The sequence below is a fragment of the Cornus florida genome, unplaced genomic scaffold (genome assembly GCF_030987335.1).
Source record: "Cornus florida cultivar Cherokee Brave unplaced genomic scaffold, ASM3098733v1 CherokeeBrave_3.0.0_Hap2_Chr05, whole genome shotgun sequence".
In the NCBI taxonomy this organism is placed as follows: Eukaryota; Viridiplantae; Streptophyta; class Magnoliopsida; order Cornales; family Cornaceae; genus Cornus; species Cornus florida.
This window is the reverse complement of record NW_026775575.1, coordinates 49,549,032-49,685,411: the sequence shown is the minus strand read 5'-3', so window position 1 is coordinate 49,685,411 and position 136,380 is coordinate 49,549,032. Positions and strand designations below refer to the sequence as shown.

Genomic DNA, 136,380 nt, shown 5'->3' with positions numbered 1-136,380 from the left:
TTGGAGAATTCTGAAACTTAGAGACGACGCTTAAGGTTTCAAACCGAAATTTAAAGGCGAGTTTCATTCTCTCCTTTCTGTAAACTTATGTTCTGTGCATTCTTTATAGTCTCCAGGGACTAATTCCACTTTTAAAATTAATGGTTGACGTATAATGTATCAGACTGTAATTTGTTTATGTTTTATTTCACTGAAATTGGTTCTTGCTTGAAACTGTGTTGGTTATGGTTTTAAACTTCTGTGAATTAATTCATAAAGGAATCCAGGGAGTTTCTAGGATGGTTTGGACTATAATTTAACACTGGAAACCTAAAAAAATGGAAATTTGATACAGATTATCAGACTGTAAATTTGTTTTTGTCTGAAGAACTGAAAACTGCTTTCTGTATAAACTATGTTGTTTTTGGTTTCAATTTCTGTCAATTGTTTTTCATTGGAGTATGAGGGGTTCTAGAACTATAAGAACTTAAATAGAATCCTAGGAATGCTACAAAGGTTTGGGATAGGACACTGGACTTCGCCGGAAACACAGATGCCAACCGGACGAAGCAGAGGCGAAGCAGTGGAGCAGAGACGGCTCTCAAGGGGGAGAGCCAGCTCCCTAAGTGAGGGAGCCGGCTCCCATGAAGGTAAAGCCGACTCTCCATGAGGGAGAGCTGGCTCTGGAAGATGAAGAGCCGTCTCCCATGGTGGGGAGCCCGCTCCCTTGAACAGAAACCCCTACGGGGGTATTTTTGGTAATTTTTCGATCCTTCCGGGGCTGAAGAGTAATTTTGGAGTTTCATGGGGGTTCTTAAATGGTGTACAGAGCATGTTTAAGACCCAAGATTTATTGGTTTAGGTCGTGGGAATGGACAACATAAATTTTAAAATATTAATGTTCAATGCTGTCGAGAAGGAAGGAGAACTGAATCGCTGGTTGGCTAGCAAATTAAATGAACTGCTATAAAAGTAAGTGCTAGGATTTTATATCCAAGAAGGTTGGTTATGTTGTGGTTAGGGTCGTCATGTAATTCTAACGAATAGGTTGCATGCCGACTAGAGTTGTAGGAGTTTTAGTTGCTAGCTTTATTTTAGCGAACTGAACGGACTTGTATGGGAATACTTTTGAGGTTTCATAAGATGTACTCTGTGTAGATTTCTGAGTGTTGTTGTATCAGATACAGGATTTATAGTGAGGATTAAAAGGGACGTCGTGTAATTTAAGTATTAATTGACATGCCGTCGCGAATGGTGCAGGTTTTTGCTACTAATGTTATTTTAGTAAACTAACTGTACTAGTATGGAGGTATTTTTGGCATTCTAGTATAATGTGCTCAATTATAATTCTGTTTATCATTATATTGTGCTATGGATGTTAATTGATGAACTGTTTTAATTTATGTTCGATCAATTATATAGATGTGAAAAATTTAAGTTGTTTATCACTACTTTAACAATTTAAAAGGAGGATTTATAATTATAATCATATACGGAATACATAATGAAATCTTGCATATATCTGATTTTTGTTATTATTGGTTATGGATGGATTTGATGTTCAAATGAGTACGCATCATTTTATGGATCATTTGCATGTATGCACCGGTATGGAACTGTAACGACCTGGTCATTTACCTCCCTTTCCTTTTTCCTGAAATTTTACGGATAAATTTTTTTCGTTTAATTTTCTTTTCTGAGCTCTGTTTATTGTTACTTAGTGTCATCTCGAGTGCTCGAAAATGGTTTCCGAGACTCTTTTCTGTGGATTGACAACTTCCTTTGAGGGCCGAGTCACTTCTGCATTTTCACTTTTCGGACACTATGCGCCTTTCGTCCTTTTCCTTGTTTCGTCTTTTTCCCGTTTGTCACTTATTTGGCAAAACCTCACTTTTCATGCTCGAAGTTAGTTTTTGACTTCACGTGTCTTCATCTTGAGTAGTTTCCTCAAAATACGTATCTTTACTTTTGCAAGAAAGTACTCTGGTTGCTCCCGGTATCCACAGGGGCATAGATGCACAATTCTTCAGAATCTTTTTCATTTCTTAGGGTGTTTTTCATAAATATCTTTTGAAGATATTTTATTTCAGCGGTATCTAAAAAAATATATTTTGGAAGATATTTTCATTCTGGGGCAGTTTCGCAGTTAACCCTTTTTGTAGGGGCCATTGTGCAATTAACAAAAGTTATTGCAAAATATCTCGTTTGGAGCCTGGATCCTCGTACATGATTCATTTTCACTTTTTGTTGACTCGTAAATTCATAGAATTCCGTTCTGGTCGTTTTTCTCCACTTTTAGAGTTTTTGGACCTGGTTGCCGCCGAACTTGTTCGGGGCATAACTTTCTGCTCGGGACTCGGTTTTTGACGCCGTTTCTTTTGTTATTCATATTTTATCATTTTAAATCTTTTTTATTGACCGAGTTTTTCCATTTGAGCCCGTTTGCTCAAAATCCACTTTTCCGGACCCGGTGGGGCCCGTTTGGGGCACTTTTTGATATTTCTATAACAGGGGGATGAGATATTTCATTTTTCATCTTCCCCACTCTCCATCCACAAACTGAAGCAGCCATGGATGTCCATGGAGCTGCCACCTTCTCTCTCATCCTTTGATTTACTTTTCCTAAGTGAAAAGTCTTCGGCTTTCACGTTTTTTGTTCCCCTCGATGTGTTCTATCATTCTCCCTTATTAGAATTCATTTCTGACCATTTCTTGAGTTTGGATTTGAGGTCAAGCTGTGATTTTCATGGGGCTTCCTTCGAATTCATGTAGATCGTGTTGTCCACAACAAAACCCTTCGGTTTCGACGAATTCGGGACACTTTTTTTTTAGTGGGGATTTGAGGTTTTCATCTCAAATTGAGGTAGGGGGTGTTCTAGATTGTTTTCTTTTTATATAGCATACTTGTGATGCTTATGATACTTGTTTACATGCTTGGATATTAAATCTAGAGATTTTAATTATTTATTTTCTAGCATGTGATTTGATTTTCCCGGTTGCCCATAGCCTTGTTTAAACATGTGGCATGATAGAATATTACCCCTTGGTATGTAGATTAACATATATTAAATTGAGAGAAATTGGACAAGTAACGAAGATTTTATTTAATATTTTACTAGAATAAAATATTAATTCATGTGGTCTTAACTAGCTTGAAATTGATGTGTGTTAGCATATTATATTAGGCCCTAACGTGCTCTTCAACATAGGTAAATTCGAGAGTAATCGAAGATATTTTAAAATCTAGAGAATATTTAATTAATTGATTAATTAATTTATTCCGAGTGTACTATTCACTCCATTTGATTTCCGACTTGATATTCATGATGTACATGCCATATAGTTTCACATATATTTAATCTAGAATATTTGATTAGGTTTTGAAACCTTTCATTTATTAATTTTCTAATATTAAAGTTTAATACTCATGGCCGTATCTTGCATATAATTCACTTGTATCGTGTTTTTAAATCAAGTCTTGACATGTTGTATATTATACATTAACTTGAGAGCAATTGGATGAATTCCAAAATTTAGAGTTTTTAATTAAAAGGATTAATTAAAACATACTCAATGATTCTTTGAACTTGATTAAGTTTCTAACTTGGTATTCATGATCTCCTTGACAAATTCCTTCACGTGTATCATAACGAGAATAACCGAATAAGTTTTAAAACTTCTATTTAATTAATTCCTTTGTATGGAACTAAATTCATATGGTTGAATCTTGTATGAAATGAACTAGTAACTTGATCTTAGACTTGTCCTTGACATGATCCTTGACATGTCTTATTGTAGAACACTTGGACTTACCTTGTAATAGTGATAACTTGATCCCTTGAGTAGATTAAGTTCCCTTTTTATACTCCCATCGGTTTAATCATGACCCCTAGTATCATGACTTCATTAATATGTTTAAGGAACTAGTACGTTTGTCTTAAAATGATTTTAATTACTCATGTGTTGCTTAGTAATTACTTGAATCATGTATCTTATACTTGTGGTATATCTATTTCAATGGAATCCTTATGCTATGTACCTTGGTTATAATGTATATAGATGCATACTATGATTTCTTGACATTTCACATGCCATTATAGTTGATGAACTTAGGGCATGACTTGTATGTTCCAAAATCTTGGTTGTATATGAAACGTGGTTAATGTATTTATTGTATTTGATATAATCTTGACTTGCATAACTTGTTGATTTTGGGACTTGGGATATCAATTAAGAATTGACATGGCTAGGACTTGGTTCTAGTACGAGGGAATGTCCTTCTACAACTATAATGCGCACTAGGGGAAAGGTACCCATGAGTTAGTAGCCCTAAAGTGATCTAAAAAGTATGGTTTTAATCTGGGCGATACCCGAGTTTCCACATTGGTTGATTTCACTCTTTAAATTTTAAGTTGTTATTCCTTGAAGATTTAAACTTGTCGTGTTATGTGAAATGCTCCAATCTTGTTTCATTGCATAGATAGTATGTCTCATTCGTGATTTCAAGTATACTCATTGTCATGTTAATCGTATCGATAATGTAATTCTTGTTAACATATGTCCGAGCATACTTATTGTCATGTTATATGGAATGTTCCATCCTTGTATACTTGCATAGATGTTATGCCTTGTTCTTGATTCTGTGTATAATTCTTATCGTGTTAATTGGTTTAATTCCAATCATGTAAATTGCATTGATAATGTAATTCTTATATTCCATTGTTTTCCTGTCGTGTTCTTTGGATTATCCCAACCACGATTCGTTTCATATACGTATGTATATCATGATTCTTGTTGCTTAGACTCTGAGGTAGCTTAGGATGCTCCCTGAGTCTCACTTTGACATAGACGTTAGGTGGCATGAGCCCCTTTAACATGTTTCACCTTAAAGTAATAAATTTGTAAAATGCTAGGTCGATGCATGCTCATTTCCTACGAGTAGCTTTATGTTACTCACCCCAAAGTTATTGGGGTATATTTCAGGTACGAAGACTTGGTTCATGATGTTTAGCATTCCTTGGGTGGTTTGGAAACTTGAAGTCCTTTTAAATGCATTCTTGATCACATGCAAGTGTTAGCATGCTTGAGTTCAGTTTTTGAATTGTATTGTGTAATTAGGCCAAAATGTCATTTTTCGCCTTTGACTTGTATTATGTGCTTAAGCACACTTTTTGGTATTCATTCTATGTATATAATTTGTGACCAAGGGCCAAACTTTATTTGAAATTCATGAATATTCATGAATATTAAATTTTGCTTTTAATGAGTAAAGTATGAAAATTAGGATTTTGATATGTCATTTTCGCACCGGTGTGTGTATTGTGTATGTAATTCATCCTTTAACATTCATTTGCCATATGTGAGGTGTGGCCAAGGACCAAACACCATTTAGTTTTCATTTTTTGCATTTTAATTCACATATTGCATTTTGGGCTAAAATAGTAGAATCCGAGCATTTAAAGGTTCATTTTCAAATCGGGTGGTGCAAAGTATGTTCTGGTACCTCCACTAGGTCTCATTTATCTTGTATAAAGTGTAGCCAAGGGCCAAACGGTCATTTGAAACCATTTCCTAATTTTGGTTTCCATATGTTCCATTTCAAATCTATTTTTGCCTTTTCGGCCGTTGTGGGGTCAAATTTTGCATCGGTGGTATTTTAAGTCGTGGACTATTGTAGCACGTTCTAATAAATAAGTTATGTTTGCGTGCATGATCGTTTTCAAGAAAAACCTCTTCCTTTGTGAATTGAGCCTCCTAGGGATTCATTTTGAAATTTTGTTGTATAATCTGATCTAGGGGCATTTTAGACCTTTCACATCAGTTTTATTTTCTTCTTTCGACATGGTCGCTTAGAAAATGTGATTTTAGGGGGGGTTTCTTTTTCATGTTTTTCCAGAAAATGTCGTTTTGGTACTGGAAATCCCTCGTGAAGTTTCAGCTTCCAGTTTTCATTTAGCAGCTTTATGACCCTCATGAACAGATTTCTTGGAGGGGCATTTTGGACATTTTACAGTGAGTTTTTTTCGTTTCCGTCCACCAAGTCAAGTACAAAACTCGATTTTAGGGGGGGTTTCTTCTTCGTGTTTTTCCATAAAAACTCGTTTCGACTTCCGTTTCAAGCCTCAGTTCTGAAAAATTTGCTTTGGACCCTTGCTGTCAGCATGTGCATGCCATTGGGCGCCGGTGGGCTCGTGCATGGGCGCCGTGTGCGCCATGGCCTTCGTCGGGCCGCCGCGACGTCTCAACTTCAAACCCTCGTTTCTTCCTCGTCCGGACTCCAAATCGAGTGAACTTTTTTTTGAACTTAACTAACTTTTCGCTGTCTTTCCAACGGTGTGATCGGTTGCACCAGGATCTTCCTGAATAATTACCAGTTTAGCCTTAAGTGCTCGTTTTTCTTCGTCAGGCCGTTTCTCCTTCGTCCGGACTCCAAATCATGCGATTCTTAAGTCCATCCTGATTATTTTTTTGTTGTCTTTCCAGCTACGTGTTCAGTGGCACCCGAATCCACATTTTTCAAAAAATAACTATTTTGCCCCTGGGGGCTTATTTGTCATATTTTTGATCTTTTACTTCCGCATCTTGGATCCAGTTCGGGTCATCACAGGACACACTGGGTTGAAAAATTCAGGGTCGTCATAGGGACGGTGGCATATGGAGGGATGGATTAGGTCATAACACTAATCCCTACCCATTCATACATAAGGAATGGATTAACTAAAACAGTTAAATCCTACATGGATGCATGTCTTGTCAACTAAAACAGTTGAATGACATAACGAATGGTTGCCTTACTTTTCAGTATTAGGAAGAAATTTATATATATACTTATGGTACCGTGGTACGAGCTTGAGTCTCCTGATCACGGTTAGGGTACGTATATTGCATGGAGGGATAACTGGACCTAAAGACGTTCCCTGGTAGGTCTGGGTGTGCATGACGACGCGACGGCATTTTTGTGTGTTACCTTCTACTCAGGTGTGATGACTGTAGGTTAGTGAGTATCCTATAGTGTGTGTGTATGTGTGTGTGTGTGTGTGTGTGTGTGTGTATACGGACTATCTTTAGATATTGCTGAGCTATCTAGGATGTATCTGCGTATCGGGTTTATGTACGGATTGTAGTAGATTGGAACTTGCATGTGGGCCTGATCCACTCCTATTTTTCAGGTGTTCGCCAGTACCAGGCTTAGAGCTTGATCGTGTTGATGCAGATATAGACACTCACTCTTCCGACTACATAGGATGTTCTTCCTTTTTAGTTTTGGATTTACATTCTGAAATTTTAATTATAAGTTTGGGATTATTAGGGGTCCACTAGATGGATTCCCGAGTTGTACGTAATGGAAGGATTTAAATGATATTAATTTATCATTTAAAGTTTATGGATTTTTTTATTTTAGATTTCTTTCAGCATATTATTATTTTATTCTTAATTCAGTTTTTATTCCTGCTTGTTTACATATTGATTGTTTGGTATCCCTCGAATCTATGCTCGGACTTGATCACCCGTGGCTCTAGAATCGAGGGGTATCACAGTTGGTATCAGAGCACTCCAGGTTCTAGTGTTCTTAGGAGTGTCTTTCGTTAGAAGTCTTCCGCGTTGCATCTCTTAAAACTTAGAGCCATATTAGGATTCGTTGTACTCTTTTACGGTTCGTTAGGATGGGGTCCGCGGCGACAGCGATTCAGACCCAAAAGAGTAGATGAGTATGTTATCGAGTTCTCTATCAGAAGCAGAACTTGGGATCAAAGGTTTAGTTCTGGTTGGCGTTACTTTTGAAGTATAAGCCAAGGAGGGAAATATGATTGCGTTTTAGGTCACCGCATAACGGGACCAACACGATTTCAATTGTTCTCGTAAAGGAGACAACCGAGGAATAGGAGTCCAAAAAGAATTCTAGTGGAGGAGATTTCAATATATCCAAGAAAGAGGGTGTTAAATGTTGAAAATCAAGGATCACGTGAAAAGTGATCTTGTTTGCTAATAGTATAGTGAACGATACTCGTTGAGTTGAGGTGGATAGTTAACCTTGTGTATTACCTTTAAACGAGGTCGATAAAAAGAACTCTTCAAGGGTGCAGGAAGTGGATAGAGCCCTTAGCGGAACGAAGCAATGATTTTATGTCATGTTCTGGAGGGTATGGTGATTAGATTGTGACGTTCTAAGTTGCTTTATTTAGCTACGTTGGACGGTTTGTATTCTACATATAAGGAGGATGAAGGTTAAGCCTTTGGAATTTGCTTAGGCAAATGGATTTTTGTTTTGAGCTATGGGTGGAGCTTATGTTTCGAGATGGGATTATCTATGAAACTATAAAAGGAAATTGTGAACCAACCTGGGAAGGTTGATTCCAAAGGAGACTTTTCTTTTCTAAAAAGAACGGTGTTTTAAAGTAGGAATTTTGTTTTGTTACATAGTATGTATCTTATGTGTTTTATGTTTTTGTTAAGTATCCAGGATCGGGAATGTGGTTAAGTTGGGGACACAAATGTGTGATCAACCAACTACTAATGGAGGAAATAGCGTTATTTATGCTAAGATGGTGAATAAGTGGTCATAGGATTTGGTAGATATACATAGTTCTAGCCAGTCTGTTGACTTTTGACATACGTACTGATGGTATATTGTCGAGATGGGATAATGAAGTCCGTAGAATAAGTCAAATAATCTAGTATGATTGGTTTGGTGTGCTTTAACGTTACGATGAATTATCAGAGGTACTGACTTTGCTGAACATCTTCTTGGAAATTTCAAGCGTTGTTCCCAGTCGGCAGAAGGATCTTGTACTGGTTTAAATACTTATTGGAATGACACTAACTGAGGATAGTGGATAGATTAACTAGTCATCATTAAATTCTTAATCAAGAAGTTTATTCATGAGGTGGTGTCATTAGGATGAGTACCGGAGTTGCATATCGAGGAGGAAGCAAAGTTTCTTCATTTGCACAAATAATGTGGAAATTTATTTCTAAGTCACAGCTAGCAATAAACAGTTGTTGCTCGAAAATTGTTGACTATGTGGAGGATGGAAAGATTCTATATTCTTATGGAGTTAGACAGAAGGTCTAATAGACACGTACTTGGGTTAAAAACGTAGGGTGTCAAATGCTTGAAAGTGAGACTGAACATCTAAATAGGGAAGCTGATGCTACTAGACTAACGGTACTTTCCGTAGCTTAATTTGGAAGGAGGATATAAGGACGGAGGTTCACAACTTTAAGTTCTTTGTCTATCCTGGAGGAAACCTGATGCTTCACGGAATGAAGCAGCTGTTTGGATGACAGGCAGGAGGAGGGACACAGTGTGGTTGTCTCAAAGTCTGGTATCTATTTGATAATCTAGATGGACCATCAGAGATCGTTAGATCCTTGCAGCCATTTTTTTTCATATTAGAGTGGGAATGACAGAGTCGTTTCCATGGATTTAGTGCAAAAGTGCTGGTTCTACACAAGGGTCAGGATTCTGATTGGGGATATTGCTTGACTGATAAAATTAAATCAGTTTCGTTTTTACTTATTTTGGAACTGGAAAGGTATCGGTTTGTACGGATAGTATGGGTCAACAGACGGCTTAGATGAATAGATGTAATGATTCACACTGTGCATTAAGTTTCGTCTGATGGAAGTAGTAGGGAGGAAAATGATCTTACCAACCACTATGGTAATTGAACCTTCAGTGGTTATTTGGGAATCAATTAAGTTTTAGCATGTGTAAAATAGATAACACTTGCTAGTACCAAGGAAATAAGAAAGGTCAGCTTAGAGAGTGGAACTGACCCTGGAGGAGGTAGTACCTTACTCAGATGAGCTTAGGGTACTGAAGGAGGATTCGTGGATGGTCTAAATGATGTTTGGACGGTCAGAGTGACTGAGATATAAAATTCATAAATTTTACGGTACAATCAAATGGTTATGAGTTGCATCATGACATATAATGTTAGTGTTGGTGAGCGGTTCGGATTGGGACATATACATAATTGTCTCCCCGTGTACCACGTGTTAGCGTAAGGGAAAAACTGATACTTGGATATCAATGGAGGTTTTAGCCACTCCCTATATCAAAATGGGAGTAGGACTAGTCAGAAGTTGATGGATGGGCGAAATTACCAACATTAGTTGGAATTTTAAATTCCATATGGAATAAGAGTGGTGGATAGAGCAGGTTGCTTGTGGACATTACTTCTAGTAGTAATTACTTGGGGAGTTTCTTATCAATTCTACACTACACTGATAACGAAGTTATAGTATATGGTTATTCCTTATAGGGAATACAAGGTGCTATATCAAAGGAAATTTTCGGTAGGTGTTGGAGCAACAACTATGCTTCGCATCTCTAGGCTGGAGATTAGATCGAGACAGTATATTTCGAGTTTCTATCTGGAAATGGTTGGTTAGGGTGTCTTCCATATGGGAAGCAACGTGATTTGTGGCGGGAAGTCAGTTTTACGTATTAAATTGACTTTTCACGGATTTTGGTGTATCCATTTAGGCAATAGCCTATAGTTCAGTGTTCCCAACTTGTTAAGCGCTGCATGCATTAGCAATTTTGTCTGTGTTATCTCCTATGGCACTTAGAGGACTATGGACTTGTACCCTGCTATAGGTATTGGGTACGTATGATTAGTTGTGCAATATAACTTATGTGTACATTTGGTATTTCTTAACTAACGGTACCATAAAATTTTTGATAAGGATTTGGAATTTGGTGGAGCCCGTACATAGCGGCGGAATCCACTACGGAATGGAACTGAATTTAAAATAAAAGAATTCAGAGATTTATGAAATCCGAGGACAAAATTCCTTTTGTTAGGGGGGAAGAATGTAATACCCCTAATATTTAAAAAGGATATAGTTAGAATTTAAATTAAGTTTTCTTTGATTTTTATTTCATTTTTATTTAATGATGTGGATTATTTGGTTTATGTACATTTAAATGTGATTATTTGGTTTTGTGCTTAATTGTAATAGTCGATTTGTTTTAATTTAATTGTTTGTTATTTTTTTTTATGTGTCGTATATTTAATTTAGTTGTTTAATTGAAATTGTTTTAATTTGGTTATGGGTTAATTTAACTATTTGATAAATGATGTTTAATTGACGTGTATTTGGTAGATTATATTTGGTAGCTTTTATAATTTGTTTGTGTCGTAGGGTTTTATTGTTTTGTATAATTTGGTCGCCGACTTGTAATAGGGTTTAATTAAAGCCTATAGAGATACGGGTATAATCAGACTTAAGATTGGGATGCATATATATATATATATATATATATATATATATATATATATATATCCTGATACATTTGCTAGGGTTGGGAAAAACCCTATTCACGTAATAAGGTTTTGAGAGGAAAACCAGAGAAAAGCTCTTGAGAGGAAAACTAGAAAGAAGCTTGAGGGGAAACAGAGAGGGTCTTGAGAGATAACTTGTGAGGCTAAAGGAGAAGGAAGGGGTTGCTTCGGGATGGAACCAAGAAGCAATAGAGGACTAGAACAGTGATCAGAGGAAGGAACAGTCTTGGAGAATTCTGAAACTTAGAGACGACGCTTAAGGTTTTAAACCAAAATTTAAAGGCGAGTTTCATTCTCCCATTCCTGTAAACTTGTGTTCTGTGCATTCTTTATAGTCTTCAGGGACTAATTCCACTTTTAAAATTAATGGTTGACGCATAATGTATCAGACTGTAATTTGTTTATGTTTTATTTCACTGAAATTGGTTCTTGTTTAAAACTGTGTTGGTTATGGTTTTAAACTTCTGTGAATTAATTCATAAGGGAATCCAAGGAGTTTCTAGGATGGTTTGGATTATAATTTAACACTAGAAACTTAAAAAAACGGAAATTTGATGCAAGATTATCAGACTATAAATTTATTTTTGTCTGAAGAACTGAAACCTGTTTTCTGTATAAACTATGTTGTTTTTGGTTTTAATTTCTGTCAATTGTTTTTCATTGGAGTATAAAGAGTTCTAGAACTGTAAAAACTTAAATAGAAATCCTAAGAATGCTACAAAGGTTTGGGATAGGACACTGGACTTCGCCGGAAGCACAGATGACAACTGGATGAAGCAGTGGAGCAGAGATGGCTCTCAGGGGGGGAGAGCCAGCTCCCTAAGTAAGGGAGCCAGCTTCCATGAAGGTAGAGCCGGCTCCCCATCATGGGAGCCAGCTCTAATTTTTTGATACTTCCGGGGTTAAAGAGTAATTCTGGAGTTTCATGGGGGTTCTTAAATGGTGTACAGAGCATTTTTAAGACTTAGGATTTATTGGTTTAGGTCATGGGAATGGACAACATAAATTTTAAAATATGAATGTTCAATGTTGTCGAGAAGGAAGGAGAACTAAATCGCTAGTTGGCTAGCAAATTAAATGAACTGCTATAAAAGTAAGTGCTAGGATGTTATATCAATGATATAATTGACATGTTTCAATTCCAAGAAGGTTGGTTATGCTGTGGTTAGGGTCATCATGTAATTCTAACGAATAGGTTGCATGCCGACAAGAGTTGTAGGAGTTTTAGTTGCTAGCTTTATTTTAGCGAATTGAACGGACTTGTATGGGAATACTTTTGGGGTTTCATAAGATGTACTCTGTATAGATTTCTGAGTGTTGTTGTATCAGACACAGGATTTATAGTGAGGATTAAAAGGGGCGTCGTGTAATTTAAGCATTAATTGATATGCCGTCGCGAATGGTGCAGGTTTTGGCTACTAGTGTTATTTTAGTAAACTAACTGTACTAGTATGGAGATATTTTTGGCATTCTACTATAATGTGCTCAGTTATAATTCTGTTTGTCATTATATTGTGCTATGGATGTTAATTGATGAACTGTTTTAATTTATGTTCGATCAATTATATGGATGTGGAAATTTTAAGTTGTTTATCACTACTTTAACAATATAAAAGGAGGATTTATGATTATAATCATATACGGAATACATAATGAAATCTTGCATATATCTGATTTTTGTTATGATTGGTTATGGATGGATTTGATGTTCAAATGAGTACGCATCATTTTATGGATCATTTGCATGTATGCACCGGTATGGGACAGTGGCATACGGAGGGATGGATTAGGTCACAACACTAATCCCTACCCATTCATACATAAGGATTAGATTAACTAAAATAGTTAAATCCTACATGGATGCATGTCCTGTCACCTAAAATAGTTGAACGACATAACGGATGGTTGCTTTACTTTTCAGTATTAGGGAGGAATTTATATATATACTTATGGTACCGTGGTACGAGCTTGAGTCTCCTAATCACGGTTAAGGTGCGTATATCGCATGGAGGGATAACAAGACCTAAAGACGTTCCCTGGTAGGTGTGGGTGTGCATGACGACACGACGGCGTTTTTGCGTGTTACCTTCTACTCAAGTGTGATGACTGTAGGTTAGTGAGTATCCTATAGTGTGTATATCTATACATATGGACTATCTTTAGATATTGCCGAGCTATTTAGGATGTATCTGCGTATCGGGTTTATGTACGGATTGTAGTAGATTGGAACTTGCATGTGGGCCTGACCTACTCCTATTTTTCAGGTGTTCACCAGTACCAGGCTTAGAGCTTGATCGTGCTGATGCAGATATAGACACTCACTCTTCCAACTACATAGGTTGTTCTTCCTTTTTAGTTTTGGATTTACATTCTGAAATTTTAATTATAAGTTTTGGATTATTAGGGGTCCACTAGATGGATTTCCGAGTTGTACGTAATGGAAGGATTTAAATGATATTAATTTATTATTTAAAGTTTATGGATTTTTTTATTTTAGATTTCTTTCAGCGTATTATTATTTTATTCTTAATTCAGTTTTTATTCCTGCTTGTTTACATATTGATTGTTTGCTATCCCTCGGATTTGTGCTCGTACTTGATCACCCATGACTGTAGAATCGAGGGGTATCATATAATTTGATCAGCAATTGTTGCAATATATAGCTTGAAGTTTTAATTCTGATAGAAGATTGAGACTTCAACACAATGGGTTGGATGTGTTAACTGTACTTGTTCATTGCCAAATGCGTTTCTTGTTTGATGTTTACAAAATTCAAGGAACAAATAAATTTTACCAAATGTTGATTTTGATTTTAGCAAAAACGCTTAGAAATAGAAACGAGTAGAAATATGAGCAAAAAATGAGTAACACATAAACAAAAACGTTACCAAACTCAACCAATTCCAATTGTTTTTGGTAGATCACATGATACTTTTTTCTTCCCCTCACAAGTGTTATATAAAAATAAAAAAATTGGTAATGTGTAGAAAAATTGGTAATGAACTATTATATATAAATAATAATGATATTAATATATATATATATATATATATATATATATATATATATATATATATATATATATATATATATATATATATATATATATATAGATTCAAAACAAATCCAAAATAGACTCAAACAAACATATTTCTTATTTTTGTTTCAGCAATTTTGGCAACAGTCGGACTCTACCAAACAAGTTTTGTTTTTAAATTTCTTGAAACGAAAAACACGCTAGAAGCGTGGTAGACATATTGGTGTAAATGATACTGTTCCCCGGAAGAGAAAAGTACAAGAGAAATCAAATAAATAAATTGGCACCCCTGAAGAGGCCACACTTGCAAATGGAACAATGAAAATGATTGATCAATCTAAATTTTTATAAGTAAGTAGCCCCATAAGAGATATATGCCCCAGAAGAGGCAAGCCCTGGAAGTGGCATAAGCCCCGGAAGTAGCGTATGCCCTGAAAGTGGCAGAAGCCCCTGAAGAGGCACTGGTACCTAAAAATAATGAGATCTAATAAACTAGGAAGAATTATGGGATAGAAATACAATTATTATTAATGATATATTCTTATTTGCAATTGCTTTTGATATTATAGGTGATAATGAGGATCCTGAATCTCAAAACGTCGAAGAGTGTCAACGTAGAAATGATTGGCCAAAATGGAAAGAAACAATAAAGGCAGCTAAACTCATTAGGAAAACGTGAAGTATTTGGACTCGTAGTTTAGACACCTGAAGATGTCATGCCTATAGGGTGTAAATGGGTATTTGTACAGAAACGTAATAAGAAAAATAAAATTCTAAGATACAAAACCCGACTTATAGCTCAAGGTTTCTCGCAGAGACCTGGTATTGATTCTGAGGAGACATATTCTCCAGTGATGGATACAATCACATTTCGCTTCTTGATCAGTTTGACAATCTTAGAAAAAATGGATATGCATCTGATGGACGTGGTTACGACTTATTTATAAGGATCACTAGATAGTAACATATATATGAAAATCCCTTAAAGATTTAAAATGCCTAAAGCAAATAGCTTGAAACCACGTACCATGTATTCGATCAAGTTACAACGAGCCTCATACGGATTGAAGCAATCCGGATGTATGTGGTACAATCGTCTTAACAAGTATTTACTAAAAAACTGATATGTGAATAATCCAGTTTGTCAATACATTTTCATTAAGAAATCAAAATCCGGATTTGCCATTATAGCTGTATATGTTAACGATCTAAATCTTGTGTGAACTCCTGAAGAACTCACCATGATTGCTGATTAGTTAAAGAAATAATTCGAAAATCAAAATCTAGATTTGCCATTATAGCTGTATATATTGACGATCTAAATCTTGTGTGAACTCCTGAAGAGCTCACCATGATTGCTGATTATTTAAAGAAATAATTCGAAATAAAAGATCTTGATCAAACAAAATTTTGTCTCGGCCTGCAAATTGAGCATTTATCAAGAGGAATTCTTATCCATCAGTTAACATACACTGAAAGATAAAGCTCACCCGTTGAGTTCTCCAATAATTGTCGATCACTTGATGTTAAGAAAGATCATTTTCGTTCTCAAGAAGAAAACGAAGAAATTATTCATCTTGAAGTACCATATCTTAGTGCAATTAGTGCTCTTTTGTTCCTTACAATATGTACTTTAGAAATTGTACCAGACCTGATATAGCATTTGCAGTTAACTTACTGGCACGATATAGTTCTTCAACAACTCGGAGACATTGGAATTGAGTCAAACACATTCTGCATTACCTTCGTGGAACGACTGATATGAGGTTATTTTATTCAAGACAATCAAAGTTCTAGTTGATCGGATATGTAAATGCAGGTTATCTTTTTGACCCCCATACATCCCGATCACAAATAGGGTACTTGTTTACTTGTGGTGATACTGCTATATCATGGCGATATATGAAATAAACCATGAATGCAACTTCCTCAAATCACTCAAAAAAAATACTCGCAATTCATGAAGCAAGTCGAAAATGTGTTTGGTTGAGGTCTATGATACAACATTTTGGGAATTATGTGGACTCTACTCAATCAAAGATAGTTCAATAATATTATATGAAGATAATACAACATGTATTGCACGGGTAAGAGTATACTACATAGAAAGTGGCAGAACCAAACACATTTTACCAAAATTCTTTTCCACACATGAGCTTCAGAAGAGCCGTGACATTGACGTTCAACATATATGCTCGAGTGATAATCTAACATCACTAAAGCGCTTCCAACTACAACATTATTGGAATGTGTTGACTTAATGGTATTTAATGTTGAATAAAGGGGAACAACTGAATTGAAAAGGCATTGGCATACTGTACTGTTTTTCATTCGTTATGGTCTCTTCCACTGGATTTTCTTGGTAAGGTTTTAATGAGACAGTTTTAACCCATGCAATACCATTTTCATATACACAAGAATATTGTATTCTTTTTCTTTCATTAAGTTTTTATCCCACTGGGTTTTTTCTTTGCAAGGTTTTATTCATTGGGTTTTTTCTTAACAAGGTTTCAACGAGACATATTCTTAGTATAGTATGATGGACCCCGAGGAGGAATGTTGTAATAATACATGTGGGGTCCATGTGTTAAATACTTTGCACCAATTATATGAGGTATAGTTTCTGTATGTGGTTGTGTGTGGGAAGATATAATTGCAGACGTGATTGGTAAACAAGAGATAAAGGGAAAGGAAATGGAAAATTTGAGTGAAAATTTTGTGTATATATATGTTTGTGATGTATTGAGTTGAACATACCGAAGGAGAAGAAATAATAGGAAGCTCCTTTCTCTCCTAGTTCCTTCTCATATTCTGTGTTTTATATTTATTATTCTATATTTGTTCTATATTTATAAAAATAGTATATTTATTTTGCAGGAAAAAAATAACATAAGTTTATTCAAACTCATGCCAAAATGCAAGCCAAATCAATTAGAGGGAGAGAGCAAGAAGAATAGAAAAAGAAATGCTGGGTTGGATTATTCACATTTGAAATGCTGGGTTGGATTCGGGCCAGCAATAAATAAACCACGGTTCAAATATTCTTAAGCCCAGACCAGCCCAAAATGAAGAGAGACTGATACCAGACTTCTCACTGAGCATTCTAGAGAGAGAAAGAAGAGAGATGAAATTCACAGAATCACCGGTGATCGAGCTCCGGGTGGGCAGTTCACTCCTCTCGATCCAACAAGACAATGGCTCGATGCACGTGGGGACCACCGTCTGGCCCTGCTCTCTCGTCCTCGTCAAGTTCGCCGAGCGCTGGCACCCTCTAACGTGCGCCGCCCCCTCCCCCAACCCCAACCCCTACGCCTCCCTCCTCGACTTCCGCAACAAGCGCGCCATCGAGCTCGGCGCCGGCTGCGGAGCTGCCGCCATGGGCCTCCACCTCCTCGGCCTCAACGACGTCGTCCTCACCGACATCGCCCCGGTGATGCCGGCCCTCAAACGCAACCTCAAGCGCAACAAGCCAGTCCTCGGCAAAGCCCTAAAGACGGCCCAACTCTACTGGACCAACCCCGACCACATCAAAGCCCTTGGTCCACCCTTCGACCTCGTCATCGCCACCGACGTCGTTTACATAGAGGAAACTGTGGGCCCACTGATCTCGGCCATGGAGGCACTGGTTAGGGACACTGGCGTTGTGTTGCTAGGGTACCAATTGAGGTCGCCGGAGGCTCACGGGCTGTTTTGGGAGCTCGTCGGACGGGTTTTCGACGCAGAGAAGGTCCCGCACGAGCACTTGCATCCAGAGTATGCGTACGAAGAGGCCGATGTGTTTTTGCTGCGAAAGAAGCTGTAGGAGACAATTGATGGATTGTTCCAGGTGAAATTTTAATCTTCAGTTGGCTATGCTTGAAATTGTCGTTACTTGTGATTTATCGAACTTGATTAGCTTGAATTTTGAAGTTACAAAATGCTTCTTACAACGCTTGAAGTTGTTTTAGATTTGAGTTGTTTTTGTGTTCTTGTATGCATTGATTGGTGAGACTATGTTGCATGAATTTGTGTTTGGCAAGTAGAGATATGTGTCAAAATTTCCAAACAAACAATTAATCGAGAGACAAGATTGAATTCAATCAAATTTAAATAAGGTGTTACTCCATTAATTTGCCAATAAAATCAAGGAAAAGAAGAAATCAAAACAATTCATGTTTTGATGTTTGGTTATGGAGAAAATGAAAGAAAAACTCCCAACTTGTCTACTTATTAAAAAAAAAACTCCCAACTTGTCTAAGACACACTAGACTATAGGAGATAAGAATGGAGAGAATTATTTTAAATTCCTTTGTTTTCCTTAGGTTTATAATTAATTAGTAAGCAATTAAGTATGATTGTTGAATAATATGAAAAGCAAAGCAAAATGAAAAGAAGGATCACCTTTTACATGAAAGGTATAGTAACAAAGCTGCTGCCTCAGGAGTCTCCATCGTTTTTGGATGCTGAGGCAGGAAGGTTGTGATTGACGTGATCACCATCTTTAATATTCAAAACCACTCCATGGTTACCATTTGCTCCTGATATCTCAGCCATCACTTTTATATATCACAATATTCTAGACAGAGAGAGAGAGAGTGTTATAGAGAGAGAAATAGAGATTTATCAGGTATTAGTGTTTCACCGTGGAGTGAACAAGAGTACCACAAGCCTTAGTGCACATCTAGATAGAGCCCATACAATATATGGAGGGCGAGAGAGAGAGACATTTGGACCAGTTCAGATATATGAAAGTGTTTGACCATGACACCTCTTTATTTTCTCTTCATGATCTTTTTCTTCTTATAGGAAATACTAATTAATTTATTTGTTACTGTAGTAGATATCGTTGAAGAGAGAGCTTTGTGGGCTTTTAAAGTCCCAAAATGTGAACAAAAGAAAAGGCATTGAAGGCTGCTTCTACAATGCACTGGAAAAACAGAAAGACATGAATGTCTCCTAGTGAAGCTTTACCAATTACCAGTATTATTTTAAGAGGTGCCATTGGGATAGGCATGATTTGAGATAGGAATGGACCGAATCCGAAACAATTAGGATATGAATTGGAACATTCATTTCGATAATCCGCTAGTAATATAAACTATGATTAATCCGATACGTCGATAGGCCTACTTGTGAGCAATCGGAACACTAAGTTCCGCAACATAAAGAATTATTCTTTTTAAAACTCAGTCGGCACTTTTATCATTTTTCATTATTTTATGGTTACTAAGTTATCAAAGAATTTGAAACCTCCTTTTGTCTTCCATAAGTATATGACATTGTAGTTCAGATTTGATTCTCTAAGAATGAGCTTATTCCTGTGAATTAAAAATACGCAATGAGTGGTTAAAAGTAAAAAGTGTCCATAGTCATGAGAAAGAGCATGACAGAGACTTTGATCCTATTCCTATCTTATTGTTTTGTACTTTATCCATTGCTTGCTGTACATTTATGCCAAAGCTTCTTATATAGTTTAAACCTCTCGTAATTAATAATCTTGAATGATACAAAAATTACACTCATGTTATATTTGGGAGCCTGTTGAAAGAATTTGGCTCAATATTTATATTAAACTTTCTTTAATTCTAAGTGGAAACTTATTTGTAGTTGGTATGTCGTTAAAATATATATATATATATATATATATATATATATATATATTTTTTTTTGTGTTTTTAGGGGAAAAAAAAATGGAACTTATGCTTTCCTTTACAAGTTGATCGAAACAGTTCTAGGAAGGCGATGTGGTATCCAGGGTATGGTACTAAATTAAACACCCTGGAGTATGGTACCTTGAAGTCATCGCAATTCTTGAATGTGATGGAGCTCACCACCATATTCATGACTCAAGGTCTGCCATTGTGCCGAAGGTTTTAAAACTTTCTCCAATTCTAGATTATATATATATGTATATATGTATATATTATATTATTTTATTAATATGGTGGTGAGCTCCATCATGTTTGTTTGTTGGATACAGTTGATAGCGGAGGTTTAAACTATATAAGAAGCTTTGGCATAAACGTACAGCAAGCAATGGATAAAGTACAAAACAATAAGATAGGAATAGGATCAAAGTCTCTGTCATGCTCTTTCTCATGACTATGGACACTTTTTACTTTTAACCATTCATTGCATATTTTTAATTCATAGGAATCAGCTCATTCTTAGAGAATTAAATCTCAATTACAATGTCATATACTTATAGAAGACAAAAAGAGGTTTCAAATTCTTTGATAACTTAGTAACCATAAAATAATGAAAAATGATAAAAGTGCCGACTGAGTTTTAAAAAGAATAATTCTTTATACTTATCGAAAATAATAATAATTCTTTATGTTGCTGAACTTACTGTTCCGATTGCTCACAAGTAGGCCTATGGACGTATCGGATTAATCATAGTTTATATTACTAGCGGATTATTGAAATGAATGTTCCAATTCATATCCTAATTGTTTCGGATTCGGTCCATTCCTATCTCAAATCATGCCTATCCCAGTGGCCCCTCTTAAAATAACACTGGTAATTGGTAAAGCTTCACTAGGAGTGAGTGGGGACTTAATTGGTGGTTTGAAGTAACATTATGACTTTATTAAAGACATTCATGTCTTTCTGTTTATCCGGTGGGTTGTTGAAGCAGCCTTCAATGCCTTTTCTTTTGTCCACATTTTGGGATTTTAAAAGCACACAAAGCTCTCTTTTCAACGATATCTACTACACTAACAAATAAATTAATTAGTATTTCCTATAAGAAAGATCATGAAGAGAAAATAAAGAGGTGTCATGGTCAAACACTTTCATATATCCGAACTGGTCCAAATGTCTCTCTCTCCCCCTCTATATATTGTGTGGGCTCTATCCAGATGTGCACAAGTTTTGTGGTACTCACCGTACTCTTGTTCACTCCACGGTGAAACACCAATACCTGAGAAATCTCTATTTCTCTCTCTATAACGCTCTCTCTCTCTCTGTGTCTAGAATATTGTGATATATAAAAGTGATGACTGAGATATCAGGAGCAAATGGTAACCATGGAGTGGTTTTGAATATTAAAGATGGTGATCACGTCAATCACAACCTTCCTGCCTCAGCATCCAAAAACGATGGAGACTCCCGAGGCAGCAGCTTTGTTATATACCTTTCATGCAAAAGGTGATCCTTCTTTTCATTTTGCTTTTCTTTTCATATTATTCAACAATCATACTTAATTGCTCACTAATTAATTATAAACCTAAGGAAAACAAAGGAATTTTAAATAATTCTCTCCATTCTTATCTCCTATAGTCTAGTGTGTCTTAGACAAGTTGGGAGTTTTTCTTTCATTTTCTCCATAACCAAACATCAAAACATGAATTATTTTGATTTCTTCTTTTCCTTGATTTTATTGGCAAATTAATGGAGTAACACCTTATTTTAATTTGATTGAATTCAATCTTGTCTCTCGATTAATCCCCATATAGTAGAATTCAACTAGTCAAAGTTCTCATAGGTGAATCGTTTGTTTGTTGGATACTAATCAAATCTCCAAAACCAAGGACACTTATGGACTCATTTTTATTTGTGGCTGATGCATGGGTTACTTTTTTCTTTTTATTAATAGTTGTTGCATTAGCAAAATTTGGCATGATGAAATTCTGTCTGATAATGTTCAGCCTAGTGATGTTTTGGATTTGTCTGATGCATCTACTGAAAATTATTCAATCAGTGATGCATTGGTTGACCGTTTTTAACGATGGCATGAAGTATGGTTCTCTGTGTATGCTGATTCTAACCAACATGGGAGACGTCACAATCTACTTCAAACAGTCCGGAAAATTATGGCAATTGTAGCATTGGTAATTCTTTAACGTGCTTCATCACATTCTCAGGGCTTCATAAGCTAGCTGTGACCCTGTTGATACCTTTTTTCATGCAACTGATGGTGCTGTACTAGTGTTGAGATTTTGAATAATTTTCAATAGAAAGTGACCCAATCTGTGGAAACTCGTAACGATGTAAATTTAATATAGTTGGTCTTCGTTAAAGAATGGCTTTTATTTTCTTCTTGTATGCTTCCACTGCCCTAGCAGACACTCAACCCAAAATAGGACAAGGACGGATTAAGGAACACTTCTTTATGAAGAGTTTCTCTTGATGAAGAACCCTTATTACTTGTTGGAGATGGAATAAATATTCATCAATGGTTTGTTATAAGTCAATGGTTTGTTATAAATTAATATGATATATATCATAAAAATACATATCCAAGAGATGATCAATAAAGGGTTGAGACATCTGTCATCACTTGTGCAAAGGTGCTAGGTGTGTTGCATCAGTCAAAATGAATAACTATACATTTTTGGAGTTCATCCTTGATCTTGATCTTGAGTCTTGTTTTCCATTCATCTCAGAACAGATGACTCTAATGATTATCCACTTTTGTAATTATTTTCGAAAGTAAGGTAGAACCCCCACTATCTATGGCATATCATTGGCCATCTGTCTGGGGAGCTGATATTTTATCGCAATTTTTTGTTGGCATTGCAATCCCATATTTGCACAGATTTTTGTCCTCCTTGGGTGTCAACAAAGTGGAACGACACATGAACTTAAGCTTCTCAGATGAACCTTCCAACAAATAGCTCATTCACTTGCCACTTCAATTAAACATGCTTTTGTAGGATTAGTCCAATGAGCTGCTATTTCAGCAACTGTGCGCCAGATGGGTGGCATTCGATCAATCATTTAGAGCAACAGTAGGGAAATCCTTTAGCAGCTTTACCATTTCTTTCAGAACTTCCATAATCTGATCAGTACACCCTTTGTTGATTTATTTTTGACCCTGTTTCTTTGCTCTTGCACTCAAAACTCTTCCTTGGTAAGCAATTGGAAGGGCTTCTTCTTGTTAAGAACCTTCTTGAAAGCTTTTCTGCTGCTTGTTTTGGTTTAGATTTCTTGATTTCCTATAGTTCTTAAATAATCTACAGGTAGAGGATGATATGCTAAATATAAAATATTCTCTCTTGCACACTGGTACGCATCAGAATCATTGAACCAAGGTGAACCTGGTAGTATGCAACATTCATGAGAAAAAATAGAATCTTTATATCTATTGGAAGTATTAGAAATTAAGAAGCATTGATATACTGGTATAGCGGTGATGTTGACCCATGCAACATATATAGTTGTGGATTTGATTCAGTGTAAAGCTTCAATCTGTCAAAGTCCAAAGGTTGAAACACCATCAATGACCAAGTATCGGAACCCTGCGCCACAAGTCAAAAATACCTAGCAAAGGGCAGTTCAACTCCAATCTTCCTTCTCGGGCTTTAGGATGGCGAGAGCGAGACTATGTCAAACCACCATTACAACTTAGCAAGGGAGCTCTCCACATCACAATCAGCCAAATCATCCTCATTGGCTCATTGTACCCTGGTTTATTTTTTTCTTCATTTTCGGGCCACATTAATGTTCCACGTGTCCTCTGCCTCAGAGTTTAATGTTGCTTGCCTAATGCCTATCGAGTCTTTTCATAGCTTCACTAGCATTGCCTTTTCCTCTAGCATCATTGGGTCTTCGACTAGGTTGCAAAGGTGCTAATTTAGGAGCTCAGCTGTCATCACCTACAGGGGCGGTCTGTAAGAGGGACCAAGGGGGGCCATGGCACCCCCCAAAAGTTTTAAAATTCCCACTAAGTAGCCCCTCTTTAAGTATTATATCACAAAAATTTAACAATTGGCCCCCCAAGCTTACATAAATTTGTTACAAGCCCCTCCAAAACCACATGAAATTTGGCCCATCAAAACTCACATAATTTTCTTATGAATCTAATGCAAATAGTCTTCAAACTGATTGAGCAATACTGTAATATTGTTCAAGACCACTGAATTTAAAATCGCCGCGTTCCCATTTGTTCAATGATGAGAATCCGTTTCAAAAAGAACATGCCTGAAACCTCTTGTACAGAAAATTATTCTTGATTGGATATATGATAGTTTTTTTTTTTTTTTTTTTTTTTTTTTTTGGGTCTATTTTGTACGTGTCTATGTAAAAATTGACTTAGATATATTTTTCAATTCACTTAATGAATTAAAATGTTTTTTATTTATAAATTTTTTTTATCTTAGATTTTTTTTTTTTTTTTTTACATTAAAATTTATGTTAGGATTTCTGATATGAAGAAAAAATTGTTATAATTTTTAATGTTTTTAAACTTTATATTCATATTTCATACTACTAGTTTTGGCCCCCCCAAACCGAACTTCCTGGGTCTGCCCCTGATCACCTCGCCTCTTTTGCAGCTATCTTCTGGTTTAGGAAGCTGTTCCCGTTTATGGTTGGTACCTACAAGTAGTTCTCCTTATACTGGACCTTTGGCAAGATTTTAATCTAGCCAGAGTTACAACAGGGATCTTTAATAAATTCGCTTCAACTTTTGAGTTCATTAATCTTATGCATGGACTCTGCCACTTTTATGCTGCCTAACTTGAGATCAACAAGATGTTTGCGTAACTTCATATGCATCTCTCAAGGTTTTTCTTTCATCTTTTGCAAGTTGCGAAAAGCTGTTAGTGGATGTCTGAAATGTTTCTATGTTGCCTCAAGGCTGATTCACCATATTTTTTTGGATTCTATCAACTTCATATTCATGAAGGAAAGAAAAAAAAAAAGAAAAAGAAAAAGAAAAAGAGAGGGAACGAAAGATAGAAAGCAAATCATCCCAATCAAAATATTGATCAATCACAGACAACCAATTGGTAAAGTTTGTTGGATTGAGTCTCCTGTTAAAGTGTGGCAGGTTGATCTTCACCTTTATTGTAATATTCTTCTGCAGTGTTTCACATCTTGTGGTAGTCAACCTTGACATACTGAAATAATTGGCTGGTCCACTTGCTGCCTATTTTGTTTAGATTTCTTCTTGTTACCTTTGGCTCCAAAAAGATTTCCGTTGATTATCGGTTGTCAAATGACCTGTATGTTGAGATTGATTCTAGATCTCCCACACCAAGATTGAGGTTCAACAACTAAATATAAGCTTGACCCATTGATACTTAGTTAACCTACCTCAAAAGTTCTTATACAGAAGACATGGTGCTGACCTGCTATGGTATAAAATATGATATAGGATTTAATCTCAAGCCCCAAACAGTTGCCTACAATTAGATCAGTAACAACTAATAACTTAGGTAAAAGAGAACTTGGAAGGTTTGAGAGAAAAAAGAGGAGAATGAAAAGAAGAGAGAAGCCTAGGCAATCACAGCTAGGTTATTATGGGCTCAACCTAAACAAGATGCATCACACTAGTAATGAGCTTTAAAACATTTATTTGTTCTGTATTCCAATACAAAGCTAATGCATCACTTCATAAAATTTTAGGGACCAAGGAACTTAGTGACTTAGCAAACCGTTGGCCAAGTGATTTTTTGTGCCCAAGACAAATGCTTGGAGCAAACAAGCTGATCCAAAATACATAAGTAACAGTTAAAATGGAATGAAGTTAGCTTACTTTACAGCCCAAATCCTACATTACCAAAATATTCCAAGCATAGAAACTAAAAAAAGTAAAAACAGCAATACAACTTTAAGATAATTATCTCCTAGGCAAGCTCCACATTAGAATCTTGCCAAATAACATTATTCACCGTTGTCTGGACTTCTTTTTATAATAATTTCCAAAACCTTCCTGGTTCATAATTTATAACTAGTGCATCAGTTATCGCTTATATACATGTCTTTACCAGCCTATATATATTGCCAATTGAACATGTTTATATTCATGTTCTCATGCATGCCTATATAGCTTTTGTTATCATGTATTTTATGTTCTCATGCATGCCTATATAACTTTTATTATCATGTATTTTGGATATCACTAAATTATTTCCAAATCTTCAACCAAATATTGGAAGGATAATGATTCTTCCTTTCATGTACAAGAGTAGAAATACAAAGTAGTTTCCATGAAAAACATTTTATCAAAATGAAAGGCTCTATGTCATAATGTCACACAGTTTTATTTTTCCTCTTTTTGTGTATGTGTATATGTCATGAGGTCCGTGGTGTTCTACAACTCCAAATTTGATGGTGGAAGTTAGCTAATGTCACACCCTTGAAACATCATGTATCATTTTTGCTCACGAGTGAAGGGTATTAGACCTGAAATATAGAGTCTCAGAAAAAACAACAAATATCCTTGACCAAGCAAGCTTTACAAATTCTTTCCATTCACCCCACTGCTTCGAAATTGACTTCTTATTCTGTTGCAGGGAAACTATGTGGATCCAAAGAGAAGCTCACCTGCACCAAAGTGCCGTAAGAATCTTCTGATTTGAGACTAAGAATTTTGTTGTATTATTATTGGTAAATTGCAGTATTGTGTGGTCCGAATTTAGTACTGATGAAATGCCTTACAAAAGTGGCAGAGAGTAATAGTTTGATAGTATATGTGTGTGAAATTTTAATATTTACTCTGCATTTTCAAGTTATTGTTCAAAGTATATGTAAATATAGAACTAAATGAATACCGATATTCTCTTTTATAAAATTCTAATTGCAAAAAAATGGGCCTACAGACCATATGTTCAGCATATGTGTTTGATCATACATAATCCCCTTTTCTAACATTGAAGTTATTCATTTCTCAAGTTTTATAGAGATTGTGTGTGTGTGTATCTCTATTCACGTATCTGTATGCATGTATATAGTTTAGCATATTGCTTGGTCATTATAACAAAAGTGTCCAGAAACTTAAAACCACCAAGGATGGATGAAAGTTACAGCTGTGGGCAGCACAATGAATCGATCATTTGCCTGTTTAGGTGCACATAACAAATGCCTGGTTGCATCCCAGACATTTTTGAACGGGAATGGGTGGTCCACTTGCGTGAATTTGGTTGGACATAATATCTGTCTCATTCTTTTATTCTTATATATATATATATATATGTATGTATTTTGTCCATGTGGGAATTTGAATCCTAGACCTTTTCTTTGGAAGGTGAAGAAATACTACTAGACTAAAGCTCGCTCTAGGTGATTATTGGCATTTCACCATTTGAAGCAAACTGAAACTGATATGAAGTTGGTATGGTTTAAAAGATTGCAAAGCCTAGACCCAGCTCTTGGGGACAACTCGTGTGCTGCAAATGGGCTTCTTGAAATTTAGCATTTGATTGGACCTAGTTTTGGGGTTGAATTGGGCCCATAGTGGAGCGTAGACGTGCATTTTTAGTGTGTGTGTGTGAGAGAGTGAGAGTGAGAGAGAGAGAGAGAAAATGAATGGTATACTAGGAATGCGTTCGATACTATAGGATTGGGAAACTGAAATTGGAGCCTTGAATTTCAATTTTGCCTCATGGTTGTTCAATATGAATTCGGATTTGGAATTGAATTATAATTTGAAATTCACCAATTTCACGATTTGAAGTTTAAATTAGAAGTAAAGATTTCAAATTCCAAATATATTTGGAATTCAATACAACCACCAATGAACAAGAACTACATTTATGCCTTTCGGATGCTGAATCTCACTCTCGCACCTATTTTTTAGTAGCCCATACTCGTTTCCATGAGATTTTGACGTACTTTTCTTCTTTTATTCAGTGTTTGTAGTAAAGGTCTAGTTAGAGCTTAAGGTCGATTTCATTGGTTCATTGGCCGGACGTGTAAAATAACTTGTCGAAAATTGAAAGGTAACTTATTTTCGTTAGATTTTAATTTTATGCTTGTCAAATGCTAAATCTCACTCTCGCACCTATTTTTTAGTAGTCCATATTTGTTTTCATGAGATTTCTACCTATTTTTCTTTTTCAGTTAAATTATATATTTTTTATTTTTCAGTATGTTGGTAAAGGTCTGGTTAGAGCTTGAAATCGAGTTTATCGGCAAGCGTATAAAATAACTTGTCGAAAATTGATAGAAAACTTATTTTTGTTAGATTTTAATTTTTTTTTGTAAATATTTTACAACAACTAAATACCAAAAAATAAAAATAAAAATAAAAATTTACATGGAGCCTAAATTCTGCTCATGCATAAAGGAATACTTCATTGAAATTTAACATTGTGGTTGTGGATTTTTTATTAGTATTATTTTCATACTAAAGTCTTGTTTGGTAAGAATGATAAAAATATAATGGAAGGAAAAGCAGGAGGGTGTTGGTGGAAGCGACACACTTTAGTAAAGGAAAAATCTTATCTTTCTTTCATGTTAATAGCTCCTCTCCTTTTTCCTCTCTCTATCAAAAATGGAGGTGTTATAGTTTACTTTTACCTTTCCACTTCCCTTCTCTCCATTCTACTGCCAACCAGCATTACATATATACAGAGGTGTACTTGAGTTGATAATATTGATTACAAAATAGCTTAAATCTCTTAAGAACAGCTAAAGCCTCGTTAACTCAAATTTTTTCTTATTTAAAATTTGCTTGTCTATTTTTTAATAATTATAAAAGAGAAATGATAGGTTTTCAACTTCAATTGCCGACTCATCCTCCCAATACAACGTGATTGGATTACGTTGGAACTCTTAAAACAAAATCCTGTAAACATCCAACTCACACACACATAATAAAAAAAAATTAAAAAAAATTAAAGAAAGGAAAAGAAGCAAGTTTACGGAAGTTAGTGACCTGCGATTGCGGTGACTAAGTTGGTCTAATAGCTCGTTTCTTCTTTGTAATATATATATATATATATAAAACATAGAGGCATATTTAATTATATATATTAAGAAAAGTATAATTATATATATATTGAGAGAAGCATATTTGATACAACATTTTCTAAATATGAAAACTTGAGGAATATAATTATAAATGTATTGAATAAATATATTATCGATCAACATTTACACGTGTATTTATTATCATAGTTCAGTTTTTTTTAATCTTATTCTTATTATCCAATGACACAAAATTTCTGAGTTAACTGGTGTTAGGATTTGTATTATTTATTGAGAATACTGAAAATTGAGATAGAGTAAGACAAATGATGTTCTTGTCCGGATTTAGAGACTTTGTAATTAATATATATATATATATATATATATATTCAAACAATCTTTGCATAGTGAAAATTCTTTCTCAATCTTCACCGTGGTCGTAGCCAATAAGCTAGCGCACGATAAATCTTTATATTTTGTATATCGTGCAATTTTTATTTTTATTTTTATTTTTTATTTTTTATTTTATTTATTTTTCTCCTAATTGATTGTGTTTGTAATTCGTTAATTAGGAAATAGTTCATGGGCTGTGAATAACTGGATTAATAAATCTTTGCTGGATATAAAAGCCATTACTGAGGTTATTTCCATTATGCAATCAAATTGAAAGGGAAAAGGAAACCGTTTATATTTTGATGAATTAAAAGGATTCAGATCAAATTGACAAATTTGCATCACTGATTGAACTGGTACAAAGGTGGGCCCACACAGAGCACATGACAGGGATGGGCTTTTACGTGTCATGGGCCCAAATCGTGAGTTTAGATTTCCTATGGACATGGAGGTCCTTGCTATATTTGATAATAAGGCCCAATCTCTATAGTCAGAAAGTTTGATCTGACCATAGACCTTGGGCCTTGTGATCATCAAACCGAAACGCGGCTAAATGTAGTCATTGTTATTTTCTCAAAGCCCAGTGACAAAGAGATTTTAGGACCAAGGTTTGGAGGGCCCAAAATCACAGCTATTTAAAATTTCAAGTGAGTTTCATTTTCGAAAAGGAACTCGGATCTTCTTGTGTTCATGGGAACCACTGTCCTATTATGTGCATCAAAACCGCGTAGTTTTGATACGAAGAATAGGAAAAGTTGGAAAAGATACTAATTATATTGTAAAAAATTCAAAACATTAAGACACCTGATTGTCAGATGTTTCACAGACTGTTCATCACTATATAAGACATCCGACTAGTTGGATGTCGAAATGTCTATCATTAATCTTAATTTATACCATATTATGTCAAAAGACTGTATTGTGGGGAACCAAAATCGGATAATGCCAAATACATAGTGACACACACCAGAAATTTATGGGTATTAAAACATCTTAAGTCTAGCCCAAAAAGTTGTTTGTGCTAATATGGAAGCAACAAATAGGTGGGTTAGACAGGTTGAAAAATTAGGCCGAATCAAAGGAATGAAACAAACCCTATCTAATACTCTACTTTTAATATAAATAAATGATTATCGTAATTATTACTTTCTCACATATTATCATATTACAATAACATAAATTCAACTGAAGACCACAACTTTACCAGTCCACAAATTCGTAAAAATGTGATTATTGGTGGGCTATGATCGAGTTAAACTCAAGATGATCGTGTGACTAGTGTTAAAAATATATAGTGAGTGAGTATATAAATATATATACATATATATTTGCTTCAACTTAAACATAAAATAAAATAAATAAATAAAGATCATGGGTGACTACAGTCTACACCACTTTCCATGCCTTCTTTTGTTTTGGTTTTGGTTTTGGTTGGTGACAACTTAAAATTTTTAGAAATTTCACTAAGTCGCCCCTTTTTAAAAGTATTTTCTCACAAAAAATTAACATTTGACTCCCCCAAGCTTACATAAATTTGTTATAGGCCTAAAAGATTCATATGAGAAAAACATGAGTAAACGGCCTCCGCTTGAGCCTCCAAAGATAAGGTTACATGAATAGCCATTTGATCCCCATCAAAGTCGGCATTGAATCCCTTACGAAATGATGTAAACAAATAGCGCGCCCTTCTACCAAAATAGGCTGAAACGATTGTATGTCTAATCTATGCAGAGTAGGTGCTCTATTCAGCAATACAGGATGCCCGTGCATAACTTCGTGAAGTATTTCCCATACAATCGGTTCTTTTCCCACTCCAAACCCACATGAAACTGGTCCATCTAAATACTTATTGTATATAAAACCTCCATCCAAATGAAAAAGTCATACTTGATTATTACACTGTATTTACGCACCCTATGATCCAAAGTTATTTGCTTTCTGTGTATCTAATGCAAATAGTCTTCAAATTGATTAAACAATGCTATAATATTGTCTAGGACCACTGAATTTAAAATCCCTCCGTTCCATTTGTGCAATGATAGAAATTTTGTTTCAAAAACGAACATGTCTGATATAATAGATTTTTTTACATTAAAAATATATTTTAGGATTTTTAAATTGAAGAAAAAATACGTTATAATTTTTGTTATTTTTAATTTGAAACCAAATTCGACGATGACAAGATCAAAAAGGAAAACAAAAATAGCAATAGAGCAGACAAAACTTCTAACTTGAAAAACATAATTAGGGTAAAGTAAAATTTACCATCCAAGATGGCAACTGTTCATCCCAACTCTTACCGTTCATAATATAAGCAATTATCAAATGCAAAAAAAATAAAAAAAAATAGAAAATTCAAAAACATGATATAAGCAATTAAAACAAAGCCCAATTCCAATCATCCAATACAAACATTCACACAATTGTACAACACAAATTTAGTGTTCGAAAATCTAAGAACGAAAATGTAAACAAATAATTAATTTATTAATTTTTAAAAAATAGGTACAATTTTATGTGGTCGATTCTACTACAACATAGGATCTTCCTCTTATTGAATCTCCTTAGAAATTTGATACAAGAGCTTTAGAAACTTGATCTTGAACCGATGGTTGAATGTTCTTCAAATATTCAAGATTGAAGAAGACTTGATTGGATTTCTGATCGAGGGCCGATAGAGCTTTATCTCGAACGGTGGATTTGAAAGTCTTCGAAGGAGAACAGCATTTGCGTGCTTGTTGTTCTTCAAAATCTCTAAATGTTGAAGGACTTCGATGAAGAACAATACTTGTGTGACATGCTTTGTTGTTCGTCTTCAAAATCTTTAAATGTTGAAGGGTTTCGATGAAGAACGGCACTTATGTAAAAACATAATTAGGGTAAAGCACAATTTACCCATCCAAGATGGCAACTGTTCATCCCAACTCTTACCGTACATGATATAAGCAAAATCTGGATTAATAAATCTTTGCTGGTATTCAGGAAAAAAAAAAAAAAATCTTTGCTGGATATAAAGGCCATTATACGATGTGAAATACCTGAATATGTATAATATAATATATGATGTGAATTGTAACATACACAACTAAAGTCCAAATTGAATGGAAGAAATATAAAAACATAACAGTAATGTAGTGAAACATAAAAGTGGTTCACTATTTAAACTTTGTAGCCAATTAAATATCGATCCAACTGGAAAAACTAATCACATTGAATTGCAATTTTAAAGTGTCAAAACAAGCTTTTAAGGGTCATCTTGTCACTTTTAAAGGAAAATACATTAGTCCATCTCCAATGACTCACTATGTATACTATATATTATATAATACCAAACTGTATAAATAATGATTAATGAGCAACGACAATTAGTATTTTTACATTTATATACATGAGACAATTAGTAATTTAGCAGGAAGAAGAGTGTTTTATATAGATAATGCAGTGGTACAGACAGTGACTCAAAGTCATCAAGGTAGATTTAACCAGACACATTAAAAAAAAAAAGGAGTGATGGAGAATGAAAAATCCATATAAGTTGTCAATAATTAATTTACTTTTTTTCCCAATGGCTTTGCCCTTTTTAGAAAGTAAAGTAGGTCATTGACTTTTGAAGCTTCCAGACACCAAACAATTAGGAAGCTATCACCCTCTCTTCAACATCTGCCCCGTTCGGTAGCGTTTTATTTATGTTGTTTTTATTTTTGAATTGCTATGGTGTCCATGTTGGCATAAAAGTATATTTAGTGTAGCCTTGTTTTATTTTATACAGGATTAAAATATTTCGTGAACAGTGGTCCAAAACCAAAACATCAAAAAATTGTTTTTTTATTTTTTGTTTTGACGACTGTTTATGGTTTAAAACCATAAAAGTTTTTTTTTTTTTTTTTCACAGTAAAATATCGTTTCCAAACGCCTAAAACAAAACGTCTAAAACAAAACGTATGCCAAACGGATCAAACTTAGCTAGTGTTTTTTTTCTCCAAGTAAATAATGACATTGAAATTAAGCTAGTTTTCATTTTGAATCTTCCTTTTTCTTTTTTTTTTTACTTGATATTTTAATGACTTTTTTTCTTTAATTTAATGTAGTTTTTACTAATAAAGAATTTAGGTTAAAAGTAAATTTTGGAATAAAATAATTATTCCTATTTGCTCAACTCTTCAACAATAAAAATTCTCTGTCTTATAATGGATTACTTCATTTTATACCCGAAAATAGGAAAACAAGGATAAGCTAGCGGTAGGCCCTCTTGAAGAAGTTATAGATACTTTGAATATGGAGTACTTCACTTAATTTTCTCTGCATTATTGGGTTTTTGCCGGCATTTATCATGCACCTCTTGGTTGTGTGACCCAATAATATTACCCCTTTCTTATTTTGTCAAAGAACCAATAATATTACCCAATAATAGCTTTTGATTTTTCATTCAAACCATTTAAACACAAATTTGAAATAAAGAGAGATTAGGTGAGCAAAAGTGGGCGGTCGGAAAGAAAATATTAATCAGAAAATGGTGGAAGAGGAGGAAACGAACTTCCCCAAAATATAAAGGCGTGAAGAAAGTGGAATAGAAAATGATGGACCATAAAGGGAAAGTGATGAAGACCTTCCAAAGGAAAGTAGTGGATTGAATTAAAAGAGCGGTTGGTGGTGGATCATATTCCAAACCTGCAAGTCGACCTTTGAATGTGAGCTTTAATTATGTCAAAAGAAAAAAGAGAAAGGAGGAAAATTGTATGTCCAAGTAAATTAGTAGATTGACAGCAAACATGATAAGAATTTAATGGTGACATGAATTTATGTAGGCAAATATCAGAGTCGTGTTCATAACAAATTTCCAATAGGGCTCACTCGTCCCTCTTTCTCTCTCAACTCTCTCTATCTCTTGTTGGAATTTGTAAATTAAATAAAAATTATTTTTTTATTTTACGAATAGAATTGTAAGAGCATTTTCAACTGTTGTGTGTGAGTGTGTGTATATATATAGTATATATCTAATGTGTCATAATACAAAATTTGGATACTTATCTCTAGCTCCCGCCATTATTTTATACCTTTTCTATAAAACTGTATCAGTCAACAATAATTAACCACATTAAATTTTTTAGACACTTGTAATTGTTTTTATTTTTATTATTTCAGAAAATTAGACACTTGTAATTGTTTTTATTTTTATTATTTCAAAAAAAAATTGCATTGTAAAAACTCTTTGTCAATCTTCACTGTGAACACTATAAGCCAAATCATGTTAAATCTTTATATTTGTATGACTGCAATTTTTCATTTTCTCCAAATTAAAGGCCATTTTGTGGTGTGAAAGACATGAATATGTATAGTATTATACATGATGTGAATTGCAATGTACAATACTAAAGTCCAAATTGAATGGAAGAAATACAAAGACATAACACTAACCGTGTGACCATAAAAGTGGTCCTAGCAGAGTTCATGATGGATCTAATTGGAAAGACCAATCACATTGAATTGCAATTCCAGAGTGTCAAAGCAAGCTTTTAATAGTCATCTTGTCACTTTCCTAGGAAAATACATTAGTCCATCTCCCGATGACTAACTCATTGTAGGAGAGAAGGACAAATTATGGGGGTCAAGGCGTATTTCAGACCTAACCCCTCATAAACACTCAAAAATCAATATTCATCGTTTCAGTTGCCTTGAACCGGTTCAAGTTGACTAGACCTAAATTGAAGATTTAAATACTTCGAAATTTTTTGATAACATGTATTTTTTAAAAATATCCGATGTATGCAAGTGTCCTAAGGTGTTATTTTTATTTTTTCGTAGTCTTCATATTATCGAACATGAACAACTCTTCAATTCCGCTACCGATCTCGAACTTGAAATTTGAACTCAGAATTACAACTCAATAAGACTTGCTTTGACAACGAAATTAGCCAATTACAAAATATATACCTCACAAAACATTGCCAGTGATCTGGTCAATCTTTTTCTATCCGTTTTTTTGATTCCTTCATTGTAATGATGACAAGGACATATGTAATTAAGAATAAATTGAACTCATCATTAGTAACTCGGGTTTCAAATAATCAAATTATGGTTGCGTTTTAAGTAAAGAATTTGAACTCAAATAACAAGAGATTTTTTATTCATTAAAGAGTACTCAAGTCTAAATAATCTTACCAAACTGCCTGTGACTCAATGGTATTACGTCATCATTCTTAATGAGGAACGAGGAGGGATGGGGTTTAAGTTCCGGTGTGGACCAATAATTGTGTGTGAATTTTTATCTAATTTATTATTTTTTAAAAAAAATAATAATCTTAATAATTTTGCTTATTAAACTCGTTTCTGAACAATTTTATAATGAAGTAGTGCTAATTTTTAAAACCTTTGAAAGTGAGAGCTGTGAAAGCGGACATGATAGTATTTTGAGGTATATATGCTTATTAAAATCGTTTGTGAACAGTTTTATTATGAAGTATCTTGAGGTATATATGTTTTAATTCTTTTTATCTATATTGAAATTCGTACTCTCATACTTGACCGTCTGAGTTTAATTTTATTATGAAATTAAAATTAATTAATTAAATAAAAAAATATTGTCAAAATTTTAAGATCAATATGTAATGAAGGGTGAGTTATTAGATTAAATGTACATTTTATTTTACTTTTGGTCTTGACTAAGTGCAAACTAAAAAGCAATTGTGAAGAGAAAAGTGTTTTGAAATTTCAAGTGGAGAGAATCCTTTCACTGATGGATAAAACTTGCCAAACTTTGCACATGACACTCTGAGTGGGCCCATCTTATGAATGAGAGATGACTTCAGTGGAGTTGGCAGCTATCAGTTCAAAATATTATGATAATCATATTTTTTTTTTCTTTCATTTTGATGAAAATTATTATATTTTGATACAATCTTCTTCATTTTTTATTTTACAATTTTTTTTTTAATTTTTCTTTTCTCCCGAATAATATCTCAATTGATTATTCAAATTACCTTTATGTGACATATATCATCAATGTGATTGTTACCTTAGTCTGATTTTTATATCCTGAGTCCCAATATATTGTAGTAAAGCCTAGAATGAAGGAGCATTTGGAGATAATCTTTGGGTCATAAATAGCCAACTTGTTATAAACTCAACTCACTATGAATCTGACAAAAAAAAAAAAAAAAAAAAAAAAAAAAAAAAAAATAGAAAACTTCACTTTATGAATTTTTGTAATTCAAAATTAAAATTCAGGAATTCTCTCACATGGTAGTTATCAAGTCAATTTGTTTCTCTTGTACTAATAATGTTCATTGGAATCAGTATAATTTTCTTGTTCAACCATACAGGATAAAGTTAGGTCTTCTAAGAGGTTATGTCTTTTGTTGTATAACTAGAAAATGGAGAAAATGGACAATAGGTAGCACGTACACTTCTTTTAACGTGTTGTGACGACATCATTAATTATGTGACCCATGAATGAGTCAGTAAATGATTTTAACATTTGTTATTGTCAAATTCACATAAATAACAGACACCTAACCTAGGGCCAGGTCTAAAGTGCCCCCACCTATTGATCATAGATTGATTCTCCCCCTCCCCCAACTAACTACTAACCATTGCCATGTTCTGACCTAATTGTTTTGCTAAAACACTGCAATCTAAAGTATATTAGGCGAATCACAACTCGAACGCAATAACCAATTTTATGCATATGCATTAATGATAGTTCTAAAAATTTGATCTACAAATAATGATTTTAGGTGGTGGGTGTAATAACCAACGTATTTATTTTGTTGAAAGAAAAAAATATATTGATCAATGGATTGTCTTGTGCCCAATGGATGCACATTCCTCTGAAGCACAGCGTCCACAAACCCACACTCGTACTACATGAGAATCCCTAATATCTTGCCAAAAATTGAAAATAAACAAGAAAATTGGTGGTGGAGTTCACAATAGACAACAAAATGAATGCACAATTAGTTTTGGATGCTTCCTCAGTTTGGATGTTCTTGCTTAACAGAAAAAGCTCTTCAATTTTTTATTTTTTTATTTTATTTTATTTTTTTCTCTTTGATAATTAGAGAAGCTGGACAAAAAATCTAAGAACATACGCTCTTTGATTTTTAAATAATTTTTTTTATATCGAAATTTCTATTAGTTTGAATTTATTTTTTACTATGAAAATGAAATAAATAATTAAATTAAAAAAATTAAATTAATGAAGGGTGAGTTATTAGATTAAATGTACATTTTACTTCGTAGAAATTGAAAAGCAATTTTTATTGTGAAGAGAAAAGTGTTCTCAAATTTCAAGTGCAGAGAATTCTTCGAAGGAGGGATAAAACTTGCCAAACATTTCACATGATGACACTATGAGTGGGCCCATTTTACGAATGACTTGTATAACTAAACAAGTGAGATGACTTCAGTGGAGGACTTGGAAGCTATTCCTGCGACAGATATCATCAATGTGATTGTGATCTTAGTTTGATTTTTATATTCTGTAGATCTCAATATATTGTAATAAAGCCTAAAATGGAGGAGCACATGAATATAACCTTTGGGTCATGAATAACCATTTTGTTATAAACTCAATTCACTATGATTCTATGAATCTGACAAATAATAATAATAATAATAATAAAACTCACCATATGAATTTTTGTAATTCAAAATTAAAATTTAGGAATTATCTCCCACATGGTAGACCCCATGAGTTATCAATTGACCTATAAATAATGCCTCCCCAATCGCCTCCATTGTATTCTCGTTCTCAACTCTGAACTTGCCCCCTCTCTGTGTGCAACTGCAAACTAGAAAATCTACAAGAACCAGAAGTTCAAAACCCATAAATTTCAGTTTATCTATCTGTCAGTCTGCAAGAATCAAAAGTTCAAAACCTATTACCTATATCAAAACCCATATCAGCATATCATTTCAGCCTCTCCAATCGCCTCCATCTCTATTCTCGTTCTCAACTCTGAACTTGCCTTCTCTCTCTCTCTCACTGCAAGCTAGAAAATCTACAAGAATCAGAAGTTCAAAACCCATATATTTCAGTTTATCTGTCTGCAAGAATCAAAAGTTCAAAACCCATATGGGCATATCATTTCAGATTGTTCAAAAAATCAAAACCCATATCTTTCAGTTTCCATTGCCCGCTGTTCCAGTTCAGGTTCGCCATTCGCAAGCTTCAGCCGATGTCTCTCAACTCTCAAGCTTGCCCCCCTCTCTCTCTGCAACTGCTAACTTTCTGCAACTGCTAACTTGTATCTTTCAGATTGTTCAACTGCTAACTTCACGCAGCCCCCTATCCTACCTAATTTTAGAAATAGGGATCCCTTTAGCTGACTGGTTGCACTAGATAGAGAGGAGGAAGCAGAAACAATGAGTTTTCTTCAATTCCTACAACTGTTCTTAGTGGTGGAGCTTGCCGGAATTGCAGCAACTCCTTTAACAACTCTTGCCAAGCCAGGATGCCCCCTACTATGGCAATCTTACCATGCTTTACGCGTTCGGCACACACAAGAACTGTTCCCTAAATGACTCCTTCCTGATCACATCAGATCGATCCAAACCATTTTTAGCCAATAAACACTTACCTATTTTTAGCATCTCACTTGATGGCCAGTTGCGAGTCTATTACCTGGGAAGGTGCATGCCAGCATCTCACTTGATGGATGGACAGTTGCGAGTCTCTACCTGGGAAGGTGCATGCCAATCAAGAACAGGTAAGTGTTTGTTGGCTAAAAATGGTTTGGATCGATCTGATGTGATCAGGAATGAGTCATTTAGGGAACAGCTCTTGCGGGTGCCGAACGGATAAAGAATGGTAAGATTGCCACAGCGGTGGGGGCAACCGGGCTTGGCAAGAGTTGTTGAGGGAGTTGCTGCAATTCCGGCAAGCTCCACCACTAAGAACAGCAGTAGGAATTGAAGAAAACTCATTGTTTCTGCTTCCTTTTCTCTATCTATCTAGTGTAACCAGTCAGCTAAAGGGATCCCTATTTCTGAAATTAGGTAGGATAAGGAGCTGCGTGAAGTGAGAGGGCAGCTTGATAGAATGAAGACAAGCCAAAGGAGTAAAATGAGAGGACAGCTTGGTACAATGAAGAAAAGACCTGCTCATTCTGTATTGGAATAGCTGAGGGTATAGCTATATTTATGAGTGTTTGCGCAATGTCGATGAAGATTCACAGACCAAGTAATGGCTTCTGCGAGTCTTCTTCTTTTTCCAACTCTTTTTCGTTCTTAAGTCTCCTTAGTCTTCTAACAGAAATAGCATTTTTCTTACTAAGCCAATATTGGAAGATGGTTTTTTTTCTCTCCCATTACTAATCATGGAAAAAACGCGAAATGTATTTGAAAACAGAAAAATAAGAATAATGACAGTTTGAAACTCTCCTTATATCAAAAAAAAAAAAAATTTGAAATTTTCTTTTTTTCTCTGTAACAAAACCATAAACAATTCAGAGCCAATAAATAAAATTAAAATTAAAAGGAAAAAGAGAACTTATCTTGGCCTGATGATCCATCATCAGCCACAGCTGCAACACCATCACCCTGTCGTAAAGAATCCAAAGCAGCATATCGCATAGTCCGACCCCTTCATCTTTACAATTGGTTATAGATGTGTACAATCAAAACCTCAACACAAAAGAGACCCCTACATCTTTAAAATTGGTATTAGATGAGTACAACAATCAAAACCCCAACATATATTTACAATTTTGGGTATAAATCAATCAAAACCCTAACAAATAAATATGAGAGAGAGGAAGAATATATATATATATATATATATATAAGGAAAATTCAATTGGGTATTAATGTGTATAATCAAAACCCTAACAGAAAAATATGAGAGAGGAAGAAAATATAAAATGAAATTTTAACACAAGACGGCATAACAACGCATGAATATAAAATGAAATTTTAACACAACACGGCAAATCTAGTCTAGGGCTTCGAGACTACCGCTGTTGATTGTCATTCTGTCATGCGTTTGTAGCCTGTTCTGAATAGCCAGCCATAATATAAATTTATGACTTGGGATAGGGGGATTGAACCATGCTATATGAGTCCATGTCTTAGGAGAAGGTGGAGGAGATAAAGCTTGGAGGGTGTGAGCCAGTGAAAACATTTTATTCGGAGAAGGGATTTATGCTATCTGATCATCTCTGTGGATTGAAATTGATGGAAAACTGCTAACGGTGTTTAAATCAGGCAGAAGTCTGAGTAGTGGAGAGGGGTAACTACACGAACCATTAGTGATAAAAGTACTAATATATGCATTAAACTCATCTTTATGCTACGAACACGTTGTATCCATTTAATTTTTTGTTATCTTGAATATCATGAATGAGGAGTTGTTCAAATTTATTGAGTTTGGTGTTTGGGAAATTAATGGAATTGGATTTGGCGATTTGGTTAGTACTAAACTTTGTGGCTTGGATGTGCTTCTTTTTCTTTTCCTTTTTGTTTTCTTTCTTTCTAATAATGGATATAATGTTTCTGTGCAAAATTAGGAAGGAGAAAATCCATTTCAAGGATAAGGAGAGCAAAAGTAACAAAGAAAAAACAGAAGGCAAAAGTGTAGGAAAAATGAGGTTTCACCAAATGAGCAAAATACCTCCTTGTAGTATAAAAGTAAGCAAGTCAGTCCATATAGTTTCAAAAGTGGGCAACTTGCCCCTTGAATTTGACTGTCAGTTGTTTTTCGACCGTATTGAGATGCATGTGACTTATGCTTTTGTATTAATTCCAATACTACCCCTAATATAATCGTCATACCCGATTTATGCTTTTGTATTAATTCCAATACTACCCCTAATATAATCGTTATACCCCCTTCCTATATAAAGGCTTTTGCATCCCTTTGCTCCAACCAAACCCATTTATGCTCTCTTGTATCGCATTTGCATCTGCATTCTCTTGCTCTCTCTAAGTTCAGTTGTAGACTTTTATGATAACATTCAAAAATTTTCTATCACAATTGAAAAATCAATTATTACTTCCCCCAGTGAAAATGCTAGTGGTATTTAAAACACAACGGTTATTCACAATTTTCCATTTTTCCAGTATTTATTTGATTTTTCGGATTATTCTTTTTCTCGCCTTGTTTTGCGTACCATGCGCTGGTTAGCGTGCCACAAAGGTTCTGAGAGTACTTTGGGGTATTTCTTAGAGTTTAGAACTCTTAGAAATGCATTTTGAGCCATTTAGGCATTTTTCAAATTTTCGAGCCAGGAGGTCCCGGGTAGGTCCCACAGATTTTTCAAGCATGAGTATTCTTTTTTAGTCCATGGGCATTTCATTATTTTTATTTGGTATATATCTATGTGTTTATGTGTTTAAATATACATTTGTTGCATGGATAATGTGTATATATGCATTAAAGGGCATATTAGGTATTTTAGAGGTCAACGGAACCCACCATTGACCAAGGCTTTTTACAAGGACCACAAGACGACAAATGTGGTCATCTTCTTCATCCACTAGCCAAGCTTCTCTCTCTCTCTCTCTCTATAATTCTCTTTCTCTCTCTAAAACTTACACTTTCAAGCCTATATCTCATCTCTTTCCTCTAGGATTTTGCCTTTGCAATTGAAGGCGAAGTCGTAAAGCTCAACGAGAGCTTTAAAGTGATTGGAGCAGATTTTCATTTGGGTGACATTGGAATTTTCAAATATGGGAAAAAATTGGGGTTTTTGCTCATCTCTTAAGGTAGGGGTTTCTAAAGCGTACAACGTACCTCTGATTTTTGTGAGTTATTCCTTTTGTATTTGTGATATATAAGTGGTGATTGTGAAGCATGATAGTTAAACTTGTAATTGTGATTTATGATATACATGCTTTATGTGCCTTTGATGTGTTAGATTGCATGTTTGTGTGAGCTATTGTGAAGATATATGTTCGATTGATATTATTACATGATTTTCATGTTTAAAGTGCTCTGATTGATAAGTTGAAAGTATGAGAATTGTTGTATTAACTACTTCTAAAGTGTACAAGTATGATTGTAGCTTGATGTATGAAATTTCATGTTGGCATGATGTAGAACTCCTTGGAACATTCATACATTGGCATTGTGGGAGTAAAGGGGAAAGTTGATTTTCGAAAAGAGAAATTGATTTTTGAAAGTTTTTTTTTTTTTTTTTTTTTTGATAAGTATTTTTGAAAGGTTTTGAAAAAATGTTTGCGAAAACCGGAGGACAAGGAGTCGCCTTGTGTCCTTGGGGTTAATGAAACGCAGGGAGATTGCCCTATGAGTGGTTGAGTTATCTAGGCCTCAAATGACACTAAGGAGTTGCCAGGTTACATTAATGGTTTGACAGTTGTTGTGTTATGTAAAGAAATTTTGGAAATGGGGTCGGACATTTGCATTGCATTTCATTTCATTTCATCAAGTAGGTGTGGAATTGTGTGAAGATGATTAATTGGTTTATTTTTTCCCAAATTGACCATGACCCCTTCTTTCTATATCATATTCTTTGTTGTGACTCATGGGATCATTAAGGAGCCCGTTTTAGGCACAACCTACTAAGCTGTTGTACTCACCCCTTTATTATCATTTTTCAAGAATCGGGAAATAATTAATGAACGATCCACAATATCATCCATAATGACAATGAGGACTTCTTTTGTTGACTAGAAGCTAGTTATTTTGAAGCATGTTAATCTTGATGCAAATAGAACTTGTAATCAAACATGTATAATTTTGCCCTAAGCTAGTGTTTGATAGCCATCCTTAAGTATTTTGTGGATGAAAATGGTATTGAGACCATTTTATAAATTTTGTGGTCTCCTTAGGATTTTCTAATCCATTGAAGTAACTTGAACCATTTTGACAAAGAAACGATGTAATCATATTTTGTTATTGCATGAATGATATATTTGATGAGCGCTGAATATTGCATATTCGAGCCCCTAAACGTGCATATGTTAAGACCCTAAGTGATACTTCTACACCGTTTTAGACTGATTTTAGTTTATTTTCTTTTGTAGGTACTTTCCCAAAGAAAAGGATAAAATTGTGATTCTGGAGGCTTAAAGACTGTTACCAAGCCTTTTGGAGTTGTCCCTGACCATATGAAGCAAGTTTGGAGTCTAAAAGGTGATTCTGGAAAAGTTCAAGTGCAAAAGCTCGAGCACAAGTTTCCTAGCTCAAGCACAAAAAGGAATAAAGCAAGAAAAGCAACTATGGCAAAAATGCTCGAGCATAGAATTCTCTGCTAGAACAGAAGTCCAAGGTGCTCGAGCCTTTTCCAAGGAGCTCGAGCATAAACTCCCTGGGAAGATGAAAAGACGCTTCACAAAATTTCAATTGCAAGAGCTCGAGCCTTTCCCAAAAATCTCGAGCAAAAACCAAAAAGTTTACCTATATCAAAACCCATATCGACATATCATTTCAGATTGTTCAAAAAATCAAAACCCATATCTTTCAGTTTCCATCGCCCGCTATTCCAGTTCGGGTTTGCCGTTCGCAAGCTTCAGCCGCTGTCTCCCCCCTCTCTCTGCAACTGCTAATCAAGGTCTGTAATTCTTGTTTTGCAAACTAAATCCTAGGTGAAATTTTTTATCATCTTTTTTATTGGTAATTTTTTTTGTTAATTACCCAAATAGGATTTTCTATGCCTTAATTAGTCAATTGTCAACAGAAACATTGTTAGTTAACTAAAATTGAATTAAACGAGTTGATTTTGGTTCATATATTTTGATGAAGGTATGGAAAAGAAAAGGCTGAGAGTATGTATTTTGGTGGTGATGTTGATGCTCATTCGGCATTCGACACTCTCTTTGCTTTAACGTCTGTATGAACCGTTGTCAGTCTCCACCACCTTCTTTTGATCAAAACTTGAATCCTAACCAAGTTTCGCCATGGTCAGTCTTTCTCTCACTCTCTCTCACTCACTCTCTCTCTCTCTCTCTCTCTCTCACACACACACACTATAACAAGCGTATCATTTTATTCTCCTCAGATACATATTAGATAGGTAAGTACCAACTACACTTAGAAGTTTTTCATATATTGATCTCTTGAATGCATCAATCAAACACTAAATCCCAGTCTTGTTGATTTTTTAATGCACATTTATTGCAATTCTAATTCTTCCAATATTAGATATATGCATTTACTAAGAAATAAATAATGTGAAATGAGAAATATTCTTGGAATAAAAGTCCCAACCAATAAATTTCATTTTAAATCTGGTAGTATTTATATGAACGCATAATTATTTTTTCTTTTCTTTTCTTTTCTTTTTTTTTTTGAAAAAGTATACATATATATATATATATATATATATTTATTTATTTATAAAGGTACAAATCAAAGGGAATAACTGATTATGATGATAACGGTAACGAGTCAAATATGAAGGTTGTCCCTGTGCTTTTGGCCGACGTATCCTTCATTGAGCTATATGTATTGTTTTGTAGCTGATCGTGTAAGATTATTTATTTAATTGTGACCCACATGATTTGGACATATGACATATTACTTGGTGGAAAAGTAAATAGATATCAATTAATATTATTTATTTTTGGTCAACTTATAATTACCTTTTTGGTAATTACTTATTGGAGAAGTGTTTTCCTTTCTTATTCTTTACTTTGATGGAAAGTAGAATTATGTTACTATAAGGAAAACTGGTCCTCTCTCTGCCTTTATAAAAGTGCATATACTCCATCAATTATGTACAATTAATGAAACAACACGTAAAAGTTTTATGTGTGTAAAAGGCCAAGAGAGAGAAACCAGTTTCCACCTTTGCCTGTTGATTAGAGTTGCAGATTAGTTCGTGGCCAAAGAATCTAGACGTTGGACTTAATCTCAACAAGAATTGATATCGTGAATCGAGGTATTTATATCTAACTAGTCTTTATTTATGCATTATAGATATGTGAAAATCATGAAGTTCTAAGATATGGGATTCATGTAAATTTGTGATTAATGGCTTAACACGAATTATTATAGTTTACATGTGGTATCAGAGCTAACGATTTAGGAACTCATTATTTTTCATTAAAGTTGCATAAATAATATGTATAAATTTAAAATTAAATGATTGTATAATCCATTCTTTTAGAATTGTATGTTTAGATCAGTCAGTTGTGAAAGGATTACAAAGACTCGTTATTATTATTATTTAAAAATTAATAAATACATAAAGTTTGTGTATTTATTTATTTTATTAAAGAGGTTTAAATTATTGTTATAAGTATTTGTCCAATGATTTGAAGATTCTGATTTTAATTTAAAATAAATTAAAATTAAAGTTATTGAATACATAAAATATATGTATTGATTTATTTATTTTAGAAATTTAAATTTCTACAATAATTTGTGAGTTTAGAAATTTAATCTAATAAATTAGACATGCAAATAACTTGTTGTTTCGTACCCGAACATACATACATATTGTAGAATCAATTTTAAATTGATTCAATTATGATCTTTAAGTCCGAAAATAAAATAATATATTTTATTATGTATATAAAATAAAAAGATATTTTTTATGAAATTTCGGACTATTAAGTTTTTGAGATCGAAGTTGCTTAAACTTTAATCGACAATTATGAGTATGTGTGTATAATATTAAATGGGTAAATTAATAAATAATTAATTACTAATTAATTTAATATTCATATTATGTGTGGGTTAGTAGCTACCAAAGTGGCCTAACCATAATGGTCGATGAATATTAATTTTAGTAATAAATATAACTTAATGATGAATTAATTACTGTTTAATTTAATATTTATATTATGTGAAGATTGGTAGCTACTAAAGTAGCCCAATCATAATGATTGATGAATATTAATTTTTGTAATAGACATAATTAATCATAAATTAGTTACTCTCTAATTTAATATTCATATTATGTAAAGGTTGGTAGCTACCAAAGTGGCCTAACCATAATAGTTGATGAATATTAATTTTAGTAGTAAATATAATTGTAATATTTCATGAATTATGATGCTTATAATTTTTTGTGATATTCATGAATATTGATTTTATTTAATTATGAGAAATAATTTCTCAAAGGGAATTGATTTTCAAGTGATTAAATAAAAATTGAAGGGTCGTATGTATTTTTTTTTTTTTTTTAATTAGGTAAATATAGGATATCCAAAGATAATTTATTTGTTTAATTAAATAATGCATCACCAATAAATGTTTACATATAAATACATGTAAATATCATTATTAGTATTTTATAGTTGCCACCTAAAGGGGTACTATAGTTATACATTGTATTTATATTTTTAAGTTATACATACGTGTTGTTAACTCAAAGCATTATTGTTGTTAAGATTTTATCTTATTATATTTGTTTTATTATATCACTTAATGCGCATGCTACATCTGTTCTGATTCTCAATATGACTAACTTTTCATAATGAAATGAGTAAGTTGAGTTCAAAATTTAGATGCGTTAAATCTTAATTTAACATTTTAAATTGAGAAACTTACTGTTATTACTGATAAAAACAGTGAGGAAGAAAAGATTCTCCATAAAGCTTGGGAGAGATCAAACAGATTAAGCATATGGTTATGCGAATAATTGTTCCTCATAATGATAGTGCTAAGGAATATTTGATTATAAGAATGTTTTCGTGTTGTAGATAAATATCTAAAACGAAAATTATTAATTGATATAACTATCATGTATGTGTATGTTTTTAAGATGACTAATGTTGCTACCAAATTGAGAACCTTATGGAAGATTGTGGAAAAGAATTTTCTTATTCAATTTATCTCAATTTTTGTCTACTCGGTATGAGTCATTTCAAATTAACACTATTAAGACAAGTGGAAAGTAAAAGAATTGACCATTATGTTAATTTAGGAGGTGACAAAGCTTAAGTAGCAGGTAATCATTATGTTCATCTGATGACTCAAGAAGTTAGAAAGAAATTTGGGAATAAGTCAGAAAAGGCAATAAGTGAGCAACGCCCAAAATTAAAAGATTTAGGTCAATCTACTAAAAGAAAGTAATGTAATAATGAAAAAGTGTCATTAATGTATTGAACACTTTTAGAAAGATTACATGACATATAAAGAATAATTCGAAAAAGAAAAGTATGCTTTTGGTTTTTGTATATTGCGAATTACTTGTTGAAATTCTTTTTAATACATGATAGGTTGACTTAAGTATTAATATTTATATTTCTAATAGATGCAATAATTTTTTATGGGCTAAACCACAAATTCAAATAAGAATTTCTTATTTATGATAATTGGGAAAAACTTTTGTTGAAACCATTGTGACACTATGTTTAATGTTAGACAATGGATTTTATTTAAATTATTTTAAAATTTTTATGTTTATTCAATTTCCCATAATTTGATTTTATTTCAAAAACTTTATGTTAATGGTTTTTCATTTAAATTTGGTAATGATATTTATTTAAGAAAATATAATTTGTGAGTTATGGTATTATTATTGATGATTCCTGTAAATTCAAATTTGATGGTTTATTTATTAAAATCCTTTTGATCTTGTATCATAATGTTAGAATTAAGCGTAACTCAATTAATAGAAAATTTATCTTTGGCATAAAAGACTAGGTCAATATCTAGTGAAAGGTTAGGAAAATTAGTAAAGGATGTGATTCTTCTGAATCTAAACTTTACTGATTTTGATGTGTGTGTAGATTGTATTAAGGGTAGACAAACTAAACGCACAAAGAAATGAGCCACAATAAGTACATAGCTTCTTGAAATTATTTGTAGACCTTCTGATATTCCATCTTTTGGAGGAGAAAAGTATTTTATCGCCTTTATAGTTGATTTTTCACGTTATGGATATATCTATTTGTTATATGAAAAATCTCAAGCAGTGGTTACCCTTGAAGTATACATAAATGAGGTTGAAAAACAATTAGATAGAAAGTGAAAATCATAAGGTCATATAGAGGTGGTGAATATTATGTAAAGTATGATGAAACAGGTTAATACTCTAACCGTTTGTTAAACTTCTTGAAATGTATACCATTTATGTTCAATACACTTTGCTATACATGCCACAGCAGAAGCATGTAGCTGTAAGGCGTAATCGTACTCTTATGGAATTGGTTAGGAGTATGTTAAGTAATTCCTCGTTACCCATAATGTTGTCGATATTAAGTAATCTAAATAGTACAAGTTTTACTATCCGAAACATAGTACGATAATTATTGAAACCGGTAATGTCAGATTCATTAAGAATGATAAAATCAGTGGGAGTGATAAAAATAAGAATTTGATCATTTCAGAAGTTAGGGTACAAATATCTTTACTTATAACTTATAAGGAAATAACTGTTCCTTCAGTTGTTGAAATGTATAACAGCAAAGAACAATTAAATGATCAACAACTCTATAATGAGATTGTCACCAATGAATAGATTGTAGAAGAATCATAAGGAATAACATTAAGACGATCTCAAAGAGAAAGGAGATCTGCTATTCCGAATGACTATGTGATATATCTGCAAGAATCTGTTTTTGATATATAGCGAGATATATACGGATCCGATTACATATTCACAAGCCATTAACAGTAATGATTTTACTAAATGGATTAGTGTCATGAATGAATAGATTTCTTTCTAGTATTTAAGAAGGAATCTTTTAAAATATCATGGCATTAGTAGCTTATTATGATTTAGAGTTACATCAAATGGATGTGAATACAATTTTTATGAATAGGAGTTTATAAGAGGAAATCCATATGGAACAACTTGAAGACTTCATATTAGAGGGTAAAGAATTCATGGTCCGCAAACTTAAGATATCAATATATGGATTTAAACAAGCTTCCTAACAATGGTATATTAAGTTTAATGATACCATTATTTCTTTTGGTTTTAAGAAAAACACTGTTGATCAGTGTATATACTAGAAGGTTAGTGGGAGTAAGTTTATATTTCTGATTCTATATATTGAAGTTTATATTTCTGATTCTATATATTGATGATATTTTATTTGTTAGTAGTTATCTTAGTTTATTATATGAAACTAAAAGTTATCTCTAATAACTTTGAAATGAAAGATATGGATGAGGCATCCTATGTGACAGGAATAGAAATATTTCTTTATAATTCACATTGATTTATTTTTAGAATTGTCTCATAAAGCATATATTAAAAGAGTTCTAGAAGATTTGATTGGAGGAACAATATTATGAAAAAGTGCAAAGTAATTTATGATTACTTTGTCTATTATGAAATTTTAATTTGTAGCATGCTTTGAGGTTATAATTTATGGTTGCAGAATTTATTTCAGGACTTGGAGTTATGGGTACCGTTTTCAGATTGCTGAAAATTTATGCTGCAATTGTTGATTTTCTTGTATGAAAAATGATAGGTATTCTAAAGTTGAAATACTTTATCATTAAAGATGATATTTAGAAACAACAAATGTCTATTGAAATTATAAGCACACAACTTATGATTGCAATCCATTAATGAATGGACTACCATCCAAGACATTTATGGAACATGTTGAAAGTATGGGTCTTAAATGTAGTCAATGATGTTTATTTTTTAATTGTGGATTACTTAAATAGTGCTTATATATATTTGACATTTTGCGCTGATTAAATGTGTTGCTGATATTTCCTATTAATTAATGTACATGTACGTATTACTTTAATAAGTGGTAATAGGAATAGTCTTGGAAAAGACATTATTGTTAGATCATTATTGATACTTCTCATTTATAGACTATGTTGAATAGATTACTAGTGTTGTGGTACATGGAAGGGACTATGTCATTTAAGGATATATAACCGCCATGACTCGCATTGGTAATTTATTTACCATGGTATTTATGATGACCAATTTAATGAGTTAATCTAATTTATGGTGCACATTAATAACTATTTTACTAAACCACTACAGAAATTATCATATGTGCCAAGTGGGAGAATGTAAAATTATTTATTTAATTGTGGCCCACATGATTTGGACATGTGACATATTACTTGGTGGAAAAGTAAATATATATCAATTAATATTATTTATTTTTGATCAACTTATAATTACCTTTTTGGTAATTAGTTATTGGAGAAGTGTTTTCCTTTCTTATTCCTTACTTTGATGGAAAGTAGAATTATGTTACTATAAGGAAAACTGGTCCTCTCTCTGCCTTTATAAAAGTGCATATACTCCATCAATTATGTACAATTAATGAAACAACACGTAAAAGTTTTATGTGTGCAAAAGGCCAAGAGAGAGAAACCAGTTTTCACCTTTACCTGTTGATTAGAGTTGCAGATTAGTTCGTGGCCAAAGGATCTAGACGTTGGACTTAATCTCAACAAGAATTGATATCGTGAATCGAGGTATTTATATCTAACTAGTATTTATTTATGCATTATAGATATGTGAAAATCATGAAGTTCTAAGATATGGGATTCATGTAAATTTGTGATTAATGACTTAACACGAATTATTATAGTTTACAGATCGTTGATAAACTTACATATCTCGACCTATGTACACTAAGTACACTACAAACTACAAACACCTCTTAAAATATATGCACATGGCTCGGTGATGTTTCTTTTAAGGGTTAGACTTGTAAATTAAGCTCACACTAGTTCTCAAAAAATAAAAATAAAATAAAAATACAGCAATACAGTAAAAGCTAGATTCTATCCTAGAAATTATATAGCTAGTGTTAATTTTACATATGTTTCCTATGTAGCACTTTAATTATTTAACGTTTGCTATGTAGCACTTTTATTGTTCTTGTGTGAATAATAAAATGCTCATGTAGATTTTCTCACTTTTAAGTGCTTTTATGTTGCAGATACTAGAAGCATATGTATTTCTTTATCCAAGTCTTCATCATAAATGGACTTATTAGTGTGACAATAATATAAGCTTTTTTTTTTTTTTTTTTACTTTTAATATGTTAGTGTCTTTTGTGGTTGTTGGACGATTTCCATTTTCTTTCCAATAAGCAACCAAGAGCTATACACACGCACACACATACAGAGAGAGAGTCTCTTGATCTCTTAGTTACCCCTCACTGAGTAAGTGAATTTATTCACACTTTGTACATGAAAAGTTATATTACGTAGTATTATTTTTAAACGTATTCACTTGGTACCCATGTTCCTTGAAGGAAATGGGTTTTTTCAAGATATATTTTCCCTAACTATGAGTGTGTGTAGAGATTATATATGTATATGTATATGCTTTACATATATAAAAGATGAAGGATATTTTCCCTAACTATGAGTGTGTGTAGAGATTATATATGTATATGTATATGCTTTACATATATAAAAGATGAAGGAGACTCACTTGATGATCAATTACATATATAAAACTTGACAATCAATCTTTTTTTTTCCCAGTTAGTACTCACACACACTTATCTCTTCTGAGACTTGAACTCCTAACCTTCCTTTGGGAAGTAAAAGACTGATACTGTTAGGCCAGTAGCCCGTTGAAAACTTGACAATCAATCAACCACATATATATAAAGTCCTGATCTCTTATTCACTCCTCACATGAGTGCATGTAGGGATTTTCATGTATATATGCTTAACAAAAATCATTAATGATAAAAGACTACCTTAGTTCGCAGTGGCCTTACTTCTCTTGATTCCTCTTTCTAGTTCTCCACTCACTAGATTCTCACTCCTAATCTACATTGGAAATTCAAGTCATATGGGTGTGGAATTAGCGTTCAAAATGTAGAGACTATTAAGGAGACAATAGTCTTTTAGGTGGGTGTGATAAATACATTCCAATTTTGGTTAGATATATGTTACTCTACTCGTGTTCTATTTGTCCATACGTCCTATTCTTTTCAATAATTGAACCACCTAATGCTATAAATAATCATTTATTAACTTTTCCCTAAGTTTTGCATTATTTTGTAAAACAAATTAACTGTCGATAACCAATAGCGACCGCTAACCCACTCAACTTTCATTTTTTGGCTAGTTGATTTAATTGATTTTGGCTTTTTCCAATTATACATGAAGTACTCTCACTCGAGTTAAGTAACTAGTCTCACTAATTTGATTTATATATTGAAAAACAGCATTTATTAACTGTTCATATAGTACTTTTTTGAATCATTATGCCAGCAGGAAGAAAAAAAAAAAAAAAAAAAAAAACCATTTTGCCAGCAACTACTTTTGGCAATAAAAAGGCTTTATTGATGACATGATATAGATTTGCAATTATATGACTGAACATGTCACAATATTTATTTATTAAAATTCAATTATATGACCTATATGTATCAATCACAATCTATGTAGCATGGACACAGACACAAGTCACACAAATTAATTGATAAGTCAAAATTTTAAAAAGTAGGACACAAATATAACTTGGACACGACTATGAATTTTTATTTATATACATGTATTGAGTAATAGTATTAAAAATTTAATTCATTTCTATTAAAAGTTGTAATGACTTTTATATCATGTATACATATATATATATATAGTTGTTCTATTACTTTGTCTGAATAGTGTTTTATTTGTTTCTTCCGGTGCTGATCCGGACAGAGGGTGGTCATCTCCTACTGGCTCGGACTCCATCTGGCCCAATACTAAGGTGTTTACGGAGTCAAATTTTCATTTATATAGTCTTTTTTTATTTTTTTATTTTATTTTATTTTTTTTGTTAAGGGTTCTTGACACGATTATTAAATGGGTCGTGTTCGGATTGATTTATTTAGTAGAATACCTTTAAACCGACACAACATAATTATAGCTCATGAACACGAATTTTTACCTCAAACTAAAGTTGCTAAAATGAGCCAAATTGAATGGCTTTATATATAAAGGAAAAAACTGATCACAAATATCTAATTGGAAACTGCCATCGCATTTATACGAAATAATTTCATAGGTGTGAACCATGAAAACAATGAGAAACACACTCATCACGACTTTGAAAGTAATAAGAAAATCACTCAGTTTTTGTTTGACAGGTGAGACGCCGAAAGATGGAGTACATGAAAACTAAAGCAAAGTTAAAATCATGCACCTACTTAAGTACTAAACCCATGTAAGAAACACATGTCAATGACAATTGATAAGACATACTGAACCTGAAGCTTTATATGATTAGATATAAACAAATTATGGCCATTGATGTGTGATAATAAATATATTCTCTGATCATTTCTCACCTCATGCTTCTCACAATGTCTTTGCATTGCAACCAAAAATGCAATATTTGTCAAATAAACATTAATGTCTTAGTTTAGATCTAAAAAATATGGCACTGAGCATCATCTTCATCTCTCTTTGTGTGTATGCAAGAGACAGATAGGCATGTATATATGTATATGTACTCTATCTAAATTGAAGTGAATGAAGTTCTCTGCAGCAGTACATACCAAGTAGGTCCAATGTGCTGGCAAGTTTTGCCCTTTCCTAAGTTCTCTGGAAATGCACAACAAATTATGTAAGTGAGTCACATTTTCGAATGTTCGTATCTTACAAAAATCAACATAGGACTACAATGTATATTAGCAACTCTTACACGACACAATCTGACCAAAATTCAATCTTTTTTATTAGACAATTTAATTACACTGAAACCAATGGATTGGGGACCAATTTTTAATTTCCATAATTCATATATGAAAAGTCTACTTAAACAATTACAGAGTTCGGGACAAGATTTAAGTTCTACCAAACATATATAAATATATATGGCATATACAAATAGAGAGAGATAGTAGTACCTGAATCATGGGCTTTGCCGAGGATGGAAACAAGGGGTTTGCCTTGTAATCAAGAGGAGGTACCGAGCTGGTATAATCCCGATCACCTGCCTTCGAAATCTCGCGAATACTTGGAGAGAGAATGAAGCGTATGCCCGGCCACCGCCACTAGTGCAGTCCGGCGGCGACTAGGCATGAACGGCCCATGAATTGGTGTCCTCGGAGGAAGAAGTAGAAGAAGAAGTCGGTCTGGCAGTCATATATTTTGTAGGGTTTCGCTGATCCAACTGAAAGCCTCCCCAATTTCACTGAAACTGCAATTAGGTAATGAAAAGTAAATTAACACTGAAATCAAAACGCTCTGGCTTCATAAAATCCCAATAATTGAACATGTATGAATTAAATTATGAACAAGTTGTGAAGGCATTAATTAGCTGATTGAACAGAATCAGATCAAAATTAACTGTGCATTAAACTAAATCATACAGCTTTGAATGAAATATCACAGTCCACAAGTAACTAAGGAGTAGTGAGATTCAAAGAGAAGGATAATGCGGTGCATATGAAGAGGAATCGTACCGTCGGATTCGTCGGACGAAGCAACGGAGAGACTCCGGCTATTCATAGAGAAGAGATCCAAGTTCTCGTCCGTATCCTTGGAGATTCCGTTGAGACTGAGACCTCGCCGGTGCTGTGACCTCCCTCCGATCAGAGATTCCTTCAAACTCCGATTCATTTCTACGGATCCAACACCATTACCATCCCCAATACACAAGGTTTAACTTGTGTGTGTGAGAGAGAGAGAGTAGTAGTAGATGAGAAGTAAGATAGAGAGAAAGGGAGGACGATGGACAAATACAAAATGAATAATGAAAAATAAAAATAAAAGATGGGTCCATGTTTCTACAGCAATCAAGTGCCACATTAAAAATGTGCAGCATTTTTTTTTTAAATTGCTGTTAAAATTTTGGCACCACATCAGTGTTTTGTTGCAGTGTTAAAAATGTGATAAGATTGTAATATACTCCATGACTTTCACATCTGGGATGTGGTGAATTGGGAAGGACAAACAATTTCACATTACCTCCATAATGTTGCGAGAATTGAAATGCAAATCTCAAAAGTGGGAACAAAGTTCCCCTTAGACTGTCAATTTTTTGAATAACAACCGATAAAACAAAACAAAACCCAAAAAAAAAAAAATTGTGGTCCAATCCACCTCCTCATGATATAGTTTTCATAAGAGAAACTTAAGATAAATGTCATTTAGATCTTAAATATGAGAGAAACATCAACCAATGCACCAAATAACTTTTTTCTGAACATTGAAAAGTGCCTATAAAAACATCACAGATTTATATAGTTCCCAGCAGTAAACTTTATATTTAGGGAGCAATTTATAAATTGGTTTATCATTACCATCAAAGATGGATATAAATAAGATAACAAGTAGCAAAAACAAGTTTGTGAATATAATTTTAAATAATTATTACATAATTACTCAATAAAAGATTCTTCAATTGAATTTACGCGCTTATGCATAAAAAAATGTAAAACCCAAGTCATATAATTCATTAAAAGAGTAGATGCTCCTATGCTTCGCGCATGAATTGGCGAATTGAGAGCGAATTCGCCCTAAATTCACGAACTCAAATTGTTGAGTTCACAAATTCAGATTTTCAATCCGTGAATTGTATGCGGATTGTATACAAGTATATTTGTATGACTCGTCTCATTAGTGATAAAATTATAAAAATCACTTCGTGATGTTTATCATTTTCCTATTTGTATACTCAATGCATAATTTGATTGTTTAATATTCATTCTATTCCATATTAGTAGTCCATCTTTCCATTTAGGGATGTTTCATATGAAAAGTCAGAGTAAAATAATGCTATTTTCATAATTACCTTTTAAATTTTCAAAATCTAGGAATATGCATATTTGAATTTAAAACAACAACTTGATAATTTTAAAAGTCCTAATAACAAAAGTAGAAGACTAATATGGACAGAGGGAACACACTCTAACAAGCTTAGCTAACTTGTAACACTTATGATATATAAGTAATTCACAAGGTTAAAATATATAACTATTTCATATAATTAATTATTAAAATAATTATAAATATTTATTTAATATTAGAAATTTATAAAAAATATATATATTAAATTAAAATGATAAGTTTTAAGTGGAATAAATATATATAAGTAAATATATGGGCGCTCTCAAAATTTTTAGACTTTGCCGCTTTCTCACTATCGCATTCGCTCCGGCCTTATGTGACTTAGTGTATCCCCCAACAAAGATAATCACACAAAACCAAATATTGAAAAAAAAATCATTTGTGCTAAATTTAAAATTAGTAAGAAAAAGAAGGAGATGATAAACCGAAATTTTGTATTATAAAAATAATGATTTGGAAGATTTTATAAATTAACAATAAAGGAATCATGCCAAATCTCAAGTATTTGTTTGGAATTATTGATAATTTATACCTTTTGAGCAAAAAATAGTGATTAGGAAAAAAAATATCTTCAAAAATTCTGCAATGAGAGATACTAAGTCATAATGGCACTTTAGAAAATGAACAAATCCTAGTTGAATATTAGTAAAGTTGAAGAAAAATAAATTGAGCTACCTTTTCTATCTCCGTTTGTGCGCATCAATTACTGGATGAATTCCCCACTTTTTCACCTTCAATGGTCGTTCATTGGAGAAATTTCGTCGACAAATTGAAGCCTCAATGTAACACCCATCACCATTGCATTTCCAATATTTTTTTTTAAACGGGTCACATGCATTATGAAACAATATTATGTGATCTGACTTGATGCCGTAGATCCGATCAGATATATCACAAAAGTTTTCATAATCACCATTGATTTTGAGATCAATTACATCCTTGTTAAATGATTTTTCCTTATTGATTTCGTTTTTGAAAACCGCACAAACAGAAACTCCTTTGAGGTAATGGAGAGAATCTGGATCTATCTTCAAACACACACAAGTCATGTCCTCAGCACCGCTCTTACTCTCATATTTTATTTGGCTGAACCAACTTGGAATCTCATTTCCTGGAAGAAGGACTGAACCACCAATTTCCTGTACCATATATGAAAACCATAACAAATGATTTACTAATTCTGTGAGAAAGAGGGAGAGTGATCCATACGTACGCACACCCAAATACATACTTTCTGAGCAGTTTATATTTGGCTTCTTGTTCCCATCTATTAGGGACTAATTTTGAACGTATCAAAAGGCGGACTTTGATGGGACACATTCGTGGCTTTGCCAAACCAAGATATATCTTTTTGATCAGAGGTGAATTAATCATCAGAAGAAGAATTAGGCCAAAAATTAGGATATATTCTGGGAAAATAAAACCTCCATCGAAGAGAAGCAAATGAAAGGCTTTCATAAAAATTCTCGTAGAATCGAGAATGAAGTCTACAGAGATCATCAGAAGAAGAATTAGGCCAAAAATTAGGATATATTCTGGGAAAATAAAACCTCCATCGAAGAGAAGCAAATGAAAGGCTTTCATAAAAATTCTCGTAGAATCGAGAATGAAGTCTACAGAGAGAGAGACGCATACACACAAATATATATATATATATATATATATATATATGTACGTACCTGAAGTTGACTTTCTGAATAGTATACATTTGGCTTGTTGTTCCCATGATTCTCAACCAATTTGTGGCTCTCAACGAAATTCAATTCAGAAATTCGAGCACCATTCGGAATCGAATAACGTTCTAAGGATACGCAATCTTTTGCAAAAACAGAATGTATAGATGATGGAAGTGACTCCAATTTTTGGAGGCTTAAGCAATCCTCCAAGTTAAGCGATGCAAGCCTTGTAAGTTGGGTGAAGCTTGTTGGTAAACTAACAAAGTTGTTCCCGCTTAGATTCAAATCCCTCAATGACTGAGGAAGATTAAGAATGGATTCATCATCTAAATTGCAGTTACTCCAATCTAATTTTCCATGGTTAGTCCATGATGGTAACTTTTTTATACCACTGCCTCTCAAACAAAGATTATTTAACCTCTTTATTTCACCAATATTGCTTGGCAAATTTTCAAGCATTATGCAGTCGGTTACATCTAACGAACAAAGCTTGTTGAGATGTACAACCGATGGAGGTAAATTTGTTATGACAGTTCCTTTTAAGACAAGCTCTCGTAAACTCTCCATTTCACCAATATTGCTTGGCAAACTTTCAAACATTTTGCAGTCCCCCATATCTAAACAGCTAAGCCTTTTGAGACGTACAACTGATGGAGGTAAATCTTTTATTACAGTTCCTTTTAAGACGAGCTCTTGTAAACTCTCCATTTCACCAATATTGTACGGCAAGCTTTTAAGCATTTTGCAGCCGCCCATATTCAAAGAACGAAGCTTTTTGAGATGTTTAACTACCGATGAAGGTAATTCTTTTAGTGCAGTCCCATCTAAACGAATAACCTTTATACATTCCATATCTCCTTCCATCTCTGGAAAGTACTCAAGTTTTGAGCACCGAGCAAAATCTATACTTTTGAGAGATTTCGAATTAATTTTTGTTGTGAGACTCTTTAGATTTTTACACCAACGAAAATCCAAGCTCCCAAGCCTCTCGTGAAATTCAATGGACGAGTGAACCTCAGTCAAACTTGTACAGCCCGAAAGATCTAATGTCTCCAGACATGACAACCCGGACACATTAGGAGTTTTCTTCAAATTTTGACCTGAACCGAGACAAATGATTCTTAACTTGTCTAGAATCTGCTAAAATAGAAAATTAAATGATAAAAAAATAAAATAAAATAAAAACACGAGAGCTCAATAATAATGTTCAGTTTCCTTTAATTTTTTCTTTTACATTTTTCCTTTTCCTTATCCATCCCTCACAATCTGAAAAATAAAAAAAATAAAATAAAATAACATACAGAAAAAAAAATATACTCAAGGAACGAGAGAGTTACTGAAACTATATGGGGTCAATGACATTTGTTTAATTAGTTTATTTCAATTGGCATTCAGTAAGAGGAAAATATATATTTTTTTCTTATGTCAAGTCATTTTTTTACCTAAAAACAAGAGAACAAAAAAGAATTAAACTTACTAAGGAAAAAAAAAAAAAAAACGAAGATTTGCCTCGTACAAAGAACATCTCAATCGCTATTGGTTCATTTTTTTTATTAGTATTATCATTGTTTCTTTTTTACATCTAAATAGTAACCAACTATTTTTGGAACTAGTAATGAACTGTTCATCCATAAAACTGAACCACCTTATAGTACTGATGACATGCAAGATCTGTAATGAATTTACTTGGTATATAATCTAAATCTGTTATGCCATTTTAATTACTTATTTAATATTTTTTTATAAGTGATAGCTGCTATCAGTATTATTGTTTGTTTGGACAATTTTCCAAATGTACCCTCGAGGAGGTTCTTGACAATTTTTTTCCCGGTGAATTTAGTTTCAATGATCCGTCATGTTACCAAGTTGCTGAAAAATGAAAATCATCAAACATTTTATTTTTGTTTTTTGTTTGTTTTTGCTTTGTTAGTAAGAAAACTTGATAATTTTAAAAGTCCTTATAACAAATGAAAATCACCAAACATTGTATATGTATAGTAAGAAAACTTAGGGGTTTCTCTAAAAATTGTCGTAAAATATATATGAGGTCAATTTGTGATATAAATCATCTTCAAACAACTTAACAAAATAATTGGCAAAGAGAAGCATAATGCACCTTAAATAATAACATTACCTTCCCATCCTCAAATTCAACTTCAACCAAACTGTCACAGCCTCCGAGATACAATTCCTCCAGAAAAGGAAACTCTGGAATATTAGGATTTACCAGATATGGGCAAAAATTGAGATTAAGGACTTTCAACCTCTCTAGAAACTGTGAAAATATAATATATATATATATATATATATATAAAATAATAAGTTAGCTTCAATTGGGTGGAGAAGATTATTTTATTCGAAAGAGAAAATTTTAACAGAAAGGAAAACCACATGAGTAAATTAATTATCTTACTTTTGAATTCGTGCAAATCCCTTTGATCAGGCTATTAGGTAAATGGAGTTGAACATGTCTTTTCGGATGAAAATTGTATGGCAAATATTCTTGGGGATAGCCATCCCACTCAAGATACCTTAACTCATTTGAAAGATCTGTAAGGCACCCATCAAGCCGTACACCATTGATTTTGAGTATTCGTAACTTCCTCATCTTTGTGAACGCATCAGCTCTTACATACAACCCTCCCTCTAAAGATAATCCATTGTTGGGTAGCATAATAGCTTCGATTTTTTCTGTCACCTATCAACACCAACAGAAATAAAAACCCAACTATAATTATACTCTTCAAAGAAGACAACAAGGAACAATACAAGAAACTTGCTTTGTTAGCAAATCTTGCACGTGGAAAGAAAGTAACATATACGTCTTTAACACGTACCATATTTTCAGCGAATACATGACAGATGTCATCACAAGACCACAACCTGCTGCGTTCTCTAGGTTCTTTAGATTCTTGACGAACAATTCCTCTGCCCATTTCTTGTATCAAGTCATGCATTAACACCACATTTTTTTCTGACATATTAATGAGGGACCTCTCATTAAGAATTTGTATTCCAACGGCCACGTCAGATTCAGGCAACTTAGAAACATTCATGACATATTTCTTATGGCATCCATTGAAGAAACACGCGATATCAAGAAAAATATCCTTCTCTTCCTCATTAAGGCCTTCATAACTAATCTTTAAAACACGATAAACATTTTCCTTGATTTCTTTGGGAGGGTTGGTCTTCAACTTATCCAATATACTTGACCAATATTGTTTTCCTCTTTTGTATAAAAGAGAACCCAAAACTTGGAGAGCAAGTGGAAGGCCCTTGGCATAATCTTTTGCACGGTGTGAAAGTTCCTCATAATCATCTTCAGGCTTTTCCCGCTTGAATGCATGACAACTGAAAAGTTGTAGCGCTTCACTCTCATTTAATAACTTAAGATGGTATGTTCTAACATTATACTTTTCCAACAATTGTTTATCTCTAGTTGTTAGGATGATCCTACTACCACTACAAAACCATTCCTGTTCAACGAAGTACTGCAACATATTTTGGTCGTCTACATCATCAAGCACTAGAAGAAACCTTTTATTACCAAGTCTATCCTTTATCTCATTGATTCCCCTATCAGGATCTGATATTGTTATAGTTTGATCCCTTAGGGTCTCCCTGAGAAGCTTGGTTTGTAGTTTAGCTAGACCACCATCCTTTGCTAGCTCTTCTCTCACTTTTTCAAGAAAGCAACTTCTTTCAAAATCTTTTGATTTACGGTTGAAAACCGCTTTGGCAACGGTGGTCTTACCTGCTCCTCCAATTCCACAAATTCCAACAAAGAGTTGATCCTCGTCTAGCAATGTAATTATTTTGTCTACGCGTGCATCGATACCCACTTCGTACTTAGCAACTCTGAATGGTTTAGGTTGCAATTTTTCTAAAATCACTTGTACAATATTTTTGATAAACTTATCCTCATACCTGTTAGGTAGAAAGCACGTTAAAATCAACGACTTGAGGAGAAAAAAAAAAAAAAAAAATAGAGAAAAAATAGGTTGAGAGAAATATATAAAGGTTGAAATAAATATTTACTCATTATAAATTAAATAAAGCCCTAATATATTGCTCCTTGGTGGGAAGTCAATAAAGTTGTTGCTGCTCTTTATCACAAACCAATAAAATAATGTATATATACATTGAACTAAGCTAGTAATAACTGATCATATATAGAAGCATAACGTGTATATATATAGAAGCAGAATATATATCTATATATATATATATATATATATATGTACCCATTAGCTGCATCTTGTAAATCCAAGCCGCTTAGATTTGCTGCTTCCTTCAAAGCGTCCCTCCATCTCTTAACCCTTTCCATGTCCTCTTTGTAATTTTCTTCATGCTGTCTAAATGCTTCCGCAAAACTCCTCTTCTGGTACCGAACTCGCGACGCTTTGACATGGTAGAAGATGGGCAAAACTATTTGCCCCTTGGTCCTCCTGCACTCAAGGATCTCCACCAGTTCATCCAAGCACCATGACGAAGAAGCATAGTTTTTGGAGAAAACGATCACGCCAATTCTCGATTCATTAATATTCTTCACCATTTCTGAAGATATAGATTTTCCTCTCTCAAGCCTTTCCTCATCTTTGAAGGTCCTAATTCCTCTCTGGTCTAGAGCTGTGTAGAGATGACCCACAAAGGTTTTGCGAGTGTCTTCCCCTCTAAAACTTAAGAACACATCATATTCAGATCCATGCAGTGATGACGATGATGATGATGAAGAAGAAGCAGCCATGGAACCTAGCTTAATTATGAAACAAATTACTAGGAGCTAGAGATTTATCTGAGAGCAATAAGTGAGTGTATATATTCTACAGATACGTATTCAAAAAAATCTTAGCCATTAATTAAGTTAGATGGCTGTTCCAATCTTAGCAATTTCTTGGCACTACATTGATACTACCTTGATACTGAAAGCTCTGGCGGTTTGAGTGCAATTTACCTCACAAAAAAGAAGTTTATAAAAATAAAAATAAAAATAAAAAATTATTTCCATAGTCATAAACTAAATCACCTTAATTTTTTACTTTTTATACTCTTGTTGTGGTTGCTTTTTAGCATGTACAATTGTTAAGTGTTCATTTATAAGTGGATGTAATTGACGTATAGAGGGCAAAACTTGAGCGAGCCAAACATATAGACCCAATTGAATCTATTCGGGTCTTTATTTGGTTAGGTCTGTCAACCAAGTAACCAATTTTTAATATCAACAAATTATCTGGGTATAAGCTTTCTGTGAAATTTTTTTGTACATAGTATTTTCCACTCTTCCTTTGATTTCCTTCTGTCGATGGTGTTGAATTTTCCATCTTAGCATTTGATTTCCTTCTTTCGATGGCGTTGAATTTTCCATCTTAGCAATTGCTATGATTTTTCCACATTGGCCTTCAGTTTTGGTGCAGAAAGAGACTATGACTTGACCCCAAGTCAAGATCTTGACAAATAATTCAAGTTAATTTTATGTTGTTAAATAGTATATGACTTCCGGAATATATATATATATATATATATATATATATATATATATATATATATGAGTTGACCCAAGTCAATATCTTAACAAGTACTCCGTAATTCAAGCTGAGTTTATGTTACATTATCTAATATTCTATTTATCTATTGGCTATTATCATTATTATCATTATTGAATTTTCTATTTATCTAAGTTTCATTAAGCTTTTGTAGAGATTACTCTGTTTTTATTTGATTAGGTATGGATTCGTATTATCTCAATTTTTATTATGAATTGTTATTTCAAATTAGTTCGGAAACATGATTTGGATCTAAGTTTCTGTCCGTCAATCAATTATGAAATACTACGAAAAATCAAATTGAAAAAACAATTTGCAATGGGAAGAATTCTGCGTAAGTTGATCTGTGTCAAGTCTCTTCAAATAAATTGAAATACCAAAGTATCCAAAGCTACTTAAGGTATTGAAGCTATATTTAATCCTTTTCACCGTAATAAAATGCTTATTATCTTAATGTTTGAAATCTAGATATAATCATTAAGTAAATTTTCGTACATCATATTGTGCCAGAATCAAAATTATTTCAAATACCTTGCCGAAAGGAAAAAGAAAACGAATATTAAAACTACTAATCAAGCTTCACCCAGAAAAAGGAAAAAAGAAAAAAAAAATCAATAAAATATTACTTAATACAAATGATGTTTAAGCAATTTCCTACACTACATTGATCTGGCGTGGCAGGTAGTCACAATCAAATTAATGGGTTGATTACGAATATAATGACAACTTGATAATTTTTTTAATTTATTATTATTTTTAATTCTACTAAAAATTTTACTTTCAATTTTAAAAGAACACGTAACTTTGTGATTTTAATTCTATATATTTTCTCCAAAATAAACTAACAAAAGAAGTTAGTTTATCAAAAAGGTTATTAGTGTGTGTTTGGATGGATATCCCATTAACTTAATTGAGAAATAATGGCAAAATTGTCAAGTTATTTAATGTTAAATAAAAATGCTGAATATTATTATTTTAAAATTACAAAATAATAAAAGACCATTAAATTAATGTTAAATTACAAAAAAAAAAAAAAAAAAAACACACACACACACAAAATTATTAGTTAATATTAAATTACAAATTTGACCTTTGCATTTTAAAATTACAAAAATAATTTAAAAAATTATTATCAAAATTTTAGTTTAACATTAAATAGCAATGTCAATTTTATCAATTCACAACCAAATTATCGAGTTGATCACGAATATAAATACAACTTGATAACTTTTTTTAATTTAAATTATTTCTAATTTTGTTGAAAGTTTTATGTAGACTTTGTAATTTTAAACATATATTTGTTTCTAGAAAGAACTAAAGAAGTTATTTTTTTCAAAAAGGTTATTGGTGTTACGTTGAGCACTTGAGCAGACGTGAAATCCATCACCTAAAAAGGCTAGTGCATGATTTGTTGAATTTATTACATCTTTTTTATAAAACATATATAGTTGAATTTTTGGTACCTAATTTTTACACAATATACTGTATAACATATACACCTGTACATAAAGCTTTATTTTACACCATTCTTTTTATATGTCTAATTTTTTGAACATTTATATAATAATAGATTCAATCAAATTCCTACTTATTTAAATATGTACATGATGTGAAACAGCTATGATTTTCTAGCATTTTCTTCTCACTGTTACAAAGATGAAAATTCAGATTAAGATTTTTCACAATGAAGTCTAGTGGTAGGACCTGAAATTATTAAGATGATAGAAAGTTTGAGGGTTTAAAGCCACTGTATGAAGATTAAGAAAAGGAAAATTAAGAAAAGAAAAGGTATTACAAGTGCTTTTCTTACCCCCACCATTTATGACTTTTGTATTGGTCAGGTTGACTACAAACTACATTCAATGTTTAAGCAATTTTCTACGTTGGTGGGCTATATAAAGGAAAACAAAGACCACAAAATTCTAAAATTTTCATTCTTGCTATAATTGCATTCACACGAATTATTAAATAGGTGTGACCCACAAAAGTAATGAGAAATGCTTCCATCACTTCTTTAAAAATAGTGAGAAAGATAGTGTTTAGAAACATCAACACCTCCTACTCTTATTATTACCTTATTAAAGTTTTATTTCTTTTATTTATTTATGAAAATAAAAATAATTTAAAAAACAAGAAATTCCCTTCTTGTAATAAACCACCGGCTGGCGGGCCCAATACTAAGCTGTTTACAAAGTCAATTTTTTTATTTTGTCCTTCAGAGTCAATTTTTTTTTTTTTTTTAACTGAGACAATTCAATACCTCACCTAATTGGAGTAACAAATATTTACTCTTAATAACCTCGAACATTTGTTATACATGACCATGTCGGTAAAGCCTTACCAATTTCATGCAAGCATGCCATGCAAGTATGACTGTATGAGCTCATTTTGAATTAACACACTTTGAATACTAAAAAACATTACATTTTAAATTATTCATGTTTTTCGTGAATTTTTGTACATCAGGCCCACTCTTCCACAGGCGGACACAGAGGGGGGCTTCGGTGGGCTTGAGGCCCCCCCCCCCAAAATTTTATTTATTTATTTTAATAATGCTAAATTTAGTCTAATTCTAAAAAAAATAAAATTTAGTAGTAGTATTAGTCCTCTTAAATATTAACCCATCCAAATAAGTCCAAGATTTAAGTTACAATTTTAAAACAAAGACCAACTAAATAGGTCCAAGACAAACAAACCCTAATAAATCACTAAAGCCCGATTAAGAGTTAGAGCATAAATCAGAAAGCTCCTCCTAGTCTTCGTATTTTCTTTAAAATTTTCAATTCTTTCAATCTTTTGATCCCCCTAAGATTCAATCATCCTGTTAATTTTTTTTTTTTTGCTTAGCCCCCCTCTTGACAATTCCTGGATTCGCCCGTGCACTCTTCCGTTGATTTCCTTCTTCCCATGGCGTTGAATTGTCCATCTTACCAGTTGCTGTGATTTTTCCAATTGGAAAGACCAATCACATTCTTTTATTCTTATTTATATATGTGTGTGTGTATTTTGTCCATGTGGGAATTTGAATCCTAGACCTTTTCTTAGGAAGGTGAAGAAATACTACTGGACTAAAAGGTCGATCTTGGTGATTAATGGCATTTCAGCATTTGAAGCAAACTGAAGCTGACATGAAGATATTGAGTTGGTATAGTCTAAAAGATTGCAGAGCCAGCTCCCTGGGGACGACAACTCGTGTGCTGCAAATGGGCTTCTTGAAATTTAGCTCTTGATTGGGCCTAGTTTTGGGCTTGAATTGGGCCCATTGTGGAGCCTAGACGTGCATTTTTATTGTTAGTGTGTGTGTGTGTGTGTGTGTGTGTGAGAGAGAGAGAGAGAGAGAGAGAGAGTGAAGATATTAAGAATGCGTTCGAGAATATAGGATTGGGACCTTGAGCCTTGAATTTCAATTTCGCCTCATGGTTGTTCAATATGAATTCGGATTTGGAAATTGAATTATAATTCGAAATTCACCAATTTCACGATTTGAAGTTAAATGACTTTCTTTTTTTAATTTAAAGTAGTTTTTACTAATAAAGAATTTAGGTTAAAAGTAAATTTTGAAATAAGATAATTATTGTTAATTGAACCAAGAGTTCAACTCTCCAACAATAAATATTTTCATCTTATAATGGATTACTTCATTTCATAACCGATGAGTCTATGTATGAACAAGGATTAATTTTTACTTCTCGCCAAGCCTTTGGTAGGCTCTTGTGAAGAAGTTATATATACTTTTCATACTTTGAATATGGAGTAATTCACTTAATTTTCTCTGCATTATTGAGTTTTTGCCGGCATTTATCATGCACTTTTGGGGCTCGAGACTCATGTAGATTAATCTTTTTCATTTCTTGGTTATATATGGAATGATAGAAATACAATAACCACAGTTTTAGGTATTTACTTAATTTTGTTAGGTATATGCGTTTTTCGTATAGTATTGAAGGCTCATTAAGATAAAGGTTGTAATGAAAATTTGCAAGCACCCCATGTTACTTTGTTCTTTACTTGGTTGAAATTTTCTCTTTTTGACGAAAATGGTAAAGAATTAAGTCTCGAGAACCGACAAACATTGTCAAAGGAAATGAATGAGAGTCCAAATTTGCAAGTGACCAAGGTTCAATAAATTCAGCTTATATTCAAGATATCATGAAAGAAGCCAACTTCCCCAAAATAGAAATAGAAAGCCGTGACAGAAATGAATAAAAACGGATGGAAGATTGTATCTCCAAGTAAAGTAGTTGGTTGGTGGTGGGTCATAATTCAAACTTGCAAGTGGACCTTTGACGGCAAACAAGATAAGATGACATGAATTTGTAAAATAAATTAAAATTATTTTGTGATTTTACGTACACGAATAGGATTGTAAGAGTATCTCTAACGATTTTGTATATATATATATCTATATATATATTTGTATAAATCTAATATGTCATAATATATTTACACAAAATTTAGATATTTATCTTTAGCTCCAGACATAAATATGTATAAAATATATGAATGCATCAAAATACAGCCTAGTCTTAATTGTTTGATAACTCAATTCCGAGAGGAAAAAAAAAAAAAGTTAAAATATTTTTACCTAAATGCCTACCCATGTTATATTCTTCCACGACTATTACGCATGGTGTTACTCACTAACATTATATATAGGTGAATTAAAAGAGTAAAGAATGCTACAATATTGATATATTCTTTTGCCTTGTGCTATTTAATCTGCAATAGATTTCTCCAAACCTCTTTTTATTAAATACAATAGAATTTATGAAGTAGAGCAAAGATTGAAGAAATAGTATCATACTTGTTGGAAAACATTAAGCATTAATTAACTATCTTATATGGATGCTGAGTTTTGAAAAATGATCCATAGTGAACTGTGAATCTAAAGGCAACTAATTATGTTGTTATTTTATATTATTTTCGGTAAATAAAATTATTAAAAGAACAAAGGGGCACTGGGGCAGCCGGGCATGGAAGGATAAGCCCAAAGACTGAACCGCAACATGTAAACTTTAAAAGTTACGATACAAATACAGGCCCAGAATGCGGCCCACTTACCATAAGGTCAGCAACGAAACCAAAAGAGCCCACACAATGGGAAAACCCATTGATCAAATTCCAGTCAATTATGGAAACAAGCTCAGAGCCCAAAAGAAGTACCCAATAATTCAGAAAATTAAAAATTAATTCTATGTGGAGGGGAGGCTGAGTTGTGTGAGAAACTGAGAATTGCTGATTGTTATATGTGGAGGAGTGACACACACACACACACACACACATCACCAAGGAGTCCAGAGGGGTTATTGAATGCAAGCCCTTGGTTGGCAGCTGGCCATGATGCCAAAAAATGAGGTCACGGGAGGCTACTCAGTCTCTGTGTTTCCCAACACACTACTACAACACTAGGACAATGTTTTTGTACCTTCTTGGTAGGACAGAGACCATGTGACACAAGATAAGAGATCCTACTATATAAATTTAGGTTGTTGAGATTTGAAAAAAGCAGAATACAATAAGCGTAAAGTGCAAAAAACACCTCTCAAGTATGTTTATAGTGCATATCACATCCCTCTCGTGCAAAAAACACGCCTCTCAAGTATGTTTATAGTGCATATCACATCCCTCTCGTGCAAAAAACACCCCTCAAGTTTCAATTTGGTGCAATCAAGTCTCTCTGACAAATTTAAAACTGAACTTGACTAAAGTTCCCTTAATCAACAATTTTATAAAACATATAAAAATACAAAAAAATGTAAAAAGACCAAAAAGGACTCTGTAAACCCTGTTCGGTTTCTTGGGCTTCAGTTTTCACGATCAGTTTTGATAACTTTGAACCGTAGGATCAAGTAATACTGTGATCGGATGATCCAGATCATGATTTTGATAACCATGAGTGTAGGGGGTATGAATGGCACCTAACTGGCATCACCACGGACACTCCCTTCTTAGCCATGAAATCAACCTGCTTCTTGGCGGATTTAAGTATTCATCAAACCTCCACAAGAAAATGAAGAACACATCCAAGATATAAATCAATCATAATGGCCGGGGACTTTCGGCGAAGGTGGTGCCGGCCGCCGGAAGTTACACTCTGCAAATATATAAGGAAATCCGGCAGCGGCTCCCGTCGCCGCCACTGACGACCTCGACAACCCAACGGCAGCCACACCGACATGACATCTCCGCGTTTCTCTCTCCTCTTATTAACGACTTTCATCTCCACCGATGACGACGACGACCTCGACGCCACTGCAATTTTGGTGTTGAGAGGGGAAAGAGAGATAAAGTGGAGATGGGTCAAAGCTGATTTGGAATTCTCGTCCGAGTTGGACTCGGGGTGAAGCTAAATTGTAAAATAACAAAGCCTTCCATGGGTGGTGAGCTTCAATATATACAAGACCCAGTCGGTGAAGCAACTCCGGCGACTATGAACACCGGCGAGACTCGAGAGCTTGTTCGATTTTAAGTTCTTTGCAAGAGCTATGAGTTGCCGATGCGAGCACCAAACGCCGGACTTCAACGCCGTCGAATCTGCGTCATCGCTGTCGGCTATGTAGTTGCCATCGAATCTGCTCTCCGGGGCTCTGCGTCATCGCCGACATCTTCTTCGGGTTATCGTCACATGCGAATTGGGTATCTTCAATGCAATCTTAAACGACGACCACCAAATCCAAACCCTAAATTGAAAGCCAAAAACGCACAACACGGCCACCGATCTTGATTTGCAGGTAGCGGCCATGGGTTTACCAAATCATCCTCAATAAATCGATCTGCGGCAGTGGCGGTAACGACATAATTTCATGCCCTTCAACACGCGCCGGTTACTGCAAATCGCGTGCTCTTCACGCCGCGGTAGTCGTCTTCTTCCTCAGAGATTATGACAGTGGCTGAGTTGGTATCGATGCCACATACACCATTGGGCTTCGATATGACGGTGGATAGACCACCGTCGGTGAGAAGAGGGTTTGTGGGTCCTCCAACACGGACCAGGTTGTTGTTGCCGGGCTTGTTGGCGAAGGTTCTCTGATTCGCAGCCGCCTTGTATATATATAGATATATATATATATGTGTGTGTGTATATTTATATATATATGAATGGATGAGATTGATGGGTGGAGTTGAGGGGTGAATTATGGTGTGAGAAGAAGATGGTGGTAGGAGGAACCGGCGGCAGAGAGTAGAAAGAGAATGATGGGTATTTTCGGAAGACTAAAAGGGCAAAATGGGTATTACAGTAACAATTTAGGGGTGTTTATTGCACAGAGGGATAATTTTGCACAATTTCAAAAGATTAGGGGTGTTTATTGCACACCTTTTCAATTAGGGGGTAAAAATGCTACAAAAAGTATACTTCAGGGGTGTTTTCTGCACTTCCCCCAATATAATAATGGTGTGTTACTCTCAAAATTTTCTACTCTACATGTCCCAAATTAGATTTTAATTCTTGTTCTAATTTTTTTTTTTTTTTTTTTCCATCTTTTTATTCTGAAATGTCTTAAAATAGATGTCTCATTTAAGAAATGAACGTACTTTTTACATAATATATTTAAACTATTCTAGCGACATTAACTTGTGCACTAAGTAAGCAGTATTTTTTGTCTTTTATCGAGGATAACTTTGGAATCCCTAATACACCCAATAATTTTGGGACACATGGAGCAAAACTTTTTAACAAACCTACAATCGATAATATTACCTGGACTTGGAGGTGCCAGCTAGGGTGCTCGTGTGACACGGCATGGCACAGACACGAGATATGCGTCGAAAATGCTTATGTTTCATACCTGACACGACTAATCAGCTGTCACTCATATTGTTTGGAAGGTTTTTGGTTCGAGGTCTCACTGAACCTGAATAGAGTTTTGGGAAAGTTGGAGGAGAGTGGAGACACGCTTATGTTTCATACCGGACATGACTAATCAGCTATCACTCATATTGTTTGGAAAGTTTCTGGTTCGAGGTCTCACTAAACCTGATTCAAAAATAGGGTTTTGGAAAAGTTGGAGGAGAGTGGAGACACGCTTATGTTTCATACCGAACACGACCAAACAAGAAAGAGAAATAAGAGATGAGGTACTTTCGATCATTTTGATGGGTCCAACTTCTTTTAATTGGAGGAGCTTGTGAGCTGAGGCTAAAATAGAAAGCCGTGAAGGAAATGAATTGAAACGGATGGAAGATTGTATGTCCAAGTAAAGTAGTTGGTTGGTGGTGTCATACTCCAAACTTGCAAGCAAACGTGATAAGATTTGAATGGTGACATGAATTTATGTAGACAAATATTAGAGTCGTGTTCATAATAAATTTCTAAATAAGGAAAGATTTTAATGGTTCAATTAATTCAGCTTATATTCCCTCTGTTGTAAAAATGACTCCACAACTTGATTTTTCTTTGTTGCTTTTTCCTTTATGCCCTCTTTCTATCAAAGAACCACTAGGCCGGGCTACCACTCGTCCCTCTTTCTCTCTCAACCCTCTCTATTTCTTTTTGGAATTTGTAAAATAAATAAAAATTATTTTGTAATTTTACGTATACAACTGGGATTATAATAGCATTTCCAACGATTATGTATGTGTATATATATATATATATATTTGTATAAATTTAATGTGTCATAGTACATTTACACAAAATTTGGATACTTATCTTTAGTTCCCGCCATTATTTTATACTTTTTGTGTAAAAATGTATCTGTCAACAATAATCAACCACATTGAATTTTGTAGAGACTTGTAATTGTTTTTATTTTATTTTTTTCAGAAAATTTTTGCATATTAAAAACTCTTTGTCAATCTTCACCTTGAACATTATAAGCCAAATCATATTAAATCTTTGTATTTGTATGACAGTGCAATTTTTTATTTTCTCCTAATTAAAGGCCATTTTGTGCTGTGAAAGACATGAATATGTATGATATCATCTATGATGTGAATTGTAATTGAAGATGCAAGAAATTCAGTAATGTACAAGACTAAAGTCCAAATTGAATGAAGGAAATATAAAGAAATAACAGTAATGTAGTGAAACATAAAAGTGGTCCAAGATTGAAACTTTTACCCAATTAAATAAGGATCCAATTGGAAAGACCAATCACATTGAATTGCAATCCCAAAGTGTCAAAGCAAGCTTTTAAAAGCCATCTTGTCACTTTCCCGGGAAAATAAATTAGTCCATCTCCAGATGACTCACTATGAATGCTATATAGTACTGATACGAGAGAAGGACAAAGTATTGGGCGTCAAGGTATATTCCAGACCCAACCCCTCATACACACACAAAAATCAATATCTATCTTTTCAGCTGCCTTTAACTGGTTCAAGTTAGCCAGATCTAAACCGAAGGTTTAAACATTTAGAAAAATTTGGGCAATGTGCATTTTTTAAAAACATACGATGTATGCAAGTGTCCTAACCTTTTAACTCAACTTCCTGAAGTGTTGTTCTTACCTTTTTGTAGTCTTCAAGCTATCGAATATGAACAACTCTTTAATTTCACTACTGATCTCGAACTTACAATTTGAACTCAAAATTATAACGTACTCAACCAGACTTGTTTTGATAACAAAATTAGCCAATTACAAATATATACCTCACAAAACATTGTCTGTGATCTGGTCAATCTTTTTCTATACTTTTTTTTTTTTCTTTCCCTAAATAAATAAATAAATCCTAATTTATTTTGATTCCATGGTTGTGTTGATGACAAGGACATATGTAATTAAGAATAAATTGAACTCATCATTAGCAACTCGGGTTTCAGATAAACGAATTATGGTTGCATTTTAAGTAAAGAATTTGAACTCAAATAACATCAGATTTTTTGTTCATTAAAGACTACTCAAGTCTAAATAATCTTACCAAACCGCCTGTGACTCAATGGTACTACGTCATCATCTTTAATGAGAAATGAGGAGGGATGGGGTTTAAGTTCCGGGGTGGACCAATAATTTTGCTTATTAAACTCGTTTCTGAACAGTTTTATTATGAAGTAGTGCTAATTTTTAAAACCTTTGAAAGTGAGAGCTGTGAAAGCCGACATGATAGTATTTTGAGGTATATATGCTTTTTAAACTCGTTTCTGAAAAGTTTTATTATGAAGTATTTTAAGGTATATATGTTTTAATTCTTTTTTTTCTATATTGAAATTCTTATTCACTCACTTGACTGACTGAGTTTATTTTTACTATGAAATTAAATTAAATTAAATAATTAATTAAATTATAAAAAAAAATGGTCAAAATTTTAAGATCAATATGTAATGAAGGGTGAGTTATTAGATTAAATGCACATTTTATTTTACTTTTGGTCTTGACTAAGGTCTTGATTAAGTGTAAATTGAAAAGCAATTGTGAAGATAAAAGTGTTCTCAAATTTCAAGTGGAGAGAATCCCTTCAATGGTGGATAAAACTTGCCAAACGTTTCACATGACAATATGAGTGGGCCATCTTATGAATGAGTTGGCAGCTATCTATTCAAAATATTGTGATAATGATATTAATTTTTTTCTTCTTTCATTTGGATGAAAATTATTATATTTTGATACAATCTTTTTTTTTTTTTTACAATTTTTTTATTTTTCATTTTACTTTTCTACTGAGTGAGGAATAATATCTCAATTGATTATTCAAATTACGGCAATGTGACAGATAACATCAATATGATTAACCTTAGTCCGATTTTTATATCGTGTGGGTTTCAATATATTGTAGTAAAACCTAGAATGAAGGAGCATGTGGAGATAATCTATGGGTCATGAATAGCCAATTTGTTATAAATTCAACAATCTGACAAAAAAGAAAAAATAATTATAAAAAAAACTCACTTTTTGAATTTTTGTAATTCAAAATTAAAATTCAGGAATTATCTCCCACATGGTACACCCATGAGTTATAAACACAGCTGTGTCTTGTGCCTAATGGATGCACACTCATACCTACAAGAAAATTGGTGGTGGAGTTCACAACAGGCAACACAATGAATGTACAGTTAGTTTTGGATGCTTCCTCAATTTGGATGTTCTTGCTTAACAGAATAAGATGCTCTTCATTTGATATTTTTTTTCTCCTTGATAATTAGATAAGCTCGACAAAAAATCTAAGAACATATGCTCTTTGATTTTTAAATATTTTTTTTATATTGAAATTTCTATTAATTTGAATTTATTTTTTATTATGAAAATAAAATAAATAATTAAATTAAATTAATGAAGGGTGAGTTATTATATTAAATGTACATTTTATTTCAGTGTTCTCAAATTTCAAGTGGAGAGAATACTTCAAATGAGGGATAAAACTTGCCAAACCTTTCACATGATGACACTATGAGTGGGTCCATCTTGTGAATGACTTGTAACTAAGGAAGGGACATTTTTTTTTTTAAACAAAGCCGATAACATTAGCCGGAAAGCGGAAAACATTCAAAAGAACAAGCATTTAACAACCACTTAGGCCCTATGCTCCACTCAAAATTACAACATTTGACTTCAAAGCCTTTTTACTTAAAAGATGAGTAATAACGTTTCCTTTACGAGGGGTCCAAACAAGAGAGGCACCCCCACAAGAATGCAAAAAAGAATGAACATCCTTCAGAATAACCATCAGAAGGGGGTGAAGGGCCATCAACAACTCGCAATCCCCCTCCACAATGACCTGGGTGTAACCCCAGCGTTTGAGAAGAGAAAGAGACTCCCTAAAGAAGCGACATGACTTGGGTGGAGTTGGAAGCTCTTACTAATATTATTTTTTGTCTTTCTTAATACAATTATTATTATTATTATTATTTACACTTTTTCAATTTCTCAATCAATTATTCCAATTAAACCAATGTGAAAGAGAGAATCAACGTGACTTTAGTCCTCTTATTCAGGAATAATGTCAATTGATTATTCAAATTACTGACTATATGATAGATATATAATCAAAGTGATTGTGACCTTAGTTTCAATATATTATAGCAAAGCATAAAATGAAGGAGCATGTGGAGATAATTTTTGGATCATCAATAGTCTATTTATTATAAACTCAATTCACTATGAATTTGACAAAAAAGAAAAAAATATATAATAATAATAAAAAAACTCACTTTATGAATTTTTGGAGTTCAAAATTAAAATTGAAGAATTATCTCCCACATGCTACACCCATGAGTTATCAAGTCAATCAGATCCTACCATCTTTTAGAGTGCTTTCATCACTTCAGATTCTAAGTATAAAGCACAACAAATTGATATTCATGCCTCGCCGGTGCGTTTCCAGAATTGCTCTGCCGCCTTATTTCTTTCAGTTATCTCCAGAGGAACTCCATCAACTCCTCCCTCCCTCCGACGATTTTCAAGTGTAAGTTGGCCGACATACCCAAGAGTTCAACAACTTCTGAAATTCCGTCAACTTTGGAAAATTTCCGGCGACTTCAAACTCTTGTTGTTACCGTTAACTCTCTGGACGGTACAATCCATCACGAGATTGAAATTGTTGAAACGGGAGGGAGAAGGAGAGAATGAAATATAGGAAAAATTAAATTTCATAAATAGGAATCCCTTTAGGCTGACTGGTACGTTACACTAGATAGAGAGGAGGAAGCAGAGACAATGAGTTTTCTTCAATTCCTACGGCTGTTCTTAGTGATGGAGCTCGCCGGAATTGCAGCAACTCCCCAATAACTCTTGTCAAGCCCGGTTGCCCCCACCGCTGTGGCAATCTTACCATTCTTTATCCTTTCGGCACACGCAAGATTGCCACAGCGGTAAGATAAAGGTGTCATAATCGGTCTGTGCATCTGATTGGTTGAAGATCGGAGTGCTGCAGCTGCAGTAATAAGTTGAAGGAGGGAATCGGCTTCTAAATGTGTCATAATCGGTCTGTGCATCTGATTGGATTACCACCATGGAATGTAATGCGTTAGATGTTTATTGTGTTTAGACAGGTTAAAAAATACTTTTAAATAAGTTGTTATAGGACGATTTTTAGCGAAGGTCATGTCGAATTTTTTTTTAAAATTTTGGCATCAGTTAGGGTCATTACAAATTTGGTATTAGAGTCTTAATTCAAAAACCATTAGGACGACGAGTAAAGGCGTACACATGGGAAGGAAAAAGATTCAAAATGAGAAAATATGAATAACAGAAGAAACTACGTCGAAAATCGAGTCCGGACCAGACAGATATGCCTCGAACAAGTTCGGGGTGGAGGCAACCGGACACGGGTAAAGGCCTACACAGGGGGAAGGAAAAAGATTCAAAATGAGAAAATATGAACAACAAAAGAAACGGCGTCAAAAATTGAGTCCCGACCAGACAGATATACCTCGAACAAGTTCGGGATGGAGGCAACCGGACTTGGCAAGAGTTGTTGAGGGAGTTGCTGCCATTTCGGTAAGCTCTATCACTAAGAACAGCAGTAGGAATCGAAAAAAACTCATTGTCAAGTCCGGAGATGGACAACCGGCTTGGCAAGAGTTGTTGAGGGTGTTAGATTTTTTTTTTTGTTAGAGAAGCTCTAGAGAAGAAGATGCTCCTCATTTGATTTTTTTTATTATTTTTTAATTTTTTTTTAATCCTTATAATTAGAGAAGCCCGAACAAATATGCAAGAATATATGCTCTTTGATTTTTATTTATTTATTTATTTTTATATTGAAAATTTTATTCTCACACTTCCCAGTTTTAGTTTATTTTTTACTATGAAAATAAAATAAATTAAAAAAATTCTCCATTAATATGTAATGAAGGGTGAGTTAGTCGATTAAATGTACATTTTATTTGGTGGAAATTGAAAAGCAATTTTTATTGTGAAGAGAAAAGTGTTTTCAAATTTCAAAGTGGGGAGAATCGTTCAAATGAGTTAATCCAATTTCTATATCCTTGTGGGTCCCAACATATTGCAGTAAAGCCTAGAATGGAAAAGCATGTGGCGATAATCTTTGGCTCATGAATAGCCAATTTGTTATAAACTCAACTCATTATGAATCTGCCAAAAAATAATAATAATAAAACAAAAAAAACTCACTTTATGAATTTATGTAATTCAAAATTAAAATTCAGGAATTATCCCACATGGTACACCCATGAGTTATCAAGTCAATTTGTTTCTCTTGTACTACTAATGTTCATTGCAATCAATATAATTTTTTTAAAAAATAAATATTTAATATCCATTTGGTGCAAATACTCCATATTTGCATAAAAAGACAATGATACCCTCTTGTCAATAAATTATGTTTATTTTTCTTATTAATCAAAATAGTGTGAAACAATAGCTTGGGGACCAATTTTTTTTTTTTTTTATGGATATTTGACCTATAAATAATGCCTTGAGGTGGTGCCTTAGGGGAAGGTAAAATGAGGTGATTGTTGAAGAGAATAAAGGTATGGAAAAGAAAATCGTGAGAGTATGTGTTTTGGTGGTGGGGCTAGCGATGTTGATGCTCATTGAGCATTTAACAGAAGCAGCTTCAGCTTCATGCCTGTAAAAATGTAGTCATGAGTGCTTCAAAAATGGTGAGATAGAGCTGCATTGCTTTAACGTCTGTATGAACCGTTGTAGTGCTCCACCACCTTCTTTTGATAATAATGTGGATCCTAACTTGGCTAATCAAGTTTCGCCATGGCCAAGGAGGGATTCGGGAATTGGCAAAAAACACAGCATTTATGAACTTTTCATATAGTACATTTTTGAATCATTCTGCCAGCAAGTACTTTTGGCAATAAAAATACATTATTGATGACATGACGTAGATTTGCAATTATTTGATGGACACGTCACATTATTTGTTTATTAAAATCTAATTATATAACCAGACATATAATTAGATGAAGACGGATAAGTTAAGATGTCAAATTTTAAAAAAATAGGAAATAGGTATGACTTGGACACAGCTTTATATAAATATGAATTTTTATTTATATACATCTATTGAGCGTTGTAATAACTTTTATATCATATGTACACTTATTCTATTACTTTGTCGGAATAGTGTTTTTATTTTAAATGTATAAATATCATTTAATGTTTCGTTCGTTACTCCACTCCCATTCTTATAATGTCAATTTTTTTCCCGAGTAAACTTGTGTCTTTGAAAGTGTAGGCTAAATGCCCAAAAAGTGACAAAATTTTGTCGAAAAAAAAAAGTGTCCAAAATAATAAAAAAATTATTTTATTTACAGAGACCGAGACAAGTGTCCAACACGAACACAACAAAAGTACGACTCCTTTGGAAAAATGTCCGTGCTTCATGAAATACAATATTTGTCAATTGAAACATACATGCATCCATTGTTGTTGAAAGATTATGCCATTTTTGCATAGGTGAAGGTGATCGAGTTGGCAGCACAATGCTGTGCAGAGAAACCGTCTAATTAGTGAAAAATTATTATATGGTAGTAAATAAATAGTAACTTTTAAAATTTTCATTTTATAAATTTTATTTCTTGCTCTAATATTAATTGTGTTAAATCTATTATCTATACAAAGATCTAAAATTTATAAACATTTACATAAAACTCTATTTCTCTCTCTAAGTATATAAATCACTGTCGTCTACCTACTAGTTGTCACATGTATATGCATATATATAGATATATATATCCTGGCAAAGTACACAAAAAATAACACTCAACACGACGCCTGAGAAATATCTTTCAAAGCTAGATTTTGAATAAACTCAGGACAATGCAGAAGCTCGACATCACAAAGGCCTGAATATCCACAGGACATTGACCATCTTGTAGCACCGGAGAGCATATTAAATAACTACCTACTGTCATACTCCGGACAATGCATATATATATATATACTGTCATACTCCAGAGTCCGGACAATGCTAGATTTGGCTACCTCGTTGCCATGCCGACGAACATGACTAATACCAGACGAGGAAAATCTCCGCAGCCCTTATTTGATATCAAAAACAATGGCCTGAATATCCACAGGACATTGACCATCATCTTGTAGCACCACATCACACACTATTTTAGAATCACTTTCAAACCAAATAGCCCGAAGATTCGCATTTAGAGCCGACTCCATGGCCTTTCTAAGACATATAGCTTCCATTGATGTTGCAGACCCAGACCGAAAAATCTCTAAAAACTGCACCTCCTCCTCCTCCAATGTGCAAAGATGGATTAAAAACCGCATCAACATTACACTTCACCATCCCTTCAATAGGAGGCGTCCAAGCATTTGACGTTACCCTGAGCAACTGATGCTGAATTACAATTTACCTAACACCACCAGCAAAAATAGAAAAAGATGATACTTTGTGCTTACTAGTTGTTTTTATATATGCCTGCAGCCTCTCCAGCAAAAGCTTGAACCAGTCTTTCCTTTCGTTACTGAATCCTACAGGCAGTCTAAGGCTCTACTCCCATCAGGGCCTTCAACATCTCAAATGCCGAAACAACAAAGCTTGGTTACTTGATCTGTTTTGATGGTCACCCTGAAATTTAGAGGAAAGCAAAATCAATATTAAGCACTTACACAATAATAATAAAATATGAGGCAATGCTTGAACTTCAAAGATGTTCACACTATATAATTTATAATTTGGATCCATGTCAGGAACCATTTTGCTGGTTGCTTTTCTCCTCATCAGATCTTTTGAGATATTGCTGCTTCAGATAGCTCTTCCTGGATTCAACCCTTGCCTCAAATCTGTCAATGACATAGGCATAGCTTGCTGCATTATAACCATTCCAACAGTCACGTTTGCCATCATAATCCAGTTCCAATTTCTCTATCTTCTCGTGTGTCACAATGTCTTCATATGTCCACATTGCTTCCACCTTCCACGCCTTTCCGGGCAAAATTTTGCATTGCGGGTCATAGCTCCACAGCTGCAAAGGGCACATACAAAGTTCATGTTAGTGAATCATAGTTTTCCCACATTTATATAAAGACAGAAACTAAAAAGAAAAATGATGAGTTGCTGCCACAAATGGATTCCCACTGCCTTTGGTGGTATAGAACATTGGGCTGAGGCCCAGGGACAACAGGTAAGAGGAAAAAAGAGAGAGAGAACTCTATGCTCAAGCATATATACTGCAAGTGTTAAAATAAGTTGTTTAAAAAAAAAAATTTGAATATACGCTATACAATAATCTTATTCCAAATAGATAATAGAATAAATTTCTTTTAACAAATACTCCTCAACAATTTCTTTCTACATTGCCTATAAGGTTATGATGTAGCTTTGCAGCTTATTCATCGGCCATGAGTAAAAAAAAAAAGAATTAAATGAAGAAGTAATCTAATGCATCAGGATGTGAAAGGTTCCATAATCATCATAGCTTATGTTATGCTATTTGAACTTATCACATAATATGAGACACCACTTACTAGATATATCCCTACAAGAAACCCTGTCACACTAAGTTCCCTTATCTTACTTTTCTTTTTTTCCCCCTTCCCTCCCAAGGCATGATTGCAGCAATGCAATTTCAGTTTGTAAGACTACAAACTGAACACTACCCTAAAATCTTCCATCATTGAATTCTAATCTGATTCAGTCTTTTATATTGCTATGTATTTTTTACAATCTTTAAAGTAAAGAACACAAAAGACACACAGAATTAGAGAGAGAGAATTCATGTACTTTTCACATGCACCTTTCCTATATTTTTTAGCCTGAAAAGTTTCTGTCCCCCTGTCGTAGTATGCTTTCGTATTTGAATCCAAGTACTGTTTTCGTTGATGATTTAGACTCTGAAAATAGAGAAACGGTTTAATTTTCTACTTCCAGCCAATATAACACATTGAATATGTACAAAAGCAGTGGAAGAAAAGAAAGCGTACCGGTTTCTCTGCATTGAGTTACTAAGGTGCAGAGGACATATATTTAGGAATATGAGGATTGATTTCGTTTCCATCCTCATCAACCTCAACTGGAACAAGACCAGACTTGCGTGCTGCTTCTAATTCAAGCTGCTTTCGGTGGTCCACCCTCGATTTGTACCCACTGCATCCACCAGAATGCAACATACATGATAAATTGAAGGACTGAAGAGACGGACAATAATGTGTACACTATGCAGAATTTTCACAAAAAAATAATTCATAAAGTAAATGGAAAAGAATCTGTATTAAGTTCCTAAACTAACGATCATAGCAGCAGGGAGGGAAACTCAATTAAAAAACATAAATAAGTGTCAACCCACAGAGCTGAAGATTAAGAATCCAATTACTTCTTATTAATAATAATGAAAGAAAAGATAGAAGGCATAGAATTTTTTTAAGCATTAAACCGAAATATACATAAACGATTTTTCCTATTTTATAACCATTCTCATTGAAAGGGCTCATTTTTCTAAGCAGAAGTACTAAATACAACAATCAATTCCCTATGTGCATAAAATATGAGGGCCCTTCTTACAGAACCAGAATGTGATCCTCAAAAGGCACTTGAAAAAAAGGCAATTAACTCCCTCTCATAAAAGAGAACTTGAAGAAAAAGAGAGGGAAAAAAAACAGCCTGGTTTATCCCAATCCCAGATTTAATTGTATTCCATATGAAAAAATCTGAAGTACAAATTTCACATTCAGGAGCAAAGAAAACAGCCAAGTAAAAATATTTATTTTTCTATGAACAAATAAATTGCAAATTTTACAAGAGGTTGATCTCGAGTCAAAGCAAGAAAAACTGGATTGAATTACAAAACAATAAATATATAATAATAAATAATAAATATAATGTTGATCCGATAGTAACAGTGAACTTGTAATTATAAAGGGCAAGGGTAGGAAAGATTTATAGTAGTAGAGTGCAATCTACTCATCTGATAGTAACAGTGAACTTTTATATAATTTATGGCTGTAGTACATAAATGTAGTATCCCAAGATTGTTTATGCTTTAATAATACAATCTTTCTGTGGAAATTAATTGGCAGTACAGGCTGCAAAACTGTTTCTTGTAAGTGGAATCGAGATTGGGATTGACCACATGGTCGATTCCTTTTTTATCCAAGCTGGTGAAGACCCATGACATTAGGTCCTTCTCCCCAAATTCAGGATCAATTGGTCATTTACCTGTCACTAATTCCAGAATGACAACCCCAAAGCTATAAATGTCACTTATTATGCAATAGGTTAAAGACCAAATAGAACAGATCATGTCAAAACTTATTAACTTTCATTTAAGTTGAAGAAATAAACAATCAGATTATCCAAGTGAAAGATATTGCATTGTTGATGAAGATTGTCAAACTTGAGTATGAATCATTAACATAACCTTGAATTAACATTTCAAACCTGCATTTGCTCTATGTAATTGGTGAAACTACACATCCCAAAAAGCTCTACTCATTATTTAAAATTCAAAACCATAAGAAAGCAGTTACTGATTTAGGGGCAATTGCACCATATGCAATGGTATCTGCTAAGCAGCATATTCTTGTTTAAGAGCAATTACTTTGTACAAGAAATAGGAAAGGTTGGGTATTGGATTATAAATTTCAGAAAAACCAAAACACTGTATTTGTATATAAACAGGTACAGTTTACACACAGGAATGATATGAGACGCAAGCACAAATAAGTTTCCTGCCATAGGAAGAGGTTCAAAAATTTTAACTATAGGATGCAACATTCATTACACAGACCGTAAAATGCATAAAAACAATTCAGCTACGAATTAATTTCAATATAAAAAGAAATGGAAAAGAGTAGTCATGGAACCAAGGAGTCGTACCTGGTGCAATGTAACCAAGAACCGGCAGTGGCAGACATGGACTCTGTCCCTTTGTTGATTGCGCCAGCTTGGATAAACAATTGATCATGAATTCTGGGAGAAGGACCTAATGTCATGGGTCTGCACCACAGCTTGGATCAAAAAGGAATTAACCACGTGGTCACAAGAAACAAATTTCTAGGGTTCTTGATACTGGTCTACTTTGCACTAGGTATATGCATATTTTGCAATAGACTCAATAGGTCGATTTTCAGCACCAGTATAGTACAAATTGAGCTGTTTAACAACCTCGTTCTCCGGCGAGTTGCCGCTGGGATTGTCTAACCTGAAGTCTCTGCAACGATTCAACGTGTCGATGAACGAGCTGGTTGGGACGATTGCAGACGAGTTGTGCACGTTATCTCTTGAGTCGCTGAATTTGCACGAGAATCAAATAGACGGTTTCTTACCAGAGAGCATAGCTTGGTCCCTCCATTCGAGCATTAAGAGCTTTTACCCATCTCAACGTAGCCAACAATCACCTGGTGGGTCAGTTTCCGGACACGCTGTCTAACATACCGGAGCTCAGGTACCTCAATCTCGAGGTGACGAATATCTTCGGTGGACTTTTCCAGCCACTCGAAACTCTCGGTCTTGCACGAAGAATCGCTGCGATTCTCAGCAATATCCCGAATTTTTAATCGTTGGAACTAGGTTTCAACCCATTTGTGGGTTCAATTCCGGAGATCTTTGCAAGGCTGAGTCAACTCAAATATCTTTTAACCTTCCGAGCAAATAGGCTCAATGGGTCGATTCTGAGTTGGATTAGCCGACTCACCAGTCCAGTACAAATTCAGCTGTCTGACAACTCTTTCTCCGGCAAGTTGCTGCTGGGATAGTCCAACCTGCGTCAATGAACGATTCCAGATGAGTTGTGCGACATTACCTCTTGCAGCAGCAGCTTGAACATCAACAACAAGTCTTCTCAAACCAAAATCGAGGTGTTGTATTAGTAGGAGAATCAAGTAGAGGGGTTTCTTACCAGAGAGCATAGCTCGGTCCCCAAACTCATACCACCTCCAATTATTCACCAATCGGCTCAATGGTGCCGGCTGAGCTTGGCAAGAACTCGCCGTTACAAACCCTCGATTTGTCGGGAAATTGGTTTTCAGGCAAAATTCCAGCGAATTTGTCCAAGAATGAGACGCTGAAGGTGCTTAATTTGGATTCCAATTCCTTGATGGGGAATATTCAAGCGAATCTTGGCAAATGCAGGAGCTTGCTTCGGGTCCAATTGCGGAACAACCGTCTTTCCGGTGAAGCTCTGGGTCGTTTTGGGGTTTATCACAAATATATTTGCCTGATATTGGTAAGAATTCATTTTCTGGACATATCTTACACATGGTATCTAATGCATCCAATCTTTCAGCACTTTACATTTCAAACAATCAATTTTCGGATGCCATACCCACTGAAATTGGACCATTAGGCAAGTTAGTTGTGTTCTCGGGCAGCGATAACAAGCTAACCGGGAAAATTCTTGCAAACTAGTTTTGTTCTCGGGCAGCGATAACAAGCTACTAGTTTTGTCTCGGGCAGCGATAACAAGCGATAACTAGCTTGTTATCGCTGCCCGAGAACACAACTAACTTGCCTAATGATTCAATTTCAGTGGGTATGGCATCCGAACATTGATTGTTTGAAATGTAAAGTACTGAAGGATTGGATGCACCAGATATCATTCGTGATAATATGTCCAAAATTAACTCTAACCAATATCAAGTTAATATACTTGTGGTAAACCCCAAAACGACTCCGAAGCTTCACCAAAAAGACGGTTGTTCCGCAATTGTACCCGAAGCAAGCTCCTGCATTTTGCCAAGACTCACTGGAATATTCCCCATCAAGGAATTCGAATCCAAATGAAGCACCTTTAGGCCCCGTTTGGGAAGTGTAGTGTGATGTAGTGTACTACTCTATGCTAAAACAGACCAAGTGTTTTGTAGTGTGATGTTCTGAAATGAGAACAAAATATGTTTGGTGTTCCAAATTTACTCTGAGAATTTTGGAACAAAAATATGATAGAACATGTTTGGTAATGTATATTGTTATAAGAAATATGAGAACAAAACATATTTGGTAGTCTGAAAGTGTAACCAAAATGAAAAAAAAAAAAATTAAATATGTTGGATTAAGAATGTTTTAAAATAATGTTTTCTTGAATACATTTTTTCTAACTTTATTAAGTATAAAGTTAAAATTAATTATTGTATAATTTTAATATACAATTGATATAACTTTATATATATATATATATATATATATATATATATATATATATATATAGTTAAAAATTTATCTTAGTTTATTATAAAAACTAATAAAATAAATTATAAATTGTAAAACTTATTAATGCTGCATAATAAACTTATTAATGCTGTATAACTTTTCTTGACAATTTAAATTATAAATTGTAGAACTTATTAATTATAATCTGTAGTAAAAATCTTTTTAAAATATGTAAAAATAAAATAAATCATGTACTTAATTATCTTACTCATCCTATTCTTCTTGAAGATTTCCAAAAAAATAAAGATAAACCAATATGTAAAATTAAAAAGTTTTTCTTGCTTTTCTCATTGTTATCCATATTCTCTACCAATTTACCAAACAGAAGTTAAAAACTATTTCCTTTCTTCACTACTTTTTTCTTTTCTTTTTTTTAATTCCCTCTATATTTCTACAAACAAACATAATAATAAAATGAATACATAAACAAACTTATATACCACCGTTAAAATATTTCAACTAATTTGGCGAGCTTTTAATTCATTCTGGTAATGGGTATTGAAAATCAACTTTGTTCCAACTTTAAGATATATATATAATATACATAGATACAGATACATATCTAAAAGGTGTTTCAGAAAAATATCCAAAAAATAAATAAATTTCCAGATCACTACAATACAGTTACGACTCACTACAATACAGATATATATAGATCACTACAAGAATCAAAGCTCAATATCCAGAGGGTTCGCCCGTGAATCCGAGAGTGCAGAGAGCAGCGGCGAAGCTTGGGTTCGCCGGAAAACGCAGAGGTCACAAAGGGGAAGTTTATCTTCAGATCTGCATACACAGTGGAACACAGAGAAGCCCGATCTTCATTATACAAAACAGAAATTTAGACAGAACACAATGACTCCATTTATGAAGAAGATGCATGTTTGGAACTCACCGGTGAGAAGAAGACGTTGCCGAGAAGCTTCGTATTTCATTCAATGGTGTCGATTTCAACCCTAGATCTCGGAAAACTTCAGACACAAAAGGGTACACTATGAATCGCCTCAGTCGTCTAGAGAGAACCCTAGAAATGTTCCACTGATTCTTTAAATTGTGTTCTCAGAATTCCTTGTTTTTGGGCTATTGTTCTCCTTTCTACAGTGAATAGTGGGCCGACCATAATTTGGGAACACTTTGGAACATGATTTTTTTGTTCCGGAAATTGGCCCAAAAACAGAAATTGTTCTAGCACTGTTGGACACAATACAGCCCATACCAAACAAGTTGGTGTCCTCAATAGTGTCCATTTGCACTGTAGGGAAGGGCATAGAACAAGATGGAGCATCCCCCAAACAGGCCCTTAGCGTCCCATTGTTGCACAAAACAAGATGGAGCATCCCCCAAACAGGCCCTTAGCGTCCCATTCTTGCACAAATTCGCTGGAATTTCGCCTGAAAACCAATTTCCCGACAAATTGAGGGTTTGTAACGGCGAGTTCTTGCCAAGCTCAGCTGGCAACGACCCATTGAGCCGATTGGTGAATAATTGGAGGTGGTATGAGTTTGGGGACAAAATATGCACTCTGGTAAGAAAACCTCTAGTTGATTCTCCTACAAATACAGCACCTCGGTTTTGGTTTGAGAAGACTTGTTGTGAATGTTCAAGCTGCTGCTGCAAGAGGTAAGTCGCACAACTCATCTGGAATTGTTCATTGATGCAGGTAGGACTATCCCAGCAGCAACTTGCCGGAGAACGAGTTGTCAGACAGCTAAAAATTTATACATGTTGAGATTGGGAGTTTGATGCTGAAATCTGTTGCTTGTTTGCGTCAATTTGGTTGTAATGAATGATATTTGGGTTAGGGAAATGGATTGTAAAGCAAAAGGTTTGCTGATAGTTTGTCGGCGGTGGGCGAGAGTTGTGGTACTGGAATTGGATGACCCATTTGCAATTTTATAATTTTTTTTTTTTTTTTTCAAATTTCTTATATTTTACCTCAAATCTAGATTTTTTACATTCATGAATTGTGATTATCCATTTTTCCACTTAATGAAAGTGTAGTACAGAAAGTGGAAATCCCAAAACTGTGGCTGTATTTTACCTCCATCAGGTATCAAGCCTTGAACCTTTTACAAAGGCAGAAAAATATAGTTTTTGCTGTTAATATACACAAAAACTATAACAAAGGCATGTTAGCTTCAATTTATATAGCCATTATCCTCACGATGTCATCCTAGAGAAAAAAGATCACGTCATCCTTAAATCCCACATTCATGCGATCAGATATGGACCATCGGATAACCAAAATGGGCGATCCGATCAGATCTAATTGGATCGGATAATTCGGCAAATTTTTGCTTAATTAATCCAACAAACTTTTACTTATTAATCCATATCTGATATGCACCCTATTGGATCTCCGATATGATAATTATATCAGTTTAAATTATACACTTTTTCATTAATCAAATAATCAATTTACTAAAAATACCAACAAGGATGTCCACCTGGACTGGTTTTGTTTGGTTCAATACGCACAAGTTTTGGGCCGAGCAAATGAGCACAAACCAACCTCAGGCTGAGTTGCATTGCTATATGACCTTTAAAATGAGGCAGAAATGATTTTTTTTGCGCCGCAATAGATACTAGCGTACTTGTTCTTCGATGCTCAGAGTGGTGTTAGCATTTTCATGGTGTATTTTATAGAAGATTTTCACACCTTACTTAATCTAAGCAAGTTTGAATCTTCTCTAAATGACCATTCCCTTTTGCTTTCTTTACACTATCCACAAAAAATCAGTAAATGACACTTATTTCAGTGTTAAGAATTAAACACGCATCTGAAAGAACACAAATACAATAGTCCATTCAGATTGCCACTATATATTTATTTTGTTTGGGCAAAAAAGAGAGGCACTTGATACCAGGTCTCACCTGAACTATGAATCAATATCACTAACCCCTTCACTAGACAAATATTATGTTTCTGAAATTCTTGGCATGAAAAACTGATGTACTCGTGCCTCTAAACGCTGATCACTAAATCCATACACGACGAGAGCGTTTCCACCCATGCCCTCAAGATAATATAGGTACATGGACTTGGCATGTCCCAAGACAATTTTCCATACAAAAATGACATCCAGTCTCCTATTTTAGGGAAAACATGAGCGCATGCTGGGGTGGGGGGTGAACAGAGGTTCCCTATTCAATGTATACAAACTTTTCAATTAAATTGAAGAACCATTTATTGAAATGAAAAGATAAAAAATGTTACTATTTCATGATTATTAAGTTATAGCTCACCTGAAGTTTCAAAGTATGAACTATGAAATAAAAGAAGAAAAACAATAAAAAAGGAAATTAGATCCAGTGATTTCAAGAGCAAGCACCTCATAATCAACCCTGTATGTAGATATCATCAGAATCCATCGATGAGAATGCAAGTCCAGTTATCTGCAGTATAAACAAAAGAGCAGCAGTTTCATTTCATATTATAAACAAAAGAACTGCTAGCTCTTTTATTATAAAGGACTACCACATGCGCATAAAACCTATTGTAGCTTGAACAAAAATGTGGAAATTCATCAACCATAAGCACAGGACTTCATGTAAGTGTAGATATAAGAGCAATGTCAACTGTCTATATAAAAACTCAAGTTACACCCTCTCTTAAAACCCAAGTGTTTTGAGCACACGGTCATTATCATGTATCAAATCAGGCAAGGTTCAGAGCTTAAATCTTCACACAACGTGTTTTAGAGTATATAAATAATCTCGCATTAGGAAGAAATTGATAGTTAACTCTTGGCCCCAATAACTTATGCTTCTTTCGAAGTTGAAATCATGACAACCAATGTTTAACAAGAGCCAATTTTCTTCACTTTGATATCCATCTTCTTTGAACAAAAGATGATGAAAACAATAAAAGCTTAAAGGAGATTGAAGTGCCCTATTGCACAGATTGTGTCAATTAAGTGCACGTTGTTGGTCGAGGAGGTTGTGGTACAGTTTACAAAGGAGTTTTGCCACAAAACGAAATAGTAGCTATTAAAAATTCCTCAACAGTTCGTTAAAGGCAAGTTGACCAATTTAGAGCATCTCCAACACACCTGCCATATGGGCTACCAATTCAAAATATAGCAGGTGGGTTAAAATTGGCCCTCCAATGGGCTGCTATATCATCTGCCAAAATTTGCCTTTGCCATTTTTGGTGCCAAATCTAACAAAACAAATAGTAATAGCTATTTACCTTTTTTGTTGTTTGCCGTCTCTCTCTCGCTCTGCCAAAATCGACCGTCTCTCTCTCTCTCATCCATCTGCAACGATCGGCCATTATCGACGGCGACCGACGCTTAAAGACGACGAACACCACCTCCTGCTTCTGTTGTTTAATTTTTGTATTTTCCCTTCCCCTACAAACCTTGATTAGCAATTGCAGAGAGAGAGAGGGGGGCAAGCTTGAGAGTTGAGAGACAGGGGCTGAAGCTTGCGAACGACGAACCTGAATTGGAGCAGTGGGCGATGGAAACTGAAAGATATGGGTTTTGATATAGGTAATAGGTTTTGAACTTTGGATTCTTGCTGACAGATAGATAAACTGAAATATATGGGTTTTGAACTTCTGATTCTTGTAGATTTTGTAGTTTGCAGTTGCAGAGAGAGAGAGAGAGAGAGAGAGAGAGAGAGAGGGGAAAGTTCTCAGAGTTGAGAACGAGAATAGAGATGGAGGCGATTGGGGAGGCTGAAATGATTTGCTCTAAAAATATATATATTTTTAATAGTAGTATAATCAAATATATATAATATGCATATATATATATATATATATATATATATATATAATATTTATATAAATTTCTGAAAAAGAAAAAAAAAATTAATTCACAAATAGTGGTAAAAAATTATAATTTTTTTTTTTTTTTGTCCTTTTTTGATCAGATATTTTAGATTTTTGCTTCTTTTTAATTAGGTTTAATTTTAGTTTTCTTCTAATGTCTACAACTTGACTTGGAATATGCCTAATATTAATATTACTGATGCAAATATGAATGGTGGGAATGGTAATTGAAAAAGAATGGTGGTTGTGTTAAAATAGCATTTTACATGAAATGCACTATTGGAGCAGAATTGCTAAAATGTAACATTTTGACACTGTAGCACCTGTCAAAATATAGATTTGGCATGCGAAAATGACTTTTATCATTGGAGATGCTCTTATTAATAAGCTGATTGTGCTCTCCCAAATCAAGCATAGAAATGTCGTAAAACTATTTGGTTGTTGTCTAGAAACGGAAGTCCCCTTGTTGGTTTATAAAATTATTACCAATGGGACTTTATACCACCATCTACATGAAATTCGTATAAGGATAGCCAAAGAAACTGCAGGCGTGCAGGCCTATTTGCACTCTAGAGCTTCCATACCGATCATTCACAGAGATGTCAAGTCCAGCAACATCCTCTTAACTACTAAAGTCTCAGACTTTGGAGCTTCAAGATTAGTTCCATTGGATAAAACACAATTGACCACACTGGTTCAGGGAACGTTTGGCTACTTAGACCATGAATATTATTATACAAGCCACTTATCGGAGAAAAGTCATGCATATTGCTTTGGAGTGATCCTTATGGAGCTACTAACAAGCATAAAGGCACTTTCTTTTGACAAGACAAGAAGAGATAAGCTTAACCAATTATTTCCTTTCTTTGATGGAAAAAAAAAAAAAAAACAAATTGCTTGTCCTTAATTCTAGGAGATCAAATCATGAATGAGGATAATGCAGATGAGATGTGTGAAGTTGCAAACATTGCACAAAGTTTCCTAAGGTTGAAGGGGGGCAAACGACCTACAATGAAAGAAGTGACAATGGCGCTTGAGGGACTAACAAGAGTGAAGAAGCACCATTGGACTAGCATCAAAGTGGATCTGGACGAGACCGAGTTCTTACCAACTGAACATGTAAACCAAGATCAAGGGTCATCTGCAGCACTTTAGTGGGACACAATTTGATGCACTCAAGTTGAAAACATGGGTATCCCACTTTAGGTGTTTTGTTGAAATAATGAATGTGATGGTGGCTATATTCAATCACACTCATTGTTTCAACAAAACTCCTTAAATGGGACACACGTGTTTTCCACTTGAGTGCATCAAATTGTGTCCCATTGAAGTGCCGAAGATGGCCCTTGATCTCAGCTTACATTTTTAGTTGGTAAGAACTCGGACTCGTCCGGATCCACTTTGATGCTAGTCCAATTGTGCTTCTTCACTCTTGTTAGTCCCTCAAGCGCCATTGCCACTTCTTTCATTGTAGGTCGTTAGCCCCCCTTCAACCTTAGGAAACTTCATGCAATGTTTGCAACTTCACACATCTCATCTGCATTATCCTCATTCATGATTTGATTGCCTAGAATTAAGGACAAGCGATTTTTTTTTCCGTCAAAGAGAGGAAATAATTGGTTAAGCTTATCTTTTCCTCTGTCTTGTTAAAAGAAAGTGCCTTTATGCTTGTTAGTAGCTCCATAAGGATCACTCCAAAGCAATATGCATGACTTTTCTTCGACAAGTGGCTTGTATAATAATACTCATGGTCTAAGTAGCCAAACGTTCCCTGAACAAGTGTGGTCAATTGTGTTTTATCCAATGAAACTAATCTTGAAGCTCCAAAGTCTGAGACTTTAGCAGTTAAGAGGATGTTGCTGGACTTGACATCTCTGTGAATGGTTAGTATGGAAGCTCTAGAGTGCAAATAGGCCTGCGCGCCTGCAGTTTCTTTGGCTATCTTTAGACGAATTTCATGTAGATGGTGGTATAAAGTCCCATTGGTAATAATTTTATAAACCAACAAGGGGACTTCCGTTTCCAGACAACAACCCAATAGTTTTACCACATTCCTATGCTTGATTTGGGAGAGCACAATCAGCTCATTATATCAATGAAGCTCACCAGTTGATGTGTACAAGAATTAAGCTCACCGGTTGCTTTTGCGATTTGTGTCTCGTCTTGGTCTTCAATAGAGAAACATGGCTCACACTCAGTTGGGTCTCGGAAGTGAGAACTGTGAAGCTCACCGGAACTGCTCTGAAACCTTTACTCCTTGCTGGAGCTCACCGGACTGCTTGGGCTTTGCCAAAGTGGGTTATGGTAGCTTGGGGCTTGTCATTGGGTCTGTTCAAACCTGTGCTTCTCACCGGTTATGATGTTAACCGACTTCAATGGATTTGGATCAACACAACTTCGCTGTCTTAATTACGCTGCAACTTAGGGCTCGCCGGTTTCAATGGACATTGCTACTCGGAGCTTGCTGGAACGGATGGGTCGTTGTAGATCTTCAATTGAATTGATGCCGATTGGGTCACTGAAACCCTCTCTTCGCGGGTTGGGTCTGTTGGTTCAACGGCAGTCGCCTGGAAATGCAGATTTGAGAGCGAATGAGAGAAAATTGCTGAAAATCAATAACGAACGAGAGAGGATTTGTTTTTTTTTTTTTTTTTTTTTTTGAGACTGAATGTCAGGGCTTTGTATTTTGGGTCCTCTGGTTCGAATGTGTACATCTGATAAATACATATAAAAGGTCAATATATGATCGTCATAAGGGTATATATGGTTTTTAAAATTTTGACCAACGCACATGGGTAACATGCCTCAACTCACCGTTAGTTATTAGACGGCAAAGTAACAGAATTTGACTATTCGCAACAAATGAAATAGTTTAAGGAGTTAAGGCTATGTTTGGTGTGAATGAATAGAATCAAATGAAGGTGGAATGGAATGCATTTGTTTCCATTATCTTGTTTAGTGTGTCACATTAAAAGTGGAATGGCCATTCCTAGGGAATGTCCATTCCATCAAAAAGGTGGAATGCCCATTCCACTTCTTGAGAGGTGGGATGACCATTCCATTCCCACTAAGAATTAATAAAGTAATAAAATAATTTAAAGAGATAATTCACGCATACATACACTATATAAAATATAATATATACATATATATATATATATATATATATATATAATATGTATTTATATGCTGTTTGTTCCCCCTCTTTCTATCTCGTTTATTTTTCTCTCTCTATTATCTCTTTCCCTTTTATTTTTGCAAATTAATTTTTTTAGTTATTTTTTTTTACTAATAATAAAATGTAATTTAAAGAAACAATATAAATTCATTCTATTCTAACTTTTTTACCAAACATAGGAATGAGAATGAGAATGAGATTCCATTTTTGTGGAATGAGAATCATTATTCTCATTCCATTCCATTCTCATTCCATTTCAATTCATTCCACCACATCAAACATGCCCTAAGTGTATTGTCCTCTATCAAATCAAAAAAATTTCTTAACGAAGAACTGAACTCAATATGACTGGATGACAGGATTTTTATATTGTAAGTGGGTATAGTTTAACCTTATTTAAAATAAGGTTAGGTCTTTTGTTGTATAACTAGATGTTGACACCCTTTTTAGTAAATTTTATGGGCAGTGAATAGGAGGTGACGTGAGAGTAAGCTTGAACTGAAATGGAATATTCGGTAAATACGAGCATTGACGCGGCAATAGTTTGAATTGAAATAAGGTTATATTTTTACGTGGATTCAAATTGCATACAAAAATGGAAGACATATTTGAATTAAACACTGGATATGGATAATATATTCAGTATTTATCTTTTAGTGGATCTCAGTTACATAATTATGGGTTATCTCTAAGATTAATGTATTTTGAATTTATAATTAATTATGTGATAGAGTTGTAATGTAATTTTGTTTTACGAATTATTCTATAAATAAACAAAGAGACGTGCTGTGATAAAGGTCCAACACCCTTACAATCTTTAATTTATTTGTTTGTTTTCTCAAACTCTTTCCCAGAATAGCATCATTGCTATTTATCTCTATCCTTATCTCTTTTATTCTGGTTCTATCTCTCTCCTTCTAAATCTTTCTTTCTTTCTCTCCCCTTTTTATTCTCTCAATTGTTACTATAAATCACTCATTTTAAAGTCCTTTTAATTAAGGTAATTAGAACTCATTAAGGAGTATATTTGTTCTTTTTCTCCTGTAATCGCCTGATAGTCAATATTCCCAAAGAGACTACAAGTTGACAACTCACACTCGAACCATATAGTTGGTTCTGGAACGCACGCAACAGATCAATTTAGAATCAAATCTTAGGAACCGATTTTAGCGTCAACACTAGAAGATGTACAATACGAACCACATATACTTCTTTTAACGATATCGAATATTTGAACACTTATTGAATACATGAATACGATATGAACACGTGTCGAATATGATAGAAGTATTCTGAATAGTGAATATTTCATTTTTTGATCGGACAAGAATACGTTTTTGATACTTTTATAATACGGTGAGTGATGAGCGCTGAAAAGTGCGTATTTAAACCCCTTAAGCTTAGGTATTCTAGAACCTTTATCTATCTTATTTTACCGTTTTGTATTGATTTCGTGTTATTTCCATTTTCAGGTACTTATCCCCAAAATAAGCTAATTCAGCCAAATAAGAGCATAATTGAAGCAATTCTAGGATGAATCAAAGAAAGGAGCAAAGTAGAGCAAAAGGAAGTAAAGGGTGGAATTTCAGCAACTTCGATCGATCTCAAGAAAAGTTCGATCGATCCAACTTTCATCGATCTCAGCACTTCAAGATGGATCTGAGCCATGTTTGTTCCTATTCAAAAATCTCAAAGTTCAATCGATCCAACCTCATTCTCTGATCGATCGAACCATCTTGTCATTATCCAAATGATTGATCTTATCCAGTTGTACCACCCTACCAACCACTTTTGTCCTTTTCTCAAAAATATCTTCAAAATATCTCATATTTGTTTTTTGGATAAAAGGCGTCGCAATTGAGGATCGATCCAACTTCAGTTCGATAGATCTCAGCCAAGTTCGATCGATCGAACCTCCTAAATCCCGAGAAAAATCCAAATTCCAGCTCATTAAAAGTTGTCTCATACCCAATCATTAAAGGATTATTGATGTACGAGCCCAGCTCATTTGGGGTAATTTTTGACCTACCCATATAAGGAATATGAGCCACTTTTTGAGCATATACTTGGGAGCCTTTGGATATACTTTGGTACACATACTTAGTGAGGAAAAAAAAAGAGAGGGGGAGGTTAGAGACACCATTGGAGACTTTTCATCAACCAAGGAGCAGATTTCTTCCATGGAGCTTGCCCTTGAGGGTTGGAGGAAATCATCCATGAGTGGCTAGACATCCTCTTGGGGCTAGGTTAGCCCTAAGCATGCTTTCTACTTCTTGATTTATGTATTTTTGAGGGGATTTGTATTATAATTCATGTCTTGACACTTATATATATATATCGATCTTGTTTATTCAATGATTTATGTGGTTTAATACTTTCAATTGATCATTTCATTCTATCCATATGTCTATGTATGTTAGAATAGATGTTAATGTGTTTGTCTCTATTTCTTGTGTTATTGATGCATGCCTATGTGTATTGATGCTATAGATCTAGAGATTGTCAAGATATAGTGCTTAATGTCATGTTCTTGTGGTTTATTTGATGGTTCATACTCATTTCTTGATAGATTGTACCTCTCCCTTAGTTTAATTAATTTAATTTCATGTCAGTAGCTTAGTTGTAGTGTAGTTGTTAAATGGGAGGACAATCCATGCTTGTTGTTGATGTTCCATACTTATGAAAACAAGTAACATATATCTCTAACCTTGTGAAATGTTTGGTTATAAGCTTAAAGAAATGATTAATGGCTTAATATGATATGTTGTGCTATTTACCATGTTGTTTAGACAATATATGCTTAATTTGTCATCCATGCTTGTTGGAACAACCACACACACACACTTTGTTGCAATACATGTTCTTCCCCTCATTAATCATTCATTAAAGGTGTAGAAAAGTTATGCTTAGTAATGATCTCTAAACCCCAAGATCTCTCTCTCTTTTATTCTCTCTATTGCATTATTATTTACTTTAATTTAAATTGCATCTAGTTTAATTCAACCAACCAACCACTACTTTGATCACTCGACCTACTAACCTTAATTTTGATTCCTTAACCTACTGCGACCCTCAATCCCTTGGGACTTTCCCTACTCACCCTAACTATATTTTTAGTGAAAGTTAGTAGTGGCAATTTCTAAATGTAAAACTTGGCCACATTGCATAAACTTTTTGGGTTTGACGACGATCCACACACCAAGTTTTTGGCGCCGTTGCCGGGGATTGATTGATTGGCAATGTCGTATTTGTGGAATCAATTAGAAATTAGTACTCTTTTTGATCGTGTCTTTACTTTGTTTTCAATTTTTGTTACTTATTGTGTTTGTTCTTGTTTAACTAGGAGCATTGGGTTAAGAAGGTGAGCAAAGGAGTATTCCAAGCAAATGAGCTAAGCAAGCAAAGGAAAAGGCTAAAATAAAAAATAAAAAAAAAATTGCTAAGCTAAGTTAAAAATTTGGAGTTGAAGTGCTAAAGGACCTTTGTGAGCTTTTTCTTACTCAAACCCTTAGTTAAATCGTCGGCCCGCGTGGAGGCTTGTATTTCAATTCTTAGATAAATCGTGAGCCCGCATGGAGGCAATTTACTTTTCTTGTATATTGTTGAATGTGGAGGAAGGTTGTTAATTGTTGACTTGTTGTGAAGGTGAAGTGTTTGTTCATTACTTATTGCTTGTTGTGTTGCATTATGCATGCATGGTCGTAGATCAATGAGACCTACTCTTGTCCCTTTAAATTTTCATCTTGAATCCATTGTTCGAAACCCTAGGGGAAGAGGGAATTCTAGTCAATCCATTTCATCAATGGAATGATACAATGAGGACCATGTGGAGGACCTTGGTCACATAGACCAACAAGGTATCTTCCACCCCAATGTGCATCATAATAACATGCATGTTCCATTAGGCATGCCAGGGCCATTTGTTCATCCACAACAACAACAAAGCCAAGTTCCATTGGGAATGCCAAGACCAATATATGCTCCACCACCTCCCATCATTCAAGGCAATCAAGGTGCCCATGTTGCACCTCCAATTGCTAATCCTCCCCTTGCTTTCAGAAATCACTATGTGCCTAATGAATATAATGCACCCATATGCATTCAATTGCCACCATTTAGAGCACACCACTATGAAATCAAACCACAAACCATTCAAATGCTTCCTAATTATCATGGACTTCCAAGTGAAGAACCTTACAAACATTTGGATGAGTTTTTTGAAGTATGTTCCATCGTAAAATACATGGACATGCCGGAAGAGGTCTTAAGGCTTAAACTTTTTCCATTCACCCTTAAAGACAAGGCAAAATATTGGTTTAACAATCTTAGGCCTTTTTCAATAACTTCTTGGGCTAAAATGCAACAAGAGTTCTTGAAGAAGTACTATCCTGTTTCTAAAACCAATGCCATGAAAACCTCAATTAGGGAATTTTCACATGGGGATAGAGAAATATTTCATGAGGCATGGGAACGCTTTAATGAATTACTTAGGAAGTGTCCACATCATGACATGCCCAAATGACAATTAGTTCAATATTTCTTTGAGAGCTTATTGGATAATTATAAGGGCATGGTTGATGCTTCCATGGGTGGCTCTTACATTGATAGGCACGAGGATGACGTGTGGCATCTTTATGAGAGCATGAGTGAAAATTCTTTGCATCGTACTTTATCTTCGAAGAATGGTAGAAATTCTAGTGGTAGGAAGAGTGTTGGCTTACGTCAAGTCAACCACTCCAATGAAATTGCCGCCGAAATGAAATCATTATCTCAAAGGTTTGATGATCAACTAAAACTCGGCGAATCAAGTATCTTCCTTCCCTAACCATTCTCATCATGCATCTAATGAGACATGTATGACTTGTTCAAGCGTTTTACATTTTACTTCCAATTGTCCCCATGGACATGTGCAAAGTGAGCATCATGAACAAGCAAATGTTGTTTTTGCTAATCAAGGGAACAATCCTTATGGCAATCATTACAATCCTAGTTGGAGGAATCACCCGAATTTCACTTGGAAAAGCTAAGGGGAGGGCTCAAACCCTTCCCAAGGTGGTTTTCAAGGGAAATACATTCCACCTCCACTACAAGGCCAAGGTTCCCAAGGTTTTAGATCATCATACCAATCACAAGGAAACCAATTCTCTAATTCTCATTTTCCCAACCAATCATATTCCCAAGGAAATGTTAGAAGTCCCGTTTTTGAAGAGAAAGTTTTGACCGCTTTGGGCACTTTAGAGGCAAACACACAATTACTTCATTCTCACTCTCAATCCATTGCTAAGCTAGAAACCCAAGTAGGGCAAATAGCTTGCACTTTAAATGTAAGAGAGAAGGGAAAAATACTTTTGAATGCCCCACAAGAGCAACAATGTGTTGTGGAGACTCATTCCTCATCGGAAGGTCACATAATAGAGCATGTCAATGCGGTGACTACCTTGAGAAGTGGAAAGATTGTGGACAACCAAGTGGGTATGTCCAATGAAGAGAGTGAACTGGTGTAACCACAAGTTGACACCCATCCCGTTTCATATCATATTCCTCCTTCATTACATGTACATGACCATATAAATGAGAATGTGTTGAAAAGTGATTTTGAAAAGAAAGATTTACAAAATGATTTGAAAACTTCTTGTGTTGAAGATACATCAAAGAAAATTTTCAAAAAGGTTTTTGAACCAAAAGCTCCGTTTCCGGATGCCTTAAAAGGATCCATTTCAAATGACAAGCAAAAGGCCAAAGTAAACAAATCATGGACGTGTTTAGGCAAGTGAAAGTCAATCTTCTACTTTTGGATGCAATCAAGCAAATTCTGACTTATGCCAAATTCTTGAAAGATTTGTGCACCCAAAAGCGGAAGAACAAAAGCCAAGCACCTAGGAAAGTGGTCTTAACTAAGCAAGTGAGCTCAATTTTGCAGCATAACACTCTTCCAAAATTTAAGGACCCCGGTTCACCCACTACTTCATGCATCATTGGTAATCATATCATTAATCGGACTCTTCTTGACCAAGGAGTAAGTGTTAATCTTCTTCCATACTCGGTATATGTCAAATTAGGCTTAGGAGACTTGAAACCGACGTCGGTAGTTTTACAACTTGCCGACCGATCAATCAAAAAGCCTAGGGGTATCATTGAGGATGTCTTGATTAAAATTGTTAAATTCTTCTTTCCCGTTGATTTCATTGTCATTGACACGGAACCGGTCCCAAATCCTAAGAGCCAAATTCCCGTTATCCTTGGCCGTCTTTTCTTGGCAACCTCGAATGCCAATATTAATTGTAGGACAGGGTTAATGAAGATCTCATTTGGCCACATGAAGGTAAAGTTGAATATTTTTAATCCAACTCCCAACTCATTTGACAAGCATGAAGAAATTAATGTTGTAGAAAAATGTCATGACCTCAAAAGTGAGAAATTGAGTTTTTGTGTGAGACCAAAGTTTCAAAAAGTCCATCTTCAACCTTGAAACCAAAGAAAGTTGTTTCAAAATCTTGTTTTGAAAGGGCGTGGAAGCCCAAAGATTGTTTTGACCAAGGACCGAAAACATCTTTTGAGTTTAATCCAACAAGTTCCTTAAAGAACCATTTGTTGGGTGGAGTTCAAAACACTTATCACCCCATTGAGGAGGGGATGCACTATAAGATATTTGATCCAGGCTAAAAGAGCCCAACGTCTTGCTAGAGACGTTAAAGACTAGTAAGACATTTCGTAGGATGTCAAAACCCTATTCCTCCCTAATTTCTATCTTTAATTTCATTTCTTGCGAAGTCTAGATATTGGCTTTGGGTTCATATGCACTGCTAGGAACTGTGATTAGGACTGCACACACTTTTATGTTGAAATTGAGCATTTTGCATAAGTTCGATCAATCTCCAAGGAGTGTTCGATCGATCGAACTTCGACCTGCATCTAACACTTAGAAAATTTTCGACCCGCATTCAACCTACATCCAAATCACCCCTCTGTCCCATCGATCGAATTTGTTCTCAGATCGATCATAAGACCTTAGATCGATCCAAACTTCAAGTTCGATCAATCTTGAGCTCCATCACTTAGAAAAATTTCTAAACTCAAAAACCTGCATAATTTTAGCTCTTTGTCAGATCGATCGAACATTTTGTTCAGATCGATCTCTATTTTTCATCTCACTATCTTTGACTTTGTTTTGACTTTTTCCAAAAATTGAAAAAAAAAAAAAAAAAAAAAAAAATCTTTTCAAATTCTTAATTTTTAGTTTTAAATTTTCATTTTTTTTTTTCAAAAATCTTAAATTTTTCAAAAATACTTTGAGGAAAGATCGATGTCAGCTCGATCGATCTGAGGATTCAGTTCGATCGATCGAACTGGCAAGGGGATGTTTTTTTAAAAAATGAACTGAGGGTTTCTAGATCGATTCCAAAGATCGATCTAACCCTCTCAAAGCCCTATCCTTCTCATCTCCGCTACACCCACTCTTCCCCATCGCCGGCGAGCTTCATCTCATCCCGAATCTCTCTCTCTCCTCTCGGATCTTCATCTCATCTCATCCTTCGATTTGGGTAAGATCTGAATCTCATCTTGTATTTCAAGCTTCGATTTGCTTCATACATGTTTTCCATGTTAGATCTATGATGTTTTAATGATGATTATTGCAATATCTGAAAGTTTGAAACTTTTTGTTTATATATGTATATATGTGTATATATGATTGTATATATGGTTGAGATTTGTTTTGATTTTTGGGAGTATGGACCTCATTAAGTGATTAGGATTGATGTTATGTTGTGTTGATGAGCCCATGACCTTGTTCATGAAGGCCCCGTGCCATCCACGTCACAGATCTATGACTGTTCATGTTCTTTGCACAGTTTGATCGATCGAATCTAATTCTCAGATCAATCTAGTGAGATTGATCGAACTTAGTTCCTTAGTTTCTCAAATCGATCATATGAGATCGATCTCACATTTTTTTTGTGATCGATCGAACTTCACAGATTTCATATACACATTCCATACATCTTATCTTGTGTCCATGCTATCTCATTCATGCCCAATGCTTGTGATTCTCCACATTGGATGCATTTTACACTTATACTGTTCAGCATGTTCACACACTGTCGCTTCCATAGATTCATGTTATTTATCTGTTTTGTCTATTTTACTTAACATACATGATTCTATTTTGTGTTTCAATTCTTTATATCGGCACTGACTTCCTTTGCAAGTTTTTCCTTTTATTTTGCAGACCATGGCTAGGGTTAAGACTGTAGCCCGCGGACATTATCACCACAGGGGTAGGCCAAGTTTAGATGACGAGGTCGGTCCATCTCATGCCCAGGACCCCATATAGGAGGAGCCAGCGGAGCCCATACAGTCCCTCTATTCTGACAGCAGATTACACTCTGATGCTGGCTCATCTCCTTCTCATTCAGCTGAGGCTGAGCATCCACCACCTCCACCACCACAGCCAGCTCAGACAGACCAGGAGTTAGACCAGCCATTGCGTAGATACTCACGCCTTTTAGTGGCGCACGAGTCGGTCTTCGACACAGACTTCTTTTCTCGATCGGTACTTACCCGATCCGCATATGATGATATATTACGAAGAGGCCTGGCAGCCATTCTTGCCCTTGTCACAGACCCGGTGTACCCGAGGCTAGTACGGATGTTTTTCCAGAACCTCCGGCCTGCCCCGCATAACAAGGTGGAGCTGAGGACCACCATTGATGGTCATTTGATTTCTATTACAGTGGATACATTTTCCAGATCTTGCCACTGTCCACATCACTGCCCTCTAGAGCTATAGGACACATACCCCACTCTCTATAGGCCATCATATGCGGACATGACAGTTCTTCTCACAGGTCACTATGCCGATGGCGAGACTTTCGCCACCCGCACCTATCTTCCAGACGACCTGTGGTTCTTCGACTCTATCCTATTCCGCAACATCTTTATGACCGGCCATAAGATACAGCGAAGAGGCGACTTTTTGACAGCTCTGTACGCATTCTATTCAGGGCATTGGCTATCTATCCCAACACTCATCTGGAGCTTGATGAGGAAGCTCTATGATGACTACATTAGCAAAGAGAGGCCCAAAAGGGCTAAGTATCTCCTATTCGTCGACCTCATCACCCAGATCCTACGTGATTAACACTATCCCTTTCAGCCACGGGAGCGCCCTGAGAGAGGATCCTGTACCTTCCAGAAGAAGGACTGGGATAAGAGCTACAACGCTATTATCGCGAGATTACAGGATGACGCAGTAGAGGCAACAAATGAGCTAGAGGCTGAGGAGGCAGTAGCAGCAGCAGACTTGGCAACGGACGACGCAACAGCCGATCCAGCTGCCATACATATTGATATTGATTTAGAGCAGCCTGCAGAGGACGTAGAGCAGCACTCTCCAGTTGGGTCACCCATTCATGCACAGGATCATCATTCTCTCGATCCAGCACCTGAGGCTCCAGATCACATACCCAGCTTTGGAGAGTGTCTTCAGACTCTGGAGGACACAGTGGTATCTATCCGTGCAGAGACTGTCGCCCTCAGAGCTGACATTGCTTCCCTCCGCACGGATGTCATGGCCGCATTTCGTGATCTATCCCGAGACATCAGCGGAGCACGCCCTGCCCGTCCTGCCTCATCCATCTGAGATTCCCAGTCCCTCTTCCTTATTATACTTGATATTTGTGATACTTGCTACATTTTTGTCACTGTATACTATTTTTGCAGCCGGTCTGTCGGCTTTGATTTTATGATGTACTATGCACTTTATTCTGTTTTATATATATGTTTTCTTTATGGATGTCATATTCTTATATTCTTATATCTGTCTGTTTGACTCCATCAGGTGCATCTTAGTGACTTCAGTGAGAGAGAGTGCTACACAATTTTCAGGACCACCCTTTTACCTCTCTCTAATTTTCAATTGCTAACCCATTTACACTTGCATGAACACTATGCACTGTTATTATCCCTTTTGTTATCTGATGAGTTTATCCGAGTGCCAAATTTCAGGACCACAGTTAATCCCAAGTTTGGGGGGGTTATGCCACCCACTTTGGATACTTCAGTCCCAGCCATTTTTTGCCTTAATTGCACTGGTATACTTTTTCCTTTTGTTCTCTTTGCACATTGAGGACACTGTGCCATTTAAGTTTGGGGGTAATGGTGCTTTGCAGTGTTTGTTTTTAAATTCAAAACTTTGAGCATGACTTGTGTATTTGAGGGATTTTCTATGATTTGTCCATGATTAGCTATGATTTTGATATTTTGAGGACTATATTGCTTAAAATTTAAAAATTGCTTGACTTGAGAGTCCAATGTTGACCTTAAGGATTTCATCCAATGACAATCTAGGTGTTTTGATGATAATAAACCATTAATAGTGTTTAAGGACTAATGTTTACATTGAGTGTTATATAGATTATTCACATTCAAAGAATGACCTCAATGAAACACCAAAGATCATTCAAAGTATTCCATTACTCAAGATCACATAAAGGAAATAAATGGATACAATGAAGACATGAAGTTGCAAGGAACAAAATGCAATGTCCAAAGGTAGCTTGGACTTCAAAGATCACACAAAGCATTTCAAAGAAAGAAAGCAAGTCTTCATCAAGCCTAAACGATCATGGTCAAAGAATGAAGAAAAGGGTAGATAGGATGGTGAGAGCTTAAGATTCAATGTCAAAGTATATTTGAATATTTTTGAAGCTCAAAATTATAGGACCATGCATATCATATATCATTCATATGCTCCTATGACCATTAGCAATAGACTAGGAACTTCATTTATATATATTGTCATATGAAATCTTTGCTAGTTCAAGTTTGATAAGCTTTGAAAGAACTCATTTTTTAAGCTAGAAATTCTAGGACCATGCACATTAATCATTATATTTATTTTGGTCTCTAAAAAGAAAAGGAAAAGGCATTGAATTAATTTTTCATCTTTAAAGCCTTTGTTGCCAAAATTTGGTAAATAACTCTTGGACACAATGCACTTGAAATTTATCATCTTCATATGTCCCAAGACTCTTAGAAATAGGCCTTGAACTTAATTGAATCATTCATCAAAGTCCTAGGTGCTAGAAAGATGGATATCTCAAAAGAAGCTATTTTCAGCTTAGAAAATTTCAGACTAGCTTGCACTAAAACTGCTATAACTATTTGTGTAGTTAGAATTTTTACACAAGGCCAGTGGCATTGGAAAGCGGACTTCGAGCCCTTGAGTTTAGACTCAAATTTCACCTAAATTGGATTAAAAATGACTGAGATATGAGCTTCACAAAATACCTGATTCTGCTCTGCGAAAATTCTGACCAGGTTGCACTTAAACAGCCATAACATTTTCTATGGTTGGAATTTTTGAGTAAGGCTAGTGGCTTTAGATAGCTGACTTCAAGACAATAAATTTAGACTCAAATTTCACCTCATTTGGAGTTTCATGGACTGAGTTATGTCTATTTGAAGTCATGCACTTTTTTCTGTCCAATTTAGCAGCAGCCTTCATGAAGCAAGACCAGCCTCTATAAGAAATAGAGCCAGCTCTCTCAAAGACTAGAGAAGGCTCTACAAAATTAGAGACGGCTCAGGAAAGTAGAGAAGGCTCAATGAAAAACTAGAGAGGGCTCTACCAAAAAGTAGAGAAGGCTCTACGAAAGTAGAGAAGGCTCTAAAAATCTAGAGAAGGCTCCACTTTTCCATTGAGCCGTCTCCTTTTCAGAAAAAGAGCCTGCTCCACTTTTCTAATGGAGCCGCCTCCATTTGAAATTGAGCCGCCTCCACTTTTGCAAAGAGCCGGCTCCTTTGAGGGTTTTGAATTACAACGGCATTTTTTCTGCATTTAATTCCTCTAACCACTTCTAACAGCTATATTGAGCTACGAATTTCTATATATATACAGAGGGCTTGTCTGCAAAAAAGAAGACCACCATTTTGAGAGACATAATATTACATTTCAAGAGAGCTTTTGTTCTCTCATCTTCTCATCTCTCTCATTCACTCTTATTCTATCTTGAGAGATTCTAGCAAAGATTAAAAGGGTTTTTGCTCTTGCTTTAATCTTCATAGAGTTTTTGCTCTATTATTTACTTGAGAGATTATAAAAGCTTACATTCTTCACTTATATCATCTTCTCTCATTCATATCATTTATAGAGTTTGAGCTTCACTTATATTCATATATACTCTAGTTGAGAGCTAAAGTTTGTACATCAATCTTTGAGAGATATTTCTTGTGAGCTTGCACTTGTATATCTATCTTGAGAGAGATTCAATCTTGTATTTCAATTACAATCTTTTCTACAAACTTGTAAGGGTTGGTGTGACCCAAAAGAAGCCTAGGAGAAGGGTGTTCTCCTAGCAAGGAAAAGAAACAAGGTCTTGCTTCATGTAAAGGTTTGCTCTCCACCCGCAAGGAGAAGCTATATTGGATTGGGAAGTCTCAAGAGGGATCTTGAGCCGAGGAGTAGGAGTTTCCGAACCTCGCAAAAATCGCCGTGTTGTAGTTTGCAATTTCTCTTCCCTTTTCTCTTTTATAATTATGCTTTAATTGCTTATTCCATATCTTGATCTCATATCTTGATTATTGCATAATTACTTAAATTGTTGAATAGAAATTGTATTTCTATATATTGCGAAAATTGTCCATTGTTTGGCATTGACTCTATTCACCCCCCCCTCCCCCCTCTAGAGTCAATTCTTGGGCAACATCCAATACTCCTTGTATGCCTTGTGGATGCCATTTAAGAGTAAATTTTTCAAAAAATTGATATCTTGCTTATACTTGTGGTCCACATTATCTTGATTTTGTGATTGTTTTGAGATTCACTCTAGTATTCTACACTAGCACAGGCGCACACTAGCATTCCTTTATGGGGTACATGCTTTGTTGATTATTGAATTGGTTATATCCCAATTGGGCTAGTAGTGCATTGAAAGCTTTCATTCTTGATAAAGGTGGGTAACAACCCCTTTTCACTAAGTAGCCGGGATTCTAGCCTCATCAAGCACTGAACTTCTAGCGCCAAAAGGTGGAGGGCCCAAACTCTAGGTTAATAATAAAAAAAAATAAAAAAAAAAGTTGCAAAAGCAATAAAAAGTGAGGACTTCTCCCAAAAGGTGAGAAGTGGGAAATAATTAGATGAAGGTTGTCTTGATTTGTAGCCTAGTTGATTTGAGCTTGTAAGTCCGTAGGGGTGTTTGAACGCCTAATGCCCTAAAGCCGTCTGGTTTGGGAGTCATTGACCTAACGCTCGAGCTCATGGATCGCTAGAAAGCTTAATAGATCAACACATTACACTATGCTTCCATCTTTGATCCTAAAAAAAAAAAAATCGAGTGAAAAGAATAAGCGCACCTAGAACAATAAAGCTTTAATAAGAGATCCACTCTTTGTTTTGATGATCTGTACTAGATTTGTGTGCTAGTTTGAGGGTAAGGATGTGATTAATTTTTTAGTTGGCTAAGATAGCAACACATTTGATGTTGATCCACTCAAAAAGGATTCTAGAGTTGTTTTGATTTGCATGATCATTTTCTTAATGTGTGGAAGACCATACTTGCTTGCTTGATGTTGAGATTTTGGGAGATTGCTCGGAATTATTTGAAACATTGCATACTTGAGATAGTTTTCTCCCAATGTTTGTTTGTAATATTGGTGCCTCTTTTGAAAGAATGAGCTTAATGTTTGTGGGTATCATTTCTGGAAACCCTCACGAGACTTCATTCGTCCACTAGGGGGTAACTTAGGAGGTTCAAAAGGCTTGTTGCATATGCTAAATGCAATTGTGTTTCCTACGAAAGTGGCGTTATCCATTTATTGCTTTATAGTTCATAGTTGTATAGTTGTTCATTCTATTCCTTTACTTTCTAGTTCATTGCTAGGGACTAGCAATATTTAAGTTTGGGGGTGTGATGAGCGCTGAAAAGTGCGTATTTAAACCCCTTAAGTTTAGGTGTTCTAGAACCTTTATCTATCTTATTTTACCGTTTTGTATTGATTTCGTGTTATTTTCATTTTCAGGTACTTATCTCCAAAATAAGCTAACTCAGCCAAATAAGAGCATAATTGAAACAATTCTGGGATGAATCAAAGAAAGGAGCAAAGTAGAGCAAAAGGAAGCAAATGGTGGAATTTCAGCAACTTCGATCGATTTTAAGAAAAGTTCGATGATCCAACTTTCATCGATCTCAGCACTTCAAGATGGATCTGAGCCATGTTTGTTCCTATTCAAAAATCTCAAAGTTCGATCAATCCAACCTCATTCTTTGATCGATCGAACCATCTTGTCCTTATTCAAATTATTGATCTTATCCAGTTGTACCACCCTACCAACCACTTTAGCCCTTTTCCCAAAAATATCTTCAAAATATCTCAGATTTGTTTTTATCCAAAAAGGCGCCGCCATTGAGGATCAATCCAACTTCAGTTCGATAGATTTTAGCCATATTCGATCAATCTCACCTCAAGTTTGATCGATCGAACCTCTCAAATCCCGAGAAAAATCCAAATTTCAGCTCATTAAAAGTTGTCTCATATCTAATCATTAGAGGATTATTGGTGTACGAGCCCAGCTCATTTGGGGTGATTTTTGATCTACCTATATAAGGAATATGAGCCACTTTTTGAGCATATACTTGGGAGCCTTTGGATATATTTTGATACACATACTTAGTGAGGAAGAAAATGAGAGGAGGAGGCTAGAGACACCATTGGAGACTTTTCATCAACCAAGGAGCAGATTTCTTCCATGGAGCTTGCCCTTGAGGGTTGGAGGACATCATCCATGAGTGGTTAGACATCTTCTTGGGGCTAGAGTTAGCCCTAAGCATGCTTTCTACTTCTTGATTTATGTATTTTTGAAGGGATTTGTATTGTGATTCATGTCTTGACACTTATATATATATAGATCTTGTTTATTCAATGATTTATGTGGTTTAATACTTCCAATTGATCATTTCATTCTATCCATATGTCTATGTATGCTAGAATAGATGTTCATGTGTTTGTCTCTATTTTTTGTGTTGTTGATGCATGTGTATGTGTATTGATGCTATAAATCTAAAGATTGTCAAGATATAGTGCTTAATGTCATGTTCTTGTGGTTTATTTGATGGTTCATACTCATTTATTGATAGATTATACCTCTTCCTTAGTTTAATTAGTTTAATTTCATGTCATTAGCTTAGTTGTAGTGTAGTTGTTAAATAGAAGGACAATCCATACTTGTTGTTGATATTCCATACTTATGAAAACAAGTAACATATATCTCTAACATTGTTATGTGTTTGGTTGTGAGCTTAAAAACATGATTAATGGCTTAATTTGATATGTTGTACTATTCACCATATTGTTTAAATAATATATGCTTAATTTGTCATCCATACTTTTTGGAACAACCACACACACACACTTTGTTGCAATACATGTTCTTCCCCTCATTAATCATTCATTAAAGATATAGAAAGTTATGCTTAGTGGTGATCTCTAAACCCCAATATCTCTCTCTCTTTTATTCTCTCTATTGCATTATTGTTTACTTTAATTTAAATTGCATTTAGTTTAATTCAACTAACCAACCATTACTTTGATCACTCGACCTACTAACCCTAATTTTGATTCCTCAACCTAATGCGACCCTCAATCCCTTAGGACGATTCCTACTCACCCTAGTTATATTTTTAGTGAAAGGTAGTAGTGGCAATTTCTAAATGTAAAACTTGGCCACATTGCATAAACTTTTTGAGTTTGATGACAATCCACACACCAGTGAGAGTAATTTTGTAATTATATTTTTAGAAAAAAGAAATTCAATGCAATCTAAAAATACATTATGGGATAATATAAAAATTAAGAAAATAAAAATAACTAACATTTAACTTTAAACTGTATAAATAATGATTAGTGAGCCATGGCAATTAGTATTGTCGCATTTATGTACATGTGACAACTAGTAGGAAGACGAGTGATTTATATAGATAATACAGTGGTACGGACAGCCAAATTCATCAGGGTAGATTTGACCAGACATGTGAAAAAAAGGAGCGATGGAGAATGAAAATTCCATATAAGTTGTCAATAATTAAATTACTTTTTTTCGAATAGCTCTACCGTTTTTAGAAAGTAAATAGATCATTTGACTTTTGAACCTTCCAGACACTCCTGTGAGGCTGTGATCATCACAAATAGGAAGCCATCACCATCTCTAAGCTAGTTTTTTTACTCTATTAATTAATGAGATCGAAATTAAGCTAGTGTTCATTTTGGTTCTTCCTTTTTTTTTTTTTTTTTTTTTTTTTTTTCTTGATATTTTAGTTACTTTCTTTTTCTTTTCTTTTTTTTTTTTTAATTTAAAGTAGTTTTTACTACTAAAGAATTTAGGTTAAAACTAAATTTTAGAATAAGATAATTATTGCTAATTGAACCAAGAGTTCAACTCTCCAACAATAAAAATTCTCATCTTGTAATGGATTACTTCATTTCATATCAAGGAGTCTATGCATGAACAAGGATTAATTTTTACTTCCGGTCACGCTAGCGGTAGGCCCTCATGAAGAAATTATAGATACTTTTCATACTCTGAATATGGAGTACTTCACTTAATTTTTTCTGCATTATTGGATTTTTGCCGGCATTTATAATAATATCACCCCTCTTTCTTATTTTGGCAAAGAACCAATAGTTCATAGCTTTTGATTTTTCATTCAAATTATTTAAAGTCAAATTTGAAATAAAGAGAGATTAGGTAGGCAAAAGTGGCCAGTTGGAAAGAAAATGTTGATCAGAAATGAAAAAAGAGGAATGAGGGATTTCACGAAGGAAATGGACTTTCCAAAATAGAAAGGCGTGAAGGAAATGGAATAGAAAAGGATGGACCATAAAGAAAGTGAAGAAGACCTTCCAAGTAGTTGATTGAATTAAAAGCGAGGTTGGGTGGATCATATTCCAAGTGGACATTTGAAAGTGAGCTTTCTCCTCTCCCGTCAAAAATCTACGGCCACCACTCGTTAGTCGTCACTGTTTCTCTCTTAACTATCTCTCTTTGGAATTTTTAAAATAAATTAAAATTATTTTGTCATCTTATGACACTTATGTACTACATCTTTTAAAATAGAATTGGAATGTGATTATCATATTTGATGATTTATGTTGTATTTTTTAATTTTGTATTCTATTTGGAAGTAGGATTTTATACCGTTAGATTATTGGTTTTTCAATTTTATTTGTAAAATTTAAATCTAGTAGTTAAAATATAAGTTTCTATTATGAGAAGATAGACTTACGAATGTTTATAGAATAGCCTGCCTCTCTATTTGTTGTCATATATAACAGTTTCAAAATCCTTCGGTACAACTCTAGATAGTGTTTTGTAGGCACTATGACAAAATAGGCCATTCGACAGCAGAAAAAAATGCTGCTAACTAACTAAAACCTGTCGCTAAAAACTATAGCGGCAATTTAGGGGCACTTTCATTAATGCTGCTAAAACATAGGATTGTAAACATCCAAAAATAGAAATGTAAACGTAGAAAAGTAGAATAGGAATATTATCTCCCTATATAGTTCTCATCTCTTGCTCAACCATGATTAAAAGAATTTATCCACACTTTCTATAATGACCATTAAATTTAATCTAACGGATCACCTTTCAAATCCACTTCAACCCCTTTCCAAAAGGCAAAAACTACAAAACCACACCTTCTTTAGTTTTCAAAATTAATATTATCAATATCACAAATTGTTAAAATAAAAGGCAATATGGTTCATTTTAATTGGTAATTAGTATTTTCAAATCTCTGTCTCTCACACTACAGCACTTTTGGAGAGAGAATAAAAAGACAAGAAATTATCAAACTTACTAACAAGTGAGTACTTAATTGGATTTGGGATATTATTGGATCCATTAACTTCAATCCATATCTGATATGTTAAGATAACTTAGATTCAATTCATTATCGAGATTACTCTATCCATATCTTGAAAATGGAAAACTGATCCATTGGATCTACTTCCCCGTCAAAAAATTTGGAAGACACCTACCAGTCAAAATAACATTGGGCCACATCGGTTTTATAAGGAAACGTGTAAGCCATTTTTTTTTACATCGGCCGAAAAACACACCCTTATCCTTATAGAACTTGAACCAACTTTCTATTTTGAAAAGTGATAAAGTACCATTAAGCTACTTGTCTTTGGTAAATTACTAGCAACGGGATGTGAACACGCCCGCTAAGTGCTAACACTATAATTTTTCATAAATTGGTATTAAAATGCATTGTGAAAAGTTGTATATATATATATATATATATATATATATATATATATATATAATTTTAATTTAAAAGATCCAAATTATAAAAATATAATGAATTATAAAAAATTAAAAATGATCGAAATTACGCGTAGCCATAAAGGGGGAGAAAGAATCCAAGATTGTACACAATTTTAAAGGAGACAAAATATAAAATTTTATAGTAAGAATAAAGAAGTTAAACTTTTAATAATAGTAGGAAAATTTTGATTATTTTTGTATATATAAATTTTAAATGATTTAAAATTCTTTAGACATTTAATAATTGTAGTAACATTAGTTATTATAGAATACACACAACAAAACAATATTCTCAAATTGAACCATATACTCTAAATAATATTATCATAAATTTAAACATATCAATTAATGTAATGTTACATCTATAATATATTATATCTAAATAGAAAATTAGATTTTTTTTTTTTTTAATTAAAAGCTTTAATGATGTCATAAGAAAAAAGAGAAAGGAGGGAGATATCACGAAAGAAACTGACTTCCCCAAAATAGAAAGCCGTGGAGGAAATGAATAGAAACGGATGAAAGATTGTATGTCCAACTAAAGTAGTACATTGAATTAAATTTATGGAATTTGTTTTCCATTTTACCCAAAAAAAAAAAAATTTTTTAAAAACGTTAGGTTGGTGGTGGGTCATGGTCAAAACTTGCTAGTCGACTTTTGACAGCAAATAATGATATTATTTTAATGGTGACAAGAATTTATGTAGACAAATATAAGAGCTGTGTTCATAACTAATTTTTAGATAAGGAAAGAAGTCAATATGCCAATTTTTTGTCATGTCAAGGGACCAATGGTTCAATGAATTCTTTTCATCTAAAGATTACTCCGACAACTTGATTCTTCTTTTATCTTTCAAAACAAAAAAAAAAAAAAAAAAAAAAAAAACTTGATTCTTCTTTGTTGCTTTTTCCTTTATGCCCTCTTTCTATCAAAGAATCACTAGGGCTACCACTCGTCCCTCTCTCTCAACTCTCTCTATCTCTTGTTAGAATTTGTAAATTAAATAAAAATTATTTTGTAAGTATACAAATAAGATTGTAAGAGCATCTCTAAAGATTGTGTGTGTATATATATATATATATATATATGTATAAATATAATGTGTCATAGTATATTTATACAAAATTTGGATACTTATCTTTAGCTCCCGCCATTATTTTATACCTTTTGTCTAAAAATGTATCTATCAACAATAATCAACCACATTGAATTTTTTAGAGGCTTGTAATTTTTTTTTTTTTTTTTTTTCAAAAAATCTTCGCATAGTAAAAACTCTTTGTCAATCTTCACCGTAAACCGTAAGCAAAATCATGTTAAATCTTTGTATTTGTAAGACAGTGCAAATTTTTATTTTCTCCTAATTCAATTTCGTGGTGGAGTTCACAATAGGCAACAAAATGAATGCACAGTTAGTTTTGGATGCTTCCTCAATTTGGATGTTCTTGCTTAACAGAATAAGATGCTCTTCATTTGATTTTTTTTTTTTTCCTTGATAATTAGAGAAATCCGACAAAAAATCTAAAGAACATATGCTCTTTGATTTTTAAATATATATTTTTTATATCGAAATTTCTATTCTCACACTTGACATTTTGAATTTATTTTTTACTATGAAAATAAAAAGAATAAATAAATTAAATTAAATTAGTGAAGGGTGAGTTATTAAATTAAATTTATATTTTATTTCGTGGAAATTGAAAAGCAATTTTTATTGTGAAGAGAAAAGTGTTCTCAAATTTCAAGTGGAGAGTTGAATTAAATTATCAAACAACAGGGTGACATTGAAATTCACACACATTATCGATGCAGATGGACTCCATTTTCACTTCAGTTTAATCTATTCACTGTGCGTGTGATTACTCTAGTTTAATTTTTATGTCAAACAATTGAATTTGTTTAAATTAATAGTTGTAACCAAACATATATATATACACATCAAAATACTATATAAAATGACTTGTTTTAGTCTTGTGGGCCTTTGACCCTAACAATAGTTTTTATTGTAACCCGATATATAAGGGTGTTAAGATTTGTATTATTCAGTAAGAATACTAAAAACTGAGATAGAGTGAGAGAGACAAATGATCTACTGGTCCGGATTTAGAGACTTGTAAATTTTTTTTTTTTTTTTCATAAAATCTTCGCATAGTAAAAACTCTTTGTCAATCTTCACCGTGAACCATAAACTATAAGCTAAATCATGTTAAATCTTTGTATTTGTATGACAGTGCAATTTTTTATTTTCTCCTGATTAAAGGCCATTTTGTGGTGTGAAAGACATGAATATGTATAATATAATACTCCGTATATCATGTGAAGTGTAGAGTAAAGTCCAAATTGAATGGAAGAAATATAAAGACATAATAGTAATGGTGTGAACATAAAAGTGGTCCTAGCAGAGTTGATGATGGATCCAACTGGTAAGACCAATCACATTGAATTGCAATCCCAAAGCAAGCTTTTCTTATCACTTTCCCAGGAAAATACTTTAGTCGATCTCCAGATGACTCACTATGTATACTGATATGAAAGAAGGACAGAGCATGGGGCACCTTTGAAAAAGGAAAAAAGAAATTCGGGCATGAGGTACCAAGCAAATTAAGCAATCATACTTTCTTATTTAAGACATTGGATTCATTTTCTTTGCCACCAATGTATTACTATTTTCTGCAATTTCGTTCTCTTTACGGGTTTGACGGAGATATATAAGCCTTCACTTTATCACAAGGAACAACACTATTAATTTTTCTTTTCTTTTTCTATAATTACAGCATAATAATTGAACTATTTTTTGTGAGATATTATTTTTAATTTTGGCAATTATCATAGACAAAACAAGTCCAAGTCGAGTTGTAATTAACTTTACTTGTTGTGTAAGTTATTAAGTTCGACATGGACTACAGAACTGGGAAGTTGTTCAAAGTTACCATGCTTGAAGATTTTTGAAGAAAAAAGGTAAGAACAACACTTTAGGAATGATTTTAAACAAGGTTGGACACATTCTACACTTTCCATTTTGTTCGGAACAAGTTTTTACATTCTGTCCATTTTGAACTGGTTCAAAAATAATCGACAGATTCAACTTCAGCAGAGTGGAGATTTTACATTCTATCCATCTTGAACCGGTTCAAGATTTATCGAACAGGTTCAAGAAGTCCTGTTCACTTTACAACTTTAGTTTCCTTATCCTGAATTGTTTCCCAGTTGGTGTAGAATTGTACCAAATCTTTTACACGAATTTTTCCTTATTTTCAGAGAGATTAGGTCATTCTATACTTTACATAAACCATATTATATACATTGGTTTATTCACGGTTTTTGCATTATCAGTTTATTATTCTCAAAAAGCCTTAGGAAGATTTTTGTTACAAAAATTCTTAGAGAATTTTCTGTTTGTCTTTCTAGAACATCTACACATAAACACTTGAGTTTAGAGTTGTGCTGTTCGAATCCTGATCGTGATCATACAGTTGTACCTACAGTGATCAGATAAAAGCAGATCTACTTCTACATCGAATTCAGATGATTGAAGAACAGAAGTAAAAGCGATCACACTTTGAAAGGGTTGGAGCATTAAATGAGTTTTGTCTAATCTACTTGCTACTCTTTTACAAAGATCAAGCATAAGCCTAAAGTCAAGTTGCTGTTGGACAGGGAGTCGCAAAGCCAGAGGATTGTCAGCAGTTGGTGTTTGATAGAACGATAGGATGTGAGCCAGAGTCAAAGTTCAGTGTATGTTGTTTCAAGCATAGTGGATCGGTTTACTTTGGACTGCACAGTTCACAAGGTTTTTCCCATACAAATAGTTGACGTATTTTATCAACTAGGGTTTCCTCGCTAAAATCCTAGTGTCATCTCTAAATTTATTACGCTTTATTTTATCTGCATGTGATTAATTTATTAATTGTTAAAATAAAGTAAGTTAGTAAAACACAAGATTTATTTTCAAAACAACTCACAAATTGATATCAGAGCCAATCTCTACACATTGAGTTGATCTTTGTTGAAAAGTTTTGTTTTGTTTTTCAAAAATTGTTTTCAAAATCATGTCTTATGCGTTGAAAGAAGGTGGTTCTAGTTAACGTGGTCCTTATTTGAAGGGGATAATTACAATTTTTGAAAATCAAAGATGATAGCCTATTTGCAAAATTATGGTGGTAAAACTTGGGCAATAGTAGAATCTAGCTATACACCTCCTACGGTAGATAAAATTGTGGATGGCAAAATAGTCAAATAATTAAAAGATACTTTTGCTTTTACTGCTATTGAAACTGAGCGTAATGATGCTAATGGTAAAGCTTTATATTCAATTATTAATTCTGTTATTCTATCTAAATATGCTAGAATTTCTGATTGTAAAACTGCTAAAGAAGTTTGTGATATTTTGCGAGTTACTCATGAAGGAACTTCAAAAGTGAAGTTGTCCAAATTTCAGATGCTTTCTCATAAAATTGGGAACATTGTGATGAAAGAAGATGAATCATTTTCTAATTTTTATTGTAGTATTCTTGAAATAATTTTTAAACTGCGTCATTTAGGTAAAAAAGTTAGTGATAAAAAAATCTGTGAGAAAATCTTAAGGTCTTTACCTAAAAGATTCCAGATTAGAGTTGAAACCATCACTGAATATTGGAATTTGTCTACCAGTAAAGTAGATAAGATGGTAGGTTCATTGAAAACTTTTGAGACGCAAAACTTTAATTTAAATTAGAAGGAGAAAAATCTTGTTTTAAAATCTACACAGGTTGAGAATACTATGGATGATGACTCTAATGATGATCTTACATTCTTGTTAAGACAATTCAGTTAGATTTTGCAAAGACAATAGAGGAGAAGGAATAGCAGCATGGCTAATCCTCAAAATTTTGACAAGATGTCAAAGTTTAGGTTTAATGAAAAGAAAGTAGAATAATCAAAAGAAACTGAATTTATTTGCCGGAATTGTGGTGGCAAAGGTCACGCATCAAATGTTTGTCCTAATCTTAGGAAAGAACCAAAGAATAAGAATAAAGGAAAAACAATGAAATATGAAAATTCTACTTTAAGTGATAATGATTCTCCTAATGATGGTACTAATGATCTTTCTTATGTCGCTTTTCTTGATAGAGGTCCTCATGTCATGTCTTTATCTGATTCTGATATTTCAAATAACGAAGACAATAAAGTTCATGATTGTAATACCCTGATATTTTAAAGGATTTATTAATTGGGATTAATTATTTTATTTTATTTTTAAATAATTTGTTTAATTTAATTGAGATTAATTACTTTTATTTTATTTTTAAATGATTTGTTTTATTTAAATGAGTGCTTAGATTAATTGTTTTATTTTAATTAGATCGTATTTCGTGATTATATTTGTTTAATTGATGTTTTGCTTTGTGGAATGTTATGATTGAATTGTTTATTTGATTTGTGTGTATTTATACTTGTGTGAATTGTTTGTTAATTATTTGTAATTATTAGATTTAATATTAATTATTTTATTTTAATTGGATTGGACTTAAGAGGAGTGAGACCAAATGATGTGGTCTTGGGCTTGGATGAAACCTTGTTGGGTTAATTAATAAAGGCCCATAGTTATATGATTATTTTTGTATAATTATATAATTATATATATATATATGTATGTATGATTTAATTAACTAACGATTAATTATAGAAGTTATATGGATATATATATATATATAATATAATATATGTTTATATGTATATGTATATATACATATATATATATTATTTAAAGATAATTTTTATTATTTTATTTGGTACTTATAGTTGGAATGGGATTTGGATTTTAATGTGTATAAATATACACATAAGACTTTAGGGTTAAAAGTTTTACACGTTAGAAAAATAAGAGAGATAGGAGGCTGGATCTGAGAAAAAGGACGCCGAATTTGGAAGAGACAATCAAGGCTTGAAGCGTCGGTTTCGTTTCGAGACCTTCAAGCGAGTTCTTTTTTTAACTTTTCTTTTATAATCCATAAGAATTCCACCTTGAATATCTAGGCTTTAGATTAAATTTATTAACTAAATGATAGTTAAAAAGGATGAATTAGAAGTATGATTTATTATTATTTTATTTTTGGATTTGGAATTGTTGGATTTTAATTATTTATATATATATATATATATATATATATATATAGGTTGTGTATATTTAAAATCATCTATTAGGCTTGATCTATGACCCAAGAGGGTTAACTAGTGTTTATAGAATTTTTGGTATTTTTTCTATATATATTTATAATTATATATGTGTTTAAATTAGTTGTATATAATATATACTGTTTATATAATATATATTGGAGACTATTCAAATCGGCGCACCCAATAAAGGGCTAGGATTCGGTGCAGCAAGGCACATGGCACTTCAATGCACTTAAATCAGGACCTTAGGATTGTCCTGATGATCATTGGCAGTTTCAGTGTAGTGTGACGTATGGAGAGATAATACACCGTTGATCTGGACCATTGGAATATTATGTTTATAATGGATTGATCTGGTGCAGCGCGACGCAACACACTATGGTGCATGTGCGCATCAGTGCTGTAGAGGTGGCTTGATCATTAGAGAGGAGATCCGGTGTGTGCACGCTCACCTGGAAGTAAGAAGAGGACCAATGGAGGCACGCCAACACGCGCGGAGGCCCAAATCAGGTTCGTGGCAGCGCTTGGATGCGCCTGGCAGTGCTAAGTGGCTTGTGGAAGCGCATGGGAATGCGTGCGGGGTCCTGATAAGGTTCTGTGGGGTCCAGTGAGTTTTCAAATTTAATTTTATGCCTGTTAGGGTAGAAACTAATCACTAAAGGAGATATTCTTAGGATTTTGAGAGCCGTTAAGTATTACTAAAATATTTAACAGTATTTATTTGCGTAATAAGTATATATATATACATATATATATGTGTATATATATAGTTTAGTTGTTAAGGATAAATATGGAAGGATGTGTATATATATAAATATATATATTTATATATTTGTATATGAACAATGCTTGCATCCTGCGTGACGTGACCCAATAATATTATGACGTGTCCAAAGTAAAAATTATAATAAAACATGGGCAACACCCATTTTGTCCGGGTTAGACCCATTTCCTACTCTCTTCTCTCTCTCATCACATCACCTGACAGGTTCATTCTCCACTCTTTTTTTTTTTTTTTTTTTTGGTAATTGATAGTGAGAGAAACTAGAGAGAGAAAGTAACTCCTGGTTTCACACAATCACTCTCTCTAGGATGAAGACCACCACAAAGCTCATAGTCATCCACCCTTTTGCACATAAGCAAGTTGTTTCTCATCGTAAATGGCTTCTCATCATCCTCTCATTCTTCACATTCGCCTTTGCTCTCACTCTCATCTCCACCACCAGAGACCTCATTTCCACCACCGCCGCCGCCTCCGCCGCGACAGCCTTTCCATTACCCAAACCCGTATTCGATGCCCTCCTCCACTACGCCGCCAAACCCAATTCCCCCACCTCCACCAAAATGTCCACGGCCGAGCTCAGATCCGTCACCGCCGTCCTACGCCGCTGTCCCACCCCCTGCAATTTCCTCATTTTCGGTCTGACCCACGAGACCCCCTCTGGAATTTCCTCAACCACAATGGCCGAACCGTCTTCCTCGACGAAAACTCCTACTCCGTCAGCAAAATCGAAGAGAAAAGCCCCGAATTTGAAGCCTAAGACGTCCAATTCACTACCAAAAGTGAGCCATTTACACGACCTTCTTCACCACGCTAGAGGGAAAATTCGAAATGAGTGTAGACCTGTACAGAAACTCCTATTCTCGGACTGCAAATTGGGGATTAACGACCGTCCCAATTATGTGTACGAAATGGGTTGGGATGTGATTTTGGTGGACGAGCCAAATGGGAATTTTCCGGCGGCGCCGAGGAGGATGGCGGCGATATTCACCGCCGGCAATATTTTGTATCCTATTTTGATTAATCACTCACAGTTTAGATATAACTACTAACACCATGAAGAAGCTCTTGTGTTTTTCGATCAGAAATTTCTTTCCAAGATTCATCTAAATTCGATTATTAAGAACATGAAACATCTAAATTCGATTATTAAGAACAGGAAACAAGGAGACATAGAGTTGTGACTACTAGATGTGTGTATACAAATTGAAAAGTTAAGAAGTGAATCAATAATTTCCTCTACAATTTTCATTAAGACCAAAATTGAACCCTACAAATCGACCAATTTAAACCCTAATTTATCAATCTCTGATTTTCACAATTTACAACAACGATTCGGTCTGAGATGCAAGAAATTCAGTTGTGTTCTTTTGCTTTCCCTCGTTTAGTCACCCTTCAATTTAGGACATAAAATTGATAGAGATAGAGATAGAGATGGAGAGAGAGAACGAGGCAGCTCGGACTTCTATTCTGTTAGGGTCTGTGAACAAAAAGTCTTCAGATCCAACACATCTCTATCACACAAATGTAACCATAAACCCAGATCGAAGGTGGCGAGGAAAGTAACCTCAAGATCGAATGGTGGCGAGGAAGATAAAGAGGTCTGATACAATTTAGGGTTAAAAAGTTGTTTTGCTAGAGAAGATGGAAATGGGTTTGTTGCGGCGACAGATAGATTAGAAAGAGAAGAGAGTAAGAAATGGGTCCAACCCGGACAAATTGGGTGTTGCCCATGTTTTATTATTATTTTTATTTTGGACACTTGTCATAATATTATTAGGCCACGTCAGCACAGAGGATAAACCTCATCTTCTTCCCGCACGATGCAAGCATTGTTCCTAGTTTAGTTGTTAAGGATAAGCATGGGATGTGTGTGTGTGTATATATATATATTTATTGATATATATGTATATATATGATTTAAATAATCAAATATTATTAAGGTAAATTTCTCAAAACTCCTACTACTTTTAAAAAATGATCATAAAACTCCAATCAGTTTTAAAAACCCTCAATAATATAACAACATTACCATTTTATCCCAATTCTGTCAATTGGCCGTTAAGGGTATATGAAATGACTAAATTACCTTTATTATATTCCATTTTATTTAAAAAATACCAAAAAATCATGTTTTTGAAATTACAATATTATCCTTTGGTCAGTTAATGGAGGTTCACCGGAACTGTTCACAGCGATTGGTTAATCTCTGCTTTGAACTGAAGGTTGTCGTAGTTCATGGTGTTTAAACTTTTTGGTCGACGTCCTAAAACACGCCGGAAAACATGGAGTTTGAACGTTGAAGCTCAAGTTGTGCTTATGGTTGCTGCAGTTGGGTCAAGAAGATTGAAGCTTCGCTGTCTTTGAAGTTCAACGGAACTTCTTGTGGGATTCACTCACTGAAACTGAAGTTTGCCTAAACAGGAGCACGCCGGAACTTTTGGGTTTGTTAACGGGGCTCGCAGGAACTGTTCACGGCGATTGGTTGATCTCTGTACTGAACTGAAACTCGCCGGAGTTTATGGTGTTTAAACTTCTGGGTCTCGCTGGTCTTCACGTTGATGGAGTTCTTCACCGTTTAGTTTGGTGGTTGTTTGGTCAGAGCTTCACCTAGCTTTTGTTGGTTCGGCGTGTTGGCAGGGGCGGAGCCAGGATATTGAGATTGGGGGGCCAAAATTATAAACAACATACTTAGTTAGAACTTTTGAAAAAAAAAAAAAAAAAAATATTACGTAGGCAAAAATATTTTACTATTTATTATATTCATACAAAAATATATCTATCTAAACTTAAAAAAAAAAAAAAAATCAATTAAATAACTCTCTTTATTTACTGAAAAGAAAAAAAAACAAAAACAAAAATGATTTTTTTTTTAAAAAATAAAGGAAAAAATTGAAAATTTGACAAAACAATAACAATGATTAAAAAAAAAAATTGCAAACAAATTAATAAAATAAGAATTTAGATTCTTAAATTGATTTTTGTTGATATTCAAAACTTCAAATGAAATTTTTGTTCTAGATTTTGTAAAAATTATTTTCTTATACAATTTGTATAAAAGCATTCCAATAAAAAAAAAAATAAAAAAAAAGTTATGGAACGAATCATGTATGAGATAGAATTTTAGGATAATAAGGTTATGAAAAGAATTATGCTTGAGTTGGAAGGATTTTAAAATAATCACATTATGGAAAGTATGGTGTTTGAGTTAAAATTTTAAGATAGTCACTTCAAATTTTTATCGGGGTTTTATAGTCCTCAATTAAATCACTTTCTTTTAGGTTGTATACAAATTATTTTTTGTTAAATGCTAATTAAAGAAAAAAAAAAAATTTCTTAGGGAACCAAGTATAAATTTTATACCATATATGTTATATTATTTTATTTTTACCTATACTAAAAAAAAATTCCAAAAAATTAGGGGGGTCATGGCCCCGCCAGCCCCCCTTCCCTCCGCCCCTGCGTGTTGGTCTGATAGAGAGAGTAAGAAATGGGGTTGGAGAATCATGATGTGGAGTATCTTCCACTCAAACCAACTCACACATCCGATTCCTAAGCCCGTGTCTGTGCCACATGAATTTCCCATAAAAGTAGAGGGTGTCATGACTCATGACCAGAGGGAATGTGTGTGTGTGTATAAATACACATATTGATGGGTCAAACCCACTTTAGCTTTCTCATATGCAATCATTATATATATATATATAGTTATCTAACATTAATCTTTATAAGCATTTAAGATAATGCGGGATAGAATTGTTTTGAATTAAAGTTCTAGACTATTTGATATGTGTGTGCCACTTTGTGTGTGTGCGTTTATTTATTTTATTTTTATTTTTATTTTTTTTAAAATTTCAACTTGAATATGGGTGGGTTGGGATTTAAACCTTTAGTGGTAGGTAAGGACTGAGGGAGGTTGAGGTTGAGTTGAGCTTAGTTTGTCTTTATTGTATGAGAACTCTTTATCATTTGAAAGGAAATTGGGTCTAATAATTAAGGAGTTTTGTGGTGCTCTGCAAATTAGAGAGAAAGAAAGAGTGTGTGTCTTTAATTATATAACTTTGTTGGAATTTTTTTTTGTAAAATTAAGACTTCAGTGTCCAATGAAACTTTATTTGGGAGTTATTTGTCCAACTAAAGTTATTCAAAGATTGAATTTATGACCATTAAATGGGGGATGGACAGTGATGGTAGGAGCGAGGAGTTAAAAAAAAATGTATATCATAATTCATTAGGAGAGAGAGAAGATGAGTAGACTTTTGTGGGTTTTTACTATTATAAGTTTGGGGTATTTTCGGTATAACACATTTAAATACACATCACTTGTTTGGCAAATGTGACAGCAGGGGTATTTTTGTCACAAAAGTCAATTTGTCAAAACAATTGTTAACCACGCGCTGGGTTAACGGCCCCAATTGATAGAGTTGGGATAAAATGATAACGTTGTTATATTGTTGGGGGGTTTTTAAAACTGGTTGGGGTTTTATAATCATTTTTTGAAAGTAGTGGGGGTTTTGAGAAATTTGCCCATATTATTATGGATGGTATTATACATATATATTATATAATATATGTGTATGTATATATCATTTAAGATTATTATTCTTATTTGATATAGTAGTATGGTTGATTAAATCATATTAGGTTGGTTATTAAGTGAATGTTATGCATATAATATACATAAGATGTCTATGTATGATTTAGTGTTGTTAAGTTTAAAGTTGGTATATGGTTAAATTGTAGGCATGGATGAGTTGCCAAATGCTTAAATATATTGCCTAAATATTTGTATGAATAAAATATATACATAGGAAGTATGGATGAGTTGTTAGTTTAAAAGTATAAATATATATATTTGTGGATACATGGTTGAATTGCCAAAATATAAATAAATATACTTGTGGAGGTATGGTTGAATTGCCAATATATAAATAAATATATTTATAATGGCATGATTGAATTGCCAATGCATAATTAAATTGCTATGTGTTAGATGATTAAAATCTCATCTACGGTTATTATATGTATGAATTGGGTTAGGATTTATTGTTCTTAAATTAGAATAATATAGTATTTGCAAGTTAGTGTATTATTTTTTATATATTAATAAAATAATATTGGAGAAGGCATGTATGAATTGCCAAAAGCATAAATCTTTGCTTTATGACTTAAATAAATAAAATTATTTATTAGGTGTTATAGGGTTTTGGATTAAAGGAATTATTCCTTAGATTATGATTTATTATTCAAATGATTAAATCATTATTTAAAATAAAAATTAAGGTTAAAGGAGTTTCTCTTTAAAAGAAAATAAGATTTTGGATTGGTTTAGGTATGATTATGTTTTAATTATGGTTTAATAGTTTTGAAAATAATGAACTTATTAATGAATGTGATTAGTGTATTAGATATAGTTATTTATATTTATGTGTATCATCGTATATTAAAGATAAAAATTTTATTAGGTTTGATTTTAAGTAGATATGACCTGCTTATTGGTTTTCAGAGGCCCGGTAGAGAGAGCTTGCTCGTAAGGTTTAATCTGTGATTTGTTTTTCAGGTTATTAGAAGTTCAAGTCTCAAGGTTGAGGATCCGTAGTTGGAGGACTTATCTATTCTTTCGGTTTATTTAAAAGTAGGATATTATTATTATTTCATTTGATATTAGTATTTAATAATGAATTTCTGGATAGTGAATTTTGGTTAAGGGATCCTTGAGTTATAGGATTTCCGAGTTGTAAAATTTGGGGAATTATTAATGAAACTTTTATTTAATAGATTTCCTTCAGCGAGTTATTTTTTTTTTTCTTTTCTTTTTTTTTTTCTTTTTTTTTTTTTTTTTTTTTTTTTTTTTTTTTTTTGTACTCTGTACTTGTTTGAAATATTTTAATTATTTTGATATCCCCTGGTTTTGTGTGCGATCTTGATCAACCCGTGTTCTGAAATTAGGAGGTATCACAGTTGGTATTAGAGCACTCTAGGTTCAAGTGTCCCTAGGGTGTCTTTCGTTGAGTGACTTCCGCGTTGTATACTCTTTTACTTAGATCTTAAGGTTAGGATTCATTGTATTCTATATTTGGTCCATTAGTACGTCCTAATGGTAAATTGTTGAGTCTTATCAGAAAATGGTAAGACCCCGATTTGGAAGGTATTTGAGGAGGAAGGAGCATAGGCGCCAGAATCGTATGTTAAATCAGTACGTAGGGAGACAATATTTATTGTGGAAACTGATTGAATGACATAGACTACGAAGGTTGATAATTTATATTTACACAGTAAACACAGATGTGAGATAGAGTAGAAAACTGAATTGTGGAAAGTTATTACTTCAACACTCAGTATTGTTCAGGGAGGATGAATGTAGTTGTAAAATTGGTTTTTAAGTTTTGTTTTGAGGATTGGGGTGTTCCAAGGTTATTTAAATCAAATTAGGTGATTTAAATGGTTGAAATAGACTAGTTAAAATCTCATAATGTATAATATACATTAATATGCTAAGGACTTGAACAATATGAAATTTTAATTAACTTACATGTTGTGAATGAATGATTTAGTTGCTTAATTTTATTATAGCAATTTCAATGTATATTTATGTGATTTTAATCATGTATTGGCATATAATATAATCATGTATTTATCAAATTTTTATTATGCTTACTTCTGGATTATTTGATATATAATTATACATGTTGCATCAATTATGGATTTTATAGATTTATGCACCATTAAATTAATATGGGGGTATTTTAGGGACGGATTAACGAAAAAGTTGTAATACCCCTAATTTTAAAAGGATACTCCTGGTATTTTAATTAATGATTTAATTACATTTTTAATTGGTTAATTGCATTTTTTATTGTTTAATTGTGTATTTGCATGTTTATTTGAATTAATTGTTTTATTTAATTGTGTTTATTTAAATTAATTAATTGTTTAATTGTATTTTGATTTTCTGTAGTTATATTAATTGGATTATTATTATTTTTCTTTCATGGACGTAATTGTTTTAATAAGTTAAATGCGTTAATTGTAATTTAGGGTTTTGTTTTAATTCTTTTATGATTCACGTTGGGCCGACTAGGGTTTAATTAGGGTTTCTGGCTCTCATTACAATTGGAATTAGGTTTTGGTTAAAGTCTATTTATATAGAATAGTACGTCTGCCTAGGGTTTGAGAACCCTACTCACGGCATAGTGAAGGCAGAACGACATAACAGAGAAATAGAGAGAGGTTGTGAGGAAAAACAGAAAGTTTACAGCCGGGGTTTCGGCTGAGGATTAAAGGACGGACTTATGAGAAGGGAAGGTTGAGCAATAGGAGATTGACAGGGAATCGGACGTCGTCGGAAAACCTAGAAAAACGGCGACAAGGTTTTGATTCCAAAACCACACAGGCAAGTTCTTTTCTTTCTCTCTCCCCTTGGCCTGTGTTCTGTGCATGCCTAGGTAGTCTCCAGGGTTTTAATTAACGTTAAAATTGATCTTATAAGTATGGTTGTAGTGAATTTAAATGCTTTGAATTAAAAGGTTTAATGGTTTACACATGTTCTTATTTTAATCATGATTTAGTTGATTTTTAAACTATTTTTAATTCATGTCGATGATGTATGACACCTGCATATAATTAATTCTGGGACACAAATTGAACCCTAGATAGTTAAATAAAACAATATGGAGGCTCTGAACTTCGCCGGAGGCGAAGAAGATGAGTAGTTTTGAAGAAAACGGCTCCCAAGTGAATGAAGAGGGCTCCCAAATGTATGGAGAAGGCTCTATGCTTCAATGGAGCATGCTCTCTAGTCTGTGTGTTTTGAGAGCAGGCTCTCTCAAGTCTGTGTGTTTTGGAGTTTTTGCCGGGTACTGTTGGAGCAATTGGTTTTTCCCAAACTATTTTGGGACTTTACTGGGGAACTTAATATTTAATTTTGGGTGTTGTTAAGACCTCTTAGTTAACGGAACGAATAGTATAAAATTAAATCACTTTTCATGCTGTTAACGGATGGAAGGAAATTAGTTGCTTGGTATAATTTTAGCAATTTAATGGGATATAGTATGATTATAAATCTTATTTTGAATGTATGATAGGGTCATTTATTTATTAGATTTGATCTATGCATGCTCTAGATTTTAATTGTTGAAATATTAAACTCTTTTTTGCAATTACATGGATTAACGCTTGGATTTTAATTGTTGAAATATTAAACATTATTCTGCAATTATCTGGATTATGGTTTTGAACTTTAAATTGCTGAACTATTATTTATGTTTTGTAATTTACATGGATGTTGAGGATTGTATCCACCGGTATGGGACGGTGGCATACTGGGGATGGTTTAGATCAAAACGCTAAGACATACCCTATTGGAATAAGGGAATGGATTGTAAAAATTGAATCTCACTTATATTTAAGTCAGATCGACTGAGTAAGTTGAGCGACTATCTGGATTAATTGTTATTTGTGGTTAAGTTAGATTGACTGAGTAAGTTGAATGACTACCTGGATTAATTGTTATTCGTGGTTAAGTCAGATCGACTGAGTAAGTTGAGTAATTAGCTGGTTTACAAGTCTTATGTCAGATCAAAAATCAAGAGACTGACATACTCTGGTTTCAGACGGACTTTATATATATGATTATGGTACCACGATATGAGCTTGAGTCTCAAGATCGTTGGTTAGGGAGCGTATATGCATTGGGATGCATAGTTGGCTATGACGGTTGAGGTGTACCCTGTTAGGTCTAGGTACTCATGCCCACCTCTGGTGCGTATTGCATGTTGCCTTCTATTCAGGTTGAGACCCCTTTGTAATCCAGTGAAAGTCCCTTAGTGTGGATATATGTATGTATGGACTTGATAGATATTGTTGAGATATCTAGGATGTATCTGCGTATCGGGTCTTTGTTTGGATTGTAGTTAGGATAAAACTTATTCGTGGGCCTGACCCACTCTTACATTTTTCAGGTGTTCGACAGTTCCAGACCTAGGGCTTGTTCGGGCTGAGTAGAGACGGTCATTCACTTTACCGACGACGTAGGATTTCATTCCATGTTTTAGATTTGGCTTTTATTTTCAGTTGGTTATATTCAGTTGGGAATTTGTTTAGGGGTCCACTAGACAGATTCCCGAGTTGTACTCTTGGAGGTTTTAGAGAGTTGGATTTCATTAATCTTTATTATTTGAGGATTTTATATTTAGAATTCCTTCAGCTTTAATTTGTTTTTCTTAAATCTTTTGTCATCTGTGTTTGTTAAATATTAATTATTTGATATTCCCTCAGGTTTGGGCTTGGACCTAATGAACCCATGTCTCGGATTCGAGGGGTATTTCAAAAGTTAAGTCCTACCTATTTGTGTATTTTAGGGACGGATTAACGAAAAAGTTAAGTCCTACCTATTTGTGTATTTAAGGGACGGATTAACGGAATAGTTAAGTCCTACCTATTTATATTTATAAGGGAACGGATTAACCATAGAGTTAAGTTCTACTAATTCGTGTTAGGTCAACGGAATAGTTGGATGGCATGCCATTGAAATAATATGGTTGGATAGTTTACTTTTATGTTTGGATAGAATGGATTTTATATTTGTATAGATATGTGCCACGATATAAGCTTGAGTTTGAGGATTAGTGGTTAGGATGGAGGCGTATATTGCCGATTAAGATGGGTAGCTGGATTTAAGGATGTGTGGGCCTTGGTAAAAGGAGGACTCGTGACCACCTTTGTGTGCGTTTTGCATGAAATACGCACTATCCAGTTGAGACTGCCTTAGCCTAGTGAGAGTCTCTAGTGTGTACTTATGTTTATCAATTATATAATTATGGAATGAGCTAGCTAGAGATATACAAATATTTAGATGTGTCTGCTAATTATGAGTATGTGTGGATGAGTTAATTTCCATATGGATAAAGGGAAAATGAAAATTTGGAATAAATAATCAAAGTTTTCGTTTCATGGATTCGTGAATTCCGAGGACGGAATTCCTTTTATTAGGGGGGAAGAATGTAATACCTCGATATTTTAAAGGATTTATTAATTGGGATCAATTATTCTTATTTTATTTTTAAATGATTTTTTGATTTAATTGGGATTAATTGCTTTTATTTTATTTTTAAATGATTTATTTTATTTAATTGAGTGCTTAGATTAATTATTTTATTTTAATTAGATTGTATTTCATGATTATATTTGTTGAATTGATATGGTGTTTTGCTTTGTAAAATGTTATGATTGAATTGTTTATTTGATTTGTGTATATTTATGATTGTGTGAATTGTTTATTAATTATTTGTAATTATTAGAGTTAATATTAATTATTTTATTTTAATTGGATTGGGCTTAAGAGGAGTGGGACCAAAGGATTGGTCTTGGATTTGGATGAAACCTTGTTAGGTTATTTAATAAAGGCCCATGGTTATATGATTATTTAAATAATCATTTTTGTATAATTATAAATATATATAATTATATATATTTATAAATATAATTAATTAGTAAGTGTTATGGAAGGATTATATGTACATATATATTTTGATATATATATGTATATATGATTTAATTAACTAATGATTAATTATGGAAGTTATATGGATATATATATAATATAATATAATATATGTTTATATGTGTGTGTGTGTGTGTGTATATATATATATATATATATATATATATATATATATATATATATATAATTTAAAGATAATTTTTATTATTTATTTGGTAGTTATAGTTGGAATGGAATATGAATTTTAATGTGTATAAATATACACATAAGACTTTAGGGTTAATAGTTTTACACGTTAGAAAAATAAGAGAGACAGGAAGACGGATCTGAGAAAGATGATGCCGGATTTGGAAGAAACAATCAAGGCTTGAAGCGTCGGTTTCGTTTCGAAACCTTCAGGCGAGTTTTTCTCTAACTTTTCTCTTATAATCCATAAGGATTTCACCTTGAGTATCAATGTTTTAGATTAAATTTATTAACTAAATGATGGTTAGAATGGATTAATTAAAAGCATGATTTATTATTATTTTATTTTTTGATTTAGAATTGTTGGATTTTAATTATATATATATGTTGTGTGTATTTAAAATTATCTGTTAGGCTTGATCTATGATCCAAGAGGTTTAACTAGGGTTTATAGAATTTTTGGTATTTTTTCTGGATTTTTCTTATTATTTGAATTATATATATATATATATATAATTATATATGTGTTTAAATTAGTTGTATATAATATATACTGTTTATATAATATATATTGGAGACTATTCAAATCGGCACACCCAATAAAGGGTTGGGATTCGGTGCAGCAAGGCGCATGGCACTTTAATGCGCTTAAATCAGGACCTTAGGATGGTTTTGATGATCATTGGTTGTTTCGGTGTAGTGTCGCGCATGGAGAGATAATACACCGCTGATCTGGGCTATTTGAGTATTATTTTTATAATAGATTGATCTGGTGCTGCACGACGCAACACGCTATGGTGCATGCGCGCATCAGTGCTGTAGAGGTGGCTTGATCATTAGAGAGGAGATCCAGTGTGTGCATGTTCACCTGGAAGCAAGAAGAGGACCAATGGAGGCACGCCAGCACGTGCGGAGGCCTAAATTAGGCACGTGGCAGCGCGTGGATACGCCTGGCAGTGCTAGGTGGCGCGTGGAGGCACGTGTAGAGGCGCGTGCAGGCGTGTGGGAATGCGTACGGGGTCCCGGTAAGGTTCTGTGGGGTCCAGTGAGTTTTCAAATTTAATTTTATGCCTGTTAGGGTAGAAACTAACCACTAGAGGAGATATTTTTAGGATTTTGAGAGTCGTTAAGTATTACAAAAATATTTCATAACATTTATTTGTGTAATAAATTAATTAATAATTTATTACGGAAGGAAGTATATTGTAATACCCCTAATTTTAAAATGATAATCTCGGCATTTTAATAATTATTTTATTACATTTTTATTTGTTTATTTGTTATTGGCCTGTTTATTTGAATTAATTGATTAATTGTTTTATTTAATAGAGTTATTTGTTTTTTGGCCTCTGTTTATTTGAATTAATTGATTAATTGTTTTTATTTAATTGAGTTTTTTGTTTAACGTGTTTATTTAATTGTATTTTTATTTTTCTTTAATTGAATTAATTTAATTATTTTTTTGCTTTAATTGAAGTAATTGTTTTAATTATTTAAATCAGTTAATTGGATTAGATTAGGGTTTTATTAATATTTAAATTAGGTTTTGTTATTCTTTAATGTTTCACGTTGTGGCCGGCTAGGATTTAGTTAGGGTTTTTTGTCTCTAATTATAAGTGGACTAGGGTTTTATATTAGCCTAAAATATACGGTGATAAGTCTGCAAAGGGGTTGTATAACCTATTCACGAACAGAGATATAGAGAGAAACAGAGAGGGAATTGTGAAAAAAACAGAGAGTTTACAATCGGGGTTCGGCTGTGAATTTAAAGGACAGACTTAGGAGGAGGGAAGGTTGAGCAGTAGGAGGATGATAGTGATCAGATGTCGTTGGAAAACTTAGGAAGACGGTGACGAGGTTTTTTAATTCAAAAATCTCACAAGCAAGTCTCTATTCTAACTCCTTCCTTTAAACCTGTGTTCTGTGCATGCCTAGGTAGATTCTAGGGTTTAAATTAATGCTAAAACATATCTTTTATGCATGTTTAAACTGTATTTAATTTCGTTGAATTAAACTGGTTTGAGATTTCTTAAAGTTTTTAACTAAATCCTGCTGTCGTTGATTGTAAGCTTTGTTTAATTGATGTTGTTGATGCATATAGAAGTCTTATAAATAATTTGGGACATTGATTGAACCCTAGAATTAGTAATAAAAATATTACAGAGGCTCTAAGTATCGCCGGAGGCGAAGAAGACGAAGGAAAAACGGACGACGGCTCTTAAAGGAGAGAGAGAGAGCAGGCTCCCAAAAGCAGGGAGCCAGCTTCCTCAAGGCAAGAGCAGGCTCCCACATGGAGGGAGCTGGCTCCCAACACCTTAGAGCTGGCTCCCAAGGGTGGGGAGCCGGCTCCCATTGTTTTGGAGCAGGCTTTCAACTTGTGAGAGCCTGCTTTCGCCCAGAAACACATATTAACTGTTTTAAGGTTTTGTTTGGCTGTACAGGGTATTTTTAGGCCATTTAAATTGCATTAAATGTTGTAAATAATTGCTATGGATCTGTAAAAATATTGGGAAACATTATTTCATAGATGGATTAGAGAATGGAGCAACATAAATTTAAGGAAAAACCTACACGTTGTACACTGTTATGTTAATTAATTTACTTATTGGAACTTAGTAAATCTTTTATATATGATTTAATTATATTTAATCATATTTCCACAATGTTATAAGTATAGTGGATTATCTGCAATTAACTATACTTGGTTTGGATTAAATTGATATTTAATTTGTTGTAAACTGTATCAATTCATGGACTGTTTGGAGGATTTAAATGCTTAACTTTATTTTGGCAATTGAAAGGGTCGGAACATGATTTTTAAGTCTTATAATGAATGACTAATATCGTCATATATGTATTAAACTGTATTTATGCATATCCTAGAGAATGGTTGATGAATACCGATTATTATTTTATCAATTATGTTATTTGAAGGATTATATGCACCAGTATGGGACGGTGGGATACTAGGGATGGATTAGTTCAAACACTTAGTCCTACCTATTCTAGATTGAGGTATGGATTAACCATAAATGTTAAGTCTTACTCATATTGGTGTTAGGTCAATAATAAATTGAATGACATACTTTTGTTTCTGGATGGATTGTTATACCTATGTCAGGCTACTATATTATATGGATGATATTTGGTATTAGGCTTATACAGACTTTATATATTTATGGTTATGATGCTATGGTATGAGCTTGAGTCTCAGGACCATGGTTAGGGTGCGTATATCGCCTAGGATGGATAACTGGACATAGTTGTTGTTCCCTGGTAGGTCTAGGTACACATGACCAAATTATATGCGATTTGCATGGTATCTCTACTCAGGCTGAGACAGACCTATTAGGCTAGTGAGCGTCCTATAGTGTGTATCTATACATATATGGACTATTCTAGTTATTGTTGAGCTATCTAGAATGTATCTGCGTATCGGGTTTCTGTATGGATTGTAGTAGGATAGAACTTCCATGTGGGTCTGACCCACTCTTATTTTTTAAGTGTTCGACAATTCCAGAGTTAGAGCTTGATCATACAGAACAGATACAGTCACTCCCTCCTCCGACTACGTAGGACTGCTTTCTATGTTTAGCTTTAGATTTTGTTTCAGTTGTTTCCTTTTCAGTTTGGGATTTTATTAGGGGTCCACTAGATGAATTCCCGAGTTGTTTAGTTAATGGAGGTTTTGGATTATTGAATTTTAATATTATTATTTTGAGGATTTTTAATTTAGAATTCTTTCAGCGTTTATTATTTAATTCCTATTATCATTTTTGTATTCTGTTCTTATTTATATATTAATTGTTTGGTATCCCTCGGATCTGTGCTTGGACTTGATCACCCGTGGCTTTAGAATCGAGGGGTATCACAGTTGGTATCAGAGCACTCCAGGTTCAGTGTCTCTAGGATTCTATCGTATAAGACTTCCGCGTAGCGTATTCTCTTGTTTTGAGCCTAAGTTTAGGATTCGTTGTATTCCTTTACGGTTCGGTTTATATCATATTGATGTCTATTCTTCTGTGTTCACAGAATGGCTAACTCTAGAACCAGACGGAACAATCAGTGGCGACGAGAAGCAACACGTAGGCAGCAAGACCTCCTACAGTGTCAGCAAATGGAGGAAGAGCAGCAATTGCTTGGGTTTCAGGATGATGATTGTTAATTGTACAAAGAGGAGGAGGAAGTTCAGCAGATTCAGGATCAAGGAGGAAATCCAGAGTATCCTCCTTACATCAATGACCTCATTGCTTGGGCTATAGCAAGGGAACAACTGCACTTCGGAATCTACCACAGGTTCAGCAGGCACCTATACCAGCACCAGTGGTTCCGACTGATCCTTGGGAAAAGGCTAGGAGTTCTTTCACAAATGGGAGCCTACCTGAGTTCACAGGCTCCACCAATGCTAAAGCAGCTCATCAGTGGAAGAAGGATATCGAGCGACATCTTCGATTGGTTCAGTGCACGAAGGTTCAAAAACAGATGCTTGCTACATTCAAGCTGGTCGGAGATGCACTACAGTGGTGGGAGTCAGTTACCACCCCAGAGGAGAGGACTTCATTGACCTATGATCAGTTCAGTGCTCGCTTTGATAAGAAGTACTTTCCTTATGCAGTTAAGGCAGCTATGAAGACGGAGATCCTTAATCTGCAATAGGGGAACATGACAGTGGCAAAGTATGAGTAGCAGTTCACGCGCTTGTCTCTTTTTGCTCCAGAGGAGGTGGATATAGAGGAAAAGAAGTGTAATAGTTTCGTTAAGGGACTCATGTGGTCTATTAAGTGATCTATTACCGGTTATCCAGCCTATACTACTTATGCTTAGGTGGTAGACGCTGCTTTATAGCAGTATCAGTTAACCGTAGACTTTAGACAGGCTAAGGGTAAGAAACGGGGTGACAGAGACTCTGTTAATCAATCAGCTGAGAAAGGAAATGGCAATGGACACCGACAGAATGACAAAGAGTAAATTCCAGGGACAGCAGTCTTAGAAGAAACACAAGTGTGGTTCAGATGTTCATAGGGATGGGGCACCTATTCATAGGCAGCAGAATGGGGGACCACAAGCAGGACAGGGTCAGCCACATGCTAACCGACTGAGGAGGCCATTTGGCATATTCTAGGATAATTGCTACACTTGTGCAGAGTATGGTCATACTTTCAGGCAGTGTCCTAAAGCAGGACAGGGACAGCATGTGCAGCAGGGACAGAGGGCACCGATACCTTTACCCGCACCATAGGTTCCACGGATTCAGGGACAAACATATTCGACTTTACCAGCATTGCCATAGCCTCAGGGATAGGCACCGCAACTGTTACATTATGGCAGGGTGTACAACCCCATGCCACAGGATATTAAGGCACCTCAGGCTGTTGAGGGTATGTTTCCTATTCATGGTTCATTGGGGCATGTTTTATTTGATATGGGTGTTACACACTCATTTGTATCTAGATCTTTTGTTACTTTATCTGGGATGATGACGCGGGTATGCAGTAGACCTCAGGGTATTTCTACACCTTTAGGCAATACAGCCATTTTATATGAGAGTGATGGGCCTGTGAAGATGCCAGAAATTCCTCTCTCTATTTTAACAGAGTAACTATGCACTTTAAGAATTTTTTGATCTTTTTTTCCCTATATTTTCAGCCTATTTATAAGCTGTTACATGCCTTCTAGAAGCTTCCCACCTAACCCCTGGTGTTGGGCCTCCTCCTGGGCTTCTCAAGCTATGGGCCTCATTACATTTAGTGGATCCTCGGCTACTTCTTTAGTTTTAGGCCTGTCTTGTTAAGAGCCTGGTTCGGATTTAGGTTAATTATCAGGCCCATTGCTCATCATATGGGTTGTACTCGGCCCGAGCCATTTTTGGTATCCTCAATTGCCCCCATAATCACTTCCTCATTAATTAGGGTGTGATTATTAAAGTAAACCAACTATGATTCGGTGGCTCAAGACGATTGTGTGGGGGAGCGAGCGGTCGGTTCAGGATTCGATATTTTAAAATTTAAAAACTCTTCAGTTTCTTGGTGTCTCGGCTTTCGAGTCCACTTTCCCTTTATAAGCCCTTATGATGTACCATCAGCCTTCTTTACTGTCTCTATCATATATCGCTGTCAATCAAGTCATTGCTCATCTTTTCCAGGCAAGTCAAACTTTCCCCGGCGAATTCCTACAAGAGATTCTCTGTTCTCAGCGATCTCGCAATGTTCTTTGCAGTCTTCAATCCTTTGAGGTTAGTCTTGCTGCCTTTTTCTTCTTAAAATCTCTGCATACTTCCCCAGGGATCGTATTCGTTCTCATCATGCCCATCGATCTGGATGTTCTTCGTATGAAACTCCGACTTCCTAACAATATTCATCTTAGGGAATACCCAAAAAATGTAAATATCAAAACTGGTGCCGGCCTTCTTCCCGGCGAGACCTTGTTTTCTCTTCACCACCTAAACATCATTAAATTCCCTCTACATCCTTTCTTCTGTTATGTGTTCAATAGGTTAAATCTTTCCCCTCTCCAAGTTAACCCCAATTTTCTTAGGGTTATATCCGTTCTGCTGCTTCTGAACTATGACAGAGGCCTAGATCTTGATATAATTGATCTTCTTCTTTGTTACAAGGTCAGCAAGATCAGGTTGGAAGAGTCATATTACCATTTTTACCCTATCGATAAAAGATCCATCTGTACCGATAAACTTAAATATGAGAAAGGGTGGAAGAAGGGCATAGTTGGGGTTCGGGGGGCTTGGTTTGCTCCAGCTGCCAAGGACTATCCCGCCCCGAATGCCTTTGGTGAATGCTCTGTTTCCTCCTATAAAAAATTCAAGAATCATACGACCGACTGCCCTTGTGAAATTTGCACTCCCCGCTTTTATTTTTTTCTTTGCAATTCTCTGGGTATTTCACAGAATAACGAACTCAGTTACGGTGTTTGCAGGGATAGGGTCACATATTTGAAGGAACACGTACTGAACAACGTCCACTCTTGTTCAGAGCTTCTTACGTCCGAGAGTCTTAATGACATTTCACTTCTCGGCACTACAATGAGCCAACTCTGAATCCATTCCTTCAGTAGGAAGAAGGACCCTCCTAGGGCCGTTGCTGCTTCTGCAGCCGCTTCTTCTCCAGCTTCGGCATCTTCCTTTGCTACTACCTTCAGTACCACTCTGAACGTAGTGGCTATTAGCCCGATCATCACTGCCCCACCTATCAACCCAAACGCTGCTCCTCAAGTTCAAAATCCCTCTGCCCCCGTTGTATCCATTTAGGATAAGGACCGAGGAAAA

The 136,380-nt window shown here is 34.2% G+C and overlaps 3 protein-coding genes, 2 long non-coding RNA genes and 1 pseudogene across 13 annotated transcripts; 2 read left to right on the top strand and 4 right to left on the bottom strand.

The window, feature by feature from the left end:
• Positions 1 to 17,093: 17,093 nt before the first annotated feature.
• On the top strand, positions 17,094 to 26,735 carry LOC132306430 (uncharacterized). Its single transcript, XM_059803816.1, has 2 exons — positions 17,094 to 18,136; positions 26,535 to 26,735. Exon 1 carries the CDS (start codon positions 17,435 to 17,437, stop codon positions 18,110 to 18,112), a length of 678 nt encoding a protein of 225 aa, XP_059659799.1. The 5' UTR covers positions 17,094 to 17,434; the 3' UTR covers positions 18,113 to 18,136; positions 26,535 to 26,735.
• Positions 26,736 to 38,089: 11,354 nt separating this feature from the next.
• Positions 38,090 to 55,424, bottom strand: LOC132306429 (uncharacterized). Of its 3 annotated transcripts, XR_009481989.1 has the most exons (5): positions 54,577 to 55,424; positions 54,019 to 54,311; positions 53,668 to 53,713; positions 38,206 to 39,970; positions 38,090 to 38,120 (listed from the first exon to the last, which is right to left on the bottom strand). It is a non-coding gene; the product is annotated as an uncharacterized LOC132306429 (long non-coding RNA). The 3 variants fall into 3 exon arrangements; XR_009481987.1 differs by having other exon boundaries at positions 38,090 to 39,970; positions 54,577 to 54,901; XR_009481988.1 differs by having other exon boundaries at positions 38,090 to 39,964; positions 54,577 to 54,901.
• Positions 55,425 to 56,200: 776 nt separating this feature from the next.
• Positions 56,201 to 62,663, bottom strand: LOC132306428 (disease resistance protein Roq1-like). Of its 2 annotated transcripts, XR_009481986.1 has the most exons (5): positions 61,887 to 62,663; positions 60,477 to 61,569; positions 60,053 to 60,337; positions 57,643 to 59,914; positions 56,201 to 57,102 (listed from the first exon to the last, which is right to left on the bottom strand). XR_009481986.1 is itself a non-coding variant. In XM_059803814.1 (3 exons), exons 1-3 carry the CDS (start codon positions 62,387 to 62,389, stop codon positions 60,044 to 60,046), a joined length of 1,890 nt encoding a protein of 629 aa, XP_059659797.1. In that variant the 5' UTR covers positions 62,390 to 62,663; the 3' UTR covers positions 59,949 to 60,043. The 2 variants fall into 2 exon arrangements, 1 of the variants encoding a protein (XP_059659797.1); XM_059803814.1 differs by lacking the exons at positions 56,201 to 57,102; positions 57,643 to 59,914 and having other exon boundaries at positions 59,949 to 60,337.
• A 16,071-nt stretch (positions 62,664 to 78,734) lies between these two features.
• Positions 78,735 to 84,432, bottom strand: LOC132306426 (uncharacterized). Of its 6 annotated transcripts, none has more exons than XR_009481982.1 (6): positions 83,890 to 84,432; positions 82,869 to 83,752; positions 80,978 to 81,140; positions 80,791 to 80,887; positions 79,713 to 80,019; positions 78,735 to 79,622 (listed from the first exon to the last, which is right to left on the bottom strand). It is a non-coding gene; the product is annotated as an uncharacterized LOC132306426 (long non-coding RNA). The 6 variants fall into 6 exon arrangements; XR_009481984.1 differs by having other exon boundaries at positions 78,735 to 79,377; positions 79,454 to 79,622; positions 82,869 to 84,423; XR_009481983.1 differs by having other exon boundaries at positions 80,778 to 80,887; positions 82,869 to 84,425.
• A 13,132-nt stretch (positions 84,433 to 97,564) lies between these two features.
• LOC132310695 (small nucleolar RNA R71) lies at positions 97,565 to 97,663 on the bottom strand (annotated as a pseudogene).
• Positions 97,664 to 118,503: 20,840 nt separating this feature from the next.
• LOC132306425 (protein IRX15-LIKE-like) lies at positions 118,504 to 119,547 on the top strand. Its single transcript, XM_059803813.1, has one exon. The coding sequence runs from the start codon at positions 118,726 to 118,728 to the stop codon at positions 119,464 to 119,466; it is 741 nt and encodes a 246-aa protein (XP_059659796.1). The 5' UTR covers positions 118,504 to 118,725; the 3' UTR covers positions 119,467 to 119,547.
• Positions 119,548 to 136,380: the final 16,833 nt, after the last annotated feature.

Bases quoted from the DNA above. Each gene is read 5' to 3' on its own strand.
- LOC132306425 (XM_059803813.1), top strand. From the start codon at position 118,726: ATGAAGACCACCACAAAGCTCATAGTCATCCACCCTTTTGCACATAAG.
- LOC132306428 (XM_059803814.1), bottom strand. From the start codon at position 62,389: ATGGCTGCTTCTTCTTCATCATCATCATCGTCATCACTGCATGGATCT. The intron at 61,570-61,886 runs GTACATATATAT...TCTACCTAACAG, and splicing joins TTACAAGATGCAGCTAATGG to GTATGAGGATAAGTTTATCA. The intron at 60,338-60,476 runs GTACGTGTTAAA...TGGTGTTGATAG, and splicing joins ATGTATTCGCTGAAAATATG to GTGACAGAAAAAATCGAAGC.
- LOC132306430 (XM_059803816.1), top strand. From the start codon at position 17,435: ATGAAATTCACAGAATCACCGGTGATCGAGCTCCGGGTGGGCAGTTCA.